This window comes from Nelumbo lutea, chromosome 1 (assembly GCF_056320005.1).
Source record: "Nelumbo lutea isolate HS-2025 chromosome 1, American lotus-T2T, whole genome shotgun sequence".
NCBI lineage: Eukaryota > Viridiplantae > Streptophyta > Magnoliopsida > Proteales > Nelumbonaceae > Nelumbo > Nelumbo lutea.
The window spans coordinates 6,956,664-7,100,842 of NC_142684.1; the positions used below are offsets into that span (position 1 = coordinate 6,956,664).

General features: G+C 38.8%; 3 protein-coding genes across 9 annotated transcripts; all 3 read right to left on the reverse strand.

Annotated features, from left to right (window-relative positions):
• Window positions 1-10,049: 10,049 nt before the first annotated feature.
• Window positions 10,050-63,280, reverse strand: LOC148873365 (3-beta hydroxysteroid dehydrogenase/isomerase family protein). The gene is made up of 12 exons (XM_088951883.1): window positions 62,853-63,280; window positions 57,246-57,335; window positions 57,016-57,149; window positions 56,714-56,884; window positions 40,886-41,002; window positions 40,717-40,796; window positions 32,618-32,816; window positions 31,810-31,927; window positions 31,549-31,723; window positions 17,849-18,002; window positions 10,825-10,891; window positions 10,050-10,733 (listed from the first exon to the last, which is right to left on the reverse strand). Exons 1-12 carry the CDS (start codon window positions 63,103-63,105, stop codon window positions 10,513-10,515), a joined length of 1,779 nt encoding a protein of 592 aa, XP_088808009.1. The 5' UTR covers window positions 63,106-63,280; the 3' UTR covers window positions 10,050-10,512.
• Window positions 63,281-66,069: 2,789 nt separating this feature from the next.
• LOC148873366 (putative hydroxyacylglutathione hydrolase 2, chloroplastic) lies at window positions 66,070-112,023 on the reverse strand. Of its 7 annotated transcripts, XM_088951906.1 has the most exons (10): window positions 111,877-112,023; window positions 111,086-111,262; window positions 104,751-104,954; window positions 97,661-97,784; window positions 95,776-95,876; window positions 85,775-85,849; window positions 85,580-85,678; window positions 82,307-82,449; window positions 72,810-72,854; window positions 71,816-72,082 (listed from the first exon to the last, which is right to left on the reverse strand). In XM_088951906.1, exons 1-9 carry the CDS (start codon window positions 111,922-111,924, stop codon window positions 72,836-72,838), a joined length of 990 nt encoding a protein of 329 aa, XP_088808032.1. In that variant the 5' UTR covers window positions 111,925-112,023; the 3' UTR covers window positions 71,816-72,082; window positions 72,810-72,835. The 7 variants fall into 7 exon arrangements, with proteins under 7 accessions (XP_088808017.1, XP_088808057.1, XP_088808032.1 ...); XM_088951891.1 differs by lacking the exons at window positions 71,816-72,082; window positions 72,810-72,854 and adding an exon at window positions 66,070-66,421; XM_088951897.1 differs by lacking the exon at window positions 72,810-72,854.
• Window positions 112,024-131,358: 19,335 nt separating this feature from the next.
• On the reverse strand, window positions 131,359-141,285 carry LOC148873367 (calreticulin-3-like). The gene is made up of 14 exons (XM_088963927.1): window positions 141,001-141,285; window positions 140,373-140,480; window positions 139,801-139,993; window positions 138,742-139,000; window positions 138,364-138,420; window positions 138,215-138,262; window positions 137,025-137,111; window positions 136,877-136,934; window positions 136,715-136,782; window positions 135,963-136,058; window positions 135,820-135,876; window positions 134,153-134,254; window positions 132,947-132,979; window positions 131,359-131,630 (listed from the first exon to the last, which is right to left on the reverse strand). Exons 1-14 carry the CDS (start codon window positions 141,110-141,112, stop codon window positions 131,619-131,621), a joined length of 1,290 nt encoding a protein of 429 aa, XP_088820053.1. The 5' UTR covers window positions 141,113-141,285; the 3' UTR covers window positions 131,359-131,618.
• Window positions 141,286-144,179: the final 2,894 nt, after the last annotated feature.

Genomic DNA, 144,179 nt, shown 5'->3' on the forward strand with positions numbered 1-144,179 from the left:
AGGCTTGGTATTGGGTGTCATTAGCAGAAACTCAGAGTTGGTTACAAGCTTCACTCATGCGCAAGGGCGTTTCAAATTTGTTGCTAGTAGCCAAAGTGATGGTGGGGTTTGGAATGACTAGTGGATACACTAGATTTGTGGGGTTTCCAATGTTGGGAAATGATGAAGAGAGATGGAAAGAGACGAGCCTTGTAAGATCATCAATGAAGAGGCATTGATTTCCATGGCAAAGAAAAAGGCGGTTCCGGTCCATCTCTTCTATTTACACGGAGATGAAATCTATCAAACCAAATGTTAGCAAATAAGGAATATTTTAGGACTTCTTTTGCTCCTTATTAATGGAATGACTAGAGCTCGATCTTTACATGTTTTTCAATTTTCTTCTTTGTATATATAGTTTGATAACTTTGGCTTCACCTGTGTCAAAACTCTATTCGAGCCATAGAAGAAATTGTAATATGAAACATAAAATGAATGATAACAAAGAATAGTTGAGAGAGAAGTATTCTCTTTGACTTGGTTTCATTAATGACATGAATGCATAGAAGTTTTCATCTGCAAATTAAAGCGGAGCTTTTAGTGGAGCTTCCGACGAAGACCAGAGAAATTGTAGCAGAGAGAGTGCAAGAAGCAACGAAGATGTTGAGAGAGGAATGAGAAGTGGAGGCTAAAAACCTTAAAAGGCAAAGACAGAGGTAGAGATGGAGATGGAGATGCAAATGGAGGAGAAGACAAAAAAATGGTGACGAAGGTGGAGATGGAAATGGAAATGGAAACAAAGGTAGAGATAGAAACAGAGATGGACAACAAAGACGGAGACGAAGATAGAGATGGAAATAGGGATGGAGATGGAGATGAAGAGGGAGTTGCAAATTTGACATTTTATTTTTTCCGTTAGCATTTAATCACGATGTCAACTGTTAGAAACAGGAGGGATACTTTAAGACAATATGTAAATAGTAAGGGTAGAGTTAGTCAATTAGCTAAACCATAAGGGTACTTTAAGAATTTTGCCATATTGTTATTTGTTGACTTTACCAATACTTGACCATCAAGGTATGCTCAAAAGCTGCCATGCCTTTTTCTTTATTTGTTATGCTTGCCTTTTTTTAGTCCATTTCTTTATTTCTTGTGAGGACCGTTGTGTTATGGGATTTGGTGGCACTCGATTGTTTTTCTTCATTTTTTTTTTGCCCTTGAAATGGCTAGAAAAATTTAACCCAATTTCAAATCGATCTATTATGATCTATTTGCAAATTTGGTATTTGATGTATGTAATCATGTTTGATGTAGAAACTTGTGTGTCTATTGTAACCTAGGACCTTATCACACTAAATTGAGCAAATAGGTTAGACTTAAGAAAAACTTATGGGTATCTTGTAAAAGGAAGTTGAGTCTAATTTTCTACGAAGGGTTCTATTTGATAAAGTGTAGTTACAAGCACATGTGTAATCCTCCTCGAATTTAGAACATAACTTGAAACATTAGCTATAACTTCTTAACTTGTACTCCACAACTTTTCTCTTGAAGCCAAACATAATATTCAATTTTAAGGGATTCATAAATATCTTATTTTGGTTATGCCATTTGGAATTGCTTCTATATGTCTTGGGGCAAACAAGACTAGGTGCTGAAATGGGTTTATAAGGGTAGATACAAGGAGTGGATAATTTGGTATTGGGAACTGGATATCGACGATTGCAACAAATAGACTTAAATTCCCTTTAAGTTTTCATTTTGTCTTTATTAAATAAAAGCTTATACCCTGAAGTAGGATCAATAATGGCTAAACCATCTCGATGAGCTAAATAGTAGTCTCCATGCTAATAGAACCCACTCCAATCAAGTTCCCAATGCTTTATTTATTTATTTATTTATTTATTTTTGAGAGTTACCTAGGCAACCAAAAACTACAAGTATCCAACCAACCACCTGATGACAAATGATTTCCCTTTACTTCTAGTTAGGAGTGGCAACGAGCCAAGCTTTTCACGAGTTGTTCGAGCTTGGCTCGATCTAAACCAAGCTGATCTCAAGCCTAATAAAGTTTAGCTCATGAGGCTCACGAGTATACATATAAATAATAAATATAAAAATATTATATATAATTATTATTATTATCATTATTGTACTTCTTAATTTTTTTATATGTATATTTTATTTTTATAAAGCATTTAATTCACAATTGAGCTTGAGCCAAGCTTTTTTCTCAATAATGGCTAAACCATCTCGGTGAGCTAAATAGTAGTCTCCATGCTAATAGAACCCAATCCAATCAAGTTCTCAATTTTTTTTGAGAGTTATCTAGGCAACACAAAACTACAAGTATCCAACCAACCACCTGATGACAAATGATCTCTCTTTACTTCTAGTTAGGGGTGGAAACGAGCCAAGATTTTCACGAGTTGTTCGAGCTTGGATCGATCTAAACCAAGATGAGCTCAAGCCTAATAAAGTTCGGCTCGTGAGGCTCACGAGCATACATATAAATAATAAATATAAAAATATTATATATAACAAATTTTAATTTATATATTATTATTATTATTATCATTATTGTACTTTTTAATTTTTTATATGTATATTTTATTTTTATAAAAGTATTTAATTCACAATTGAGCTTGAGCCAAGCTTGAACTTCCAAGCTTTTGACTCAAGACAAATTCAAGCTCAAGTCTCTAGCTCAAACTGAGCTTGAGCATTTGAATTTGATAGTCTATGCGAGCTAAGATCAAATAGCTAGATATTCGGCTTGGCTCGAATCCACCCCTACTTCTAGTGTGGACATTTCAATATAAGTTTGAGAAAGGGAAACATGAGGATAATATCCAACTCCCCTAGGGTATGACCAAGTTGATCTTTTCCCTTATAGCTAGTTGACTCAAATTGGATGTCTATGTGTTTGACATTGATGGCGTCAGCAATGGCAATAGCAAACTACCTTTAGGCAATATTGAACTTATGGTGCCTACAACACTAGAGCTTAGTTGGAGGAGACACACATCTACTACAATAGTTGTTGTCAAGAGTACTCTGACCATTGGTTGTACTCACCACAATGAGCCAATATTCATAGTTGTAGCTGGGGAACAATGATGTTATGTTTGTCAATAGCCTATTGCCAAAGTTGGAATCCAAGTGCAAAGGCAAATCCATTGTCTTTTAGTCATTCCATCCATACCTTGACCAGTGTTGTGAATGAGCTCTATGATGACACTATTGAGGTATCAGTTGCTTTCACTGAGACCAAGGAAAATGTATCTATCCAAAGATCCCTCCTGGTGGTGTATGGCATTTGAGCATCAATCTAATACCCCTACATCGCGTCCTAGCTACATTATCCATCTCCTCTATCTCATTCTTGGTTGCATCTCTAATCAACTTCTCGATATTTGTGAAGGTGATGATGAGATCCATACGAGAGACTTATCAACAACTTTTCATCATCCCTCTTTTTGGTTACAGGTGCAATTATCCTTCTCCTTCTCAGCATCAAGATAGGCCATGATTTTCTGAAGGGTCTTAAGAAAATAGTGATGACAAGGGCAATAACATTGACCTTCTTAGGCCACTCGTGTGAGATCTTAGAAGGCATATGATCATTGTGACACAAGTCACCAAAGATACCCTATCTAACATACTTATGGATAGCATAAGGTTGATGGATGCATCTCTTTAGTTGAAGTGTTCCTTTGGTTGCTCATTGTATGGTTCGGCCCTATGTCTCTTATGGAGAACTGGTCGAAGGGAAAATCTAGTTGAGCTTGTCTATGATCTTTTTCAAGAGAGCCAATATCTTTTCTTGGTTCATCTTGATCTTGCTTAGTGTTTTTTCCAAATCCACCATAAAATTTCCAACAATCTCCGACTTTGATACCAAATGATACATACTTCTTTCTAGTTTCAAAAAGGGAGGCATGTTTATAATGTGAAGAACATTGGCAACATTTGGCAAGTCTTTCCGCACAGTCTTCTTGGCTTCAACAAGCTTGAAAGACTGAATTACTCTTCTTCCATTTGATAACTAGAAGCTAGAAAGATGACAAGATATGTGCATGGAAAGTCCCAAAAAGACAAAAAAAAAAAACGTCAAATTTCAAGAAGCTATGAATGAAGCCTTTTGGTCTTTCTGCATGATAAATAGTCTCTAAACGCATTTATAAAAGCCTAGTAAATCGAGCCGCTTACTAAACGATATTTGTCTTTAAAGTCAAGACCCCAAAAGCTCAATATGTCTTATGGCCATTTGGGCTGATGGAAGATCTTTCTAAAAAGACTTGCCAAACAACAACATCACTTATGCAACCTATAATAGGAAGCAATAAATTTATAGAAAATGAACCACTGACCATTATTCATGTAAATGGGGGTATTTAAGATACTCAATGAAAACCATTACATCTATGGATTTACATGAAATAACAAATGATTACAATAATGATATTCAATGATTGTGTGTGTTGGTATAACAACTTGCATGGGTTTTACAACTAATTCCGATAAAGATTGGACATGGCAGTACTAGTGTTTTAAAAGGCGTGGGAGGTACACCGTTAGGTAAGACCCCAAGCTTTATTTCCTTTCTTTTACATCCATTTTATTTTATTTTATTTTCCTTTTCTTTTTATCTTTTTACTTTGTTTTTTTTTTCTTTCGTTCTTACTTCCTTTCATTTTTATTTCTTTTTTCCTTTTTTGTATGAGGCATGCTTTAAGGCATAGACCACATGCACACCTCAATCTCATATGCCTTTTGCATGAGGCATGCTTAAGGTGTACGCTCCATGCACTCCATGCAGGCCTCATACAAAAAAGGAAGAAAGAAAGAAATAAGGAAAAAAGAGAAAAGAAATAAAAGAAAAGAAAAGTAAAGGAAATGGAAGGAAAGAAGATTTTTTGGGGGAGGGGGGCTTTGCCCTCCAAACCCCAACAACTTTTTAATGTAGAGCAATTTGGTTATACATATTCATTCTTCATTCTTTTTAATACAAGAAAGTAAGAAAACCCCATCCTCTTAAGAAAGCTTACACTTCTTACATATGAACTATGCCTCACATCTCTAGGTAGTGAAATGCCTTGCGCTACGCCTCTACATTTTAAAACATTAGTCAGCATTGGTTGTCCCCTCCTTTTCGGTGAAAACAAGTCCTCAACTCATAGTGATGTGAACAAATCCATCAGTGCATATAAAATTGATACCCCTATTCCATTTTATGATTATTTAGCCCTATCCCTTGGATCATGTTAGATCAAGAAACTAGAAAAAACTAGAACTAGAAGATATAAATTTTTAAAAAGTTTTCTCGTGGGAGATTTTTGAAAACCTTGAATGTTGACTCAATACTATTCTTGCTACTCATTGATCTTTTGATTGATATGAGTAGGAAGAACAGCGATTATTGGTGACCAATAGGAGAAAAGTGGTGTTGGCAATGTAGATAAGAGAGGGGAAAACAAGATGAAGGGGTTTTGAAGTTATTGCCTTATTGGGTTTGACTTAGAGTGCAAAACCTTGTATTAAAACTGGAGAAGATTCTTCTCATTAGCATCAACAAATTGAGCCTAATGTACTCTTCTCATTTTGTATTACAAATACAAAATTTTAGAGTGCACAACCTTCTATTTTATATGTATTTATACTGTATATATTTGTATTACTCTTTCCAAACTAAGCCTAAGGCTGTGTTTGATTGCAATGCAATTTTACTTGTACTAGTACAAATGCATTGGAGTGCAAATGGAAAAATGTAAATTTTTGCTTAATTTTGTTTTGGTTTTACTTTATTATGCTTCATGTCTTAATTTACTTTATTTGCACTACAATAAAACAAGATAAACAAAAATTTGAAACAAAAATAAGTCAAAGTTTACATTCAAATCATTTGCACTGCCATAGTTTTGCATCAGCATAAATTTATTCACATTGCAACCAAACACAGCATAAGTGTTGGAAGTGCATGCAGGGATTGCATGGGCCGTTTTGTTGGAAGCGCAAAATCACAAATCCAGGTGCAACATAACAAGTGTATGAGATCTGAACTCCATTACAAATTGATATCAATTGTTGCAAATCCATATATACCCATCTATTGCAAATTTGAATCACCCCATTAATTAATGTTGCTAAAAACTATAATACATAAATGCAACTGATAAGCTTTGATCACAAGTCACCACATGAAAGAGAGACTCTTTCGACTAAGCTATGATACAACGATTTGTTAAAGTAACATTGTTTTGCTTCATGGCTTAAATAAAGTAACATATATTGAGTTTTAGCCTTTTAAACTATTTGATCAATTTTTCTTATAATATTATATTAACCATAAAAAAAAAAGAAATGCAATAATCAATTGATCATTTAAATAGTCATTTTCTTGATTTAAGTCATAATTTTATTCTTCACTAATTTCCCAATGTTTCCTTAGCATATCCTAATAGTAGTCCATAGTTCACATAAATTATCAAAACATATGTATCTAAATACATATACCAAAACCCTCCATGAATTTTGAAAGGCCTTGAACAATCATATGCTTGAAAGGCCTTGAGCAATCAAAACCCTCCATGAATTTTAATGAATACCCACATGATTGATTATCACTTTTATGATGCTAGTTGATTGGTATAAATTTTTCTAGTATCATGTCTTTTCAAAATCACAGTCAGTCAAACCCACCTTATAGTCATTGTCATTTGAGACCTTGGTACCATTGGTGTATTTATGAATTCTCATCATTTACCACACATATCTAAATTTTGTATGTGTCTAAATACAAATCTATGATAAGACATAATAACTGTAAGGCCTTGGGCAATCAAAACCCTCCATGAATTTTAGTGAAAACCCACTTGAGACTGTAATAGTTGAACCCACCTTATAATCATTGTCATTTGAGACTGTAATAGTTTTATTGATGTATTTCTTAGATTTATTTGCTTGAAATCTCATCATTTTCTACAATATCTTAATTTTTCCACCATGTTTATTCACTTATTTGTATTGCATATTACGATTTAGATGGGAATCGGGGGTAGGGCAGGGTGCACGTGAGGCCCACCAGACATTGCTAGCTTATAGCCTTATAGATAAGCCACTTTTTAGTCAAACCCTAGAAGTTTTAGTATGTCCATGCAAAATGCAGATACGTTTCTATTTAATTTGTGGAAATCAATATACATCTTCTCTATTGGGCATGATAGACGCATTGATTAATGTGGGTCCAGATCGTTGTTAAATTCTAAATAGGTGTTTGGCATCAGTGCTAGGAACATGGTTTAAAGTATCGATACACCCCTGTTTATCGGTAGAGGCGTATAGGTACTTAGATACATGTGAAAACATGTTTTTTTTTTCTTCAAAATTTGGTTTTTGGAGTTAATACATGCATTTTTCATTAAAAAAAAATGGGATCCCAAAAGACTTGTAAATAGACGTATCAAGTGTATTGTATTGAAAATTTGAACCTTGGCTGGGAACACAAAATGTCTAAGTTGTAAGCACTTGTTTTTTGTTTGGAAATGGTGCTGCCACATAGGCTGTTTTATGGGAAAACAACATTGGTTTTATTTGGTACCAGTGAAATAGACTTTATCAGCATTGGTCTATATTATCCAAAGTCTAAAATGATGCCCCATCATTGCACAATTGGCAGCATGGGCTGTTTTTTGAGAAAACATTGAATTTGGTGTTTCTTCATACCACACTTTCCCGATTTTCAAGATACAGTCTAGAACAACGTTTTTTTCCTAGAAAAACAGTACCAAACAAGAGAAGAACATCGCTTTTTTCTGATGTGGTTTCTACGTGGCACCATTTTCTGATGTCAAACACCACTTAAGTTTATCTGTTTCATATCGTTGTCTTGTTGCTTGTCCTTTTTTGAGTGCAGGAGGTGTTGTAATAATCTCAATCTATCTATTACATTCGCATCAACTTCTAAATATGCAATGTTCATTATCACGTTAATGAAGTATCCAAAGCTCAGTGTGAAGCCTTTTACCCAAGGTAGATAATCTGAACTTTCAGATTCCAGCATTTTGCCCCCTCCCCCGCCCATAACAGGCTTGACAGTAAAGATAAAATTGTTAAAATACCCATTAAAAGTTTTGTATCCCTTTTATCGTTCGATTTTTTTTTTAATTTCCTCTTTTTCTTGTTTGAAATTTTCTGTATTTTCATTATATCTATATTTTTTCAATTTCCTTTTTGTTGCTTTTTTGCAAAATTCAATATTTACTGTAGTTTTCCATTTATTTGCATTTCATCTTTTTCTTTGTTTTATCTTAAGCATTTTTCTGTTTATTTTTGTATTTTGTTATATTTCTTTTATTTTCTACAGTTTCATACTGTTCCTTCTTTTTCGTTTTTATTGTATACTATCAAATTTCTGCAAAATGATCTCATAAAATCTTATCGGGGCAATTTGGGGTTTTAGAAATGTTTATATAACAATCACATGAGAATCTTTTTTAAAATTACTGACGGAATGTTAACAGTGACGGCAAAGTTTAGGGTGGGTCTTTGTCACAAGGAAAAATTTATACCAACAGAAAGGGTTTAACCAATCAAACCACCCCCTCCCGGTGACTTTACTAAATAGCCATCTGATTGGTTGCTACTTTTATGATATGGTATCAAAGTTGAACCCTTGTCACAAATGAAAGTTTGGGAGGTTAAGTGTCACTACCCCCAAGATAAAGGGTGGCAGTCAGTAATTCACCCTCATATGTATTGAGGCGCAAGTTCAATTACATGTCTCAATCATGTTACTGGTAAGTGGCAACCATTGCCTTCATTAAAGATGTGTATACTTTTACCATTTTCTTCTTTTCTACATAATCCAGGAATTCTCTCTGCAACTCTTTAAGCAAAGGAAAAGATGTCTAATTAGAAAATCTGATACATAGAAATCTCCTTATCATGGTGGGCAGGCAAGATTTGGTCACTTACAAAAATGTTGTTTCATATTATTAGTCCCCATAGGAGCTCTTCATTTAGTTTTAGTCCCACACCGTTCAACTCCAATAGAGATAGTTCTTTGGGGTGAATTGGAACTCATGGAGGTTGTATCAATATTTCATCAATTTTAAGCATTTTTCTCTTCAACTTTGCAGCTAACTTCTTTTTCTTCTCTTTTCATTTATAAAGCCTTGATTGCTTTTTTCTAAACACTTTGCCTCTTTTTCTTATTTAAGGCCTTGATCTTAAAGACAACCTATTTACTGGCTGTTTTTCAAATGTCTAGAGCAGAGATTGTATGGGCTGTTGTAGGAAGAGACTTTAACCACTTGTCAACCTTCTTCAATGAGGGCTTTAAAGATAAGCAATTCTTAATGTTGTGCTTGATATATATTGGTGAAACTTGCAATAATTTGGATTGTTCGTTCATTCCTCCTCTTTACTCTGGTAGTTTTAATTCTTTCCTACCATCATGTTGATTTTTTTTTTCCAATCTTATCCATTGATTATTGTTTCTACTGCCTTTGCTCAGAGTTAGAGATGGTTTTAAAGGCCTCTTTACATTACAGTTTTTTTTGTTAATTGTTATTGTAAGAATTCCATGAACCTCTTACCATGTGTAAGGGCTCTTAACAGCTGGGTTACTTGATCTCTATAGTCTATATCTATTGAAAAGGTCCTGTTTGACAATCTAGGTCATCTTTGTTGATGTTAATGAGAAGAGGATCTTCTCCTTTTTAGACATTCATTTGGCTCGACTTTCTTCATGGTTCATGAATCTTAGATACTAGCTTAACAAACCAACAAGAGTTTTGGGTCATAAGAATGGAAAATAACTACATATTCATATTTTCTTTTGGATCATTATAACTTCATATTCATATTTTTTTTGGTTCAATATAACCTAATATTCACATTCAGATATTCTCAATAATAATATCTTCATTTGTTGTTTGGTCTTGAGCAGTACTGATACCTTTTGTCTGGTGATATGGAACTAAATGAAGAGCATATGCACCATATCACCACAATTATTTATTGAGTTTACTAAATGGAATTGAATTTGGTAGTTGAAACAACTTTAGAAATTGAAACAAAAAACGTATGATATTTCAAATAATTCCTTGGTAGTGAAACAGCAAGTTCAAGAATTCTTATTCCTACAAAAATAGTGTCTTACATTATTGGAAGATAAATGAAAGTTGGGAGGTAAATCTGTTCCGATGTTCTCTACTAAACATAAACCTATTAAATGTGAATGAAAGTGAGTAGTTAGCTGATAAAGGACCATTACAGAGGCCGGTTGATCTTCTTTACTAGTGATTTACCAGACATGACAATGTCTGCCATTGGGAAATTCATTAGTACATCCATGCTCAATAAGATACTCATCAAGAAGGCACCAACAAAGTAGTGAGGTACTTCAAGACTTTCTAATATATGGATTACTAAATCACAATGCTTCTAGTGTGTGAAGAAACTTACCCCATCTCTATGGCTTGATCTATACTGCAAGAATTTAACAGTTAATGAAACTGGACAAGTTATTAGCTACTCTTGGTGTTGAATCTGTTGATCCTTAGGTCCAGCAGGAAATTCGTCTTGAGCCAGTATGTTGTAATTACAAGCAAATGCTGATAAGGATGGTGGCAATTTTCTAATCAACAATCCCTTTAGTTTCCTCATACCAATGGTAACAGCTTCAGTTACTCTACTGGCTTCATCTTCATATTGCTCATACACAAAGAATGCAGTGAACACAAAAACCAATGCTGCATTGTGTTTCAATAGTGTTATAAAAAATCAAAACAAAAAGATAGAAATTAAACTGCCTTCTGAGTCTGAGCTTATATTACACCTTACCTGCACTGACAACTACAGAGAAGGAAAATGATAAAAGCAACCTCAGAAAATATAAAGGCATTGCAACCTGAAATTTTTATAGGGAATTATCAGAAACTTAAGAAGTAAAATATAACCTCCATTGGACACCCCCCTTACACACTACCATACAACTTTAGACATGAAGGTGGTAAAGAATCAATTCATGTAAAATATATAAAAAGGAAAGAATCAATTCAACTCACCTCTCCTATTTCTTCAGGAAACAAAGATACTTCTATATATATATATATATATATATATATATATATATATATTTGATAATTGAAAAGAACAAAAGATACTACTATATGTCCACCATAATCTTCTACTGTGCACATCACATAATGCCCCTTTATTTTAATTAGCTCATCCAGTCATTGATTATGGTCAAATAGTCAATGGTAGTTGATCTTGACGTTATTTTGCATTTACCTATCTTGGTGTTATAGGTTATAGGGGTACATCGGCAATGTTGATAACATTTAGGCATGGTTCAAAGTATCGATACGATACGCCCGATACGGGGCGTATTTTATCGTACCTTTTGAAAAAGATACGGTCCAAAACGCCTGTTTCTAGGTGTTTTGGACCCCCAATTTTTTTTAATAATAAAAAATATCTTATAAGCTTTCCAAAAAAATGAACTTTGAAAAAAAAAAACTAAAAAAGAAGTATGTATCGGCCGTTTCTAAGTACCGATATGATACGACCAAAACTCGTATCGTATCAATACTTTGAACCTTGCATTTAGGGACTTGTATGTATTTATGGAATGAAAAGGGACCTCTGTGAAAACCTGATATAATTGGGCCTCTATGTGGGATTAGGGTTAAAGTGAGAGTGGATATCTTGTTGTGAGTCTGTAGAGAGGTCAGTCATGTATCTCTTTTCTCCTAGTGGATATTTTTCCCTCTCTTCTTGTGGATGTAAGCTACCGAGCTGAACCATGTCAAACTTTGGTGTTTTCTCTATTTCTTCTTCCTATCTTCTTGATTTACTAGTCTCTTTTTTGTTAGTTGACATGGTATTGGAGCATGTTTAGTGTGGGAGCTAGTTTGGTGAACCAATGAAGGCTAACAAATGAGTTATTGTTTACACAAGATCTATAATGCTTGAATTTGTAAAGCAATTTGTAAGGGACCGGGTGTTGGTAGCAAATGAATGTGTATTAGAGAAGAGGAGGAGAGGGAGGGGTGTGGTGTGCAAGTTGGATTTAGAGAAGGCTTATGAATTTGTGGACTGGTCTTTTCTCCTAGAAATTATGGGGAGAATTGGGATAGGGAAGTGGTGGAGGATGTGGATGAAGGGATGCCTTAGTTCAGTGCAATACTCGATCATGATTAATGGTGTGGCTAGACTCTAGAGACTACTTTCCAGCGAAAAGAGGATTGAGAGAAGGGAATTCCCTTTCCCCATTCCTATTCACTTTAATTGCTAATGTCCTAAGTAGGATGATCATGGAGGTTGATCAGAGAAACCTTTTTAGAGGATGGAGGGTAGGAAGGCTTGAGGTGACAGTCACACATTTGCAGTTTGCAGATGACATCATCTTATTCTGTGGGGGAGGTAACCAGGAGAGCATAAGAAATTTTTCGTGAGCTCATCACCACCTTTAAATCACTCTCCAAATTGAAGGTTAATTGGGGGAAAAGTTGTGTAGCAGGGATTAACTTGGAAGATGAAAATTTGAGAGAGCTAGCAGAGATTTTGGGATGTGGAGTCAAACAATGGCCATTGGAGTACTTAGGGCTAGACCTGTTCATGGGTCGGGTGGCCCGACAGGCCGACCCGGCCCTCAGACGGGCTTGAACATGTTTATAGGCCCGCAGGCTTAAACTCGGGCCAAAAAGCCCGGCCCACAATAAATTCGAGCAAGGCTCAGGTTTTGTCAAAATAGCCCGACCCGAGCCCGATCTAAAATTAGACTTAAAATGGGTTATGTGATTATGTCCATTTGAATAAATTTTTTGATTTAAGAATGTAAAACTGTGTTTTAAAGCGTAAAAGAAAGGGAAAAAAACCATCTTGTAGGCCCATTGTTCATTTAAATAGGAAAAAAAACCATCTGAATTTTTAATTCTAATTTGAATAGGGAAATTGTAATTTTTTTTATTAGGTCGAGCTTCGGGCTCGGGCTCGGGCATAGCGTATTTCCATTAATGATGAGTAAAAGCCTGGCCCGGCCCGGCCCATGAACAGGTCTACTTAGGGCTACTATTGGGAGGAAATCCAAGATTAGAAGATTTTTGGAAGCTAGTGGTGGTTCACAAGGAAGTTGGCACTATGGAAGAGGAATTATTTGTCCATAAGTGGGAGAATAAAACTGATTAGAGAAATTCTAGCAAATCTACCATTCTATTTCCTTTCAACTTTTAGAATCCCAGTTAGAGTGGCAGGACATCTAGAAAAACTTATGAGGGATTCTCTATCTAGAAAACTTATGAGGGATTCTCTCTGGGAACATGGGGAGGAAAAGAGGGATCATCTAGTCAAAGTGTGAACAAGTCAGCAAAACAAAGGGAGGCTTAGGACTGGGGAACTTAGTTCATAGGAGTTCTTTGTTAGGAAAGTGACTTTGGAGATTCCCATTGGCAAGAGATAGGTTGTGGCACAAGGTGATAGAAAGCATTCACGGGCTGATGAACAATGGATGGGATGCAAAGATAGCCACCACATCTTCTTTGAGCTCTCCATGGAAAGCAATACAAGAGGTATATCCTATCTTTCTTAATCTCATCAGATTTGATGTGGGATGTGGATCTAGGGTGCTTTGTTGGGAAGATCTTTGGCTGGGTGATACTCCTTTTTGCTCCATATTCACTGATCTATATTCAATCTCTAACTACAAGTTACAACCCATCTCAAATTTAGTCACCTTTTCTCACTCTAGATTGAGTTGGGTTTTGGTTTCAAAAGGGGCTTGAGGGATAATGAATAAGAGTCTCTTATTTGTTTGCTTGATACTCTTAAGTCAATTTTCTTCGATCCATCTTTGGAGGACACCAGAGTATGGTCTGCTTCTTCTGATGGAACCTTTACTTGTGCTTCTTTCTTCAATACCCTTGTACAAACTCCTGTTGGGGGTGAGAATTTTCCGATGAAAGAGATTTGGAGCAAGCCCATTCCACCAAAAATTCTAGCTCTTAGTTGGGAGGTGTTTCTTGGGAAGATAAATACTTGTGACATGCTTCAAAAAAGGAGGCCCAATAAATGCCTCTCCCTTTATATGTGCATCCTTTGCTCTGCTAATGGTGAACCCTTGCCCCATTTATTGATCCATTGCCCCTTTGTCCTTTTTGTACAGGAATCTCTATGATCTCTCTTTGGTTGTAGGTGGAGTGCTCCCCGAGATGTAGTAAGCCTCTTCAATCCAAACTTTCTAAGGCAGCCAACAAAAAGAGGAAAGGTTATGTGGAAATCAGCAAGGGTGGCAGAGGTTTGGACAATATGGGAGGAAGGGAATGCAAGAATCTTCAATAAGAAGCATAGGTCAAAAAAGGCTATTGTGGAGGCCATAAAGATAAAAGTTGCTCACTGTTAGCCCTACTGCAAGGGCTAAAGGTTGCCAAGCAAGCTGATCTTAAGAACTTGGGGATAGAAGGGGACTCAAAAACAGTGATATCTTGGCCCAATTCAAGCACTAATGTTCCCTGGAACTACAGACCATTAAGGGAGATAGTAAGCATAGCAATGGAACTTAATGCCTCATTCACATGGGTCAGGAGAACTGCAAATGGAATGGCTGACTCTAGCTAAACAGGGAGTTCAAAGGCAACAACTTTTTTGGGCTTTAATTTAACATTTTCTATTGAATTGTCTGCGTTCTTTCTGATGTAACTCTATTTTAATTATATTAATTGAATAAAATTCTCATTTTTCTGATAAAAAAAGGGACTTTTACCATTCAATGGGGAATATTTGTGAGTATTTTTCATCATTTTTCTGGAATTTTACTAGACCCCTAAAGGGGTGATATTATTTCTTATCAAAGGGCCATTTGGGCAAGGAAATCTGATATGATTGGTAAACTAGGGTGTCTTCCAGTCCTTATTTTAATGCTATGCTATTAAAGTTTTTTCTTTTTTTCTTTTTTTTTTTAATTTCCTCCTTTGTTGGTTCTCTGGAAGGACTCTTTCCATGGATGGATTTATCTTTTCCCTCATTGTCTTGTGGGCTATGCTCTTTAGCATTTAAACCGGTTCATATCTTCAAGAAAATTCAGGTTTCTATGTTGCATATCAGCTGTTTAATTATTGTCATAAAGGTTGACTGCTGGTCATTTAACCAAGTTTGGTGTTTTTCTTTGGGAGTTCTAACTTTTCAAAGAAATGTTATAGAAGCTCTGCAATTTCTCTGGTCAATTTATGATTATCAATACCAGCATGTAACACCGAATCTCAAGGTGACTATTTGTTGCTCGAGAAAATGAACTGTCCAATATCCAATTTGTTTACCTCATACATTTTCTTCATGGAAGATGTTTGATGAAATGTTTCAGCAATGATCCTTTATTATGCTCATCAGTTCTGAGCTATTGTTGAGGAAACCCTTGGAGTTTTGATCTCCATAGGAGACTTGGGATTTTGATTCACTTAATCTAGTTGGCCAACTCCAATTCCTTGATTTGGTTTATGGAGTTCATGATTGGCTTTCTGTTGACGAACTTTGGTTTATGGATTTCACCATAGTTGGCTTTCCGATAGTCAACTCTGTTTTGGCAATTCTGTTGGCATCTTCAGTTATCTAGTTGTTTGACATCGTTGGTTCTTCAGCTTGGTGATTGTGATTGGCCTTTTAATGACCAACTTCAGTTTCTTTGGCATGGTATCGTTGGCTTTTCGTTGGCCAACTTTAGTTTGGTGATTACTAGACTAGATCATGAGTTGGCTCTACTTAGGTTGTCACTTTGCTCTCTAAGGTCCCTTCAACTTTTGGTCAATTTAAGTTTCTAAAGTTTATTTTATAGATTATTAGTGCCTTGGGACTATCATTTAAGTTTCTTAAAGGGTCAAACTAGTTCAAAGAGTCTTATTAGAGTCCTATTAGGGAGTTCTTAGAATCTTGAAATGCCCATTTTGTGTGATTTTGGTGTCATTAGATAGGTTATTAAGCAATCTATCTGACAAGATCATGATAATGTAAATCTAACATATTTTTAGAGTCATATAATAGGGTAGAAAAAAATTTTGATAATAGGGTCTAAGCCTATGACATGATTAAAAAATTTCTATTTTGGGTTTATATTTGAGTTGCTCTGGTTTTGAAGTTGGTTTAACGGTTAGAGTCCATATTTGAGTATCCTTGTGGGTTATATATTACTTCCATGGAACTACAAGTCTACAAGTCAAGTTGTGCAGTAGCAGCTTCTGTCTATGTAGGTCCTGGATAGTTATGTCTGCCCAAAGTGCTAAGACTGTTCCAAGTTATGCCAGCAATGAAGTGGCAGTGGCCTGGTAAACTAGAGAATTCAGTGCTTGCTGATGATTTTGGGCTTGACAAAGTTTCAGTTTGTAGTGATTCAATGAAAATATAAATATCCTCTGAGTCCAAGCAGATTTTTTTTTTTTTTCGCTCCAAGTTTCTGCCTTATCCTAGATACAATGATTTTATTGTTTATAACATTTCCAAGGAGGATTTGGAGAGATCTACACAAAGCATTCATGGATTGGTTCTCCAACTCAAATCAATGTAAATCTGCTTGGAAGCTTCTCCAAAGCAGAATTTTGATTACCCCAGGCAAAACATAAAACAGAAAGAAATTCATGTGTCTTTTCCTCCTCCCCTCCCAAATAAAAAATGAGAGAAGGAAAAACCCCAATATAATATTATATTGACAAAAATGACACTTGGATAACTTTGCATGCTTTACCTACTTTTGTCAGACATAACAGGATGATACCAGATTGCATGGACATGTAGGGAGTGTGCTTTATAACATGAACATTTCTAAAATATATGGAAGGTATACTCAAATGTTTTAAAACATGGAGGCATGACACAAGGCGTTCCACTACCTAGAGGTGTCAGGTGTAGTTCAGAACGTAAGAGGCGTAAGCCTCCCAAACACAAGGAGGCGCAAGCCACCTTAAAAGGAAGGGGGTTAGGAGAAAGAAGAGGAAGGGGGATCTCATTTTTCTTTATTTTTAATATTTTCTTTATATTAAGAAGAACAAAATTGCATGACACTAGTTGAAAGCCTAGCACAAAAAAAATGGGCTGCATTGAAAAGGGGGGCGGGGGTTAGGGTCTGGGGCGCTCCGCCCCCTAGCCAAAGGGGCCAGGGGCAGACCACTTTCTTTCTCCTTATCTTTTCTACTCTTCCCTTTCCTTTTCTCTTTTCTCTTTTCTTCTCTTTCTTTCTTTTTCTTTCCCTTCCCCCTTTCTTTTCTTTTCCTTTCCTTTTTCTCTTTTTTTTTCAGTCTTTTTATATGAAGTGTGCATGAGGCACACGAGGCGTATGCCTCTAGCATGCCTAATGAAAAAAGCACACGAGGCATACGCCTCAAAGGTGTCAACGCCTTTGGCATATGCCTCAGGGCGTTTTGAGAACGCCTCGCCTGGAGGCGTGCCTCCAGGCGTACGCCTCCCATGCCTTTTAAAACACTAGGTATACCTTGACAAATCATCATAAAAATTAATTTTTGGTGAAATATACTTTGTAAAAATAAGGTTTAGCTTAAAGAAACTAACATGATAGCATGGCATTATCAAAACCAACCAAACCAGATGGCAACAATGATCAAAATCTGCCAACTCCTTGAAATGTTGGATTCAACTTCTGGACTAGATCTCAAAGATCTAATCTCTAATTGGTGGGTCAGGACCCTCTACATGCACAAAACCTTTCTGGATCTTCTTATATGATGGTTAGACCTAGAATAACTATACCATAGAGTTCCATCCACTGAAAATGACATTATAAGCATGAAATTTACTTTAAATCAGTATGGAGAAAGGCAACGTCTTATTGGTTTTCATTACGTAGTAATTACACAAAACTTACCTTGAAGAAAAAATTCCAGTCACTTCCTTGTGCCAATGATCTTAATGTAAGAACTGCTCTATTCCAAACAGATGCAATGAACAAAAAAGCATCTCTAATCACTGATTCTGAAATTTCAAAATATGAAGAGATTCCTTGAAAAGTGAAACCAAACCTGTAACAAAAACTTAATAGTAAAAATGCCTGAAGGAGAAATTTTCCACTAGGCAAAAGAGGAATAGTGAAACTGCAATAGGGTGGAAGGGACATTTCTAAACCAAATTCCACTGACTTCCATTCCTAAATATAGAATGAAGGCATCCAAAATGACAAGAATGCAACAGTTCTGTACAAACCAGAAGAAAAAATAAAGGGGAAACTTGAAAATTTTGACTGGAGAGAACAATCAATCATATTGGCAATTAGTCCTGTTCATGGGTTGGGTGGCCCAATGGGCCGGGCCGGCCCAGCCCGGCCCCCGGACGGGCTTGAACATGTTTATAGGCCCACGGGCTTAAACTCGGGCCAAAAAGCCCGGCCCGCAATAAATTCGAGCCGGGCTCGGGTTTTGTCAAAAATAGCCCAGCCCGAGCCCGACCTAAAAATGGGTTATGTGATTATGTCCATTTGAATAAATTTTTTGATTTAAGAATGTAAAACTATGTTTTAAAACGTAAAAGAAAGGGTAAAAAACCATCTTGTAGGCCCATTGTTCATTTAAATAGGAAAAAAAACCATCTGAATTTTTAATTCTAATTTGAATAGGGAAAATTGTAATTTCTTTTATTAGGTCGGGCTTCGGGCTTTTTATCAAGGCCAGGCTTCGGGCTCGGGCCTAGGGTATTTCCATTAATGATGAGTAAAAGCCCGGCCCAGCTCGGCCCATGAACAGGTCTACTGGCAATTCAGTCCCTTAAAAAGATATCAATTCAGAAGAAATTACAGAAAAAATATAAAATGGAAATTCTCTAAGTTGATCAATTTGGAACAAGACTCAAAGTAATTTTAAGAGAAATATTAGGATACACACGGATACACTAGGAAATTCAAATAAATTCTAAAAACTATGTTGATAACAATAAATACAAGTTTTGTATGACTATAAATAAGTTATTTAAACATAAAAACCATACTTCAATGGTTTATAGAAAATATGAGATATCGAGACACAATTGGTAACAATTGAAAATTGATGGAAGAACTAAAATGTGTATGTATATACCTTAATTTTTAGAAAATCAATATAATTTTTCTTAATAATAGTCAAGTTTAGTATTTATTGACAAGCATCCACTAAGAAGAGAAAGTTTACTTATGAATCAAAATGCATAAGTAATTATAGGGAGAGAGGGGGAGAGAAAGAGAGGCATTGGGTTTAGATATTAAAATCATAATGTATCAGCTGATAGCTAGAACATCGGTCTATATTGGGCACATATTGGCTGAATGTGCCCACACACCCAAATGCGTTTCACATGTTGGGCTTGTCAGAGACAGTTTTTGGAAGAAAGAATGTTTATGTGGCTGTGGCTAATGTGCCCACACACCCAAAGAGAGTTGTATTATATATTCTTAAGTTACAAAAGGTGGGAAAGGGCAATTATGTCCTCCTCAAGTACAAGAAAGAATAAAAGAGAGTTGTATTACAAAACTCCAAAACCTCTTTATGATCACTTTGGACATTCAGGAGCTGGTCTACATAATGGAATTTTCAGCAATGAAGTTGCATGTTGATGTGAGAACACTAATGTGGACCCCACTAAGGTGGTCCTCACTGTTCGTATGTCAGCAATAAGTTATGACTAAGATTAGTTCTTTATGATAAGATTAGGACTAGTTTTTTACAAGATTAGGATAAGATTAGGATTAGTCTTTTTTCAGCTTATCTTATCTTATCTTGCCATGTAAGCAATTCAGTCCTTTTACAAGTATGATAATACTATGTATATAAATTTAAGAAGGGGGCAGCTGTTTAAACACATCAACCCAACTCTCTTTTATCAAAATCTCTCTCTCTCTCTCTCTCTCTCTCTTCCTCTTTTCTCCCTCTTCTTTTCTTATTTTTTATCTTCTCCTTTTAAGTGTCTATTCAATCCCGAGTGACTACTTGGTATCAGAGCATTTCGATCTAGGGTTTCTCATGTGGAATTAATTCAGCCAACCACATGAGAATTATTTAGGGCTGAATTTTTTTCATTCGACGGATTCTTGGAGATTACAAGAAGTCTTCAGCAACCGTCCAAGGATTGGAAAGTGCTCATTGTAACCAGGAAGAATCAGAGAAGAATTAAGTGATCAAGGTTAGGACTTTGGTCAAGATTGGAGGTGCCAATCAGATTTTTTGGTTTTCTCATCAAGATTGAAGTTGGCGATCAAGAAGATTTTTCTTCGAGATCAGTTCTGTTTCAAAAGTTTCTTGGGTTGATCAGAATCAAGATCAGTTTTGAGCAAACCGAAGTTGGCGATCAGAATTTCAGAAAGATTTTTTTGAATCAAGATCAGGTTTTTTTTTTCTCGGAAATTCCTGGGTAAGGTCTTATTCCTTCTTGTGGACAGCAACAAGGATAGCTTAATTTGTGAGGTACGACTATATAGAACTTTTTTTTCTTTTTCTCTTCTAGGGTTTTAAGAGAAAACCCTGAAATCCAGGATTGTTACTGTGTCTGGATAAGAGATTAGACTTGTTTTTAAGTTTGGCTACTATCTGATTTCTGTTCTCTGATCTTTGTTTTTGGAGTTCTGTACCCAGGCCAATTGTTAGTTTTTTCAGACCTAGTAGGCTGATTGTTACAATAAATAGAAGGTGTTTTTTGCTTAACCCCTAACCAAGAATGGAGTTCAAGCACCAAGGGGAGGGTGTTTTGGGGATTGGTTTAGGTGGCATAATTGAAAACACCAGATTACAACTGTAAAGTTTGATGGTTCAAACTACTTAGAGTGGGCCCAATTAGCCATGATGGCCATTGGGGGAAGAGGAAAACTAAATTATTTGTTGGGAGATGTGAAAGAACCAAATAAAGAGGATCCCACTTATGCTAAGTGGATTCAGGAAAGTTATTTGGTGATGACATGGTTGTGCAATTCCATGCGGCCACACATCAACCGAAATTACTTATGGGCAAAAACAACTAAAGAAATATGGGATGTTGTGAAAGAAACCTACTCTCAGCCCCTTAATGTTGCTAGGGCTTATGAGTTGAAATGTGAGGTTAAAAATCTCAAGCAAGGTGAGAAACAAGTTTCTGTTTATTTTTCAATCTTGAAATCCTTGTGGCATGAAATTAACCACCTTAGCGGGGTCCACATTAGTGTTATCTACATGTACAATCATGGTTTAAAATGTCCACAAAATTCCCAATATTTCTATGACATATTTCCATTTCCATGGGTACCAACACGAAATATTATTGGAACCGACATATTTCCCAATGAAAGCTACAATGCTATGTGGGCTACAAGAGATTGTATTATAACAAAATTGGCAACTACATATGTTGAGCACCAGTTTATTACCCACCTAACAAACATGATTATTGATAACTCTGCATTTTGATGCCTTAAGGGCATCAATTCAGGGGTATTTTCGGCCTTAGAATAGTCAATATGTGCCCTTTTCCTAGTTAAATGCAATGTTGTGGCCTCTAAGGGTCTTTGTGCAAATTCTGGGCAAAACTGGGAAGTTTTCATGGCTGAAATGCAGATCTTGGGAAGTTGATGTAAAGTCCAACTGAGAGAGGGGGTGTTTTTGTGAAAAACTGAAAGCAGAAGGGCACCTCCTAGCTGCTAAACCCAGTTCGGCGCCCCTCCTACTGTATTAGCATGCTCCCCACGCCTTAGCAAAACCTAGGGAACCTTTTAACCCATTCTTTTCACTCTTAATAACCCCTAGCCGCCCCTAACTGCTAAATCCTCACCTTTCATCCCTTCTAATTTCCACCATCCATTCTAGGGAACTCTCTTTTTAGCATTCTAACTCTAGGGAGCCACCTAATTTCTAATCTTCACCATTCAACTTTTAGCTATTAAATCCCAACCCTACATAATATTGGGTGCCCTCTCCTTTTCTTTTCAGCCTTAGGATCACCTTAAAACCATCCTAACCCTTCATTATAGACCTTAGGGCACCCATATTTCTACAAAAACCCAGCTGCCGCCCCCTCTTTCTCTCTAATTCCAGTTATATCCACCATTCTATATAAAAAGGACCCAAGGGGCCCTAGAGAAGGGGCTGGTCAATTCACCCAGTTAACAAGGCTAAGGTTTCTTGATGAATTCAAGGGTTGTAGATGGGGAGGACACCCAGATCTTGTCAAGAGGGGTTCCTGCAAGCTGTTCAACCAATCTGCAACTACCGCCACTAGATCTGATCAACCACTTTTATTTTCTTCATTTTCTTTTCTATTATTTTTATTTCTGCAATCTTTTGGATTTAATTCTTGTTCGTTTCTCTGTTTTGCATATCTGAATTCATTCGATTCAAGGCTAAGGTGTCTTGAGGGGTTCGAGAGTTGTAGAAAGGATAGACGCCCGGTTCTTGTCAGGAGGGGTTTTTGCAAGCTATCTGGCCGATCAGCAACAACCGCCACCAGATCTAGATTCTGGATCATTTTTTATTTTATTTCTTTTATTTATTTTGTTGATTCCCATACATTATTAAATTCAGATTTTTATTAATTGTCTTGTTTAAATTCGAAACATTTAATTTCAGCAATAATAGATTTTATTTTCGTAATTTCTGCCATTTCCGATTGCATTCTCTTGTCCGGATCTAAGTATATATAAATTTTTCCCTCGCTTCCCTGTGGATACGACCCGTTCTCATCCCTTTACTGCATTTATAGTTGTTTGAGAAACGGTAAAAATTATAAATGTTTAAACTGGTGTTCCGGCGGGGTGTTTAACGACGCGCTTTCAGACACACCAAGTTTTTGGCACCGTTGTCGGGGAAAGCACGGAGAAAAATTATTATTTACTTTTTTTGGATCTGTTTCATTATTTCTTTTTTCATTTTATTACTTGATCCGTTATCTCAGTTTAGTTTTTGTTTCTCTTTGATTCTGCAGGAAGGAATAGCGAAAGGTGGGGTACCAGAGCGTTGCGGGACTGTGGGATGGAAGAGAAGAGAAGAGAAAATGGATTGTGTTTCAGGTGTAGTCGTTCCATTTTATTTTTAATTTTCTTATTTTTATTTCCCCACTCTTTTTTTATAGAATAGTTATTTTTGAATTTTTAATTAATTTTTTTTCTAGATCTGATTTATTTATTTTTAGTATTATTTTGCTTCCATTTTGTTTCTAGATCTATTCTTCTTTCTTTATTTTAATTTCTTGTTCGATTTTTTTTTGCTTTATTGGGTTTGTGTTTCTCTTTTATTTCGGATTAAAAAAACAATTTTATTTCGTTTATTTTATTTTATTTTATTTCTTGCAACATATATTTCTTTTGTTTATTTTATTTTATTTTCAGTTTAAATTTTAGATTCGTTTTTTTCTTTTACTTCAGATAAAAAACAATAAAAAAAGAAATAAAAAATTTTTCGTTTATTTTATTTATTTTTGCAGCGTATTTTTCTTTTGTTAATTTTATTTTCGTATTAATTTTTAGATTTGTGTTTTTCTTTTATAAAAAAAAAACGAAAAAATATAAATAAAATAATTTTCAGCATAATTTTTTTTCTTTTGTTTATTTTTATTTTCGGTTTAATTTTTTAGATTTGTATTTTTTTCTTTTTTTATCTATTTCTTGCATAATTTTCTTTTTGATCATTTTATTTTCAGTTTAATTTTTAGATTTGCAATTAGTTTGTTAGGATTTATTTTTGGTAGTTGTTAATTCTGTTTAGCATTGTTAGAGTACTCGAGTCAAGGGTATTTTGGTCATTCGGGTTTATCTTCTTGGAAGTGAAAGGTCAATTGTATCGGAGTTTAAGTTATGTGTCCCATCTTATATGAGGGACAAAATTGTCTTTCTAGTCTGGACGAACATTCTTCTCCTTCTCTCTTTTCTTTCTTCTTCCTTCTTCTCTACTTTGACCTAGAATCAACTAGGGTTTATTCACATGGTATCAGAGCTATAAGGTCGTATCCTTATTTCTTTCTTGTTGTTGTTCTCTTTCTGGGTTCGCCCACCAACTTTCACAGTCGTCTTCTTCTTTTTCGATTGACCTGAGTGGAGGTTCGATAAGGGGCTGAAAAGGAGTTGTCGTTTTGTGGGTCTGGAGGTGAGAATGCCTCCAGTCGTTGCTGTGGTGGTCGTTGAAGTGGTTTACTAAACCCTCTATTCAGTATTGAAGAAGGCTGAATGTGGACAGGTATGAACACTACTGTTGTTTGTCCAAGTAAAGGATTGTGAATGTTTTCTTGTTGCTTCAAAAGTTGGTTGTGGTGATGCTCGATGTGACTGATATGCATTTCAGTCGTATTCCTCTGCATTTCAGCAGTAGATCGGTGGTGGTTGTGTCGTGGTTGTGTCCTAGACCTTGTGTGTAATCAGTTCTGCAGTGTGCAGCCCAAGTGTTTGATGTGAAGATTGAGTGGTTTCAGTCTTAGTGTGTGGTGGTGAATGGTTTTGCAGTGTGCAGACCAGGTGTTTGATGTGAAGATTGAGTGGTTTCAGCCTTAGTGTGTGGTGTGTAATGTGTATTTAAAGCTGGGGTTGGTGGTGCTATAAGTGAGATAAGCCATGTGAAAGAGTGTGTGGTTGTGTTGTATACTTGAAGGTGATGGAGATGGATTCTTCCGTAGATGGGAATGACAACAAAACCAGCATCATGCTTTCTTCAGATTATATAAGTGTTCAAATGACATCCATCAAGTTGAATGGTGAGAACTATGTACCGTGGGCAAAATTTGTGGAGGTGTTGTTGAAGGCCAAGAGGAAAGTAAAACATGTGAGGGAGGAGAAACCTTCATCTAATTCTCCTGGGTTCAGTGATTGGGAACAAAATGATGCACAAATAATGACATGGCTTTGGAACAACATGGAACTAAAGATTAGTGTGAACTTCATGTTCCTAGATACAGCCAAAGAGATCTGGGATCATGCAAAAAAGTTGTACTTTGGACAAGACAACACAACTAGGGTGTATCATTTATACCAAGAGTACTTCAATTTGAAGCAAGGAAGTCAAAGCTTAGAGGAGTATTATGCAAGTTTGAGGAACATCCGCAATGAGCTAAATGTGTATCACCCTCTAACATCAGATGTCTAGATCCAACAAAAGCAACGTGAACAACTTGATGTGACTAGGTTTCTTGTGGGGTTGAAGGCTGAGTATGAGCCTGTCAGAGCACAGATATTGAGGGGATCAGCTCTCCCTTCACTTGAAGAAGTTTTTGCCCATCTTAAAAGGACATCCATTGAGCCGGTGGAACATTCTTCCTTCTCTGATAGATCTGGTTTGGTAGTGACTAAAGGGAGTGGTCGTGGAAGTAGAAGTGGTGGTGGCAGCAGTGGCCCTCCAAGCAACCGTGGTGGACACATGTTTAACCGAGCTAGTGGCTGGACTGGAAGCCGAGAGTCAGGGGGAGGCCGTGGAAGAGGAAGGAGTAATGCTCAGAGAAAATGTACACATTGTGGCTTAGAGGGGCACACAATTAATTTTTGCTATGATTTGCGTGGTCCACCCAACACTTGGGTTAACCACGCTACATCTAAGAGTAGTAGCACAATTACTGAAAGCCAGCAAACTGCCCCAACCCCCTCCACACCCACTTGTGCTTCCGGGTAGGAAATGGTGAGTGTACCACGAGCAGTATATGAGCAGTTCCTTCAAACATCTCAGCAGAACACAACTACACTTGCCCATTCAGGTATAGCTTGCTTAGCTTCCAAAGCCTCACCCTAGATCATTGATTCCGGAGCCTCGAACCATATGTTTGGGACTCTTGATGTATTTTCTTCCCTTTCTCACTCCACATCTCAGTCAGTTACTCTTGCTAATGGTTCTACATCTCCTATTTGTGGTGTTGGTGATATTGATTTCTCCTCCTTGTCTTTAGCATCTGTTTTATATGTTCCTAAGTTCCCGTTTAATCTTATGTCTATTAGCAGATTAACCAAGTCCCTTAATTGTTCTGTAACCTTCTATCATTCTTCTTGTGTGTTTCAGGATCTCAAGACGGGGAAGAAGATTGGTGGAGGGCATGAAGCAGGTGGTTTGTATTACCTTGATGGTGGTGGCCCCCTAGTGGCTTTTCAGTCGTCTCTTACTCCTCTCCAATGGCACTACAGACTCGGTCATCCCTATCTCAAGGCTTTGAAGCTACTAGTTCCTTCTTTGAGTCATCTTTCATCGTTAGATTGTGAGTCATGTCAGTTAGGAAAACATCATCGAGTCTCATTTAGTCCAAGAATTGATAGTCGTGTCTCTAGTCCTTTTGCTTTAGTTCATTCTGATGTATGAGGTCCAGTTAAAGTTGTGTCATACAATGGGTTTAAGTACTTTGTAATCTTTGTTGACGACTTTTCAAGGATGACATGGATCTACCTTATGAAAGACCGTAGTGAATTGTTCTCTATTTTTCAGAAATTTCATGCTGAAATACGGACTCAATTTGGTGTTCTTATGAAAATACTTCGCTCCGATAATGCCAAAGAATACATCTCCTCACCATTTCAGCAATACCTAGAACATCATGGAATAATTCATCAAACTTCTTGTGCCTACACCCCACAACAAAACGGTGTAGCTGAACAGAAAAATAGACATCTTCTTGAAACTGCTCGGTCCTTGATGATCAATATGCATGCCCCAAAACATTTTTGGAGTAATGCTGTTCTTACATCCTGTTTTTTGATAAATCGGATGCCCATGTCAATCCTTGGAAGTCAATCCCCTTTCTCCGTGTTGCTTCCCACTTTGTCTCCATTTTCTCTCACCCCAAGAGTCTTTGGTTGTGTTTGTTTTGTTCAACACTTGGGGCCTAGAGTAGACAAGCTAGATGCTCGAGCTACGAAGTGTATTTTTCTTGGCTACTTGAGGACTCAGAAAGGGTATGTGTTATAACCCAAAATTTCATAAATCGTTTGTGTGCTCTGATGTCACCTTCTTTGAATCAGTTCCTTTTTTCTCAGATGTCGGGGTTTCTTCTTTTCCCTCTGTGGTTTCTCTTCCTGTACCGGTTATGGACCCTCTCCCCATAGCTCCCATTCCTACTGCAGATGCACATCATATGCCTGTTACTACAGAGAGGCCGCCAATTACTCAAGTGTATACCTGCAGAAGTGCTTCGACTCCTCCTCCACTTCAGCACCTGTCGACAGATCCTGCTATTACCCCTTCTCCCTCATATCATGATCTTCCTATTGCTTTGCGAAAAAGTAAACATACTTGTACTTCTCATCCCATTTCAGACTATGGTGGAGGCAAGCCATGGAAGAAGAACTCTCTGCTCTACAACATAACCACACGTGGGAACTCACCACCCTTCCTCCTAATAAGCACACTGTTGGGTGTAAATGGGTCTCTACAGTGAAGCATCTTCCTGATGGCAGTGTGGAACGATTGAAGGCACGGTTAGTGGCCAAGGGCTATTCTCAGTTATATGGTGTGGATTATATGGAGACATTCTCTCTTGTGGCTAAAATTGGTTCAGTTCGGGTGTTAATCTCATTATTTGCTATGTATGATTGGCCTCTTGTGCAACTTGACATAAAAAATGTCTTCCCACATGGTGATCTTATTGAGGAGGTGTATATGGAGCAACCACCAGGGTTTGTTGCTCAAGAGGAGGCTGGTAAGGTGTGCAGGCTCAAAAAGGCAATCTATGGACTGAAACAATCTCCACGTGCATAGTTTGGCAGGTTCAGTGAAGTGGTGAAGGCCTTTGGGATGAAACAATGTCAAGTTGATCATTCTATGTTCATCTATAACTCAAAGGATGGAACAATCTTGCTAGTCGTGTATGTAGATGATATTGTCATAACTGGAAGTGACAATGGCATTGACAAGCTGAAAAAATTCTTACAGGACCACTTCAATACGAAAGATCTGGGGAAGCTAAAGTATTTCCTAAGGATTGAGGTTGCAAGGTCAAAACAGGGGATCAACCTATGTCAGAGAAAATATGTTCTTGATCTACTTGAAGAAACAAGGTTATTAGGTACTAAACTAGTAGAGACTCCTATGGAACTCAATGCCAAGTTAAGTGTGGATGCCGGTGAAGAGTTTGATGATCCTGGAAGATACAGAAGGTTGGTGGGAAAGTTGAACTATCTGACCATTACCCGACCAGATATATCATTTGCTGTGAGTGTGGTGAGTCAGTTTATGCAACATCCCCGGGTTCCTCACTGGGAAGTTGTTCTAAGAATTGTTAGGTACCTAAAGGGTGCTCCAGGTCGTGGTTTGTTATACCAAAAGGGGGGAACTCTTGAGATAGTAGGATACACAGATGCTGACTGGGCTGGCTCTATATCAGACAGGAGGTCAACCACAGGGTAATTGTACCTTCCTGAGTGGCAATTTTGTAACTTGGAAGAGCAAGAAGCAAACAGTGATAGCAAGAAGTAGTGCAGAAGCAGAGTACAGGGCTATGGCCCATACCACATGTGAACTAGTATGGATGAAGAACTTACTACAGGAGATGGGGTTCTCAATTGACAAACCCATGACACTGTACTATGATAACCAAGCTGCTGTTCACATCTCATCCAATCCCGTCTTCCATGAAAGAACTAAACATATTAAGGTGGATTGTCACTTTGTGAGAGAGAAAGTGATAAGTGGGGTAATTACTACATCTCATGTAAGCTCAGGAAATCGAAGGGCAGATCTCTTCACAAAGGGATTGTCTCGGGGAAGAATAGATTACATTTGTAACAAGTTGGGACTATACGATATATACTCTCCAACTTGAGGGGGAGTGTTAGAATACTCGAGTTAGGGGTATTTTGGTCATTCTAGTTTATCTTCTTGGAAGTGAAAGGTCTATTGTATCTGAGTTTAAGTTGTGTCCCATCTTATATGAGGGACAAAATGATAGGACACAACTGTCTTTCTCGTAACTCCAAGTTTTATGAATAAAATCCAAGTTGGTCGGCTAGGAGAGTGATTTTTCACATTCTCTCTTCTAGTCTGGCTGAACATTCTTCTCCTTCTTTCTCTTTTCTTTCTTCTTCCTTCTTCTCCACTTTGACCTAGAATCAACTAGGGTTTATTCACAAGCACAATTAATTGTTGTTTTATTTTCTGTTTGCAATTATTACTTGTTGCTTTATTTAATTTCTTTTCTTTTAGTTGTTTAATTGAATAATTAATTGTTAAATAGGAAATTGTTGAAATTTTCGAATTTGAGTTTAAATTTCAAATCTGAATTTAGATTTAAATTTTAATTTGAATCTGAATTTCAAATATCGAAATTTAAATTTAAAATTTTCGAATTCCAAAAAAATTAATTTTTTTTTTCCGAATTTGAGTTTAAATTTCAAATCTGAATTTAAATTTGAATCTGAGTCTGAATTTGAATTTCAAATTTCGGAATTTAAATTATAAATTTTCGAATTCAAAAATAAAAAAAAATTAAAGAATATAAAAATAAAAAAATATATATTAAAAAAAATAATTTATATTTTAAAAGTTTTAAATTTGCATTCCAACATCTAGGATTAGATATGTTTTAGAACATGCATCATATAGGAGAAGGGGTTGGTCAATTCACCCAGTTAACAAGGCTAAGGTTTTTTGATGAGTTCAAGGGTTGTAGAAGGGGAGGACGCCCAGATCTTGTCAGGAGAGGTTCTTGCAAGTTGTTCAACCATTCTGCAACTACCACCATTGGATCTGATCAACCACTCTTATTTTCTTCATTTTTTTCTGTTATTTTTATTTTTGCAATTTTTGGGATTTAATTCTTGTTCGTTTCTCTGTTTTGCAGATCTGAATTCATTCAGTTCAAGGGTAATGTGTCTCGAGGGGTTTGAGGGTTGTAGAAAGGATAGACGCCTGGTTCTTGTCAGGAGGGGTTTCTGCAAGCTATCTAGCCGGTCAGCAACTACCGCCACCAGATCCGGATTTTGGGTCGTTTTTTTTTTATTTCTTTTATTTCCTTTGTTGATTCCCATACTTTATTAAATTCTGATTTTTATTTATTGTCTTGCTTAAATTCGAAACATTTAATTTCAGCAATAATAGATTTTATTTTCGTATTTTCTGCCATTTCCGATTGCATTCTCTTGTCTGGATATATTAATTTTTCCCTCGCTTCCCTGTGGATACGACCTGTTCTCATCCCTTTACTGCATTAGTAGTTGTTTGGATTGCATTCTCTTGTTTGGATCTAAGTACGTATTAATTTTTCCCTTGCTTCCCTGTGGATACAACCTGTTATCATCCCTTTACTGCATTAGTAGTTGTTTGGATTGCATTCTCTTGTTTGGATCTAAGTACGTATTAACTTTTTCCTCGCTTCCCTGTGGATACGACCTGTTCTCATCCCTTTACTGCATTAGTAGTTGTTTGAGAAACGGTAAAATTATAAATGTTTAAACTGGTGTTCCAGGGTGTTTAACGATGCACTTTCGGACACACCAATTATCACTGACATTCTTTTCAAAGACAATTAAATCTTAGCTTTTATTTATAATAAACTATTTGGTCGATCTATTAGAACTATTTGCACCTTTTTTGAGTTTATATTTTGTTTGAACTCACTCTATCATGTTGTTTTGATGACTTGGATCAAGATAATAAGTTAAAAGGGTCTACCTATGCATCTTTTATCGCTACATAAAATAGCATTCTATATTTTTGCCTATTTCATGATGTTTTTCACCATGTTTATAATTTTTACAATACATCCATATTATGTTTCCAACATTTCCAATATATTTCCCATATTCTTTTGCTCTAGATTTTTAATGCCTCTTTCTGCATACGTTCTTCATGTAGGAACAGGCATAAATAGACATATTTCCTATATTTGAATGACTGGTATTTCCACCGACACCGACAAGTTCTTCATTTGATCGGATTTATATTAAGACTAGAGAATCTTCTAAGTGACTAATGTTAGGAAAATAAAGGCCATATGGAAGGGCTTTAGTTTTTCTGTGTTAAAGGTTTCCTAGATAGGTTAATTGTGCAAGATCCCTATACAATCCAACATATTTCTGCCATATAGTATAATGTGTGTGATCCAAACTGCTAATCAGATAGGAGACCCTTTGGATAAACCATGTGTTTATCAGATAGGATTATATAAACAATGCTTCCATAGATAAAGAAAAGGAAAACTTATCTATATTTTTTTATCTAAATAATCAGATAAGGTAATAGAATACATTAAATAGGTTAATTGCATGGTGGCATTTTAAAAATAAGAGTGCAACTTCAACGGGCTCAGCTTTGACTTGTCAAAATTCGAATGGGTCCAGCCCGAAGGCCCAAGCCTGAAGCAGTGTAAAATGCTAACTCGGGCCAGCCCGAGTTACACCCCTACTTAAAAACAGTTGATTACTTTCTTTTCCTGACTCAAGGTAACTAATGAATGCTAAGAGGAACATATGCCCCAAATTAATTGAGTCAATTATAAAAAGAATCATCATAAAATATCCCATTTTTTTTCATTTATGTGAATGGAAATTCACAATAATTATGTGTTACTATGTTGTACCATTGAAGATTTTGTGGCAGCAGAAGGCATAGCATACAACCTTATCATGATAAAATACAGGCAAGCTAAAAACATACTAGAATGTAGCAGGGAGGTGCCGATACCTACATTCTTGATGGTAGAAAGCCAATACTGAAAAGGATGGCTATGCCTACTAGAAGAAGCCTGGCGGTGGATGAGATAAAAGTTCTTCCAGAAAGGATATACCAGTGAAATAATAGAGATGAAGCAAGAAAACAAGAAAATGTTTTCTTCTCATCTCTCCATAAAAGAATGTCAGCAACTGCAAAAAGGATAATATTAACATCATGCTCTAAAAGGAAAACAGAGAATTGCCACCACCAAATGTACTAAGAATGTGAATCCTACCTCTTCCACTGCCGAGCATTATATTTGCTTTAGATGGTTCAGTAGAGTTTCGGAATCTCATGGAAGGTGAAGCTTCTTCTAAATGAGAGAATGATTCAATGGTTAATGTAACACCTTCCTGTATATCCAGTAATTAACCATCCGAGGCACAGGTAAAACTTCAGCATAGGTTTGACATGCTTTTACTAGTTTTGCTATAAAATATTGACAAGGACAGCCACTCAAAAAATCTCGAAGTAAGAAGATGTTGTGTCCCAGAAGTAGCCAATTTCATGTTGTTAACTATCCAACCATATCTTCTTTTATGTGGTCATAAAAGAGAACTAAATAAATTCCGTAAACAAGGAAATGCATAGATGACAACTGCTTGATCAATTTATGGCAGATAAAGGGAGACGACAGTTCACCTTGATGTGAGCATCCTCACTTACCAGCAGGTGAAAATAATTATGAAACTAGGTTTGCATAAGTGATGATAACTTTAATTGCAAATGTGCAAGTCATCAAAGAATTTTGATATAGCAAAAAAGAAAAAATTATTAATCCCTGATGAATTCAAAGGAATTTACAAGATTGATTTGACAGAAGAACAAAAGGAATCTCCACTTAAATTTTCAAAATACACATGAATAATTATAATAATTCATGAAAATAAAATGTCTTGTACATCAATCAATCTTCAGCTCCCATATTACTGAAGAATGCATAGATGAGGTGAGAGAACAATCCCATATAGGAGAACAAAAATAATAATGAAAGAACCCATTATCAGCAAGGAAATGCCTATGACATAAATAGTAAGACTTACTTCTAATGATATAATTGGTGAGTATCCAATATGGTTTTGAGCTACAGAACAGTTGAATGTCTTTGTGTGTGAGAGCAGGTGAACATTCACAGGAGTCAGTAAGGAAAGGAGATCTCCTTCATACCCCAACTTCTTGTGCACCCATCTGACAAGAACAAAAAAGAAGGAAACCATCCTAGCAGGAAGTTGGACTGTTGGCCTGCCATGGAAAACAAATAGCAGCACGATTTCAGGGAGTCCATATATAAGATGCAATCTAAATAACAATATGATAATAAATGTGTCTAGGATTCAGAATGCGGAAGCAGAACAGGTTTGGGGCTCAATCCTCAGAGTACCAATGAAGTCAGCCAGCACCTTCAAGAAAATGGCACAAGTCTACGACTTCAAAGATAACATAAGAACAGCAGAATGGGATGGAGATAAGAAAAAACAAGAAGGAAAAAAGAAAGGACCTCACCCACCTACTGAAAAACCTACTCAGAATTCTTCCCCAAGAAGACCCCAAGACTATGAAGCCAATAGTTAACAATATAAAACTAGGGAAAAGGGGAATTTAACTTGGGTGGGCTTTTTTTTCACAGCTTTATACTTCATTTTTGGCTATATACTCTGACTTAGAAAGCTAAATAAAAGAAAATTACATAGAAATATTAAAATATGCATATTTATGCATAATGTACATCATGTCCATGACTTGTGTGCATCAGTATGAGCTGAATACTATACATAATGTAAACAAGTTACATAAAATTATAAATAGAGGCTTGACTGATTGGGAGAACGGATCTCTCAAATGTGATTGCTGTCTGCCTTATCCCAACTATATGGTGTTGGCTACATGAATCCTGTTTCAGCAATCCATCCTATTTAAAACCATATCTACCGCTAAATTATTAGTGTTTAAATCATTTCTTACTACTTCTACCATGTCCTTTGTGGTCTACCCCTAGCTCTTCTAGCCCCTTCCACTTGTAACAAATTACTTATTTTTCCTTACTATGTATAAAATATGATCTTGTACATTGCATTGGAAAAGGAATACTAATATTATCAAGACCATCCATTCATCCTCTTTTATTTTTGATGAATGAAGATAATTTATTAGTTCAGAAAAAAGGCAATACAGGAAACCCAAGAAGAGGCATGAGCTGTTACCTCTTAAAAATATATATATATATTACATCAAATTAAAACAGAAATACCCAAAAGTAAAATTACAGAACAGCCCAAAGTAAATTTTCCCTTGTGGCCCTCTGCTTAGCTAACTCATCCGCTAAAGTATTTGCTGATCTTCCCACCCAAAGAGAGGTAATAGTCATGTTTCTTGTAAGCCAGTTGACTTCCCTCAATAAATCTCTGTGTCGCCACATGACTGAAGCTGGGCCTGTCAGCCATCCCACAACAATCTGAGAGTCTCCTTCCACTACCAGGTGCTGAACTCCTAATTGTTCTGCAATCTGAATACCTTGTACCGCCGCTAAAATCTCAGCTCTATTAGAGTGTCCTATTCCCACGCGGCCTGAAAACAAGGCTAAGATGTTGCTCTCCGTATCTCTCAGCACCCCTCCTATCCCTGATGGGCCTAGGTTTCCTTGGCTGCTGCCATCAAAGTTCAGCTTTACCCATCCTTCGGGCGGGGGGATCCAAACAGCAGATTCCCTGTCCTTCCTTGTATGGCCATTAGCTACCGCTCTCCAATGTCTCCAAATATCGTCAGTCCATAATTCTCAACCAATGAATGGTCCTAGTCAAGATACAATCCTCAACAGCCTTGTTAGAGTCGACAGTACAGGAGTATTTTGTATGGCTGAATGCTTCTTTCCTTTTCTTTGAATATTCTTGCATTCCTCTCTTCCCAGATTGTCCACAATGCAGCTGCTCTAATACATCTCCACATCAATTTTCCCTTTTTTGTAGGCCATACAAGAAAGGAAGGATCAAACAGCTGACTTAAGTCTGTGGACAGATTCCACCTGCACCCAAACAAAGAAAAAATCCAAATCCAAATAGCACTAGAAAAGGAACAAGATACAAGTGGGAAAAATCCTCACCACTAGCCCTACAAAGTACACACCAGTTAGAAAAGGATCAAACAGCTGACTTAAGTCTGTGGACAGATTCCACCTGCACCCAAACAAAGAAAAAGTCCAAATCCAAATAGCACTAGAAAAGGAACAAGATACAAGTAATTGGGAACAATCCTCACCACTAGCCCTACAAAGTACACACCAGTTAGGGGACAAACACATGAAATGCCTTTTCTTCTGCAAGCAATCCAAAGCATTAATCTTTCTATAAAACACCTCCCAACAGAAAATAACAAATTTAGGTGGAACAGGTCTAGACCAAATCTCCTTGGTTGGAAAACCCCACTGCTTCTGGGAAGAGCATAGGGACCTAAAGAAGGAAGCACAAAAAAAGTAACCTTTTGGATGAGGGGACCATAATCTCACATCCACAGTAAGAGGGTCCAAAAAGACACTGCCAAGAAGAGACAACAGATCTGAAACACTGTTAAGTTCATCATTCCCTCAAACCTCTCCAAAAGCCAAAGTCCCAACTTAAGGACGAGGGTGAATTAGGAGATGGGAGAAAATGAGAGATAGCTTTTTCCTTGTAAAGGGAAATAGAATAAGAAGATGGGAATTGGTCCTTAAGAGCAATAGTACCCACCCAAGTGTCTTCCCAAAATAAAACAAAGTTACTGGAATTGAAATCATACCTGACAAAGTTGAGAAATTGAGGGAGGATACTCGGATTGCTTTCCAAGGAGATGCTGACGTTGCTTGACGTGATACACACACATCCCATCCATTTTCCAATCTGCCATGTTACTAGCTATCACTTCATGCCACAACCTCTCCCTTTCTCTAGGCCACCTCCACAACCATTTTCCTAATAGGGCTTTATTCTTGAGAGTTAACCTTCCTAACCCCAATCCACCTTCCTCTTTGCTCCTACAAACTATTTCCCAATTGATTAGATGATCTTTCTTTTCCTCCCCTGGCTCCCAAAGAAAAGTTCTCAATAATCTCTCCAGTTTCTTAACCTCCCTATTAGCAATCCTAAAAATTGGACAAAAAATAGACCTAAGTACTGCAAGTGTGGCTCTCAATAAAGTCAACCTACCCCCTATAGAGATATAGTTCCTTTTCCAACAAGCTAATCTTTTCTCAAACTTTTCCAAAACTGGGGTCCAAAAACTACTCTCTTTTGGGTTAGCCCCTAGAGGGAGACCTAGGTACTGCAAGGGCCAAGAAGAAACGGGACAACCTAGAGAATTTGCCACAGACTAAAGAATCCCCTCATTCATATTGACACCTACCACACAACTCTTATCCAAGTTTATCTTCAAATTGGAGACCTTCTCAAAGTGTTGTACCAAAGTTCCAAGGTTCCTCACTTTTTGCCCATCACCTCCTTCACAAAATATTATGATATCGTCAGCAAACTATAGATGGGTTACCCGAACACTGTTCCTTCCTATCCTCCAGCCACTCACTTCCTCTTCCCTATTTGCCTTAGAGATTAATCTACTGAAAACATCTGCAACTAAGGTAAAAAGAAATGGGGAGAGTGGGTCACCTTGTCTAAGGCCTCTACAAGCTGGAAAAAAGTCTTTGATCACCCCATTAACAAGACTGAGTAATGGTAGGAGCTAATACAGTCCTTTACCCAGTTGCACCATCTATCTCCAAAACCACAACACCCAAGGACATCTAGTAAAAACTCCAATCCACTAGATCATAAGCCTTCTTTAAGTCTAGCTTACACACAAAACCTTGATTCCCCGACTTTCTCATGTCCTCCACACACTCATTTGCTATTAAGATCTGATCACTTATTTGCCTTCCCTGCATAAAAGCACCTTATGCTTGACTAATGATGGATGGTAGTACTACTCGAATTCTCATAGATAACACTGTAGCCAGGATTTTATAGATGCTTGTCACCAAACTAATTGGCCTATAATCCTTAGGGTCCTTTACATCTATCTTCTTTGGGATTAGGGCTAAGAAAGTTGCATTAACTCCAAGGCTTACCTTTTTTTTTTATCTGCAAATTCCTGAAACACCCCAACAAGATCTTCTGTAACCACATCCCAACAATCCTGACAAAAAGCCATTGTGAAGCCATCTAGACTAGGTGCTTTGGATCTATCCATTGAAAACACCGCATGTCTGATCTCTTCTTCAGTAATATCCCTTTCTAACCAATTTACTTGTTCTTCAGATATCCTATTCCAATCCAAATCTTCCGATGTTGGCCTATTATTCAATGGTTTCCTATAGATTGATTTGAAATGATCCACAAACAATCTTGCTATCTCATCTTGATTTGTTACTTCCTCCCCATTCACCTCTAACTTAGCCACGAAAATTTTTCTTCTCCTCCCATTAGCCAACGCATGGAAAAAATTTGTGTTAAATTTGTGTTCCCATCCCCTTCCTTAATCCATTTGTGTCTTGACTTTTGTCTCCAAGAAATTTCCTCTCTCAGAAGACCTCTTCCAAATCCTTCTTTAAGTTTATTCTCAAAACCCTTTCTTACTCACTCATCATCCTTTGGGCTTCTTTGGAATCTAATTCCTCGATCCTAAACAACAAATTATTTTTTTGCTCCTCTTTTCTCCCAAATTGTTCCCTGTTCCACTCCTTAATTTTGGATCTCAACCTTTTCAGCTTTTTGTGGAATCTCACTCTCTTCCACTTCACCCCTCTTAAATCTTCTCTCCACTCTCCAATCAAGTGCACAAAATCCAGGTGAGTTAACCACATATTCTCAAATCTAAATGGCCGTGGACCAGAGGCTATTGTTTTCGGACTTAACTGGACCAGAGTTCATTCATCCTCTTTCTTCTATTTCAGATCTCTTTCTTTATGTTTTTAGGAAACATTGAGAGGTGATTCAGATGCGCTTGCTTCTCACTATTCCCTCTCTATGATTTCCTCCTTCCTAAGTGATGTGATGGTGAATTGATATGCTTTTTTTTTCTATTTGTTTAAATACAAATAGGAATTGCGAATATTTGGTGTGATACGTTGTCTGTGTCTCGGCGATACTAGAAAAGAGTGACATACATGCAGTCTGTGATTAGTGAAAGTGTTGTTTGGTCAGTTCTTTAACCAGTTATATGACCCACCACTGTCAAGAGGTGCTGTTTGTAAGTTCACACTGGTGTTTACATGCTGAAAAATGGCCATTTTTGTGATCATTTAGGAAAGTGGTGAGCGACACATATTAATGCAATAAATTTCTGCTGCTGATAAAAAATGTGGCAAGTGAAAATAGATTCTAAATCCACTGCTATGTTGTCTTCTGGCTTTTTATCCATTCAAACGACTTTGATCAAGTTGAATAGGAGCAATTATGTTGTATGGATGGAATCTATTGAAGTTTTTTTCTAACGGGCAAGGGAAAAGTTAAATATTTTGACTGATTAAGAAAGCAGAATCTAGTAATTTTATTTATTATGATTGGGCACAAGAGGATGTCCAAATTAAAACATGGTTGTGAAATTCCATGGAACATAAAATCAGCAGCATTTTGATCTTCTTAGTTACTAGTATATGGCATCAAGTGAAGAAAATGTATTTTGAGAGCAATCATATTCCTTGCATATGCCAGTTTACAGTAGCCAATGTTTCTTTTGGAAAGTCGCTTTGGATATAAACATAATAACCTGATGGGGTGCTCTCTTAGGTGTATATATTTTATTTATGTGCTGAAGTAAGCTTTTGGGTATAAATGAAGGGATATTTTTTTGATGAATATAGAAATAAGACTATTTCCTTATTATTTTTATGAGGTTGGTTTCCTAATAATGGTAATGTGCAAAGTTAGAACCATTGTCTTTTGAGAATGGAGAAGGTCGTTTTATTTTCTTCTCTTTGCATGTCTTTAATTCAAAGAAAGACAAAGCCAAAACTTCAATGGACTTATAGACCAATAAATTCATTCAGAAGTATATAAAATATCATGGCTAAAGTTCTTGTGTACTTAGGGGTGCAACTTGGGCAGACCCAACCCGAGTTTTTGCACGGGTCGGGCCCGAGTTTTCAGGCGGTGGGCTGGACCTGGACCAGAAAACTTGGGCCTGACCTAAATGTAGGTTGAGGCCTCGGGTAGCCTGAGCCCAACATGTGCCTGGCTCAACCCAACCAAGAACTGACCCAACTTGAGCCCACTCAAACAGTATACATGTGTACATGTATGAAATATGTATTTTTATATTTATATATGAAATTTGTACATATTATCAATCAATTCTACTCTTAAATTGAACATAAAGATGGCACTATAAAACTATATACATAAATTATTTTAGACCAAAACAACCTGAACCGGAGCTCAGCCTGATTATGTTGGGTTAGGTTGGGACTGGGTTGATAAACTTGGGCTTGACATTGGATTGGGCCAGGCCCGAGCCCAAGGCTTCCACCATTAGAGTTGGGGCTTGGGTTGATCTTTGACCTGACCCAACCTGCCCAAGTTGACCTCTAATTAGTAGGTAATAATAGTGTATGTGTGTGTTTTTGGTTTGTAGGAACTGTATAAGTTTTATTTCACTAAAAATATGGTAAACTAAAACCAATATTGTAAGACTCGGACCGGACCGATTTTTTCAGATTTCTGAAAAAACTGGTGGAACCTTTGAAAACCAGCTAGGTTTCAACAACCCAGCCTATTTTCTTGACCTGCCCAAGTCACTAAGGTGGTGTTCGGAACCATGGTCATTTTGTGGATGGCCCGTTTCAGTCCACGCTATGGGATGGCAATGGTGTTCGGTTGGCTGTGGATGGGACTGGTCCACAATTTTTCATGGACATCCCCGTCCACAGCCCAAAATCTCGACCACACATCTCGTGGATGTGGCCAGTCCACATCTCGGCTACACATATACCTCGACGGGACTGGTCCACAATTTTTTATGCTAATTCTAGCACAAGCCCGACGATGCTCCTTCTCCACTCTTTTTTCATTTACTTAAATATTAAATTTTTAATGTTTTATCAATAAAATAATATTTTTATTTTTAATTATTTTACTATCTGTTTTATTAAAATTAATATTTATTGGTTAATATTAATTTATTGATGCCTTTTTTCAATTTATTTATCATATAAAATGCAAAAATTAGACATTTATGATCGACTGTGTAGATCATTCATAAAACGTATATGAGATACATGGATTCAAAAAGTGTGGTGTGGATTGGTCCACACCCCACCTACAGAACACCATTGTGGGTGTGGAGTGGTCCAGTCCACATAGTCTGTCCACAGTTTAGAACAACTGTAGACTGTGGTGTAGTGTGGATTGGTCCTTGCCACAGGGTGTGGTGCTCATCCACAATACAGAACACACCCTAAATCACCATAAACTTTAAAATGTGAATAAGAAGATTCAAACTTATGGCTAGGGGTGTTCAACAGTCTGGTACGGTGCGGTTTGGAGAAGATCTTAGACCAAACAATCAAATACGGTCTGTTAATTTCTTAGATCAAACCAAACTGATTTATTATGGTTTGGTGTGGTTTCTAATATGGTATGGGCCATTCTGTTGGGCTTAACCCAATTAGAAAGACCAAACAACATATATGCCTACATAAACAATAAATGTAGTCTTTTAGTCAATTCCATTAATCATCAAAACAACTTAGTTTGTCTGTGACTATTAAGAATTTATAGAGAGAGAGTTAAGAGTTATAAAGAATGATGGAGTGTCAGAATATACTACTGATCACCATCTAGTCACCACTTACAAACATGTTATATACTACTGGTCACCATATATATACTACTGGTCGCTTCTCAAGTGATCTTTCCTACAATGTAAGAATACTCATATAAATTTAACAATTTTCTGTAGTGCTTATCAGTCCAATTTTGATCATTTGTTCTTTCGACCATTTTATTGATTTCAATAGCAATGACTTCTACCCTTCCTAAATATTCCAGTTCCTAAAAAAATGTTGACCACATATGATTTATGTCCTAAGACCTAGTGCATAAATATATATCCTAAGACCTAATTTACCAAAAAAATGTCCTCGGACCTACAGATCATATGTGACATCAAATTCATATTTTACCTTTGATATCCCAAGCCTTCCAATATCAGACAAACAAACTCCCAAAACTTCACTGGCTGAAGATTAGTGATGAAAAAGGCCTACAGAACATATAGAAGATAAGAATACTATATTTAAGAAAGACTTTAAGTAACGTAAGGTGATGTTGAAGTGACAGAACTAAGAATACCTTTCCAGCCACTGATGTCATTGCAGAGTGTAGAGCTTCTACTGCACAGATATGAGCATGGGCTATGTTCTCAACGTATGTGAAATCACACATATTTTCACCACTGCCTATAATAAACTGAAGTCGTAGGCCTCTATTACTTTATAGGAACAACCAAACAATTAATACAAGATCAATCATATCTACAGTGCAAAATACACAATCATGGGATACAAGCTTGTCAAAATCAAATGAAAGATGGAGTTGATAATACTATATCCAAGAATCTGTTCTATGGTTAGTAAAATCACATTCAACAATAAGAGGATTAAAGAAAGGGAATAGGAAAGGTGTAAGGGTGAGCGGCAGCAATGGAAGTTAGGGAGGAAAGGAAATTTCAGAAGACTGAGGTTCGAAGAAGACCTCTAAGGATTGAAGCAAAGCATTTTGTGTTTGAAAGTTTTAGGATGAAGGGGAAGAAAGCATTAAAGATCAGGGAAGTCAACATGGTGATGTTGTTTCTGATAGGCTAACAAACTATTGGGTGGTTTAAGACCTTCATGGAGGATGCTATTCAGGTGCGAAGGAAGCTTGTAGGCGAAGAATCATTTGATTTTGCTGGTAGGAGGTATGTAGTAGAAAGAAGGGAGAATGTTAAAGGAACATATGTAGTGCTTGTGGAGTTTTATGGGGAAGGAAAAAAGCAGATGGTATGCTCCCCCTAAGGAAAGAATGGGATCGGCTGGAAAGAGGTCACAAAATCTTGAAGGACTACATTGCTCAGGAGGAAACTAGAGAAGATAGAAGAGTGGAACTTGTAGAAGAAACACAGGGAGTTACTGGAGACTCTGAAGTGGGAAAGCAGAAGGAAAAGCCCAAAAAAGAAACAGAAATGCAGATTATGGCTAAAGCAGCAAAGGATTGCATAATAGTTTGCAATATGCTCAAGAATGATTGGGAGGAGAAATTTATTGTAAATTTGACAGTACCACCGCAAGATTGGAAGAAGATTGCTGAAGAATTGTTGAAAAAGTTGAAGTTAAACTGCACTATAATTTTAACCCCCTTTGAAAAATATAAAGCCCTTCTAGAGTTAGTAGGAGAGAAATAGGAATTCCATGCCATGTGTTATCAGTTGGAGTCAGCTTCTGTGACTGTTTCAAAATGATCCCCTCACTCTAATTCCAAGGATTTGCATGAGAAAAACAAAGTAACTGTTCGAATCTTGGGATTGTTGTTTCATCTTTGAAGCCCAGATGTTTTTGCCTCTATAGCCACTCTGTGTAAAGCAAGGTTGGATGGTATTTTTGTTAAAGACCTCCCCATTCTGCGGCAATATGTCTGAGCAATGTGAATTTGGAAGACATCCCCCATTCATGGAAGTGCTGGTTGATGGAGTACTGTATTCAGCCTGGCTAGTAACAGCCGTTGAAGCTGCGCTATGGAGGGAGGGAAGAAGAAAAGAAGATGAGATGATGGAAGAAGAGTGGTTACATGGCAGAGGTCAAATGGATGAAGAAAAGGAGAAAGGAAGTTACACTGAAATAGAAAAAACAATCTCTGGGGAGAGAAAAAGGTGAAATAACAGGGACAGATATATATAAGCCAAGGATAGAGAGGGACGAGACACACGGCTGGTCGTATGCTGAAGCAGTGACCAGTGGACTTTGATGTGGGAAGCAACCCCAAATTCAAATTTCAAAAGCAGGGGTGACTCAGCTGGCTGGGACATCAGACCTGAACCGGACTCAGTCAGATGGGTCAAATTCTAGAAGCCCATCACGTGGCACTTTAAGTGACCACATGAGAGGTAATAAGGAAATCAGGCCTGCGCTTCCAATACTTGGGCCTAGCCGCTCATTTTGTCCCTTGGGCCCAACCAGTGGGCTTAAATAGGCCAAAGCACATGACATTTTTAAAGGGCACATGAGCACTAAGGGAAGCCCAACGATGGAAGATAATTTCGGTCCATCATCTTCTTCCTCGACCAAATCAGAAACAGTGGGAGGCTGAAGAAAAAACCAGGGGCGGCTATTTTCGATGATGTGGGTACAGACCAAAGGGAAAGCTTCGGCTTCCCCAGAAAAGAGGAACCCAAAGTTTAATAGGAGCGGCAACAAAGGTAAGAAGAAATTGCAAGATTCAGACTCAGAGTTTGAAGACAGTAGCAACTCATAATCAAGTGAATACTCGAGTTTGGGCAGTATAGATCAAACAGTGAAGACTGATATGAATGAAGCAGAGAGCTTCAACACCGAAGAACTGTTTTTAGAAGACTTTTTGGAGAAATCGATCGGTGAAAAAGAAATAAAAGATTACAGACATGCAGTATTTACAGTCGAAGCTGAGCAGATTACTTCCTCCCTAAACTTAGAGAATTTACCCCCAGTCTCCCAGCAAGGACAGGAAGCTCAGGAAATGAGACAAGAGGAGAGCTTGAAGGTTAGCATGGAGGCAATAGAGAAGGGAATACCAGAGAAGGTTAATGGCGCAAACAGAGTAAACTCTCCCATTCCCGATCAACAGAAACTAAGTTTAGGGGATAATCCCAATTCTTTGATCTCCAAACCTGGACCCCCAAACTGCACTTTTGTTCCTCCACCAGCGTCTCCAGGTAAGTGTGTCCATTCAGTTTTGGTTACTGATGTGTGTGCTCTGCCTGAAACAGGTACAGCAGTTACCCAACCTGATATCCCAAGGAAGGAGAATGGAAATGGGATAGAGAGGTTGTGAGGGAGGGAGATAGAAGTTAGGAGGGGGACAGAGGAGGAAGTAGAAAGGATTTGGGGTTTGATTAGCGAATTCTTGGAGAACCTTAAAAAAAAGAAGAAATAAGTCAAGAGGGAGTCCAAAATAAGGCTGACCCAGTTGTAAAGGAAAACACACAAAAACAAGGTAATCAGAGGGTGAAGATGTATATTAGAAAGGATGAAACAATAAAGGGAAAAAAAAGAAGAAGAAAAAGACAGAGGTAGAAAGACTAATATCTGATGTAGAGGGTGATATTGAATTCAGTGGGAGAGGAGATATAAGGAAAAAACTTAAGTAGAGAGGAAAGAATAAAACAGAGTCAATCTAAAAAGTGAAAGAATGAAAATAACTAGTTGGAATGTAAGAGGTCTGGGGAGTACAAGGAAAAGGAGTGTGATAAAAGACTTAATAAAAAGAGAGGATCCTGATGTGCTGATGCTACAAGAGACCAAACTAGCAGAGTTGGATAGAAAATTGATCAGAAGCTTATGGAAATTGAGAGGCATAAGATGGGTGGATGCTTCTTCTGGGGGGGGGGGGGTCAGGGGATATAGCGATTTTATTGAAGGATGAAGCGGTGGAATCAATGGAAGAACTAATTGGCAGATATACCATATCTGTTAATTTCAAAACTGTGGAGGATGGATTCACTTGGATGGATCAGAAGCTTATGGAAATTGAGAGGCATAAGATGGGTGGATGCTTCTTCTTGGGGAAGGAAGGGGGGGTGTGGTCAGGGGGTATAGCGATTTTATGGAAGGATGAAGCGGTGGAATCAATGGAAGAACTAATTGGCAGATATACCATATCTGTTAAGTTCAAAACTGTGGAGGATGGATTCACTTGGATGCTAACTAATGTCTATGGACCAAATAGTTATAGAGAGAGGAGTGATATGTGGGAGGAACTATATGTAGTATGGGGCTTGTGGGAAAGTGTGTGGTGTTTGGGAGGTGATTTCAGTGTAATAAGATTTTCCAATGAAACTTCTAACCCCCATCAGTCTATTACCACTAGTATGAGGAAGTTTAATGAATTCATAGATTTGTGTGAATTGAAGGAGATCCCCCTGTTGCAAACAAACTTTACTTGGTCCAACTTTCAAGAAAACCCATTGTGCTCAAAATTGGATAGATTTGTGTTTAACATAGGGTGGGAGATTCCAACTACACCCAAATAAAGAAGTGAACCATTCCCAAATACTTTTTGCAAATTGACAGGAAATTAATAAGTACTAGTATGAAGAAGTTTAATGAATTCATAGATTTGTGTGAATTGAAGGAGATCCCCCTGTTGCAAACAAACTTTACCTGGTCCAACTTTCAAGAAAACCCATTGTGCTCAACATTGGATAGATTTTTGTTTAACATAGGGTGAGAGATTCCAACTACACCCAAATAAAGAAGTAACCATTCCCAAATACTTTTTGCAAATTGACAGGAAATTAATAAGTGGTAACTAGACTCACTGTCAACCTTACAGAGAGCACACCAATGAGGAGATAAACATCTATAAGGTCTCTTTCTTTGAAGTAAATCACTTGTCTTGATTCTTTGAAGCAAAAACTCCCAACCTTTGGAGGGATAGGCTGACATTAGACTTCCTTAACAGGGAAAGACAAACCAAAATAGTCAACTGGTTGAGTAAGTTGTTTTCAACAAGAAGAAGAAGAAGAAGGAGAAAGACGTGAGAGCCAAAAAGAATTCACTGCTAGTGTCGCCAGCATTGTTATTTATATGTTAGGGCAACCAAGACAAAATAAAAAGGGGAAAAGACAAAAATGCCCTTCTATGGCATAAAATACATATTTCATCACTCCCCCACAAGTTGGGGCATAAATGTCAATCATCCCCAACTTGTCACAAAGATCATAATGCCGTAGTGAGCATAATCCTGATACCAAGTAGAAATAACTAATTGCAGATTTAGTCGAGTTTCTTGTGAAAGGAAAGAGGGGGAAGATGAAGATTTCAGCAGTAGAGAAGAAGGGAGAAGAAGAAAAGAGTAGGAAGTCAACCAGGATTTTGAATTAACCTTAGCCGCCTACCTCTCATTATATTTATACTTAACTTAAAGGATGAGATATTACAAGGATGCCCTTAGTAGGGTGGCTACTAATATAGCTAAACAGTCACAACTTAAAAAAAAATATAAACTAATGGGCCTAAAGCCCAACAACTTCCTAACTAAATAAAAAACAACTCGGACCAACTCAACACTCCCCCTCAACTTGGGAGTAAATGTCACACATTCCCAACTTGCGTAGATCATGCTCTAGCTTGTTTTTTGCAACACCTTTTGCGAGAACATCAATGAGCTGCAGATTAGAAGCAATGTATGGAAGACAAATTTCTCCAAAAGTTACCATTTCTCTGATAAAATGTCTATCCACTTCAATGTGCTTAGTACGGTCATGCTGGACTGGGTTATGGGCAATGTTTATTGCTGCCTGATTATCACAATATAGCATCATAGGTTCTTCTGCCTGTACACCAATTTCTTCTAACAGGGAACGGATCCAGAGAATTTCTAAAACTCCATGTGCCATGGCCCTGTATTCGGCTTCAGCACTTGATCTTGCCACCACTATTTGTTTCTTACTCTTCCATGAGACAAGGTTACCCCCAACAAGGGTGCACACTCCTGAAGTTGATCTCCTGTCATCAAGGCACCCTACCCAATCTGCATCTGTATAAGCCTCTAGTTTCAACTGTTCATGATTAGTAAACAATATGCCTCTTCCCGGGTGTCCCTTCAGATAAGCAAGAATCCTGTCAACTACCTCCCAATGCTGGACTCGTGGAGCATGCATGTATTGACTTACTACACTTACTGCATAGGAAATGTCTGGTCTTGTCATACACAAGTATAGCAGCCGACCCACAAGTCTCTGATATCTCCCAATATCCTTTACTAGTTCACCTTCTGATGCATTGATTTTATGGTTCTGAACAATAGGGGTGCTGATTGCCTTTGTTCCAAGCTTCCCTGTCTCTTGAAGGAGATCCAAGACATACTTCCTTTGAGAGATAAAAATTTCATGTTTTGATCTTGCAACTTCAATCCCTTGGATTATTGATTCTGGTGCTTCTGATCATATGACCAGCATTTCTACTTTGTTTGTTTCATATGATTTACTTCTTGGACATGACAAAATCACCCTAGCCGATGGCTCTTTTGCCCCTATCTCCGGCAAGGGAACCATCAAGGCTACAGATTCCTTGGTTCTTCCTTCTGCTCTTCATGTACCTAGACTAATTACAAACCTATTATCTATAAGTAGCCTAACTAAGTCATTAAACTATTGTGTAACCTTCTTCCCTTCCTACTGTGTTTTTCAAGATCTGGAGCCTCAGAAGGTGATTGGGAGTAGTCGTGAGGCGAATGAAATATACCTACTAGATACTCCTGGACAGTGCCATGAACAACCTGGAAAAGTTGTTTTTGGGTCTACATCTACAGAGTCTATCAGTCGAGTCACGTTAAGTCATTTTCATTTGGGTCATCTTTCTTTTTCTGCATTGAGTCATTTATTCCCAGAACTGTTTAAGGGAATTAGTTTGTCCAGACTTCATTGTGAGTCTTGTGAACTGTCAAAACATTGTAGAAACAGTTATCCTTTGAGTAATAAAAGATCTTCTTCTCCATTTAATATTGTGCACTCTGATGTGTGGGGACCTTACCATTTACCCTCTATGGGTGGATACAAATATTTTATCTTGTTCATTGATGACTTTTCCCGGTTCACTTGGATATTTTTTATGAAATCCCGTGATGAAGTTCCCAGACTTGTGAGAAATTCCATGAATTTGTCCTAACCCAGTTTGATACCATGATTAAAATTTTCAAATCCGACAATGCAAAAGAATATTTTGAGAAAAACTTGTCCTGCTATCTCACCGATTTAGGGGTTATTCATCAAAGCTCCTATGTTAGGACCCCAGAACATAATGGAATTGCTGAAAGGAAAAATAGACATATTGTTGAAGTTGCAAGAAGTATCCTATTTGCCTCACATGTCCCTACAAAGTTTTGGGGTGATGTTGTTCTCACTGCTACCTACCTTATAAACCGTATGCCATCCAGGGTTTTAGGGTTAAGTCTCCCTTCAGTCTCCTTCATCCGGACAATGATCTTTTTCCTATTCCTCTTCGTGTCTTAGGTTGCACCTGTTATGTACATATTCTAAGTGTCCAAAGACATAAGTTTGAACCAAAAGCCCACAAGTGTATCTTCCTTGGTTATTCCCCCACACAGAAGGGTTACTGTTGTTTTGATCCGAAAACTAGCACTCGGTATGTCTCAATGGATGTCACCTTTGATGAGCTTTCTTCCTTTTATGGTTCCTCTCTAGAGAGACATTGTCCAAAGGGGGAGGATTTGTCACAGGTGTTTGATCTTCCTCTTCCTGTCCCAGTTGTGTCTTTTGACGAGTCTATTCCTCCTTCAAATGAATCAAGGGAGGATCAGTCACTTTACTCTCATTCTAGTGTTCCTATTCTTCCCCCTTTACCTCCTTGCCCTCTTTTTAATCCCAGGATGTATCAAAGGCAAAGAACCAGAAACGAGCAGGCTGTTTCCCCTACAACACATGAGCCTTATGCACTTCCAGTCATAGATGAGACAACAGGTACTGTTACAGCCCCTTTGGTGCCATCCTTCCCTGACCTTGATATCACCATTGCTATTAGGAAAGGAAAAAGGAAGTGTACTGCACGTTGCATTTCCAAACACCTTTCTTATAGTTTGCTCCTTCATATTTTGCCTACCTTTCTTCTATTGCTTTTAACCCAATTCCCAGGTCTGTGTCAGAAGCTCTTAATATTCTAGAATCGAGGGATGCTATGAGAACAGAAATTGATGCCCTGCACAAAAATGACACTTGGGAAGTGGTTGATTTGCCTAAAGGGAAGGATCCCGTAGGATGTAAGTGGGTCTTTACTATAAAATATCATGTTGATGGCACCATTGAAAGGTACAAGGCTAGGCTGGTTGCAAAAGACTATACACAGACATATGAGATTAATTATCTGGAGACCTTTGCTCCTGTTGCCAAGATGACTTCTGTGAGAGTTCTTCTATCTTTGGTTGCACACTCAGACTGGCCACTTTATCAACTAGATGTAAAGAATGCTTTTCTGAATGGAGAATTACATGAGGAGGTTTATATGTCTCTTCCTCTAGGGATGTATGAAACAGATATGAAAGGAAAGGTCTGCAGGCTGAAAAGATCTCTTTATGGACTCAAACAATCCCCTAGAGCATGGTTTGAAAGGTTTAGGGCTGCCCTTGTTAGCTTTGGCTATGTACAGACACAGTCTGATCATACACTCTTTGTGAAGAGAAGAGGATTCTTGGTTGTTTACCTGATTGTGTATGTTAATGATATTGTTGTGACTGGTAATGATGTCTCTGGAATTAATGATCTCAAATCTTTTCCTTCATACAGAGTTTGAGATAAAAGATCTAGGGGAATTGAGATACTTTCTTGGCATAGAAGTTGCTAGATCCAAAGATGGGATTCTTATCTCTCAAAGGAAGTATGTTCTTGATTTGCTCACTGAAACAGGAAATATGGGTGCTAGACCAGTTGCTACTCCTATTGATATGAGCCATAAATTCTCTGCTTCAGATGGAATATAGTTAGAGGACAAGGGAGTCTTCTAGAGACTACTTGGAAAACTTCTTTATCTATGCATGACTCGACCAAACATTGCATATGCTGTCAGCTGTATCAGTCAGTTCATGCATGCCCCCAGTGATACTCATATGGTAGCAGTAGAGCGGATTCTGTGTTATTTGAAGGGCTCCCCTGGAAAGGAAATTCTATTTGCCAAGCATGGCCATATGAAACTTGAAGCCTACACGGATGCTGACTGGGCTGGAAACATTGATGACAGAAGATCTACCTCTAGGTACTGTAGCTTGGTGGCTAGTAACATTGTCTCTTGGAGAAGCAATAAACAATCTGTTGTTGCTCGATCTTCAGCCGAAGATGAATACCGAGCCATGGCACATGGAGTTTCTGAACTATTGTGGCTTAAATCATTGATGGAGGAACTGGGTATTGAGCATGATAAGTCAGTGATGTTATACTGTGATAATCAGGCAGCCATCAACATTGCTCACAACCCAATGCAACATGACAGAACTAAGCATATTGAAGTTGACCGACACTTCATTCGAGAAAGAGTGGCTTCTGGTGAAATGTGTCTACCTTTCACCACCTCTGAAGGACAGTTAACAGATTTCCTCACCAATGGGCATTCCCAAGGCTAAACTTCAGCATGATACTGGCAAGCTTGGCATGATTGACATCTATGCTCAGCTTGAGGGGGAGTGTAGAGAAGATGAGCCGAATGGCCCATAGGCTGTATATCTTTTATGTTCTTTGCTATAATGGGCCTTAATCTAGGCCTATCCTTTCTTATGTTATGTTCTTTTAATTTTTTGCTCAACTAAGGGCCTCTCTGTAAATTATCAAAGTTTAACTTAATAAAATAGAATGAAGGGTGTACGAGAAGAGATTATGTTCAAAAATCTCTCTCTCTGAACCCTAGTTGCCACCACCTTCTTCTTCATCTTCTCCCTTCTAGAATTCTGATTTCTGCTATTTTCTTTTGCCTTTTTGCATCTTTCTAAACAGTCATTTCCTCTCAAAAGACTGTTTTTCTTCTACAACCTTAAGGAGTGGGAGGATTTTAGAGGACCCATATGAGAAAAAGAGAGTTAGTGAAGAAGAAAAGGAGCAAGAAGACCCTAAGTTGGGGGGGGGGGGGGGGGGGGAAGAAAAAGGAAAGGAAAAAATAGAAGAAGAGTCTATATTGAATCAACCCGTAGTTCCCTTTCCAACTACACTCACAGTTGGGCCGGTGCGAAAGAAGAAAGAGATTCGCAACAAGGAGAGCAGGGAAGTCCATATTAACTTCCCTCTCCTCGATGCGAACCAACATGTCCCAGCTTATGCCAAGTTCTGGAAAGAGCTGTGTACTCAAATGATAGAGCCACGATCGTCCCCACAAAATATGATGCTCTCAGTAGATGTTAGTGCAGCTCTCCTAAACCAACTTCCCCAAAAAATGAAAGACCCTAGTGCTCCTCTCATAAGCTGTGTCATCTCTGGAATCACCTTCGATCGGGCCCTATTGGATCTTGGGGCCAGTATAAATCTGCTTCCGTCCATTATTCATGACAGGTTTAGGATCCGCGAGTTAAAACCTACCCCGGTAATTCTACGACTCGCTGATTGGTCAGTCAAGACTCTTCAAAGTGTTATTGAGGACGTCATTGTCAGGGTAGAAGGTTGTCACTTCCCAGTGGATTTTATCATCCTAGACATGACCCCAACCGAAGAACTGAACCATATCCCGATAAGCTTAAAATGTCTGTTTCTAGCAACGGCCAATATAAACATCAACTGTAAATCAGGAGAAATGGACATTTCATTAGAGGAGCAGAAAGTTCGGTTAAACGTTTTTAGTGCCTCTAAGTATCCAAACCTAGGGGAAGATGAGTGCAAGGTGGATATAGTGGATGATCTTTTAGATACCCTGCCTACCCCTTGGTTAGCCCAATTTGAACCCTATCTATCGAAAGATGAAAGTGAGTCGGAGAGTTTTGATGAAGAAAGTGCGTGAATGTGTCCGGGTGAAGACGTTAAACTTAGCGCTGGTTGGGAGGCAACCCAACGTAGTTTTTAGTGTTTCTACTGTTAGGATTTGAGTTTTTCTTTTTTTGATTCGAGACCAGTTGGTAGACCTTGAACCCCTCAATTAAACCTATTAATTGTTCCCTTTTGCCCAAGTCCTTTTAGGATCAGTCTAGTCATGCCATTGGGGACAATGGCATTTAAGTTAGGGGGTGAGGAAAGAGAGAGAAAAAAATTTTGAAAAAAAAAACGAGAAGCTAAGCCTTTAAATATGTAGAATTAAAATTTTACTAAAATTTTTAAAATTCATTCCATTAAAAGAGGTTCCCAAACAGAAAAAGTTGAGGAAACTGATAGAAGAATAGTAAATTTTGTAGAAATTGGTAACAAGTGATAGGAGTCAAAATTAGTCTTATTTGAATATTGTTGAAACCGTTTAGAAATTGGAAAATACTCCCAAGTTTTCCCCTAGCGGGATAAGAAGAGAAAGATTTGGAAATTAGACAAAAAAATTCTTCAAATTGTTAGAGACAATGGACTACCCTGAATAGTGTTTCAAAAAAAAAAAAAAGAACAAAAGGTTAATGGATACCCTAGACTTAGTAACTGGGTCTCTTCACCCAAGTCAAGTGTCGAGATTCGCGTCAAACGGAAAAGGGAATGCCAAAGACACTTACCTAACACTTACTAACCGGGTCTCTTCACCTAAGGCAAGTGTCAAGATTCGTGTAAAACGGTGGAAGGTAACAATAAAAATAAGTGTGCATATCAAGTTCAGGGGTAGAAATCCACAGTTAAAAATGATAAGAATACCCACTTGATTTCAAAAATTAATCTCAGCTTATCAAGACAGTATGCAAATGGAAGGGTAAATAAGATTTTTAAGCTAAGTTTCTACGATATTCAAAATAGGACTGTTTTACCCCTTAAGCCCAATATCGATCTATACAAAAAGTTTAAGAATTATGGAATCAGGATACTTGGCTAATTTTGTGAGGGATGATCTTGCAATGGGAATGATCTGTTTACTCAGTGTAATTTTAACGATGCATTGCTAAGGGACTAGCAATGGTTAAGTTGGGGGGTGTGATAACTCTATATTTTGATGCCTTAAGGGCATCATTTCAGGGGCATTTTCAGCCTTAGTTAGTCAAAGTGTGCCCTTTTCCCAGTTAAATTCAATATTGTGACCTCTGAGGGTCTCTGTGCAAATCTTGGAGAAAACTGGGGAGTTTCAAGGCTGAAATGCAGTTTTTGGGAAGCTGGTGTGAAGTCCAATTGAGAGAGGGGGTGTTTTTGTGAAAAACTGAGCACAAGAGGGTGCCTCCAATCTGCTAAACCCAAAATGGTACCCCTCCTACTGTATTAGCATACTCCCTTCTCCTTAGAAAACCCTAGGGTGCCTCTCCACTCATTCTTTTTATCCTTAGAAAACCCTAGGTGCCCAAGAAGAAAAGCAACATTTTGAAAAGAAATGACTGTTTAAAAAGTTGTAGAAAATCAAAAGAAAGTAGCAGAAATCAAGTTTCAAGAGAGAAGAAGAAGAAGGTGGCAGCAACTAGGGTTCAGAGAGAGATTTTTGAACATAACCTCCTCTCTTACTCCCTTAATTCTATTTCATTAAGTTAAACTTTAGTAATTTACAGAGAGGCCCTTAGTTGGGCAGAAAATTAAAAAACATAACATAAGAAAGAATAAAGCCCGGATTAAGGCCCATTACAGCAAAGAACATAAAAGATAAAAAAAGATAAACAGCCTATGGGCCATTCGGCCCATCTTCTCTACAAGTACACCACATTTTGTCTTTATCATCTATCTTTTTCTGATTTTCCCCTTTTCTCGGTGCCCTAGTGTTTCCCCTTACAGCAAGAGCAATAGTCTCCCCCTCAGGAGGATTCATGGCAGACTTCCTACTCTCTTTCGACTAAACAAGTGCATAAACCTCTTGGACAGGCGAAAGATCCTTGCTGCCCAAAATCTGAACACAAATAGATTCATACACGGGATTCAAACCCAGAAGGAAAGCGAACACCCTTTGTTGTGAAACTAACATTTTATATGCTTTAGCATCCTTTTCACTTTCCCACTCAATGTTCTAGTAATGGTCAAGTTCTTTCCAAACTGAAGTGAGAGCAGAATAATATACCAATAGGTTCCTTTCTCCCTGTTTACATGCCGAAGATTCTGCTTGTAGCTGGTAGATTCTAGCATAATGCCTCTGCTTTGAGTAAGTTGCTTGTGCTTGGTCCCATATTTCTTTTGCTGTCTCGGCCCACATAAAATTATGTTTGACAGATGGTAACATGGATGTCAAAAGCCAGGACATAATCATGCAATTTTCTTGGTCCCATTAATATACCCTGCCTTACACCTGGTTGTGATATATAGACGCATCTCCTTAGACCAAGCTAGGTAATTTCTACCATCCAACGGGGTGATAGTCATTGAGAAGTTCATGGAGTCATGACCACTACTCATTCCACTATGATTCATGGTGGTTCCCAAAGTTGCAGACTCTTCACCATTCATGATTTCAATCTATACACACCCACAAGAGAAGACACAACCCTCACCCTGAGTAACTAACAATAAAAAAACCAACTTCTACTGTGATGCTGGTCACCTGAACATTCTCACAGGAGTAACAGATCCCCTAAGGCTAACATTAGCCATAAACATCAGTAAACAGCTATTGTACCAGTCAGCCGAAATAGGTCAATCATGACCTACAGATTTCTTCACAAGAAAAAAAGGGTTTTCTGGATCATCCGACCCATAAAGGGATTAAACCCACCTTATATCATTTGGTCAGAGCAACGAAAAACCTTAACCTATTCTTGGTATCAACACCAAGAACCAAAAAAAAATTCGAAGTGTCCTTGGTCAGTCCGAGAGAATTCTGGATTTTCCAGTAACAAAGTAGGGAACAACAGAAAAAAAAAAAAAAAAGAATAGCCGACCTCTTAGGAAGATTCAGCCTATCATCAACAACTTCTGGAATCACTTTAGTCGAGTTTTTAGCCCAGAACAGACGAAGGAGATGCAACCGAACAGTTCTCAAGTCCGGAACATCAGTATGCTTCCTTTGTTCTCAGTCCAAAAATCACAGAACAATCAGTCGATGTAGTTGAGGAGATTTTACAGAGAACCAACCTGCCCTGATACCATGTTTTAGCAAGAAGAAGAAGAAGCCAACATTGTTATTTATATGTTAGGGCAACCAAAACAAAATAAAAATAAAAAAGGAAAAGACAAAAATGCTCTTCTACAACATAAAGTACATATTTCATCATAAGTGTCTTAAAAAAGGAGGCACAAGTGAATTAGTGAAGGATCCTAAGGGAGATGGGGTCCAAATTCTCGTATCTAACTATGAGAGGTCTAGGCAAATCCCATCAACGATGCCCAAGAGTGTCATAATACTATCCAACTCTATGTCTCTAAAAACTCTTCTTAAATCCAAGTTCCACCCAAAGCCTGAAATCGAGTTAGAAGGTACAAGGAAAGTGGAAATATGTTCATTTTAAAAGCAGAGATAGCAAAATAATTTCCCTATATTTCTAAGGAGATCTATCATTGAGCTCTTTTGGGAGGGCTTCTGCATTGAACGACCTCTGTTGACTAAACTGCTTCGAAGAAGCTACATAAGATAGCTCCATTGGAAAGCCAATTTTATGGCTCATGTAAACCTTTTTTCATATTTCTAGTTTTTTACCAAACACAGCTTAATGACATTTCGATTTTCTCAACTCATGTAATGCCATAAGCTACTATGTGAAAGCCCTCCCAAACAGGCACATGTACTTACTCTAAGAAATGTAAATGCCATGTTTAGAACATGTCACCTCTATCCTAAGAAAATATCTCAACTGACCAAGATATTTTATTTCAAATTGTATTCCAAATAACTGCTTCAAACTAGCCATCTCAAGTAAGTTCTTGCCTATACAACAATGTCATCCACATAGACAATAACGATCTTGATCAGCTCCTCCTTCCTCTTAACAAAGAGTGTATAATTAGACTAGGATTGAGTAAATCTCACCCCCCTTCATAAAATTGTCCTGAACTGGTCAAACCAAGCACAAGGAGAGTTGTTTTTGATCTTCCGATCTGGTTCAAGTCTTACAACAATGTCATCCACATAGACAATAACGATCTTGATCAGCTCCTCCTTCCTCTTAACAAAGAGTGTATAATTAGACTAGGATTGAGTAAATCTCACCCCCCTTCATAAAATTGTCCTGAACTGGTCAAACCAAGCACAAGGAGAGTTGTTTTTGATCTTCCGATCTGGTTCAAGTCTTACAACAATGTCATCCACATAGACAATAACGATCTTGATCAGCTCCTCCTTCCTCTTAACAAAGAGTGTATAATTAGACTAGGATTGAGTAAATCTCACCCTTCATAAAATTGTCCTGAACTGGTCAAACCAAGCACAAGGAGATTGTTTTTGATCTTCCGATCTGGTTCAAGTCTTACAACATTGGTATACATAGACTTATAGAATTGATTACCAAGAAACTTCTGCACCAGTAGCCAAAATGAATTCCATGTGTAATTATGTATCCACTACTCTTGGCCTCCATATCAAATGGTAGTTCAGAAGTGAGAGTTTTGAAAGAGAGAAACAACAATGAGAAAGTCTATTTGGTTGGTCAATTAGTCCGGATCCAACCTAGGAAAGAAATATTTATATTAAATGAACGGACAAGATTCGTTCATTTTATATTAAATATTTTCCTCTATAAATCCTATGCCAAACTTATATAAACTAGTAGTTAATATTAATACATGGTCCATTTTATTAATACCCAAGCTTTCTTCCGTTGTCTAGGTAATCAACAGGGTCTTTTCGATCATTGATCAAATATGATATTTCAAAAGCTTTCTCAATAAAATTTATCTTCTATTGATCTGCAATTAAGCATGCAAACCTCATAAGGAATAAAGCTCTATTAAAACAAGATTCAGATCAATGCAGTGAAACATAATAATCCTCTATCTCAGCTTTGTATTTTTTTCCAAATCAAAAATATGTTTCAAAGAATCCACAATATATTTGATGTTCTTGTTTCTAGTGAACCAATAAAGTGACCTCTTTTAGCTTCTTGGTTACACTGGTCATATCATATGGAAAACTCGTCATCAATCTAGATGTATCATAACCACCATTTAACATTATTGGTTCAAAAACCAAAACCTCTGTTGGGGCAGGTGTACTGGGGAAGGATTGACATTAGTCTAGCTTCTGGTCCAGGAGTATGAAGAATTATTGCAAAATTCAGATGGCCAAAATCCTTTTGATCACATGAAAAAAAAACAAGAATTGGGCCACTAATGCACTAGTAAGGATGATGACAATCCATGAAACATGCTAACTATTATTTCCTTGATTTGTGAAAAACCATGTGCATAAGTAAACTATTAGAATATAAATAGAAAACCTTCGTCCAGCCTAATTTTGCTCCTGTCAAGAGAAATGGTACAAGGAATTTATCTCCAGGTCCAAAAGCATTGCTTGGCCGCAGTGCACATGTTAAAAGCCCATCACAACCGTTTGAAAATAAGACCATTCCTTCTGCTTGAGCTTTTAAATCACTCAACATATCCTTAAACTGTACCGGAGTGTACAAATCACAGAATTAGCAACATCATTGATGTTTCATGAAAATTCAATTCAAACAAAAACATACAGTTGAACAAAAAAATGAAAAAAAAAATCCCTTCAGTAGAGAAAGAGACATACTCTCCAAGGCATTGGCAAGGACTCATCTCCATTATATATATCATGAACACCATCAGAAACCACATCGGCAGAACTATTGTACAGAAGTCTTTTGACCTCGCAATCACGGCAAGCACTAATTACATTTTTGGTGCCTGAATGCAAAGTGTTCGGTAATTATTGGTTCCTTTAAAGGGCTTTTGCATTAAGAAATCCTCAATAACATTATGTTTTGCGTCAATGAAGTTTACCTTGAACTATGAGCGTGTACTGAATATAAAAATTATTCAAAGATGAATCAATAGCATCCATGTGAAATACAGTAGATGAACCTTGGATAGCTGCATACAAATGGAAACCATGGAACCAGTTAAAGAGAAAAGCAAAAACTTAGTCACTCTTGTATTGATATTATAAACACAAAAACAAAATACTTGCTGCAACTAAGCCTAAAAAATTTGAAGCAAAAAATGGAAAAATAAGACTGCAGAAAATAGGTGGGCCCCATCCAACATCAACCACTAGAATAAATGGACAACAAATGAATGAGAGGAAAAGTTCCAACAAATACCAGAGGTTGAATGATGAAAACAAGCAAACAATAGATGGTAGTAGCACACATGCATTTGCCTTTCTGTTACTTTCCATCAGTTTGAAAGTTCAATGTGTGTCAATCAAGGAGTTCAGATCAGTTTGTGTTCAGTTGATAAGAACTTTTATCTCCAAACATTGAGAGAGAGAGAGAGAGGTAACAAATGCAACTCAAAAAAGATGAAACTTTTTAGTAGGCTAAAGAATTAAGGTAAACTAAGATGGTTTGATCAGGGATTTGCGAGTGCTTTTCTCTTTTTGGCTGAAACTTGTAGGTAAACCCCCCCCCCCCTCCCAGTTGGAGTTGAGAGAAACTTTCAAGACCTCCTCCTTTGTGGAGATGTACTGGGGAAGCAGTGCTTTGGAGTTTGGACAATTTGGAAAAAAAGAAGCTTAAGAATATTTCAAGAAAAATGTCTCACTAAAGAGTAAAGAAGCACTGATTGAAAACATCTCCATCAATGCATTGAGTAAAAACTTTGCAAGCATTAATGCAACTCAAAAAAGATGAAACTTTTTAGTAGGCTAAAGAATTAAGGTAAACTAAGATGGTTTGATCAGGGATTTGCGAGTGCTTTTCTCTTTTTGGCTGAAACTTGTAGGTAAACCCCCCCCCCTCCCAGTTGGAGTTGAGAGAAACTTTCAAGACCTCCTCCTTTGTGGAGATGTACTGGGGAAGCAGTGCTTTGGAGTTTGGACAATTTGGAAAAAAAGAAGCTTAAGAATATTTCAAGAAAAATGTCTCACTAAAGAGTAAAGAAGCACTGATTGAAAACATCTCCATCAATGCATTGAGTAAAAACTTTGCAAGCATTCATGCCTTTCTCATGTGAAAACCTTTTCAGGTGCTGGAACCACATTGTTCCATCTTTTCAACAAGGAGTAGAGGGATATCCAACTGGACCACACCACCAGCAGTTAAGTTGATTTTTTGATAAATAACTTAAAATTTTATTAATAGTTCATCAAAATATCAACCTTTGGAGAGGTGCTACCCCTCACAAAGACTTAAAATCAAATTACAATTGAGCCAAGCACAAATGTTCCCTTCAATAACCAACCATGTTCAACACTTTTGCTTTCTGCACCAGTGTTTTAAAAGGTGTGGGAGGTGTACACCTGGAGGAGGCGCCCCCAAAACACCCTGAGGCGTATGCTAGAGGCATTGGCACCTATGAGGCATATGCCGCATACGCTTTTTTTCATGACGCATCCTAGAGGCATATGCCTCATGCACACCTCATGTAAAAAAAAAAAAACAGAAAAAAAAAAGAAAAAAGAAAGAAAAAAAAAGGAAAAAAAAGGAAAGAAAAGGAAAGGAAAGGAAAGGAAAGGAAAAGAAGGGGAAGGGGAAGAAAAAGAAAGAAAGAGAAGAAAAAAAAAAAAAAAGAGAAAAATAAAGAAAAATGAGATTTTTTCTTCCTCATCCCCCCTCCTCTTAAGGAGGCTCCTACTACGTTCTGAACTACGCCTCACGCCTCTAGGTAGTGAGTGGAACACCTCGCATCACACCTCTATGTTTTAAAACATTGTTCTGCACCTACATCAAGATGAATTATGATGGCTGTTGTATTCGTAATCCTGGCCAATCAGGAATTGGTGGAGTTTTTAGAGACAGTAGTGGATGCATACTCACAAACTTTTCAGGACCCATAGAGTAAGAGCACTCTACAAGGGCTGAATGTCATGCAGTACTTTAGGGATTAAGGCTGGACAAATCCCTTAGCTTTAGAAATACGTACACCATGTACACATACATTATGAGAAGCAACACAGCAGTGTTGCATGAACTCTCCTAAATGGAATGGCATGTCATGTTAGACACATGTCCAAGTCCAACAGTCCACAGATTCTTGAGGGCACTTCTACATAACATTTCTTTCTTATTTCCTAGCTTATTTGATATTAATAAAACAGCTAATCTATAAGATCAATCCAGTTTTTTGCATCAAACATCGCTTAATAACAAATACAACACTTTTGTATGTATATAATGTTAGAACTCAAAAATATGAAATATGTTAATAGTATATACTTTCCATAGACATGTCCATGAGTTCATTTTTTTCTCCTTTTGTCAAGTCAGTGTATTGGACATGCATTAAATTCTGACTCCCATATCCATGTCCATGCAACACTGATATACAGCTGACTGGGGAGATGTGCACGCATTTTAAATGGTTGAAGAGACCTCCTAATGACCTAGCCAATGAATTAGCTAGACAAGGGATGCATAGAAACCAACTGTATTGGGGATTAATTTCCCTCAGATCTTGATTGTAACAAGGGGGAATTTGAAAAAAGGGGATAAGCCACCATTTGCAGTGCTTGGCATACCTCTAATTTTGTAAAGATACATCCACTTTTTTTATGATCAATGAAGTTAATTATTACCAATAAAAGATGATGATTTGATCACATGCAGAGACAACCATCTAAAGAACCAATGAGATGAAGTGACTTGTTACAAGTTGAAGGGTCTAGAAAAGCTAGAGGCAGACCAAAAAGATTTAAGGGCCCATAACTTAACAATGGATATGACACTGAACAGAGCAGAATGGTGGAACCCAACCTGAAGTTAAGTCAAGTTCACATTTTTCGACTCTAGCCCCAACCCAAACTTCAGCCCAACCTGATTTTTTTTTTATCAGCAAAAAAAAAAATCATTAATAACAAAGAAATTCGGTTACAATAGATAAAGATTGCAGAGGGACATCTAAACTGCAATCTCCAACAATTAGTTACAATTCTGCCCAAATGAAGATCTATTTGCCCCTTGTTTTGCTAGGGTATCCGTCGTCCCATTTGCATCCCGTTTGACCCAACCAAACTGAGAGTTGAACTTCCTTGCAAGTGTGTCAATTTCTCTGAAGATAAATTTGAGCTTCCAAGTATGTGATGTTTTTGGCCCAAGAAATGACCAATAATGAGTCTCCTTCTATTTCTAAGTCAGTTGTTCCTATCTGCTCAGCCAATTTTAGACCTTGAAGTAGGGCTGGAGATTCAGCCTGTATTGAGTCACCAAAACCTATTGGTTTTGAGTAGAGTGTCCCCACCACACCCAGGAGATTTCTAAACACGCCCCCTATGCCTGCCCTTCCTGGGTTGCCAAGAGAACCCCCATCAAAGTTCAGTTTTAGTTTGTTCAGTGATGGTAGCTTCCATTCCATACAAGTACTTTGGGTACATCTATTTGTGCTACTTCAGCCCAATTTCTTAGGATCTCATTCGTGGAGTAGTTTCTGAATATTTCCATGGTCTTCACCCAATGTGCAGTTCTGATTTTTATGGCTTCAATAACTTCCTCCTTTGTTTTACTTTTCCAGAAAAAAAATTCGTAGGTTTCTTTCCTCCCATATAGTCCATACTATAGCTGCTCTTACTGCCTTTCATAAGCACTTTCCTCTTTTCTTCCATTGATACAGGAAAGAGGGGCTGAATAAACTTACCACATCCTATAGGGGAACCCATCTGCATCCAAAGAGAGAACAAACAACATTCCAAATACCAGAAGCAAAAGAGCAAGATAAAGGTAAGTGGGTTAGGGTTTCACCACATCCCAAACAAAGGAAACACACATGAGGAGAGAGGCAATTGTTTGGCCTCCTTTTCTGTAGAACATCACAAGTGTTAAACTTCCTTGGGAACACTTCCCATCAGAAATCTTGTACTTTTGGAGGGATCGGTTTACACCAGATTTCTCTCACTAGGAAGTTCACCCCCGTAAGATCAATATGAGTGAGCAAACCAAAGAAAGATAAACAGGAAAATAAACCATCAAAAGTTGGGGACCAAATTCTACAATTAAGTATTGATTGGTCTAAGTAGACCCTCTCAAGTGTTGAAGTCAAAATCCCAAGAGATCCCCGAATTTGAAAGCACATCAAACCTAGCAACAGGTTTGCCTTTATGATTTGATAAGGAGTAGAGGTCTGGGAATTTGACCATAAGAGGCACATCCCCAACCCAAAGGTCTTCCCAGAATAAAACTCTGTTGCCACAACCAACATCAAACCTGATAAATTGAAGAAAGGTTGGATATACCTCAAAGATTGCCTTCTAGGGAGAAAATGGAACTGCATTGGGAGCTAGTTTTGCATCCCAGCTGTTATCTTCTTCACCATGAATGCTTTTAATGACCCTGTGCCACAACCTTTCTTCTTCACAAGGGAATCTCCACAGCCATTTCCCTAGAAGGGTTTTGTTTTTCTTTAATGGGTTCCCTATACCTAATCCACCCTGCTCCTTAGGGTAACAAACTTTTCATCATCTAGTTCCCACAAAAAGTCCCTCATAATCTTCTCAAACTTGCTCCAACCTGATTTTCCCGGTTGGGTTTGGGCTAACCCAGCCCAAGTTGCAGCCTTACGATATACATGTGTCAAACATAATAACATGTTCCACACACATTCTTTATTAAATAGTTAGGCACAATATGCTGATTGCTTTATAAAAGATGGCACATTGAGAATTCAATGTGATCTTGATATTTCAAAGATTACAGATATATAATTCTAACACACAATCAAAAAGTAAAAGTACTTCATAATGCAATTAAGGATTCAAAAAACGCTTGTCTCGTTTCTTCTTTGCCGCTAAAAACTCATCGTATTTGATACTACATGAAAAAGAAAACTGAAAAGAAATAATATGAAAGCCGGATTTCTTGCTAAAATAAACAATTTCTGAAACGAAAGCAGATAATGGACGATATTGGAAACATCTAAAAGAAGTGACAAATGGAATGATTCGTAACGATCATAATTTTACCAGAAACCAACATAAAGCATACTCTGGATCTTCCAGAATTCACTCAAACACAATCTTTTGAACTTCTCGACCATAACAATCCAAACAGAATAAAAACAAAAAGAAAAAGAATGATCATCTCTTCAAACAAATCTTCTTCTCATCAAACATCATATAACAGACATTTAGACCACATACAATAACCGAGTACTAAGCAACCACAAGCAATATCACCTCAATCCAAGCAACTAAAACAAGGGAAAAATCAACACCAAAAGAATCGCATTCAGAATCAAAAAACGAAACACAACTCTCTCTATCTTTCTACAATCAAACATATACATCTTAATTTCAAACTATACTTTACAAGAACCAAGCAACCGTAACCAAGCAGGAGTGAAGAGATAAAAAAATACAACCACGATCGTTTTAATTAGTAAACACCACAATGAAAGAATCCAACAAAGAAAAGAGGACAGTGTGGACACGGAAAACTGTGAGTTGCATTGAAGATTCACCTCTGACAATTTGAGTTTTCTCTCGAACATCAACCTGGAAATAGGAAGCCCGTCCAGTGGAAATTGCTTCAGAGAGAACGGAGCTCTGCTCATTGAGGTCAAGATGCAGAGATGGAGCGGAATCAGCAATGCGAACTATCCATTTCTTCGATTCTAAGAGCTTCAAAACTAACGATCTTCCAATGAAGCTTCGACCACCCAAGACCACGCAGGTCTCAAGGGCTTCGTCTACGGAATCCTCGACGGTCGCCATTGAAGACGGAACAAAAGAAGAAGAAGAGCAGCAGAAGAAGAGGAAGCAAATCGTTTCGTTTCCTCGCTTGTCTCTTTGCAGTTCGCCGTGCAGGTGAACTACTGAACTAACGAGAATACTTCACTTCGGTAGTTTTGTGAAGTTACCATACTAGGCCTGGACGAGTGGGTAGCTTACCACTGCCGCTTTAAGCGAAATGGCTAAAACACCTTCCACTAACGTTTTATTTTTAACTTTATTTTTTATTAATTTATCAAGTACGGAAAGCCGTATGGATTATTCCATGCACTTTCACTCTTCCCAACGACTTGGAGAGACGATTAGGTCAATCCAGACCGCCCATCCTGTGGGCCACAGTGGCTGTACATAGGCATTTGTGGGACCAGTAACCAGTGGATCTTCATGGGCCGTAACTCCAGCGGCAGCCAAAGCTCGAGAGTTTTGCGGGAATACGAAAAAAAGCAGAACGGGAAAAAACGGTCATATATAGAATAGAATCGAGAATCGTGGTTTCCATTCTGTGGGCCCCAAGGGATCATAAACGCCACATGATCGCGTACCCAGCCCACCAGGGGCTAGCCTAGCTCAACCGAAAGTAGATGCATCGTAAGCACCCAGAACTCTCTAGTCCTTGTCTTGTGCAAAAACAGAATCAGCACACTGGACAGGTTCCAGGGTGGGCCCCACTTGAACAGATTACAGATCGCCCCTACCTCAAACAGCATAAACATATAAAATATGATCAGCTTGGTATCGTCTTGTTTTCTTTAACATGTTGCTGGGGCTCACTACATAGAATATAAACAGCGATCGAGCCGCTGAAATGTTGACCAGCTGTATTATTAGTATCCTCATCACAGCCCTTTATTGGGGGCCAATCTACTTAGATTCCAATCCGACGGTTAGTAGCATGTTCTCAACTCATTTTCCTGTATCTTGATTCTTGACAGTTGGATTGTGTAAAGAATAAGAGTTAAGAACAGATTTGTCTTCTTCTGTTTATTATATACATACGTGTCTATGTCAGAATTATGTTGCCATCTGGCAGCTTCCGCTCCAACATTCCAACCGCCCAATAAAAATAAAAAGAACCCGGCCCTAATAACCAAGCTTGCAGTTGCAGACCGCAGAGCTTGTCTCAATTGAGTTGGGCTTTCGGTGAAGGCAACGCCAGTTGGAACTTATGTGCATAATTTCACCGAAGCCGGTCTCGTCCCAAATCCCAAATTAACACCCTTAGATTATGATTAATGGGCTTAACTTTGAATCCATGGGCAGGAAGACCTAGGTCCATTTGTGGGCCCTTGGTGTTGGTTCCCAGCCCACTAGCTTGGAATCCCTCCCTCAGATCTTTTCTCAAGTCTCAACTTCCCTTGAATAAAGGCCATGTGCCTCATGGCCTCAGGCCCTCAGCGTTATAAATGGAATACGGAATGTCCTTTCTATGGGCCATACTTTGTGGGCTACAAAGACCGGACCCGATCAAATACTCAAACTTTTAAGTTGCACAACCAGAGTTTGGATCTGGTTCCAACACATGGTCCCAACAGCCTTTTCTGCCTGCATCATGAATATCTTGTCTGCAATTTGGGCGGATTAGAGTTTGGGATTTTGTCAAAACTTCAATAGAGCCAACCTGAAGCCTGAAAACAGTATAAAATGTTAATGCGGGCCCATCTGACTTGCACCCCTTGCCGAGATGTTTCCAATTACAGTTGAAAAAGGCCGTTGGAACCTTGTATTGGACTAGATTTGGTCTCGAAAGGAAGAATGACTGTTCAGTACATAGTTTGTGAACCTTTGTTGATCTGGACGGTTGGACCATTCAGTCAGGGAATCGTTTAGGCAATCTGTTCCGTTTTATCTCAAACCCGGTCTTTGGCCAAAAACCATTGAATCAATTAATAATTTGTTGCTCTGAACAGTCAAACCATCAATCCGTTAACCCATTCAAATAGTTGTCAGAACGGGCTACTTGTTCAAATCAGATGGTCAAACAGTTGGCCCATAAACCGGTGGCCAGAAGGGTTTTATTTATGGGCCATTTTTTAAAACCTTGGTTTAGCACACCCTAAGAATTCTTAGCCCTACAGTACAGTTGGGGTAGATATCAGTTCAAAATTGATGCCAACACACGAATGGATGTTTTAGGGTAAAGGTATTTGTCATTTTGAATTATATAGAATTGTAGTGGAATTCAAAATTAGTGTGGTGAAGTGTACTTTTCCATAAATATTATGACTTTAAGCTTTACATAAATGAAAGAGAAAGAGGACAGATCAGTCATTTTAACTCTAAGAAGAACGGAGGTAATATACAAATATACCACGTAATGGCAGAGAAGGAAGAAAGGACAGTTGTTGAATATTAAGTAAAAAAGCAAGGGTAAATGGGTCAATATGATGAATTGAGGCAGAGCCTCGTAGCAAAGGTCTAGTAGGGGGTGACCGGTCAACCTCACCGATGGTTAGGGCCGGTCAGACTTGGATAAAAAATTAACAAATATTATGGGTCTGGTGAAGTAAATGCATCCATCAACTTCATCCCCAACCTCTACTTTGATTATTCTCCTACTCCAACTCTCCCTCCTCTTCTCATTTTTTTGGGGGTTTGGGGCTAAACAATGGGGTAGCCCACCTCCAACCATGGTGCAAGTAAGATTGGATTCTAAGACTCCGCCACAACCAATAAGATATCTTATGGTTTTGATTACAATACTGAAAAGACATTATCACCATTATCATTGATTTTTATGGGGTTAGTGAATCCTATTTACTATTTTGTTCTATTTAATTCTATATCCAATTGACACTATAATCAATTTAAGGTGTAATGTGTCGCTTCTATAAAAACATGATATTAGAAAACTTGTAAACAATCAATTGGTATGATAGAAGATATTAGAAAACTTGTAAACAATGAATTGGTATCATAAATATGGTGACCAATCAGTAGTATTCTTTAAAATTCACAATGATTTTGATTGGTCAATATCATTGCTTCCATACATCATATATGGGGCATCTAAGAGACCCTTCAATTAAGCCTTGTACTTTTTCTTTTGATTTTTTTCTTAACCTGGGATTTATCAACATTCTGTTGTGGGCGTAGTAATCACAATCCAAGTCTCAATGAATAATATACATAACTGCACTTATAAAAAAATAGAAAAAAAAAGGGGGGAACAAAAAGTTGGAGGAAAAGTTCTTACAAACAAGCTAGCGTAGAAGACTTGGATTTTGATTGTCATCCTTCCTTCTTAGCCGGTAGGCCAGTCTTGAAGATGATCATTTGGGGCCAGCTCCTATTACCAAACCTAGGGTGGTGTTTGGGAGACCTTATAATAAGTGCTTATATAGAAAAGCCAAAATCACCTCAAAAAGTTAGAAATAGTGTTTGGTGAGAAAAATACACACAAAAAAATAAGAGCTTTCTCAACCCCTGAATTTTGAATAAGCAAAAAAAATGGCTTCTGACTTATATTTAGGAACGTCGCATCAAATGCACTTATCTAATAAGTACTTATTCAAAAAACTTATTAAAAGCCCATTTAAAAAGGAAAGATACACTCCCACCCCACCCAAACACAGGCCTGAGACTGGAGAAATGAGATTGCAATATGCGGTGCACAAATCTTATGGTCATGGGGATTAAGTTCAAATTAATTCATTAATTGTATTGGAAGTTAAGAAGTATTAATTGATCAAATCCAGATCTGAAAGGCATGTGCGTTGCACGTGGTATTAATAATGGGGCAAAAAGATTAAAAGAAAAGTCCACTTTATGATTTTATAGTCTTGGGGTTAGGGAAAATTTTCGATTAATAATCTATAAATGGTTTTTAAAACCGAATGGGTGATTGAATCGGTCACGGTCCGGTTATTGGTTCGAACGGTCAGTTTGTTCTGACAAAAAAAAATAAAATTTTGAAAAACGGTCAAAACCGTTCGAACGGTTAATTGGCCGGTTTAACGGTTTGCTTACCAAAATCAATGGTTTTAGGGAAAAAAACAGTTTTGGGAAAAACGAAACCGGTTCCTAGTTTTTTTGGTCTGACCATCCGGTCCGGTCCAGGTCTGATCCGATCCAATTTTGAAAACCATGCCCTGTACATTGGGTCTAATGTTATTTTGGTCCCCAAACTTTAAAATGCAACAATTTAGTATCTGAATTTTCAAAACATGACAATCCAGTACCCGTCGTTAACTAACTGTTAATAAGCCATTAAGTGACATTTTAAAAAGATACAAGTGCCCTTCGAGTGTCATCTAATTTTCTTTATCAACTATCCAAACATTGACAAAAAAATTAGTAGTCTCAAATCCTTATCTCTTCTATTCAAGAAAGTTGGAGTCACCAGAATGCCCATTCAAATGTAACCCTAACTTTCTTGAATGGAAGAAGCAAGGATTTGGGACTATTAATTTTTTGTCAACATTTAGATGGTTGATAAAGAAAATTAAATGACACTCAAAGGGCATTTGTATCCTTTTCAAATGTCACTTAACTGTAGGTTAAATGTTGATTAATGGCAAGTATTGGATTGTCACTTTTTGAAAATTCGGGTGTTGAATTGTTGCATTTTAAAGTTTAAGGACCAAAATGACACTAGGCACAAAGTACAAGGTACTAATAGGGAATTTTTCATAATTTTATTCATGCATGACAAAATGAGATACGAGATATAGATTGGTAATTATAATGTGTAGCATACAAAAGCCCTCAAATTTTCTTAAAAAATGTTAGGTTTTCTTATAAAAAAAAAAAAGAGAGAGAGAGAGAGAGAATGGCTATGTGAAGCATTTATGAGATTTTATTGATTTTAAATTTAAATACATGTTTACTTATAAAGAAAATCACCTATTTATTTTTTTTTTTTGAAAAGCTATTTTTTTGGATAATTGACATGCAACCACCCGATAATTAGAGGGTAACAAAAAAGACCCCCTGAATTTTGGGATTCCAGAACTTTGCCCCCCTCCATTAAGCATTATGTCAATTAACTTTAGAATATTCCTTTGAGAAATTTTCTTAAACTATTTTTATGATTTGGCTAATTGACTATTATCTTAGAGTACCCCTTAAGTTTTTTGACAATTGGTTAAGTCCTTGCGATTATTGTCCATTAATGAAAAGATTAAAAAGACTATTTTACCCATTATTCTCCTTCAAATTTTCATTATGAAACATTAACGTAAGTCGATTCAATCCTCTGTGGTTCGACAACATCAAGTGACAGAATCAACACTATACTTGTTTCCGATTACGTTCATCGAGAAGAAGAGAACATAATCATGTCCCTGAATATGATTAGATGAATCTTTGATGTTCCAATTCCTCCTTGATGATCTACGGGGGAGAAGCAGGGGAAAGAGATGTGACCGCAATATGAGGAAGAACGGGGTTGAGCCGTTCTTGTGTTATGTACATACAACTAAAGGGAGATTGGAACAAAACAACATTGAGGAAGAACGAATACAACTAATAGGGTTTACGTGGCTGCTGGCTAGGAACAAAATGGCATATGTCCCCGATGGTGTCAACAGTTCTGCAATATGAGGAAGAACGGGGTTGAGTCATTCCTTTGTTACATGCATACAACTAAAAGGAGATTGGAAGGTTTCTGGGTGAGGTCACAGCGGAGGGGTTGCGGGGTCCAGTGGACAAAGGTAACAAAGGGGGGGAGTGCGATAGGGAAGGTAGAAGGAGTGGGCACGTCCACTGGCCGTTGTAGATGAACTCCCTTTCTCCCAAATCCGAGTTCAACTAGTTGTTGTAGAAGGAGCGGGCACATCCACAAGGTGATAGGAGAGGTAGAATGAAATCCCTTTTTCCCACCTCACTCCCCAAACCATGTTGAACTTGGATCACCACCACCACCATCATCAAAGGACCTGACATTGTAACCAGCGCCAGAGAGAGATAGTGAGTGAGTGAGTGAATGCTCTATTTCTCTGGTTAAATGGTGCTTTTACTTCACTGTCTAAACCATGTTGAACTCAGATCACCACCACCGCCATCATCCAAGGACCTGACATTGTAACCAATATTGAAGAGAGAGTGATTCGAAAGGTTGTAGCGGCATCTAGAGGGCCATGAATCCAACAATTTCATTTGATGGGGCACTTGCTTGTACAACGGAGGGATAAGGCTACAACTTGGGTTGGGTTGGCCTTAAGCCAAGACAAAAAAGTTGGGTTGGGTTGACCCCTTAGACAACCTGACCCAACTCGAATCCGACTCTATAGTACATGTCATATATAAATATATGTTATGTGTAATATATAACATACATTGATTTGTTTAGATGCATGATGTTTGTATAGCCCCCACCACATAGTATCATGTATTTCTTTTAAGATAATTACTTTGCTTAATCCTAATCATAAAGATTAAAACCTTAATAACATTATAATATGTTTTTTGAAAATTTTATTCATCTCCTCTCTGTTGTTGCCCATAAAAGATCTATCATAAGTCATAACTCATAATAAACTATAGTCATTTCTAATACTTGTTTTCTGAATATTGTATCAAAAGAATAAAAAAAAAATGTCAACAAATAAATATTAATGAAACATAGGATTAATATATATAGCGAAAGTTAAGTTAAGACCTAAAATCGAGAAATTCTATGAGGTTCTAAGGGATGGGAAGAAAGTTGGGTTGGGCCCAACCCAACCCGAAATTGACTTCGGGTTGGGTTGGTCGGGTTGGGTTAGAGTTAGGGTTGGGGTTTTAAAACTTAGGGTTGGCCTTGACCCGACCTAACTCGACATGACTTGCAGCCCTACCGGGGGAGAACTGTGGGAGTTTCAAGCTACATTTGTTGGAAGACTTGAGGAAGCAGATAATTATGAGGAGGCTAAATCGTATAACGAGCTATGTAGCTTTACCGTTTGAAGGAAGCATGCAATGTGGAAGTGGATATAGGAACATGTGTGAAGGGAGCAACGAAGGGAAGAGTTACAATAACCAAATAAGAGGAGAGCGAAACAAGGGACGGAATGAAAGCGAGAGATGAGAGATAAGAACCATCACTTAAGGTTGTAGTGGCATCAATGGCTTCGTTGACAATCCACTGTGTGTGAAGAAGGTGAGGAGAGAAAGAGAGAGATTCAAAAAGGTATTTTTAGAATTTTCGAAAATAGTATTTGTCGTGAGAGAGAAGAACCACTGCTTAAGGTTGCAGTGGCATTAATGGCTTCGTTGACAATCCACCCTATGCGAAGGAGGTGAGGAGAGAGAGATTCAAAAGGGTATTTTCTGAATTTTTGAAAATAGTATTGGTCATGTGATGCCATATGTGACCGAGTATGGTGGAAAGTTAATGGCAGGGGAGGTTTTAGACAATTGTCAGAAAAGTTAGGGGGTACTCTAAGACAATATGTAAACAGTAAGGGTAGAGTTGGTCAATTAGCTAAACCATAAGATAGTTTAAAAAATTTGCCCTATTCCTTTTAATATTTATAAAACTCCTACAACTTATCTCATGAGACCATTTTGTCCTTAATTTGGACTTGGTAATTCTAAAATGTTAGCTCTCACGTGTTAATTTCTCTCCACCTTCTTTCAATTAAGTTCATCTTGAGAACACTTTGAGTGATTCGTGCGTTAGAATGGTTTTATTCATGCATCATTTTGATCGATATTTGTTGATGTCATTCCTTAGAATCTCAAATGGGTAATTTAATAATTTTACTTTCATCGTCAATCTTGTTATTGGATCATGGGTGAAATGCTGGAATCTAGAAGTTTGGGGATCTTTGTCTTAAAACAAAATTCATGGAGCTAATTGTTACCACCCCAAGTAAAGTGTGACTATATGTAATTTACCATAATTTTTTCGGAGAAGTACAGATACACCCGATGTAGATTTCTGAATTCCAGCCCCCCTACTACTAGCCCTCTCCCCCCTATAAACCACATCCTGCCCGTGAATTTGGCATCAATTCACGGTCAAGATGCATTCCCCCTGTACTATGGGGCTATAAAATTCTGATCTGGGCTGATTGGTCATTCTCTCTAATTTTTTTATTATGCCTGTTGAACATTTTCTCTGTCCCAAGTTTAAAGGAATTACAACCTTCATTTTGACAAAAAGCAAAAGTCATTATATTTCATGCACAAGCCTTTTGTACCCACTTATCTATATCTACATTATAACAAGTAGGAATCCAAATGTGGAACTTTTAGTTGACCAAAATGTCCCCATTTTTTAATTGGTTTCTTCTTTATTTGTGGAGGCGGAAAATGTAATGTAAACTTCTTTTCACTTCATTCGGTTCTCTTTCGTTAAGTGTTATATGTAAGGTATTAACTTCCATTTTTTCTCATAGAATTCTATATTTATGCAATTTGTAAACTCCTTTTTACTCCATTCAGTTCTCTTTCGTTAAGTGTTATATGTAAGGTATTAACTTCCATTTTTTCTCTTAGAATTCTATATTTATGCAATTTGTAAACTTCTTTTCACTTCATTCGGTTCTCTTTCGTTAAGTGTTATATGTAAGGTATTAACTTCCATTTTTTCTCATAGAATTCTATATTTATGCAGTTTCTTATTACTTGCCAATAAATTTCACCAATTGGATTTGTATTCAATACTTTTAGCAATATATAACCCGTGTTTTTTTCTAAACCGACTTAAAAATTAAACCATTCTCTTGTCCTAGTGGTGGATAAGCAATTCAACCATCCCAGTCAAATGAATCAATCCATGATGTCATAGTTAAAAAAATAAAATTTTTATAATAGAAATAAATCTAAAACTTACAAAAAATAAAAAAATCTATATAAAAAATTGGTATATCTCTAATATTTATATTAATCATAAAGAAAAATAAGTGGTGTACAACACTTGTTTTTATTGATGTTGGAAATGAAATATAGTATCTAAACTCAACTAAAAAATGAAATTGTTATCCTACTTGATGGTGAGCCAATAGTTCAACCTTTTTGGGTCAAATGTGTCAACCTATGATGTCACAATTAAATAATAAAAATTAAGAGAAAGATAAAATGCACAAATAGTTCACTAATATTCTTATTAATCATATCAAAGAAAAATAAGTGTGATTAAGAGGAATTGTTTTTAATGACAATTGAAATTATTTACAAAATTTAAAATTGACCAAAAATGAAATTGTTTTCTTATTGGTGGTAGGCCAACAGTTTATCCCTTAAATCAAATGTGCCAATCGTTGGTATCATAATTAATTAATAAAAGTTAAAAAGATAAAAACACAAAAATTGCAAATAAATACATAAAATTTGTAGAAAACCTTTGGGCACATCTATGGTATTTTATATAAATCATATTAACAAAAAATAAGTTTGATAAAGATCACTTATTTTTATTGATTATGGAAATAAAATACAAAATTTAAAACCAATGGTTTTGTTTTCCTATTTGATGATAGTCAACAACTAGACCTTTTGGGTCAAATGTGTCAACCCTTTATGTCTTAATTAAAAAAGACAAAAGACACAAAAAAATTATGTTAATTATATTAAACAAAATTATATATGATAAATAAGAATTATTTTTACATACACAGAAATATAAAAAACTTTATAAACATCTTATTACTATCATCATCATCATGTAAAATTACCACATGCAAAGCATGTCTAATGATTTCAAAAAAGAGAAACAAATTCTTTCTTATAATCGAAGAATGTTTCTGTCATTGAGATAGTACCTTTTTTGGTAATGCTTTGCCTTGTATTAGTTTAAGAGTTCTAACCTAACATTAAGATAAATCATGATTCCAATATGAGTCCAACTAATATATATCTAATCAAATCAAGAAATTTAAGTTCTTAACAAAATCAACTAACATTACTTTCAGAAGATATAACCTTTTAACTATTTTATTGTAAACCTGTTGTTTTCAAGTCTGACATATGACTTGAAACTCACACCCTACCCAACAAATTATTCTTACAAACTTCCCCATTACCGAAAAGGCACGACACCTAAAATATAATTTTGGTAACCAATCAACTTCTTTATTCATTAAAATTTAGGAGGGGATGTTAATTGGTCAAAGTTATTCAGTGTCATACCATTCCAGCATCTTTGATATCAAGTGATAAAGGTTGAATGAAAGTATGAAAAGAAAATATAGTAAACATTCTACTAAAGCCATAATCAGTTAATCACCTCTAATACCCTTTTAAATTATCCTTTTTCCTTAAAAGTCTCCACTTAAATCTCTCCCCCTCATTAATACCTCTGCAACTAATATCCTGCTACATGGTTGCACCTCCCCTTTAAGCCATAACATCCCACATCCCTACAATCTCTCCCCTATTGATTTCTACATTTTTCTCTTTTTCTCACTTTTCTCTTATAAAGTACTATTAAACAAATTTATACCATATATTAATAAAATTATGGTTGAGTTGGACTTAGACTTGCTAAACCTACTTGGGAATGTTACAAGGCCCATTTTGCTTTAATTTTGCTCAACAAAGCTTGTGCATCACATAAGTGTCAACTAGATTTTTTATTTTTTGGTATCTAATCTTGATTTCATCTATCTTTGCCTGCTATTTCTCTATTGTCATTTGAATTAGTAACTACCAAATAATTTCCTCTATTTTTTCTCTTTCTACAATTTTTTTTGCTTTAAATTCCTTTTCATTTTTTTTTAATTTCTATCCCACTAGAGAAAAGAAAAGATGGAAAAAGAATGAAACTATGGGTGGTTTTACCCCCATCTCATTTTCACATGAGATCGCAACTTGGTGAAACTAGATTTTGTTAGATCCGTTAGCATGGGTAAAAGGAACCGACTATTTTCCGGATATTATTCTTTTACATATTTCTATGTTGCTCATTTATGTTATGAATGAGAAAGACTTTTATTGTATCTTGGGTGTTAATGGATGATTGTTAAGGTCAATAGTCACTAAAGTTAAAATTTTTTATAAAAGTTTTCTCCATGTTAATTAAGGTTTGAAGCAACAATATGTATTGGTTGATATGGGGTAGGGCTGCAAACGGATCAGATTTAATCCTAGATTTGGCTACCCATTTAGCAATAATTAAAGTGAATAGCAAAAAGAAAAAAAAAGCGATAATGAAATTGAATCAGATCTGAACATATGCTCAGTTTATTAACTGGATTTGGACGTTGCTTTGTCTACTCTGCTAGGATCTGATTTGATTATATATGTGCATATTAAATATCATCTTTAGTATTAAAATTCTTTAAAATTAAGTTGGATTTGAGATTTAGATAAACTTATTTTCAATTTATAATGTATATATTTTCTTTTATATTTAATTTTAGGGTAAATTACAAATAGGTACCCTGTATTTTGGGAGTAGTGGTGGATAGGTACCTTGAACTTTCAATTGTAACACTTGAGTACCCTGAACTTTTAAAAATAGACACGGGGGTTCATCCGTTAGTATTCCATCAGTTAAACATTACATAATGTCAAAAATACCCTTCTCATGTATTTTTTGAGATCATTCTATGGAGTAAAATCATCAGCAAAGAATGATGTCAGAAAATTTGAATATGTTATTTGCTATCTATGTGAGAACATCATCGTGGGGAGATGTCCAGTTACTTAAGAATGATCTCAGAAATACATGAGAAGGGTACTTTTAGCATTATATAATGTTTAACTGACAGAATACTAACGGATGGATCTTAAGTGTTTATTTTTGAGAGTTCAGGGTACTCAAGTGTTGTAGTTGAAAATTCAGTGTATCTATCTGTAGTTTACCCTTAATTTTATATAAATTTATCAATACTTTAATTGAGTCAGGTATCTAGATATGTGAATGAATATAATTCAAACATATCTGTCAAAAATCGGAACGACCTTGGGTCTCTCAAAAATTGATCAAGTCACTCTTGAGGCTCATAAACTGATCGAGTTGTAGGAAGCAAGCAGGATAACAGTGGAAGGTGACTCCAACATTACAATAGAAGCTCTCCAAGGTTCAAGTAATACATCATGGAACATCAGGTGATGATCGGTGAATGCAAAAATCTTGCTAGAGATTCTGGAAAATCAATCACATACCGGGATGTTTATAAGAAAGGGAACCAAGTAGCGGACTGCTTGGAAAATGAAAGGCGCATCTTGGTTTTGAAAATTGGACCAGAAACAGAACTGCTTTGACCATCGGTTCCTGTGTCAAATGGTCCAATTATCTGGTTTGAAGTCCATCCAATGATTTTGGAGTTCAAAACTGGACCCCGACTTATGACTGATTCCTGGGTACCGTCCGATTTCGAAACCATGCATCAAAGTGTTTCAAGTCGTGTCTATAGATGGCTGGGAGTTCAATTATATTGTAGCCACAGACATTATTTTTTTCTTTTTTGCAGACACTGTAAGGTGCTCCTTTCCTCATTTGATGTGGTTTCCTTCTTGTATAAAAAAGGGTAAAAGATTTAATCATTTAAATATACCCTGAGTTTTCTAATATTGGCTTAAACATACCCTTAGTTCTAAAAAAACTTAAAGATAACTTATGACTCTTTTATCCTTCATTTTCTTTCAAATTTTCAAATCTACCCTAGAATTTGTATCCTTATACATTCTTCTCTTACAGTGATCTACCCTAGAATTTTTACCCCTATACATTCTTATCCTCTTAAGGTGATTTAACCCAGATTTCTGATTCGCCTTCTTGTGGTAAATGCTTCTACCTGACTCGTGTGAATCCAATGGATTGGTCTCAACACTGATTGTTGTTTTGCGTTATGGATCATTGAGACCAACAGATTGGTCTCCATATAATGCCTCACCACTGTCTTCCACCCATATTGCTGTTTTTAGTCAAAACTAAACTGGATCGATGAGCTGGATTTGTAACGGAGTTGCTTAGTTTTCAGTCAAAACTCAAAATTATCTTCATCGCCGCTTTTCCCTCCAAACGTCTAAGCCACTTTCATGGCCAACTTTGTAGCCATTTCCTTCCTTTGACGTTAAACATCAACCTCAAACTGTTATGCATATTTCCAACCTCAGAGATTAATTGCTCCAAATCTTCTTGCCCCAAATTAATTCAATGGGTGCAAATTATATGTTTGATGCTCTAGAAGCCAGGGGTGGTGAAAGAACAAATGTTTTGGACGCAGATGCAAGCTAAAAAGAAAGGGGGAGTGATTTCATTTCCTTCATTTCCAAGTACATGTTGTACACCTTATTTTTCTTTTAATAGCAAAGTTATGAAGTTATCAATTAAAATAATTACTGTTGTTGATGTATCTTGTCAATTTGAATTTCCTGGCATTATAACCGACCATGTGTGTAAGTATAAATTCGACAAGCTCTTAGTTCTCCCATCCTGTTTGCGTCTTGAGTTCACATTGGCGCCCACAGAGCACACTCCACAGGTGCCCCACATGTACATCCAGCGTGCATTGGGAACATCTCCCGTCACGCTCATGCAAATTCGTGGATAATCGACAGCTTCAGAGGAAACGAAACGTGTTTGATCCACGAATTACATGCAACTATGCTGGTCATCACGATTAAGCTGAGATGGTCATTAAGGTAGTGTTATTAAGTTCCACTGGAACATTTCTGTTATCCAGGAAAAAAAAATTGCTCCAAATCCACTAACTGAACCATGCATACAGCATTCCCATTCCCTTTATGAGATTTACTCTCTCCTTTCCACAACAATTGTTGAGGGCCCGGGAATAGGATCTCGTCACAGGTCGGTCCACGGGAAAAACCTCCTGTTTTTCCTTGATCCTTCCTGCTCGTGATGAACCTATCTTGGCACCTTTGGTGATTTGTCCAAGAGATCACCAACTCTCCTAACTCATTCTTGACTGAATAATTTGATATCTCATTCAATAATGGGGTCTCTTTAAATAGGAGATTACAAGAGTCCTAATCAAGGGGAGTCTCCTTGCTGAATAGAGAGACTTTCAGTTCTATCTTGCTAAGGATAAGATAAGCTAATCCTAATATGATAAACTACTAACAAAATAAGATAAGCTAAGCTAATCCTAATCTAATAAGCTATTAACAAAATAAGATAAGAGATAAGAACAAGCAAAATGAGTTAATCTAATCTAGATAAGGCTGATGTTGCCGAACTGGGTAGGATGAGCATCACTGAATCCTTGATGCTGTTGGCGGTGGGCCCGGGGCCTACTGCTGCCAACGGCGATGGTACGTCTTCCCGAGGAAGGCGTCCATAACATTACTCCCCTCCTGGACTACGAGCTTGTCCTCAAGCTCGAAAGCTGGATATGTGGCTTGGAACTCTGCCAATGGGATCCATGTGGCTTCTGTTGGTGGTAGATCACACCATTCCACCAAGACTTCAAGGATTCCACGATTGAAACGAGAGCGGGTGACAGTTTTAGGCTGGGGGACCAGTTTGCCATCTTTCAAGGGTGGTAGGGAGGGAACTTGGTCCGGGGGAACACCCATAAATGGTTTCAGCAAGGAGATGTGGAAGACATCATGAATTCGGTTAGTCTCTGGCAATTCCAGCTGGTAGGCCACACTGCCAATCCGTCGCAGAACCTTGTAGGGCCCATAGAACTTAGGGGCCAGCTTCAGGGCAGCCTTGTGGCACAAGGAGCGCTGCCGGTAGGGCTGGAGCTTCAACCAAACAATTGTCCTGGATCGAACGACAGTTCCCGATGGTGCTTATCATAGTGGAGCTTCATGCGGAGCTGGGCCTGCTGTAAGCGAATGCGGACGTCGGTGAGGAGGGCGTCGCGGTCCTGTAAGGAGTGATCGACTGCGTCCAAGCGAGTAGATCTGGGCTCGTAGGACATCAAGCGGGGAGGATCCCTGCCATAAACGACGCGAAAGGGAGTCATGCCGAGGGAGGAATGGTAGGCTATGTTGTAGCAGTACTCAGCCCAAGGAAGCCATTCCAACCACCGTCGAGGTTGATCGCCTACGAAACAGCGGAGATACATCTCGATAGTGCGGTTAACCACTTCCGTCTGACCGTCAGTTTGTGGCCAGTAAGCTGATGAGTAGGCTAGGGTGGTGCTGTGCAATCGAAATAACTCTTTCCAGAAGGCACTAGTGAAGACCGGGTCTCTATCGCTGACGATGGATTCCGGCAACCCATGTAAGCGAAAGATATGTGTAAAGAAGGCGAGGGCAACCGAAGTGGCACTGTACGGGTGTGATAGAGGAATGAAGTGCGTGTATTTAGAGAAGCGGTCGACTACCACAAAGAGAACTGATTTGCCCCCTACCTTGGGAATTCCCTCAATGAAGTCCATGGAGATGTCGGCCCAGATCTACGATGGGATGGAAAGGGGCTGAAGGAGGCCTGCCGAGTGTAGGTTTTCCCATTTGTGTTGTTGGCATGTGGTGCAATTCTGGACTAAATCTCGAATAGAAGTCTTCATACCTCGCCAATGGAAACCAATCCGGACGCGGTGTAGTGTTTTTTGAATGCCCTCATGGGTGGAGTTATGGATGCTGGTGATGATGGTAGGAATCAACGAGCAGTCTGCCGGAAGATGGACTCGTCCCTTATACAGTACCAACCCGTCGTGAAGTGACCAATCGGGGTTGGCCGTGCCGGTCTGGATCTTCTGCAGTAAGAGCGACCATTCCGGGGACTGTGGTGTTGCCTTCTTAATGTCGTCAAACAGAGAGGTCCGAGGTTGGAAAATGCTACATAGAACCATCACGTCTTCTTCTCGCCTAGACAAGGCATCAGCTGCACGATTAGAGAATCCCGCCTTATATTCCACCTGGAAGTCAAACCCGAGCAGTTTGCTAACCCAATGCTACTGAGGGGAAGTGGTGAGACGCTGCTCTAATAGGTATTTGAGGCTGTAATGATCAGCTTTGACGATGAACGACCGTCCCCACAAATACGGCCTCCAGTGCTGGATGGCTCGAGCAAGGTCGATTAGTTCGCGCTCATAGGCTGGAAGCTTCGGATGCCAGTCGACCAATCTGCGGCTGACGAAAGCGATCAGGTGCCCTTGCTGCTGTAGTACGGCCCCCATACCCACTCCAGAAGCATCGCACTTGACTGTAAATTCGAGGGCGAAATTAGGTAATTGCAGGACAAGGGTTGAAGACAGTGCATTTCGTAGTGACAGAAAAGATTCATCAGCTACGTCGTCCCACCGGAAGGAGTTTCTCTTCAACAGGTTGGTTAACGGGGCTGCCAACACTCCATAGTTCTGCACAAATTTGCGGTAGTAACCCGTTAAACCGAGGAACCCGCGTAAGGCCTTGTGGATTGAGGTTTGGGCCATTCTGTTATAGCCTGAATCTTGGAACTATCAACTGTGACATCCTGCCCATGGATGATGTGGCCGAGGTAAAGAACCTGTCGTTCCCCGAAGGAGCACTTGGACCGTTTCAGGAATAAGTTGTGTTGGCGTAGGAGTACGAAAACGGTCCTCAGATGGTGGACATGCTCTACCCATGATTTGCTGTAAACGAGGATATCATCAAAGAAAACTAAAACAAATTTGTGCAGATGGGGCTAGAATACCTCGTTCATTTGTGCCTGAAATGTAGATGGTGCATTGGAGAGTTCGAATGGCATGACTAAAAATTCGAAGTGGCCATGGTGGGTGCAAAAAGCAGTCTTCTTCACGTCACCGGGAGCCATGCGAACTTGGAAATATCCAGACCTGAGGTCCAACTTAGAGAAATACTAGGCAGCATGCAACTCGTCCAGCAGTTCGTCCACAACGGGAATAGGGAACTTATCTTTGATCGTCCGGTCATTGAGTTCTCTATAGTCAACACAGAACCTCCATGTTCCATCCCGCTTCGCCACCAACAGAACCGGCGAAGAGAAGGTGGAGTGACTTTTGCGTATGATCCCTTGGTTCAGCATCGCTGTACATTGTTTTTCTATCTCATCCTTCTACAAGTGAGGGTAGCGATAAGGCCTGACAACGACTGGTGCTGAACCCGCCACCAAAGGAATACGATGGTCGCAAGCTCGGGAAGGGGGAAGGCCCTTCGGTTCCTGGAACAGATCTGAAAACTCGGCGAGAAGTTTTTCCATGGCTGTCGGTTCTGTCTGGAGTGCATGAACCTGCGGTGTCTTTTCTTTAACCCTGCAACCGTGCCAAGAAACTTGCTTGCCATTCAGGTGGAAGGTCATGGTGAGTGTGCTGAAGTCCCACAAAATCAGGCCTAGGGTAATTAACCATTTGACCCCGAGAACAATATCGAACCCATCCAATGAGAGTACAAATAAATCAACAAGAATTAGTTCAGAATTGACATGTACTGAGACGTCCTTACAAATCCCTGGACTGTGAACTTTTTCACCATTTGCGATGGCAACCTGTAGTCGCGGCCAGAGTTCCATTGGTAGTTTTAACTACAGGGCTGCATGTTCACTTATGATGTTGTGTGTTCTCCCTGAATCGACAAAAATGCACACCGGCTGACCTGCGATCTATGCCTGTAACTGCATGGTCTGAGAGGTTTTAATACCGGTGATCGCATGGAGAGAGATCTCTGGTTTGAATGTGACGGGTTCCCCTTCCTCCTCCTCTTGCTCATCTATGAGAAGGCAAAAAAGCCTCTTGCATCTATGTCCTGTCGAGTAGAGGTCATCACAGTTGAAACATTGACCTCTCGCTCGGCGCTCTGCCATTTCTGCCCTGGTCAAGAGCTTGATGGGAGGAGTGACCATGTTACTACCTGTACTTGTCACTGCTCTAGAGGTGGTGGTCGTGGGAGGCTTCATTTCCCGGCTGGTAGCAAATGAGGGGGCCGTTGCTGCTGGTCTTGGGGGCACCCACGAGTTCGGTGGATGACCTACATTAAAAATTCCATGGCTGAGCTGCAGCTTACGCTCAAATGCGCAGGCTAAGTTCATGGTTGTGACCAAATTTGGGGGATTCTACATCTCGACATCCACTCGCAGGGGTTCTGCTAACCCTGCTGTGAACATATCTACTTGTTGGTCTGGTCGCACAGAGGATGCCCTCGCGAGGAGGGTTTGGAACTGTCGCTGGTATTCAGCAACTGTTCCAGTCTGTTTAAGTTTAATTAGCTCACCAAGTGCGTTGTTGGTCAATGGGGGTCCGAACCGAAGAAGGCAATAGGATTTAAACTAGGGCCAAATGAGCCCGGGTTCTTCTTGCTCTAACCGATAAAACCAAAGTTGCGCTTCTTCTGTTAAATGAAAGGCGGCTAGGCTTACCTTGTCCCGATCATTTGTCCATTGATTCTGGAAGAACTGCTCGCAGCGATACAACCAGCCTAGGGGGTCTCTGTTGTCGTTGTACGATGGGAACTCCAGCCTGCTGTACTTGGGGATGATGGCTACTCCATGGTCGACGGACTGCTGTTCGCCGGAAGACTCCGGCAAATCTGGCTGGCGGTAATTAGCTGCTATCCCTCCTCCGTCAGAGTTCCTTTCCCTGCTGGAAAGAAACATCTCCATTAGTCACCGTAGTTCTCGCACTTCACCTTTGATCTCACGAACTTCGGAGTTGGTCTCCACGAGTTGGTGCTCGAGGTCGTGGACCCTGGAAGGTAGCTGCTCTAGATCTCCCATGACGCCTTGCTCTGATACCAAGTTGTTGAGGGCCCGGGAGTAGGATCTCATCACAGGTCGGTCCACGAGGAAAACCTCCTATTTTCCCTTGTTCCTTCCTACTCGTGATGAACCTATCTTGGCGCCTTTAGTGATTTGTCCAAGAAATCACCAACTCTCCTAACTCACTCTTAACTGAATAATTTGATATCTCATTCAATAATGGGGTCTCCTTAAATAGGAGATTACAAGAGTCCTAATCAAGGGGAGTCTCCTTGCTGAATAGGGAGACTTCCAGTTCTATCTTGCTAAGGATAAGATAAGCTAATCCTAAACTGATAAGCTACTAACAAGATAAGATAAGCTAAGCTAATACTAATCTGATAAGCTATTAACAAGATAAGATAAGAGATAAGAACAAGCAAAATGAGTTAATCTAATCTAGATAAGGCTGCTATTGCCGTACTGGGTAGGATGAGCATCACTGAATCCTTGCTGCTGCTGGAGGTGGGCCCGGGGCCTGTTGCTGCCGGCGACGATGGTACGTCTTCCCGAGGAAGGCATCCATAACAACAGACTTCTGATATTTTAGTCTGGTAAGTGAGAGAGACATTTTTTTTCTTGTAGAGGAAATATCAAGAGTTATCATTCCTCAGGTTAAGAACCAACAACTCTCATATATAGTTTACAATACCAAGTATATCTTACCAATTATCTTTTGCTCTCCGGATGACACTTAATGCTTCAGCATCATTTGCAGTAGCTGGGATATTTAATGCTTGGCGGATTTCCATGTTTGATGTACGAAGGAATGGATTGCATGACTTCTCCACTTTAAGCGTTGTAGGGATCTAAAACAGTAAGAATTGTACACAAATTATTAATGGAAACCTTCAAAACACAGTGTCAACATGAAAGGGTGTTTAGTCAATATGTGTGATTTTGTTTTTTCAAAACAAAAAACAAGCCACACATCAGCAAAAAATGTAGTGTCGCAGCCCCTCTACGACCCTCTTTTAAACAGGCCCTTTTAAAACTTAGAATCAAGACCAGCAACCTCAGATAAATGAACTATTTTTTTTTTACTTTTTTTAATTTGTTCCATGCAATCAATTTAGTAGTAAATCATGATACTGGATATGGTGATACATCAATTTTCACAACTGTAAAATGCTTAATCTGGATAATCCAAGTATCCAACTCCTGTTGAAGTGGTTCACAAGCCCCACATCAATTTCTGGTCACCCTTCTTCATCTTTATAGTGAGAGTCCAGGAAAAGGGTTCTAGGTACATCGAAGGAGGAAGGTTGTTAACTATGGAAGAAGCAAAGTCTGTACCACTCTTAGTTATTTTTGAAGTGTTTTTTTTTTTTATCAATAACAACTTCAGCAATTTTATTAAAATATCACATTGGAGGAGGAAGGTTGTTAACTATGGAAGAAGCAAAGTCTGTACCACTCTTAGTTATTTCTGAAGTGTTTTTTTTTTTTTTTTGATCAGTAACAACTTCAGCAATTTTATTAAAATATCACAAGAATAGTTACAGCAAGGAAGACAAACACTCTTATCTTCCAAAAACAACTTAAGTCCTCAAAAAAAGAAAAGGAAAAAAAGAAGCAATTTAGTTACAACTTAGCCCAAAACATTACATCCCTTTCTATCCCCTGTTTAGTTAGCCCATCAGCTATAGAGTTAGCTGTTCTTTTAACCCAGCTCATCCTGATTTCCATTTCCCGCACCAGCCACTTGAACTTTCTTCTCTCATTGCTGTACTTCCATAATCCACAGTTGTCTTTCTTCAGCCACCCTATCACCACCTCCGAGTCCCCTTCAATTATAAGTTTTCTGACATCCATCTCCTAAGCTTTCTGACATCCATTTCTAAAGTGTTATTCAAGTATGGCCTTACCCCATTATGTTTATTTTAGTGATTTAAATATTCCTATTGCTTTAAGAAAAGATAAACAACATTTATCTAATTAATACTTATTGTATTTCCCAATAATCATCTTATAATTGTTTATCACCTTCCTATAAAGTCTTGCTTTGTTGTCCTTTGAGTCTATTCCTAGGAATGTCTTAGAAGCATTGTCTAGACCTTAGTGGAAGGAAGCTATGTAGGCTGAGATGGGTCTAGACATGATATGTTGTTTTTTTGTCTAATGGGAAGGAAATGATGGGGTGTAAAAGGGTGTTCACCATCAAAGTATAGGGACAATTGGTAATTAAAAGGTACAAGATGAAGCTAATAGAAAAAGGCTAAGCTCAAAGATTGTTTAGAGACCTTTGTTCCTATCACCAAAATTAACTTTGTCAAGCACTTAGTTTTGCTTCCTCTTGCATCTTCTTATTCTTGGCCTTATACTGGTTTGATGTAAAACTGCTTTCTTGAATGATGATTTGACATCCAATGAGATATTATGCTAATGTTGTTATAAGAAAGTTAAGCAAATTGAAAAAGTCATCATATGGGCTGAGGTAGTCTCCCAAAGTGTCATTTGATAGATTTAGAGGAACATTAATGAAGGTGAGATTCTCTTAGGATCAACCAAACCACACATTGTTAATCAAAAGGGAAGGTACATTATTTATAGCTCTTATTGTGTATGTTGATGATAAAGTAGTGCTTGGGAACGTTCCAGAGATTGAAAAACCCAAGCAATTTCTTAGTTGTGAGTTTGAGATAAAAGGTTTACAGAAATTTCAATATTTTCTAGGTTGAAGTTGCAAGGTCAAAACATGGCATATTCATTTTATAAAGGATGTGTGTTTTGCATCTGTTGAAGGAAATGGGAAAACTAGGAGTTAAACCAATAGAGTGATAGACATGCCCATTGATCCCAATAATAGGTTATCGTCTTCAGCTAAGAAACCACTAGAAGATAAGGGGACATTCCAACATCTAGCGGGCAAATTTTTACTTTTATGCATAACTCAACATGATACTTTTCATGTAGTTAGTGTGGTGATCCAGTTTATGCATGTCTTTAGTGACATGGTTGCTATGTAAAGATTTTTTGCTAATTAAAGGGACAGCCAAGCAGAGGCATTCTATTATTTAATCATGAACAGATGAGAATTGAGGCATTCACAGAAGCAGATTTGGATGGTTTAATCACTGATAAGCTCCACTTCTTGGTATTGAACTCTTGTTTTTGATGATTTTATATCTTGTAGGAGCAAGAAAACAATTCATCGTAGCTCAGCTCAATGCTAAAACAGTATAGAGCCATAATTCATGGCATTTTAGAGATATAGTGGATCTGGTTACTACTTGATGAGCTGAGAGTTGAGTATAAAAGATCAATGATGCTTTATTGTGTAGTTGGCAGAAGTGTTCACTAAAAGGGTGGTCAAATCTAAGCTGAGCCATAATGTCATCGAGTTGGGGTTGATTGATATCTAAGCTCAGATTGAGGGGAGTGTTGACAGAGTAAGTAATTATCTTTCTACTGTTTTTTATTATTTTCTATTATTTATGTCTTTTTATCATTGGTGGTCAGGGGTGTTCTTGTAAATTCTGTATTTTGGAGATTCATACAATGGCAAAAAAGGCTGCATATGCAACCTGAGAAGCTCTTTCCAATCTCTTTTAATACTTCCTCTCTCCTCTTCTTCCTCTTATGTGATCTCTCCATTAAACCGAGATTAATTTTACAGCATCTTATAAATTTCTTGATTGTATCGAGCACATGTCATAAGTAACATTATTGGGATGGTTATCCATAAATTAGTCCAGAGGACATATTATATGTTTGACCTTAAGCTGCCTTGCATTTTAGTGCTGGTATCTTTACAAGAGGTGGACCATCAACTGACAGCATGGATACTAACAAGGCATCCAGAAAATAATTCATACTAGGCATAGAATTGCAAGTTTTCCAAATTGTGAAGTAAATGTGAGGCACATTATGGTTACTGGTAATGCTACTTCCTAAGGATCTCAAAATTTAGTTGTTTGATGAGGTACAAGAGATTACCGTTGGCAAACCCTTGCTGCGGAGATGAGCTACATGAGCAGCATATGATTGGAGTGTCTCATTCTTAGGTTCAATGGACAATGCAAACTTTGAGTTGCTCTGTCAAAAATGAGTATCTCATAGTGAGACTATATAAATGCCAATGCCTAGACAAATGACCAAGTGCAAGTAAAGCCAAATAAGGAGATAATTTACCAAGGTATATTCATGGCCACAATATATATTTGTCTCATCTGGCAAAGCCATTATTCTTTTAAGTGATGAAAGCATCTACAGAACAAACAGTCATAATATTAGGCTTGTGAATGACTAAGTAGAATACTAACCACAGAACATTCACCTAGTTAAAGCATGTATATACCTGCAAAACTCAATATGTAAACACGAGGAGAGCAGGGGAGTGTTATATGTTTGACCATCTGGTAACTTACACAAAATTTAGAGTTTAAAACATCAGCCCAATTGGTGACACTTACCATTGTATTTCAGCTTTTATTTTCATAATGATATGTTCATCCATTACTATAAGCCTGGGCATGAAGGGGCTGTCCAAAGAAAAAAAAATAATAAAAGCAATTGAGCAGTTTGAAGGAAGCAGGAGAGAAGAAAAAGTAAGAAAAAAAAATTAGGGGAAGAGGGAGAGGAGTGGGAGATGGGAGAAGAGAGGGGAGAGGATTTGGTAGAAGAAGAGTGAAGGGGCTACAGGAAGCAAAAGATAGGACGGGAAGTGAAGGTTGAGTCAGAAAAGAAGGCTATTAATAATGAAATTGATATCCTGGAATGTTAATGGCCTAAGAGATGGGAGAAGGAGGATGTTTATCCTGTCAGCCACCTTTCCTTTTCATGCCAAACTACTGGCTTCGCTTGGAACCTCTTCAAGGCAATCTTTGGAGTCAGAAACTTGACATGAACCTCTTCCAGGATCATCAAACTCTTCACCTGCATCAACACTCAACTTGACATTAAGTTCCATAGGAATCTCTGCCGGTTTAGTACCTAACAGTCCTGTTTCTTCAAGTAGGTCAAGAACATATTTTCTTTGACATAAGTTAATTCCATGCCCTGACCTTGCAACTTTTATTCCCAGGAAGTATTTCAGCTTACCCAAATTTTTCGTATTGAAATGGTCCTGTAGGAATTTCTTCAGCTTGTCAATCCCGTTACTGTCACTCCCAGTTATGACAATACCATCTACATACACCACTAGCAAGATTTTCCCATCTTTTGAATCATGGATGAACACAGAATGGTCTACCTGACACTATTTCATCCCAAATTCTTTCACTACTTCATTGAACCTCCCAAACCATATGCGTGGAGATTGTTTCAGTCCATAAATTGCCTTTTTGAGTCTACAAACCTTACCATCCTCCCCTTGAGCAACAAACCCTGGCGGTTGCTCCATATACACTTCCTCAATGAGATCACCATGTAGGAAAGCATTTTTTATGTCCAGTTGCACAAGAGGCCAATCATACATAGCAGCTAATGAAATCAACACCCGAACTGAACCAATTTTAGCCATAGGAGAAAATGTCTCCATATAGTCCACACCATACAACTGAGAATAGCCCTTGGCCACTAACCTGGCCTTCAATCGCTCCACACTGCCATCTGGAAGATACTTCACTGTGTAGACCCACTTACACCTAGCAACATGCTTACCAGGAGGAAGAACAGTAAGTTCCCACGTGTGATTGTGTTGTAGAGCAGAGAGTTCCTCTTCCATGGCTTGCTGCCACCCTGGGGAGGTAAGGGCTTCCTGAACAGTCTTGGGAATGGAAACAAATGATAGCAATGATATAAAGTTGCGATGAGAAGTAGAAAGGTGAGCAGCTGAAACATAGTGTGAAATAGGATGAGAAGTACAAGTGTGTTTACCTTTCCGCAGGGCAATAGGAAGATCAAGGTCTAAGGGAGAAGAAGCAATGACAGGATCTGTCGACGAGGGCTGAATTGGAGGAGGGGTCGGTGCTCTTCTGTGAGTATACACGTGTTTGATTAGTGGCCTCTCAGTAGTAACTGGCACGGGAGGTGAATCTACAACTGGAATGGGAACCACGGGAAAGGAATCCACAACAAGGACAGGAAGAGGAACTACGGAGGAAGGAGAAGAAACCATAGTATCCGAGAAAAAAGGAACTGATTCAAAGAATGTGACATCGGAGCACACGAATGACTTATGGAAGCTAGGGTTATAGCACTTATACCCTTTCTGAGTCCTTGAGTAGCCAAGGAAGAAACACTTAGTAGCTCGTGCATCTAACTTGTCTAAGCCAGGCCCCAAGTTTTGAACAAAACAAACACATCCAAAGACTCTTGGGGTGAGAGGAAACGGAGGCAAGGTGGGAAACAACACCGAGAAGGGAGATTGACTTCCAAGGATGGACATGGGCATCCGATTGATGAGAAAACAAGATGTGAGGACAGCATCACTCCAAAAGTGCTTTGGGACATTCATATTAAGCATCAAAGACTGAGCAGTTTCAAGGGATGTCGATTTTTCTGTTCAACTACACCATTTTGTTGTGGGGTGTAGGCACAAGAAGTTTGATGAATTATCCCATGGTCCTCTAGGTATTGTTGAAATGGTATTGAGGTGTACTCTTTGGCATTATCGGAGCAAAGAATTTTAATATGAACACCAAATTGGGTATGTATTTCAGCATAAAATTTTTAAAAAATAGAAAACAATTCATTGCGATCTTTCATAAGATAAATCCATGTCATCCTTGAAAAGTCATCAACAAAAATTACAAAATACTTATAGCCATTGTATGACATCACTTTGATCGGACCCCAAAAATCAGAATGAACTAAAGAAAAATGACTCGAGACACGACTATCAACTCTTAGACTAAAAGAGACTCTATGATGTTTCCCAAACTGACATGACTCACAGTCCAAAGATGAAAGATGACTCAAGGAAGGGACCAGCAACTTCAGAGCCTTGAGAGAATGACGACCAAGTTTGTAGTGCCATTGAAGAGAAGTAAGAGAGGACTGAAAAGCAACTGGAGGACCACCACCATCAAGGTAATATAATCCACCTGCCCCATGCCCTCCACCAATCTTCATCCCCGTCTTGAGATCATAAAACACACAAGAAGAGGGATAAAAGGTTATGGAACAGTTAAGTGACTTGGTTAATCTACTAATAGACATAAGGTTAAAGGGGAACTTGGGAACATATAAAACAGATGATAAAGACAAGGAGGATAGATCAACATCACCAACACCGCAGATGGGAGATGTAGAACCATTAACAAGAGTAACTGTTTGAGATGTGGAGGACCAAGAAAGAGAAGAAAATACATTAGGAGTCCCAGACATATGGTCCGAGGCTCCGGAGTTAATGATCCAGGGTGAAGGCTTGGAAGCCAAGCAAGCCATACCTGAATGGGCAAGGGTAGTTGTGTTCTGCTGAGATGTCTGGAGGAACTGCTCATATACTGCACGGGGTACACTCACCATCTCCTTCCTAGAAGCATTAGTAGATGTGGAGGGAATTGGGTCAGTTTGCTGATTTTCAATAATTGTACCACTACCCTTGGTCACAGCATGGTTAGCCCAAGTGTTGGGTGGACCATGTAAATCATAGCAGAAATTAACCGTGGGCCCCTCCAATCCATAGTGTGTACATTTCCTAGGGGCATTACTTCTTCCTTTACCACGACCTCCCTCTGATTCCCGACCTCCACTCCGGCCACGAGCACGGTTAAACATGGGACCACCACGGTTACCTGGAAGTCCACGACCACCACCACCACCTCTATTTCCACGGCCTCCCCCTCTAGTCACCACAAAACCAGATCTGTCTGAGAGAGAAGAATGCTCTATAGACTCAATAGATGTCCTCCTGAGACGGGCAAAAACTTCTTCAAGTGAGGGAAGAGCAGAACCCCCCAGTATTTGTGCACGGACATGCTCATATTCATCCTTCAAACCCACCAGAATCCTCGTCACATCAAGTTGCTCACGTTGTTGTTGCTGAATCTGAACATCATGTGTCAGAGGATGATACACATTGAGCTCATTTCAGATATTCCTTAGACTTGCATAGTATTCCTCCAAGCTTTGACTGCCTTGCTTCAGATTAAAGTACTCTTGGCACAACTGATACACCCTAGTTGTATTGTCTTGTCTGGAGTACAGTTTCTTAGCATGATCCCATATTTCTTTAGTTGTATCTAGGAACGTAAAGTTCACGCTAATTTTTTGTTCCATGCTATTCCATAGCCATGTCATTATTTGTGCATCTTCCTGTTCCCAATCACTAAACCCCGGAGAATCAGAGGGTTTCTCCTCTCTCACACGTTTTACCTTTTTCTTGGCCTTTAAAAACACCTCCACAGATTTTTCCCATGGCACATAATTCTCACCATTCAACTTAATAGATGTCATTTGAACATTTAGGTAATCTAGAGAAATCATAACGCATGTTTTATTGTCATTCCCATCTCCAATCGATGCCATCTTAACTAATTCACCTTCAAATATTCAGCACAACCTCACGCACTTCCACAAAACTTATCTCACTCTCAGCACCACCAACTTCTTCAAATACACATTGCACATCAAATACAAAAGCTGAATCAAACACCTGTACTACACACTGCAGAACCATTCACACACCAAATACAAGGGCTGAAGTCACTCTACCATTGAACCAAACACAGAAATCAGTATAAACACCACCACACGACACAAGGTTTCACTTTCAACTATTCAGAATCACCCACACACCATTCAACATAGTACAACCACCACCACACCACTGCTGTCGTGAACTTCAGCAGTCGAAAAACTCTACTTTCAGCACACACATGAGGTAAAAACAGAGAAGAACAAGGCTGATATGCATACTAATCACTCCAAACCTCCACAAAAAAAAAAAAAATTTGAACCAAAACACAGAATTTACAGTCCACTATTTGGGCAAATAACAGAACTGCTCATACCTGTCCACAAACAGCCCTCTTCGTATCACAGAATAGAGGGCATCTAGTACACAACCTCAACGACCACCACCACAGTAACTGGAGGCATACTCACCTCCAAAACCACAAAACGACCACTCCTTTTTGGCCTCTTGTCGAGCTTCCACTCAAGCTAGAAGAAAATCGAAGAAAGCTGAAATAGTTGGCGGCGAACCCAGGAAGAAGACAAACAGTAAGGAAAGAGAAAAATAAAAAAGGAAAAAGAGAACTAGGTTTTATTGCTCTGATACCATGTGAAATCCCTATTCGATTCTAGGTTAAAGTAGAGAAGAAGAAGAAGAAGAGAAAGAAGAAGAAGGGTTCAGCCAGATTATGAAAAATCAGTCCACCTCTAGCCGACCCACTTGTATTTATCTCCAATAATCATAGCTACAAGAAAGACCATATTGTCCCTCATAAGTGATGGGACACATAACTTAAACTTAAATAAAATAGGCCTTTCACTCTCAAATAGATAAACCCAAACGGCCAAAATACCCCTGATTTGTGTATTCTAACAGAAGATAAAGAATGGAAATTGGATAAGTTAGTGGTGGCTGTTGGAAAATCAGTGGCAGATTGGGTCTTAAAGATTGCCTTGAAGAGGGAGTGTCTTAATGACAGATCATGACCCAAGAAAGGAAGAAAGGATTATATATTATTAGAATGTAAAAAAGTGTGAAAGGACAGTTGTGTCCCTCACATATATACAAAGAATAAATACAAGAGTCGCACAAGTATGATAAAGTAGGATGTATATTACAACAATGCCCAGGACACAAATAAAAAATAATCAATCCAAAACCACTACATCTCTACACTGATACCATATTGTCATGAATAATGAGGAAAAAAAATAAGGGAATTAAGAAGAGTAGAGATTATTTTGTTTAACGATATTAGACACCAATCTTGTCTCCACAATGAGACTCTTTACATAATACTAAAATTATCCAAAATCACAAGAAGCTCCCAATTGGGCTGGTATTACAATAAAGTCCATAACTATATATTGTCTTCCTAAAATAACTCTTATAAAGGGAGATTTAAAGTTGGCAAGTTGTAATTGCATCTGGAATAATCTTCTTTCTCCTTTGATACACTTGTAATTCCTTTTGTGGACCAACGGCCTGACACTTATAGGAAAAGACTTTTTTTTGAAGGATCAAGAAAAAAATCATTAAATTGAAAAAAGGATTACATCTCAACACCATTGGTTGTCAAGTTGACACACCAAATAGACAGTAGAAGTCAAATTGAAAAGGATTCTTCATTACAAGGCTGTAAATCAAGGGTATTCCAGAACCTTTCCAACAAATCAGCTTTGGAACTTGGTCAAAACCTGGAAGTCTAAGGTGGTAAGGTCCCAGTCTGAAATCAGATTGCTCACTGCAGCTACCAGGTATTCAATGCTTTTTGACCTATTCTCAAAAACCCTTCTGTTTCTCTCCTTCCAGATAGACTAACAAACTGCAGAAGGAGCACACAACTCCAGAGAATCCTAGCTTTCTTGCTGCCTCTGAGATTTGGCCATTTGGAAAATATCTCTGCTGGACTCATTGGTTGGAAGACACTCATCTCAAATAAAAAGGAGAAAAACTTCTAAATGAAACTTGCTACACTGCATGAGAAGAAGTGAAGGACTGTTTCTTCCTCCTGATTATACAAATAACACCAGCTGGCCAGATGCAATCCCCTAGACTTCAGGTGATCTGAGGTGAGGATATTGTCATGCGCCACCAGCCTGGCAAAGGCTTTCTACCCTTGGGGGGACTGGATTACCCCACACTCCTTTTATCTGGTCTGAACCCATTCCTTCTCTTACTAGCGCCTTGTAGAATGACTTAACAGTGAATCTGCCTTACATTCTTTCCACCATAAGCCATCTTCTGTAGACCTAGAAATGCTGGTCTCTTCTAATTTTTCCAAGAGCATGATGCACTCTTCCACTTCTTGATCCAAATGAGGCCTTCTGAATTTCAGATTCCAGATCAATTGCTCCCCTCTCCACTCATAACAGTGGTCTATTGAAACTTGTTGGTCTGTCAACTTGTAAAATCTTTGGGCGAACCTCACTCAGCTTCCTTATCCCAAGCCACTCATCTTCCCAAAACCTCACTCTAGATCCATCCCCCACTTTAAACTTGACCAAACTTCTGAACTCTTGATTGAAGCTCATGATTCCTTTCCAAACACTCACCCTATAAGAACTTCTTAGTTCCCTTGATTCCCACCCAAATCTGACCACACCATATTTTCCAACCACCACCCTCCTCCATAAATCCTCCCTCTCTCTCCCTTGCCTAAACCTCCATAACCATTTCCCTAGAAGTGCTTTATTTATTAATCTTACCCTTCTCAGCCCCAAACATCCCCCCTCCTTTGACCTGCACACCTTTTTTCCACTTGACCAAATGAAATTTTTTGGATCCCCCACCCCTTCCTATAGAAAATCTCTTTGAATTTTCTCAATCTTCATAGCCACTTCTTTAGGGACTCTTAGCAAGGAAAGATAGTAAGTTGGTAAGCTGGACAGAACACTCTTAATAAGCGTAATTCTCCCACCCAATGATCAGTACTTGGCTTTCCATCTGTCCAACCACCTCTCCACTCTTTCTATGAACGACCTCCAAATGCTAATTGCTGCTGACTTTGACCCCACCGGTAGCCCTAGATATATGAAGGGAAATTCCCCTACTTTGCATCCCATTAACCCTGCAATCATTCCATCTCTTCCCTACTTATGTTCCCAACTCCTATCAGTAAGCTTTTCTCTAGGTTCACCTTCAATCCAGTCAGCACCTCAAAGTTGGCTAGAATAGCTCTGAGATTCAGAACTTGATTTACTGAAGCATTCAAGGAAGGTGGGAGATGCACGGTCCTTCAGCTCCTACTTTAAAGCCTTTAATCCAATCCCTCTGAACTCCTTTCTTCATGATCAGATTTAGTGCTTCCATCACTAAAACAAACAGCAAGGGGGAGATTGGGTCCCTTTGTCTCAAACCTCTAGAAGCTTGGAAAAATTCAGATGATACTCCATTGATTAACAAAGAGAAAGAAGCTGATGGAATACACCCATACATCCAATCCCTCCAAATCTCCCCAAACCCCACCAACCTCTGCATCTCCTCCAAGAAACCCCGTTCCACATGATCATATGCCTTCTCTATATCCATCTTGCAAACCATGCCTGGTCTTCCACTTCTAATTCTTGAGTCAATACATTCACTAGCCACCAAAATCCCATCCAGGCTTTGCCTTCTTCTGCAAACACCATCTGAGATTCCCCTACCACCTCGTGAATCACTCTCTTCAACCTGCTTGCCAACACTTTTACCATATAAAGACTGCTTATTAGGCTTTTTTTTTTTGGTAGCTGCTTATTAGGCTTATTGGCCTGAAATCCTTTATGTGCACTGCTCCGCTCTTCTTCTGTATTAAAGCTACGAATGTAGCATTTACCCTTCTGTCTATGATTTTGGTTTCCCAAAACTCCTTGTACATCTGCATGAAATCGACTTGTAAGAAATACCAGCAACTTTTAATGAAATTAAAGTTGAAACCATCTGAGCCTGGTCCTTGATCCCCATTAATCTTCTTCAACTCCACCTTTCCTACTGCTACTTCAAGGGACCTTTCTAGCCATCCTGCTGAACTATCACTCAACCGACTTGGTTCTAAGTTTCCCAATGACACCCAGCTCCAATTTCTCCCCGTATACAACCTCTTGTAGTAGGCCACCAGTTTTTCTTGAATATCCCCCCATGTATCTAGTATCTACCACCTCCTCGTCCACTTGCACCCTAGTGATCATATTTTTCCTTCTTCCATTTGTATATGCATGAAAGAATTGAGTGTTCTTATCTCCTTTTAACCACAATGCTCTTGATTATTCTCCTTCTCTTACTCCTATTATCTCTTGAGTCTTTTCCTATATTGGGCCTCCCACTTATAGGAAGACTCAAGAGGTAATAGACTAATAGGAATAAGAGAAGGAGAATAATTAGAAATATGTGGACTGACACCCCACATGTTTTATATTTGAGTTTTCTTCAAGAAACCAAGGAGTGTCAGTCCTCTTAGGTTTACAGGGAAAGCTACACAATTTTGAAATTACATCAAAGGATCTTGTCAAGTAGCATTTGAAGACTAGGAAGTGGGATAATGCAATTGAAGAGTGTCTTCCCACCAGCCATATGCATCATGGTTTTGCAAATGTACAAGGGGTAGATTCAAGCCGAGCCGAGCCAACTACCTAGCTATTCGAGCTCAGCTTGTTAAACAATGCCAGGCTCAAGATCGAACTTGATTCGAGCTAGAGACTTGAGCTTGAATTCAGCTCGGCTCAACAGCTTGCAAGTTCAAGCTTGGCTTGGCTCAAGCTCGACTACAAGCCAAGCTTCCTACAAAAAATAAAAATTATACATATAAAAATAATTATAAAAAATATTTATTATCATACATATAAAAAGTAAAAATATTATGTATAATATTTATTATTATACATGTAAAAATTTGTTTTTATTTTACATACAAAAAATAAGAAATATAAAAATTATTATTATTATATATATATATATATATATGTATGTATGTATACATATAATAAATATTATATATATTAGGCTCAATTAGGCTCGTGAGCCTCACAAGCCGAGCTTCACTTGGGCTCAAGCTCGGTTTAAACTGAGCAGAATCGAGATTTTCATGAGTCAAGCTCAAATAGCTCGTGAAAAGCTCGATTCATTTCCACCCCATGTACAAATATGGTTTACATTTATGCAAGTACATTAAGATTGAGTATATGATAGGCTGATAACTAGTCATATATCAACAGATATGCATATCATCCAGTCTGCTTCTATTTTCAACTACGTTACCCAGATATGACAAGGACACAGTTGGATAAAGAATTTATACTAAAAACAAAGTTTTTAAAACAATACAGAACCCTGTACGGGTTTCCATACATCATAGGTTTTGAACAGACAAAACATAATTGAAACATGATAGTTGACCTATCAGTAAGTCTCAAGAGACACTTGAAAATAGCTGAATTTTCTTCTTTTCTTCCTTATATGGTGGGCAATTTGCATATATGGTTGCCAACACATAGAATATTGTATCCTTAGTTCCCGTTTGACCTTTGTAAGAAAATGAAGTTATTAATAATGGAAAGGTTGTTGCATACATGGTTGTGATCATGAAAATTGTTACCTGCTCAGGCGTTCCTTCAAAAAGCTTTCCACATGACAAGCTGAACAAAGTATCTCCTGTGAAAATAGCCCCAGATCCTGGAAAGTAGTAGCTAATATGGCCTGCTTGAAATTTAAACCAACAGAGAATTAGAAGACTGCTCAAAAACTGCAGTTCACTACAGTGCACTTTAACCTTTCACACTTGGGCAAAACATGGATATGGTGGAAACATTAAGATATGGATGGGTACACTATGAAAACTCAAATAAAGCCCAAAAATGCATTGATAAGACTAAATCAGTAAATCTAAGTATGAAATGACTATAAATATGCTATATACACATAAGAAGCATATATTTTAATAGTAAATGTTAAGTGTAAACCATAGGGATACACTTAGTAAACATTTTGAAATGGTAGAAGAATTAAAATATGGCTTAAATCTGGAAAAGCCACACATGTAGAAAATTCATTAGCCAAGTTTTTGCAATTTTATACATGTAAAACTATGTAGGTCAGTCAAACTCCTTTCTAGACTAAGACTTAAAATTGTGATTCTTCCACTCAAAATACAACTAAACTAAATAAATTCTAAACTACTTAACCATCATCGTAATCTAAGCTTTGCCCCAACAATATGGGGTCAGCTATATAATTCCTGTTTCTCCATTCCGTTCTGTTCAGTACCATATCCATTGTTAAATAATGGCCACTTAAATGTTAAATTATTTCTTACTATTTCCTCCCAAGTCCTTTTCAGTCTGCCCATAGCTCTTCTAACCTCTTCCAACTTTAACAGATCACTTCTTCTGACAGGTTCTGTAAACAGTCTTTTGTGCATGTGACAAAACCATCTCAGTCTACTTTCTCTCATTTATCTGGCACACTGATTTTTTTTGGACATGCTGTTTTTAACTGCCCAACACTCTTCTCCAAACAATTTAGCTGGCCTTAAACTATTTTATAGAAATTTTCTTTTATCCAAAGTGGTATTTGCCTATCACATATGCACCCCTTTTTTTGCCCATCCTGCTCTAATTCTATGAGTGACATCTTCCTCAAATCCCTCCTTTGTCATGAATTATTGAACCAAAGTAACAAAAGAGGTCATATTGATTTATTTCTTGGTCTCAAATCCTAAGTGTACCCTAGTTTGCACTTTACACTCCTATTATTGTAAAATTTTTGAGAATTTGCATGTATTCTGTTTTGATCCTACTTATTCTAATATATGTGTATATTGTCTATAAAACTTGCATTTTATCCTTCATTAGTTTCATCAATTAATACAATGTCATCAGCAAACATCAAGCACCACAGGACCTCCTGTTGAATAAGTTTAGTCAATCCATCTACTTAACCAATGATAAAATTTTAAACACAACTACACTATAAATAAACAAACCAAATAGTTTGTACCTTACATACATTGTGAAAAATGACTAAAATACTCCTATTGTCAAAGAATAAGAAAATACAATAAAAATCCGTACAATTTCTAGTTTTGTTTTCCCTGTTGGAACAAATAGACAACCCATAAACATCCTCTCCATTGGGCTCACAGGAGGGGCTCGGATCTGCTACCCGCTACTTGTTCCCACATCCCTACCCACGGGATATAACAGCTGCACATTGGGAATATCTCCCTTTTCAATCATAGGGAGATGTTCCCAATGCACGGCAGCGGTGTTTCATGGGTATAGATGTGGGAACAAGTAGTGGGTAGCAGATCCGGAGGCCCAAATGATGTCCTCCCTGAATTAATTAAAATACACAACCCCATTTCTTCCTACATCCTTTTTTCTTTTTGATAAGTTAACCATAAGCTCAATCATGAGTGTGTAGAAACACCTTATTTCTCTATAAGCATGAAAATAGTCTATTAATAGGTACGAGAATACAACCTCTTGTATGACCAGGGGTTTCCATTACAAGCACTTCATGGCCTGCAAACATCCACTTGTCCCCATCGTTCAGAGCTATATCAATGCCAGGAATTCTATCCTTGTCTATGCTGGAGCCAATTACCTACATGTAACCAAAATAATTTGAGTGTCCCAAGAGATGTTAAAGATATAACACATTAAAAACAATAATATCACTCATCTAACAATTTGCTTCTACAAAAAAAACAAGAACAAGATATTTATAATGATGAGGCCCAAAAAAATTGTGAATGTATTCTGCTTTGCATGTTTTTTTTTTTTTTTTGTAGTAGGAATGTAGGATCCCAAATTGTTGTTTTTGGGTAGCTTTGTTGACAGTTTGGGTCCAGGGGTATTTTCGTTATTTTATAATTCAGATTCTGGTCAGGGGAAGTTGGGTGCACATCTGTTGGGTTTTGGTCTCTTGGGTCTTTTTGTAACAAAAGTTATCTTTTGGGGGTTTATTTGAAGTTAGCTTTGTTCTTAAGGAGTTGTTTGTGAAAGGGAAACATTCTAGGGGCTCATTTGTAAATATATTAATTGGCTTCTCCAGCAAGCCATTGAGTCTTATAAAAGAGAAGGGGGTTGTTTTCATAGAGGTCTTTTGGTTCTTTCTCACTTGTTTGAGTTGTAGCTCAGCCCTAGCTAGGGTTTTCAAGTATAAGGAGCTTAGGTTTTGCTGAGTTAACTCATTTTAGCACCTTCCAATCCCTTTATCGCTGCATCCGCACAGGAGGCCAGCTTGATGCCATTGTTACCATAGCATAACTATTCCAGGAGTTCTACTTCAGGTTCAAGTCTAAAATCCCTAAAAAACCAACTTGTTTTGTTGTTTGCAACCAGGTATTTCTTGTGCTTATTACTGTACACTTGAAATGCTGCATGTAATTGGTTTTTCTGTCCACATCAAGTGGCATTAGAAAAAGTTCTTTCCTTGGGTTTGCTTCAAAGTTCATCTCCTTGTTGTGTTTTGCTATATTATTATGGCTGCAAGGGGTGGACGTGGTAGGTGTGGTAGAAGGCCACAACATATCACTGTAGAGGTTTTCCAAGAGGCTATAAAGAGGGCTGCAAGAACATATTGTGTGTCTTGCCCAACTTGTAGCTCAAAATGCTACTAGGGATGGTGACATAACAAGTGATTTGGGGCTACGAAGAAGAAAACAAGCTCCTAGAGTTGATAAACAACCCACTGATATTATTAGTGAAGAATCAAGTGAAGAAGACATTAAGCAACCTGAAGGTCATCAACATGAAAGGAATAACAACCAATGATGGGAAGACCAGATAATGCAAGCTTTACAATCCAATCAAGGTCATGGTGTTCAACTTCATATTAGCGAGTTTGATGGTGAGTTGGAACCCGAAGAGTTTCTAGATTGGTTGGACAGCATTGAAAATTATTTTAATTGGAAGGAAATGAATGAAGAAAGAAAAGTGGAGTTTGTGACAGAAAAGATGCATGGGACTGCCTTGGATTGGTGGAAAAGTTATCAAAGGGACAGAGAAAGGAAGGGGAAAAGAAAGGTTAGTTCTTGGGGAAGAATGAAAGAAAAGCTGAAATCACAATTCTTACCACCATATTATGAGCAAACTCTTTACCAAAAGGTGCAGAATTTAAGGGAACGGGGAAAGAGTGTAAAGGATTACACAAAAGAGTTTAATAAATTGACTCTTCGGAGTAATATGACAGAAGCTGAACAGTAAAAAGTTAGTAGATATATCACCGAATTATATTGGAGTCACCACCCAAACACCATGGTCCCTCCCACAATCCTCTAACTGCACTCAATTCCTCCCAAAAATGGACCCTATCTTTATAGGAGTTTGGACCGTAAACATTTGTCAATGCCCAATCCTTACCATCAGTCAACATTCTAGAATTGCCCTACTAGCTCTTCCATACCCTCCAACATTTCATTCTTCCAAATAGTGAGAATGCCTCCAAAAGGCTCCCCATGAAGATGCAAAAACCCAATGTTAACCCCTTACACCCCAGATATTCCTAATCCATCTCCTATCTCCTGAAGTTTAGTTTCTTGCAATAATATCAAATTCGCTTTTTCCTTTTTGAGGGCTTCTCTTATTAGTTGTCTCTTGTTTGCATTCCCTATACCTCCCACATTCCAGCTTATAATCTTCATACCTACATCAAACAATGAGCCCACACTTTAGAGCCATAACTAACAGCCTACCCATCTTCTACCTTTCCTTCTGCTCTCTTCCCTCTCATAGTCTATCACACTGATAAACTTTTCCAATTCACTCTTTTTCCTTTTCTTTCCTTTTTCCTTCCTTGTGTATACCTTCATACCTAAGGGATTCTCTAATGTGGCTTTCTTCTTTTTCCTCTTAGGCAACTCCCTTAATTTTCCCAGACTCTTTCTAACTACCATTTTCCCTCCTCAACACTAGATTTAGCGTTTTCTCCTTGTTATCCTATCTCTTCCCCTTCCTTCTCTTTTTTCTATTGGCTCCGATAAATTCAGATCCTCTATTCCCAACTCCAGAGCTTTCTCTTTCACCCCTGTCTCCCACACTTCTTTTGATTCCAAATCACCTCCAAGCTTTGTGGCAGAGATATTTACAGCATCCACTAGCTTCTGACTCAAATCTGGTTCTGCAAACACTACCTTCTCTTCTTCTTTTGACCTCAAAAAAGTCAAATTCTCTGTACCCAACTCCAGAACTTTCTCTTTCCCCCTCTCCCTCATTTCCTTTGATTCCGTATCACCTCCAAGTTCTGTGGCAAATAAAATATCAACACCCATTGGCTTCTAAGCTGTTGCTGGTTATGCAAACATAGGGAAGGACACACACAATATAGTATTAGCAAAGGTTTCCGAGGGACCAAAAGGACAAACACTAACTGAAGGAAACATAGACGGGTAGAAAACTCCATGTTCATAACTTTCGTAAGTTCCACCCAATGCAAGCTCAGGATAGTTGGAATCCTGTGAAAACAAGGCTGCGCAACTTCCTAGGAAAGGGGATACTGTGCTCATGTGCCCCAGACTTTATGATCCGCCCTCTGTCTTAATGTAAGATCACCTAAATCCTCTCCCTTGGCCAGTGGTGAAGTCACTACACAATCAATAGAAGCCTCCCCAGACCCAAACTCCTTCAACAGGATCATTTCGTTTGAAGAATCTACAGTATTTCTTTGCCCAACTCATCATCCCCCAATCTCCTGCAGGCCTTAATCAATTCTAGGCTCCCTATACTCAACGGTTGGTTAATTTCTTCCTCCCATTCAAATTGTACATCGTCCTAATCGCTATCTGCATCTGATTCCTCTTTATCTTCTCTGTTAAATTTTGGATTTGGCCAATCTGGTGTAGTAGAATGCTCTTCTGTAATCGGCCTCCAGGCTAGAGTAGTGGTTGTCCATCCAGCTGAACCCTGTGAGAACCCAACTCGCCTCTTAGCTTTCTCCATTGTCGATGTCGTCTTCTGTTGGGTGCAAGAGTCAGTCGATGGGGACGATGATAGATCCAAATTCTCATCCCCAATTGACCCAAAAGAACGGGGCACGTGACTTTGTAAAGAGCCACGTCCCAAATAAAAAGAACTCAAACCCACCCCTCTTGTTGAACCGGGTTGGGCTGGCTCATCCCTCTTCTCAAACCACCTATCCACCTGCCACTTTGAACTTTTAGAATTTGATAAGTCCACCTTTTTAACACCTACATCATGTCATCACATACCTTGTTAGACCCAGCCACCTTCCTTGACAATATCTCTTCACTTAAAGCACCTGGTTGGACTGACCCGACCCACTCTGCTACCCACCTCTTAGCACCCAAGAAATTTAAATCTGCCGCCGGTCCATTTGGCTTGTTGAATACGTCAGCCTCTTCTGACAAAGCTTCAGCACAAGTCTTCCTCCTAGCCGTCTGATCTTAAACAACAGAAGTCCCCATCTTTTGATTTTTGGGAACCTGCTGGAAACCTTTTCCCACAGGGAACATTTGGTTTTCCTCCATTGAGGGTTTATGGTCCTTAAACTTTGACTGAGCTTCCTCCATGTGGCACCAATCAATTTTCTCTTCGGCGCCACATATCGACCACAATTCCACATCACCTTCTTCTTCCTCCTTCATTCCCCCATCCCAGAGAAATGCTTTGGCTCCCAAAGCAATCCAAACCTTGTACCAGCAGCCCTTTGTTAGCAGATGCAGGACCCTTGGAATCACTTCCCTCTTCACACAGTTTAATTGTGAAAGCTCTTTCAAGACTGACGACCTCATTTGACAAGGGATGCCAACAGTGTATCAGAACCATACCCTCACTGTTTTCAACTGTTGAAGTCACCAATGTCTTGTTCCCAATATCTAGCAGAGCCTTAAACGAATCAAAAGGCCTTAATATAGCTGGTTCATTTATGTTCAGCTTCCTCGAAACCTCCTTCAAAATTTTGTTCCAGTCAGGTAAGTCCTTATCTACTGTGATCACGTACCTTCTTTCCCACACTCCTACAATTCCATCAAGAGACAATTTTGGTTCTGCAGACAAAAACCAAAGTGAGTCTATAGGGTCAATTATATTAGATTTCTTTTGTACCCCTATTCTGGCTCCTGAACCTTGTTCTACTATCTTCTCTTCTGAGCTCTTATCTAAAGCTGCTTCTCTTATCCCTGATCTTTCTATCGTATCCACAGGTCCTCTGTTAAAACCAGAAAACGTTGTAGAGCATCCGCCTCTAGTTTCCAACCCCCGCTTTGCTTGCCTTCTGGAATGCACACCAGCCTTTTTTTCCATGGCTAAAGAACTCGGCCAGTGTCATGTAGACTCCATTTTTGTTTTCCTTTACCTCTGCCCAATAGATGGTATTTTCTTCTTTGTATGAAACTCTCTAGTTCACCCTCCTCTATGAATAGATACCTCCTTCTAGAAAGCCTTTGAACCACAGGGCAGCTTTACCTTTCAACAGAATCATTGCCTTCGATAGCTCAATAAGTTTCAGTACAGCTCCTCTTCTGGTGGAGATTTCCTCCAGCACAAACGACTTTGCCTCGACTCCAAGTTTTTCTCTCCACTTGCTAGCATGAACAAAGCTTCCCTCTCTGCCTTCCATTCTCTTTCTTCCTACACCTATTATTAATGACCTTGATGTTCCTATTGTTCATTGTAAAAGTGTTAGACCTTGCACTACCAAAAACCCTATTGCTCATTACACTTCTCTTGATTCTTTGTCTCCTTCATATTGTACTTATTGTTCTATCGTGCCTAGTGTTTCAATTCCAAAAACTCTTGCAAAAGCCTTGGAATCTCTTGAGTGGACTCAGGCAGGCTATACTGGAAAAGATCAATGTCCTACATAAGAATAACACATGGAAACTGGTACTGGTAGATCTTCTTGAAGGGAAAGAGGCCTGTTGTATTGGACTCAACTGTAATCTATTTCTTTTTTTTTTATTTTTTTTTTTCGGGGGGGGGGGGGGGGGGAGGGGGGACCATTAAATATATCTTTCTGTTCATATAAATGAATACATTATTATGGTTTCACACAAATGTATAGTGGTAGACTATACAAAGACTTCTGCACCTATAGCCAAAATGAACTCCATATGAGTCCTATTATCATTGATAGTTAATTTGGGATGGCATCTTCATCAACTTGATGTGAAGAATGCTTTCTAAGACTTAGAGAAAGAGGTGTATATGATGCAGCCCCCTATATTTCAAGGGAGGTAAAGGGAAAGTCTGCTATCTTAAGAAACCCTTGTATGGGATGAAACAATCCCCAAGAGCATGGTTTGATCAATTCAATAAAATAATCCAGTAGGTGGGGTTTAAACTGTATCAATCAAATCAGACCATGTTTGTGAAGAAAGGAGATAAGAAATTGGTTGTTCTCATTGTCTATGTAGATGATATAGTCACTATTGGTGATTGGAAATCAGAAATTCACAAGTTAAAAGAATTTCTTGCTTCTCAGTTGGAGGTAAAGGATCTGGACCCCCTAAAGTATTTTCTAGGGATTGAGGTTCCTAGACCTAAAGAAAGGCATCTTCATTTCCCAAAAGAAATATATCCTAGATCTGTTATAGGATGCAGGAAAATTGGGGTGCAAACTAGTTAACACTCTATTGAACCCAATCACAAATTGGATAGTTGTGCGAGGGATGTAGTTACAAATGTCAAACAGTTCTAGAGACCTGTTCGACACTTATTGTATTTATCTATTTTTTTTTATCAATTGTTGTATTTATCTATGACCTGTCCAAACATTGCATATGTTGTTGGTGTCCTTACAACCCGATGTTCTCACCAAAGAAGTTTCTGCCCTAGGACACGCTAAACTCGTAACAAGTTGGGAATGATTGACATTTATAACCCAATGTACGGTTTAGTGACTTAGGGGCATACTTGTCTTTTACTGTATTTTATGTTCACCCCAATATGATAACAAGAGGGTGACTGCTCACTCATTCTTTTGTCTACCAAAATATTTTTCTCTTCTCTTGCTCTCCAAGTCAGATCTGAACCAGAAAAGTGCAATTAGTGGAAAAATAGGCAAAATACAAATTAATCTAGAATGTTTTCCCTTTAAACTCTTCCTTTCTGGGCCTACTAGGGTGGGCTTTGATATGGTTTATAATTAAGTCAACAAGTTGGGCCATGGGTCAGAACTGGACTGTAAGTCGCTCATATGCTGTAGGTGCAACAATTGGGCCTTGTTATTTTGCTTGCACTACTACGGGTTCATGCCATGCACCATAAAGCTACATTCTGAATAGCAGCATGTCATTGAGTGGGAAAGGCCCACTTATGCTCTGCATTGTGACCCCATGAATATCTTCCACTTGACTATCCAATCAGAAAAGATGGCATCTTCCTTCCTTCCTACAAAGAACCAAGTGTTCTTCATTTATTTCTTGAATATTGCCAATATACACTTCCAATTTAGTTAACGATTAAGAAAAAAATGGCATTCAGTAAAAATACATATTAAATAATTGATCAAGGTATGTATAGATATCACTTTATCATTTCTAACCAATTGAAAAAGGAGAAAACAAATTATTTCGTCAATTTTATAATGAACTAATCAATCTTATCATACCTTTGCACCATACCTTGCTTTTAGCACTGTGTTCCCACCAGTATGATCAGAATGATGATGAGTGTTGAGTATGTAGGTCAGGTTTCGATTTTTCCTACTCAATGCATCTATTACAGGTACAGCTTCAGAAGGATCTACAACTCCAACTGTTCCTGTATCTATATCATGCAAAAGATAGGCATAATTGTCCTTGAGGCAAGGTACCTGGTGAAAATGAGAAAAATGAAATTTTATTAACAATAAAAATATCTTGAAAAAATTAATAGAATAAAACAACTGTTTTCTCGGTGCTGAGATGGTATGATTCCAGAACAGAGAGAAGAGAAGGAGAAGGGAGAAGAGAGAAAAGAGAGAAGAGAGACAAAATTGAGAGAGGCAAAAAGTCAACTAGCGGCTCCAGTTTATTTGGTATTTATACTAGGGCAACCATATAGAAAAAAGAAAAGAGAAAATTACAAAGGTGCCCTTGCGGCACTAAACTTAAAATAAACTAAGTTATTTCAACACTCCCCCTCAAGTTGGGACATAGATATCAATCATGCTCAACTTGTCACATAAATCATCGTGTCACAAGTGACGTAAGCCTTTTGTAAATATATATGCCAGTTGCTCTTTGGAACTCACATATGGGGTGCACACTTCCCCATTAACAATTTTCTCTCTAATGAAGTGTTTGTCAACCTCTATATGCTTAGTTCTATCATGGAGAACTGGGTTGGTGGCAATATTGATGGCAGCCTTGTTATCACAATACAAGGGCATAGGGCCATCAACAGGAAAACACAGTTTGTTCAACAGATTCTTTATCCACATGCCTTCAGCCACCCCATGGGATATTGCTCTATATTCAGCTTCAGCATTAGACCTAACCACCACATTTTGTTTCTCGCTTCTCCATGTGACTACTGACTAGGTTTCCTCCCACAAAGGAACAATACCCACTAGTAGACTTTCTGTCATCAACTGGTCTAGCCCAATCAACATCTATATATACTTCAATCTTCAAAGGACCATTCTTTTGGTATAACAAACCAGCTCCAGGAAACCTCTTTAGGTATCTGAGTATTCTTTTTGCTGCCTCTAAGTGTGTGGTCTTAGGATCATGCATGAACTGACTAAGAACACCTACTGCATAAGCAATGTCTGGCCTAGTCATGGATAAATACAGGAGCATTCTCACAAGTCTCTGGAATTGTTTTACATCTTTGACAACTTCACCACAACAGTCACCCAGTCTGTGATTTGGATCAATGAGGGAGTCGGCTGGCTTAACCCCTAGTTTTCTTGTATCCTATAATAGATCTAGGATCTATTTCCTCTGAGAAATGAAGATCCCCCTTTGAGAGCGGACCACTTCAATTCCAAGGAAATATCAAAGGGGACCTAGATCCTTCACTTCAAATTGAGTGGCTAAGAAATCTTTGTCTCTGAATTTCAACCTTCCAATCACCTGTGATCACAATGTCATCAACATACACTATGAAGGCTGCAATATTTCCTTCTCCTCTTTTTACAAATAGAGTATGGTCAATCTAACATTGTTTGTAGCCAATCTGCTGTATAGCCAAATGAAACTTGCTAAACCAGGCTCTCGATGATTGCTTCGGACCATACAAAGACTTCTTTAGTCTACACACTTTTTGCTCTTTGCCTAGGGCACTAAAGCCAGGAGGTTGGACCATGTACACCTCTTCCTCAAGGTCTCCATTCAAGAAGGCGTTTTTAACGTCTAGCTGATAAAGATCCCAATCAAGATTTGCCGCAAGGGAGAAAAGGACTCTAATGGAGTTCATCTTGGCTACTGGGGAAAAAGTCTCTGCATAATCTACACCATGTACCTAAGTAAACCCTTTTACCACCAACCTAGCCTTGTACCTTTCTATTGTGCCATCAACCTTGTGCTTCACTATGAACACCCACTTGCACCCTATCGGTTCCTTACACTCGAGAAGATCCACTAATTCCGACATACCATTTTTATGTAGGGCATTTATCTCTTCTTTCATTGCATCTGTTCATTCAGGTACTAAGAGAGCTTCTGCCACATTTTTTGGGATAGGGATATTGTCAATGGAAGAAATGAAAGCACAAAAGGAGGGTGAGATGTTCTCATAGGTAACAAAATGGGTAATAGGAAACTTGGTGGTATAGGACCTAACTCCCTTCCTTTTTGCAATAGGAATGTCAAGGTCATCACTAGATGGAATATCTATGGCAAGAGGATCAGGAACATAAATAGGAATGATAGTACCTGGTTGGATATGATCTGTCCCCGGTGAATCTGATGATGTTGGCGGTACAGTTTCAAGTTGCTCCACAGCTCTTGAATTTAGTTGGTTCTTGAGACGACGAAAAACACGGAATGGAGGAGGGTCAGGCAAAGGAGGAAGAACCTGAACCTGAACTGATTTCTCCTCCACCTTACTCTCCCCCTGAGGAGAAACCGGGAAAAAATGATCACTTTCAAAGAAAAACACATCCATAAAAACATAGTAATTCTTAGAAACAGGGTCAAAACATCGATAGCCCTTTTGGGAAGAAGGATAACCCAAAAAGACACAAGGAATGGTATGAGGATCAAGTTTTCCACGAGTAGGAGAAAGGTCCTGGACGAAACAACGACAACCAAACACACGGATAGGAATAGAGAAGAGGGGAGCCTTGGGAAAAAGAAGCTAATGGGGAGCCTTGTACCCTAACAAGTGAGATGGCATACGGTTGATGAGATAGGCAGCACACAACATAACATCCAACCAAAAACGTTTAGGAACATTCATGTGTATAAGTAACCCGCGAGCAACTTCAAGGAGATGACGATTCTTTCTTTTAGCAACACCATTTTGCTGGGGGGGTTCTAGCGCAAGAGCTACGGTGTATGGATCTGCATGAAGCAAAGAACTCCATGAGATCACTATGGAAATATTCTTTGAAAACAATTGGACTTACCCGTCATATGGTTTGAGGCTCCAGAATCTATTATCCATGAGGAGTCTGAGGGATGAGAGGACACATGGAAAGCTGTGGAAGAATTACTGTTACCTGATGTAGATGCAAAGGAAGTCGAGGGTGGAGAAGCATAATCCATCTGGCGGATTGCCCTTCCATACAACTCCAAATGGTCACGGAAAGAATTAATGATATCTTCCCTCAGATCAGTCCCAGAAGGACTCATAGTGGTGGTAGATGTTGAGGCTCTTGAGAGGCTAAATTTGTTGCATTAAACTTTCTCTAACCTTGTTGTCCTGGCTTCTTATTCTGATCCGACTTTTTACTCATTTCCTGAGCCCACTTTGGCTTCCCATGAAGCTCCCAACATGTCTCTCGAGTATGCCTAGACTTCTGACAATGTGTACACCATAACTTATCTTTATCATCAACTTTCTTTTGGAAGTCACTCTTCTTGAAGGAATTTCCACCACCCGTAGCAACACTCCCTTTAGCTGCTAAAGCAACATTCTCTTCCTCAGGATTATTCATCACATTCCGTCTGCTCTCTTCTGACTGCACTAGAGGATATACTTCTTGTACTGATGGGAGGTCTTTACCCCCCAATATCTGAACCCTGATAGATTCATATATGGGATTCAGCCCTAAGAGAAAGGCAAGCACTCGTTGCTGGGAAACCAGAGACTTGTATGCTTTGCCATCTACGTCACACTTCCAGTCTATATTCTGGTAGTGATCTAGTTCCTTCCAAACAGAAGTCAGGTCTGAATAGTAGACGGAGAGACTTCTCTCCCCCTGTTTACAAGTTGAGGAGGCAGCCTGCAACTGATATATTTTAGCATAATGTCGTTGTTCAGAATATGCAAATTGTGCCTACTCCCATATCTCATGAGCTGTTTCTGCCCACATGAAGGTCTTTCTCACTTGTGGCAGCATAGACAATAACAGCCATGACATCACCATGCTGTTTTCCTGGTCCCACCTATCATGTTCCACACCACTAGACTGGGGTTCTCTAATTCTGCCATTGATATACCCTGCTTTTCCCCTTGTAGCTATGTAGAGCTTGATTCCCCTCGACCATTCTAGGTAATCGAGGTCATCAAAGGGAATCACAACCATGGGAAAACTCGTGTAAAAACCTCCGTTCATCCCACTCTGACTAGAGGTAACACCAGACATACCAGAATCTTCTCAAGACATAGAAGCTAAATCTGATCAATCACAAACCAGCTAGAGAACAAGTTTCCAGTTCAGTTCAGACCCACAATACAGTCAAAAAACAGGTTGCAGTCTCAGTTCCGCCACACTTCAGGACATAAAAAAAAAAAAAAAAAAAAAAAAAAAAAAACTTGTTCTCACAAAGAAATCACAGCTGGTCACACACCATTACTGTTCTCAGATTTCAGCCCTACTAAGCCCTTTCAGACTGATCACACACCATTTCAGATGTGTAAGGTATATCAAAAAACAGATCTGACCATTCCCTCTAGCAACAAAACAGCTTTCACATAGTAACTTAGGTTCAATATGAATAGAATAAGGAAATAAACTGCTGTTACAGCAGTTACAGATCTGTAGTCTTGAAGCAATAACACATTTCTGGGCATAATAAGGATCACTCGATCCACATACAATGAGAGAAGACACTCTCACACCACCCGCAGGTCATTAGACCCACATAACCCACACATCTGGGTACAACCAAGAAAAAAGAACTGAGGAAGAAAAACTAAAAAAAAAAAACTCACAGCATTCAATTTTTTTTCCCAATAGTTTCTGGGCTCACAACCAAGAAAAAAGAACAGTCTTGCAGTGAGCTTCCTCACACATCCACCAGAGATCTTGTTCTTTGGTTCGATCACCAATAAACAAAAAAGGAAAGAAGCGCTGCCCTGGTCCTAAGATTGGATCTGCCGCTCTGATACCATGTTTTCTTGGTGCTGAGATGGTATGATTCCAGAACAGAGAGAAGAGAAGAAGAAGGGAGAAGAGAGACAGAATTGAGAGAGGCAAAAAGTCAACTGGCGGCACCAGTTTATTTGGTATTTATACTAGGGCGACCATACAGAAAAAAGAAAAGAGAAAATTACAAAGTTGCCCTTGCAGCACTAAACTTAAAATAAGCTAAGTTATTTCAACAACAACCAAGAATACATGGTGGGAAAAAAATTAAAACTATGTAAACCTGATGTATACTGTCCATATGGTTCAATTGGGCTGAAATTTATGTTCTGGTCTGTGTAAACCTGATGTATACTGTAAATAAGTGGTGTTAACAGAATAACAGGAATGTGGCAACCTGTTCAGCTAGAAACAATATTGGTCTTCTTGATTGCCTTCTGTGTGACCTGCTTTTCTAGGTCTGGGGAAGTCTTGCAGGCTATTACAGCACCATTTGTCTGAGGTGTGTGGAGCTAAAGCATGACAAGTAAACTGAACATGGAAACTAAGGATTCAGCAGCATATGGAGTATCTGGCCTTATATATAAATCATATTAGCTGAATGCAATGGCTGTTTATCATTGGTTCCACAGCTGGCTGAATAGCTATTGTGTTCAGCTAATCCTTTTCTCCCTTATATGGTTGGATCAGATATTACATGATTGTGTAACTAACTCTTGAAAATGCTGCAACGATCTCTGACAGGGAATCTTCTTGTGGGGCCTTCTAGAGACTCTTCCTCCTTTCGAATAACTGAGATATAGGTGGGCATTGCTACTGGTTGTTGGGCCTCCAACTGGCTGGATTTGACTGAGCCTAAGATACAATTTTTCTTTACTCTTTGACTCATGTTCTTTATTACCAGTAGCACAATCATATTTTGTTTTTGAAACAGGAAACAGCCTCTCTGTATGTGCACATCATACTCCAGTTCAGACTTATAAAAAAAAAAGCATACTCCAGTTCAGACTTATCAAAAAAAAAAGTCATACTCCAGTTCAGTTTTGCAGTTGCTTGGTAAGAATACATCTTTGTACTAAAAATGAAAGTAAACTTCTTTTTTATGATGTTTGTGCATTCAAAATGGGAGCAAAGCATGGAAGCATGCTTTTACACTCAAAGTTTGTCTATGTAAAATAGGTAGATTCCAGTCTTGAAATTCGTGTCTGTACCCATCACAACCAAAAACAATACAAAATTTATCAACGAGAAAATGAACCAAGTTTGTATTTATACTTGTTTACCAAATTTGCATTTACATCAATATATATGCTTTTTGCACTCTCATTAAATGCAGCATTAATTGCACCTTCGACCAAAGCTGGGGATATCAGCAAGTTCATAAGATGAACTCTTGAAGAATCCACAAGATCAACAAATTCTACAGAGCAAATATGTCAAAGCAACATTCCTATGAAAAATGAAAAACAAGAAAATATGCTTACCAGTTCAATTTGCAATGTGGAAGCCATACTGGAAATGCTACATAAAACTCCAAGAGAATGACTACCTCCCCGCAAGGTTTTCAATGGCATTGACAAGAGGGTCCTGAATCCGTATACAAGACTTTTTCTAGAGAAGTACTGGCTCATGCCTGGCCATAAACAAGGCCCCTTCCTCACCTGTAAATTTGGAAGAAAAGTAAGGGTTTTGATCATAATTCGCAAAGCATGAACACGCACCAATCTTGGCATTTCATTACATTGGTCTCTTAATTCTTGTCATATGCAGTGAACTATAGTATGGGTCCTACATTTATGTCATCTTAATAAATGCAGGTAACTTTTCCCAAAACTTTTATCTCTTGGATGAGGCTTCCATAATGAATATAATTTTTCATAACAATTGGTTTCAGTTTTCTCGATTTTCATAACAATTGGCTTCGGTGATGAATATTTATGAACATAATTTTTCATAAATATCTACTGTTTATTCCTAAATTTATGTAGCTACTTTTTCACTCTCAAGTTTTATTTTGGATCTTATAAAAACAGTGGGATCAGTAATCTCCTATCCTACTGCTCACCATCCTCATCCAAAATCAACCAAAATTGGATAAAAAAAGATCCAATCACTCAAAAACATACAATAGAGTTAGAAATAACTAAAAATATTCACAGAAACAACATAAAAAAAAAAAAGAATAAAAAGAATATCACCAATGCCCAATCAAAAGAATCTAAAAAAAAAAATCTTGTGGTATGCGAAACGAAAATGCAGAAGAGAAGGAACAAACCCTAGAACAAGGGATGGAAGCCATTCCCAATGAAGCTTTACAGAGCATTTGAGACCAGATACGGCTACTCCTCACAAAAAAAAAAAAAAAAGGGAGTTCCGATAATAAGTGTGTCTGTTTATTTGTTCAGAGAATTTATGAAAATTCTCATTGACTTTTATATCCCAACTCTTTAATATAAATCCAAATTACTTCCCTCCTACATCTCAAAGCAATGGCAGTCGGCACTGAGGGCATATTCGTCATGAAATTATTTTCGTCTGCATCATACAAGAGTACAATACACGATACAGACTTTTTTTTTTTTTTTTGACAGGTAAACGATACAGACCTTAGTGGTGCGGAGTTAGTTACGTGGTCATCATAAGTGGCAACTGGCAACTGGCAACGTCTCCGATATGGCGATCTCCCAAATAGAGAGAGGATGCTTATAATATTTGCACCTATAATGATAAACCACGTCGTCTCCGCATGCGTGGGTCCCGCGTTAAGATGACGTGGCGTATCATAATTGGCTATGATTTCTCCTGTTCCAAATCCTTTTTTAAGTTACTAGAAAGATCAAAGAATCCTGGTCATCCCCCAGATGGCGGAATCTTTTAGTCCAATGGGCAATGGAAGGTGGCGCAATACCATTTTAAATGAAGGTTCCGTTTGGTAAAATATTTTTTGAAAGATTTTATGAAAGATCTGACACCCAAAAGACATGATGGGCTTTTACATAAAGGTCCTGGCCGGTTATAAATTGTTTGGTTGGAAGTGCATCGTTCTGTGCATCTTTCTGCATATGAAATGAAAAAAGTCAAAAAGCTTCATTTGTAGCTTTCCAAAAATAAGCTTGAATCAGGCTTCTTGTGTCTTTTCCAGGCAAAGTCTTCCAATCATTTCTAGCTTTCCCCAACCAAATGAGAAAAGACGAAAATATGGGCACATAGGCTTTTAAACAGCTGATAGCCAGTGTGAAAAGACATGTCAAATAGGGCCTTAATTGAGGTTTTTTAGGTAGGGGTGTTCATTATATGGTCTATATGGCCAAAATGCACTTAAGTTGGTGGTTTGATCACTAAAAAAAGAAATTGGTGATTTGATATGGTCTAATCAAACAGTTTGGTTTGGTTTGAAAATTCTTTGGACTATAATTTCCTAATTTGAACAAGCTTTTTAAGTCTTAGAAACCAAACCAGATTGTAAATTGAATTATTAATAATATAGTTATCAATGTATAATATATAGAATACATGTGGACCTTCAATATAGAGAGAGAGAATACATATGTGTATGCAAATATCCATTTAATATTTCATACATTGTTGTTATTTGTTTCAATCTTTAATTTGTAATTTGATGTCCAAAGGACCTGTTTATGTAGGCATGCATATTATTTAGGCTTTTTAATTGGATTAAGCCCAAATAAGTATACGGAGTTAATCAAGGATATGTACAAAGGTGCAAAAAACAATATTAGAACACCAACGGGAGAGACATCAAATTCTGTGGTTACGGTGGGTCTACACCAAGAGTTAATACTTAGTCCTTGTTTATTAACACTAATCACTTAAAAGGGATGTCAACATGTTGGGTTAGGGGCGATGTATCTTTACCATAGCCCAACCTTCTACATTCCCACCTAAACCTGACCCAACTCGTATCCTTTTAATTGTGTTTTTATAACACATTTTGAAAAATTAAAAGCCGTTAATTTAAGTTAGAATTTGGTTTATAGGTTTTAAGGTGTCACTTCTTCCATAGTGAAAAATGAAAAACCAGGGTAAACACAAGGCTCAAAATATCGATACGTATCGACCGATACGTATTGTGTTGATGACTTACAGATACACCCCTCCAGAGATTGTATCAGGTCAGCTACCGGTTCAGATGGTAATCAGGCCTTAAACCGACCCCTCTGAATCGGTTTCGGAAAAAAACAAAACTTAAAAAAATGTACCAACATAGACCATATTTAAAACCTTGGGTAAACATCAAAGAAAACCCTAAGCTTAAATGCTATGGAATTAAGGGTGTAATGACCCAGTGGGGCGAGTTAGCCAAAGCCAAACCAAGTCAAGTTAAAGAATCAAAACCCTAACCTATCCCATCCCTATAGGGTCAAGTCAAGGCAGGTTTTACCATTTAATTTAACCCATTTGACATCTCTAGTCACTTAGTTACAATGAATTGAATAAATATATTCTTGAGCTAGGAATTCGTGTGGTGCTTAACATTTATTGATGACATGATATTAAATTAATGAAATGCAAAATTAGGTTTATGAGCAAATACATTATAAACAAGAGATTTAAAAATAGATAGGATTAAAATAAAATGCATGTGATGCAAATTTAACAGTAGTAGGAGTACTTGCACACAAATATACACCGGAGACCAAGAGATAACCCAGTGTGACTAGTTTTGTTACCTTGGTTCAATTATTCATAACAAAATCAAGATTGAAAAGGATGTCATTAATAAGACTAGGGCGGGATGGGAAAAGGGAGAACTAATACTAAAGTAGGATGGGTAAAATGGAAGGTTGCATTTAGAGTCATATGTGATAGGTGACCATCACTTCGACTAAAAGGAAAATTAATAAAACAATTGTAAGACTAGTTATATTGTAAACGGCAAGTGTTGAGCAATTAAGAAACATTATGTCCAAAAAATGAGTGTGGCAAAGATGTTTCAGCTAGATGGATGAGTGGTAAAACTAAAAAAAGATAAGATCAGAAATGAAATCATACAAAGGAATAGAGGAATAGATCTAATAGATGATAAAATGAGAGAAAATAGATTGAAGTGATTTGGCCAGATACACAAAAGACCATCTATATCACCAATCAAAGGAAGTGATACGTTACAAGTTAAAGGGGCTAAAAGATGAAAGAACAAACTGAAAAGGACTTAAGTGCAAAGTTTAAAATATTTGTATGTGATGTAGGGTAACCTGGCCCAACCGATTATGGGCTGGAGGGCCCAGCCCACAAACGCCAACCAGGGTCTCAGTCTAGCACGGCGGGGCTACCCTGCTCCCCTCGTACGGAGCCAATAGCGAAGCGCCTCAGCGTCCCCGCTTCTCCCGCTGACCGCCCTCATACAGAGCTCATCGGGGAAGTCCATCTCCACCAACCTCCAGGCAGTTCAAGTATAAATACGGGGTACCCCCTCCAGATAAAGGATCCTGAAATACCAACTCTAACTCTAAACTTAAGTGAAGGACCTTACCTCCTAGGAGCCTAGTGCATACGAGCACCCTATTTAGAGCCCTCGTCTGCACCAGATCCCTCTCTTCAACCCCCATACTAACTTGACCGTCGGAGCCTCTGCCTCGGGTTCTCACTTGGGGCCTCTGACATCTACTATCTTGTAGAGCCTCAGGCTACCAAGGACTTCACCACTTAACTCATAGCCCTCGGCTTCTACAGTACTCAAAGACAATCTGCCTTGGCCTATAGCTCTCGGCCTCGGCACACCTCTTTGAACCCCTCAAATCCTTTGGTCAGCTTTCAAAGCTCAGGAGTGCTTTTACCATGTTGCCCCTGGCCAATCTGGGTAGCAACAATTGGTGCCACCTATGGGAAACGTTGCTAAGATGATCCCCTAAAACTCTACAAACTTGAAATCTCCTAAGCTTTGATCGCCATGGTACGAAGAGCCAGGAATGCTTAGAACCTGGTCACGAGTGAATAGATCTAGGCCATCCTCGACCGCCTGGAGTACCTCACGCAACATGTGGAACAAGCCTACCCCCAAGCAAGAGGTCCCTGCTAAGGCGACCGCCCCGCCGGGGTGTCAAAGCACCAGGGCTGACATGACCATGTCGAGCCCCCAACACTCGGTCTAGCTGACCCCCGAAGGGCCAAGTCCGCTGAGTCTGGCAGCAGTCGACCCGCCAGCCCGCAACGAAGGAATGAAGGACCTTCTATCGAAGGGAGGAAGAGCTGGCATGGTTCGAAGACAACCGCCAACATTCTAAGCAACACCATCGCTGCTAGAGGGAGAACCCCCAGGACGAGGGCGGACACCTCGGCCGCCGTAGCACCCACTCAAGGGTCGAGGGCCGATGTCGCGCTTTTCTTGCGTCAGTCTCAGACCTCCGCAATGTCCTGAACAACCGCCACCCCAAATGGGAGGCATGCGGTCCTATCTCGGAGCATTCTGGAGTTCCTGTAGATCCCCACCACGTCCGCGAAGATATAGACGAGCGGCAAGCTCCACCCGAACCTTGGATTGTTGAGTTGCAAGTCGAGCTCAGGGCCGTCAAGGACGAACTCCGCCAAGTTTGAGAAGTCGAGCTGACACCTTGGCCGACCAAAGCAATCCGATGGAGAGAATGGAAGCCTTCACCCCGGATATCATCTCCAAGCCTCTCCCCCAACACTTTAAGGCCCTCGTATTGGAAATGTATGACAGGACCTCGGACCCCGACAACCACCTGGAGAGATTCAAAGTTTTCATGATACTTTATGAGTATTCCTACGCCTTGACGTGCCAGACTTTCCAGACCACATTCAGAGGAGACGCCCATCGTTGGTTCCTCGGCCTCCCACGTCGGTCAATAAGTTCATGGGAGCAGTTCGCTAATTTATTTCTCGCCCGCTTCATCAGTAGTAGGCGATGCCAGAAGAGCGTCATCTCATTGATGTTTATCAAGAAAAAGCAGGGAGAGAGTCTACGGTCCTACATCAACCACTTCAGAAAGGAAGAGCTCGAGGTTCGTGACCTCGACCCCATGGTCTCTATGCACACAACCATTAATGGACTCCGTGCCGGATCGGCCTAGAAATGCTCAGTCACCAAAACCCTGCCGAAGACAAAGCTAGAGCTCCTCAAGAAGGCCCAAAAGTATATTGTGGCCGAAGAGGCTTCGATCGGGGACCACCAGGAAAGAGAAGCTGAGCACCACAATGGCAGCAGGGACAACAAATATCCACCTGCTTCGGCCCTGGCTTACAACCATTACACGTCACTCAACTCCACCCGAACTCAAATCCTGATGCAGATGGGGGAGGAGAAATTTATGAAGTGGCTAGAAAGATGAAGAGGAACCCTAGAAGGGGGAATCCAAAAAAGTATTGCAAAAACCACTAGGGGACCGGCCATGACACCGAAGACTGCCACGATCTCAAGAACAAGATAGAGTCCCTCATTCGCCATGGCCACCTCAAGCAGTACATCGGGGGTGAGGCGGGCACCTCGTCCCCTTACCAACAGCAGCACCAACAAATAACCGGTGTCATCGACGTCACCGCCGGGGGCACACACTTGAGTGGAGCCTCGGCCTCGGCTTGCAAGGCCTACGCCAAACAGTTAAACATCCACAGACCTGCCCCAATGAAGTCAAAGCAATAGGAAACCCCCTCCTTCACGGACGAGGACTTGAAGGGGGTCGTAGTCCCCTATGATGATGCCTTGGTGATCTCGGACGTCATCGCAAACTTTGTAGTTTAGAGGATCCTCGTCGACACGGGCTCCTCGGCTGATATCCTCTTCTACAAAGCCTTTTAGAAGATGAAGATCGCGCCTAAGCGCCTCCAGCCAACTAACGTCCTACTGGTCAGCTTCTTTGGAAACGTGGTCAGACCAGAGGGAAAAATTACCCTACCAATTACGGTAGGGACAGAGCCCAAGTAAATGACGAAGATGAACGAGTTCCTAGTCATGAGGATCAGCTCGCCGTATAATGCAATCATGGGGAGACCAACCCTTTATGTGCTAAGGGCGGCCACCTCCTTGTATCACCTCCCCCTCAAGTTCCCCACCGAGCACGGCATCGAAGTTGTTCGAGGGTACCAGCAAGCAACATGCCAATCCTATGGCAGCACTGAAAGGTAAGAACAGGAAGAACTGTCACTAAAGGGCTTCAACCTCAAGGAGGTACCAACGAGTCGAGGCCAACGAGCCAACGACCTTGTCTCGGTTCCCCTAGATGAGGTTGAGCCCGAGAAGATAGTCCATGTCGGGTCCAACCTTCCCCCTGAACTCCTCTAGGCCAGTTCGGCAAAAGAAGAGGAACTTTGCACCAGAACGATAGGAGATGAAGTTGATAAGCTACTCGACGCCGACTTCATCCGAAAAAGCTACTCAGATTCATGGATGCCTTCTCCAGAAACAACCAAAAAAAGATGCACCCAGAGGATGAGGAGAAGACCTCGTTCATCACCGAGCACGACACTTACTACTACAAAGTGATGCCCTTCGGCCTCAAGAATGCAGGGGCCACCTACCAACGTCTCGTCAACAAGGTGTTTAAAAATCAAATGGGAAGGAACGTCGAAGCCTATGTGGATGATATGATAGTAAAGAGCTTGAAAGCCGATATGCACACCTCGGACTTGGCCGAGACCCTCGACACCTTGTGGAAGTTCAACATGAAACTCAATCCCAACAAGTGTGCCTTCAACGTCATTTCAGGCAAATTCTTAGGCTTCATCGTTACTCAAAGAGGCATCGAGGCCAACCCTAACAAAATACAAGCCATACTAGACATGGCACCCCCTCGGTCAGTGAATGAGACTCAAAGACTCACCAGTCGAATAGCTGCTCCCAACCACTTCATGTCGAAGTTAGCTGACCGTTGCCTTCCTTTCTTTCGTGCCATCAAAAGTTGAAGGAATTTTAGTGGACAGAAGAATGCTAGCGCGCCTTTGTCGAGCTAAAGGTTTACCTTGCCTCACCTCCCCTCCTCACTCGACCAGCCCCAGGTGAGACCCTCTATCTATACCTTTCATCCGAGGATGAAACAGTCAACTCAGTGCTGATAAAAGCAGATGGAACTTAGAAGCCGATAAACTACATCAACAAGGTCCTTTGCGATGCCGAAACCAGATATCCCGAATTAGAGAAATTGGCCTTTGCCCTAGTGGTTTCGGCTAGAAAGCTCAGGTCGTACTTTCTGTTAGACAATTATGCCCTTAGCTCCAATTAGATTGATGTATCTTTTGACATTTATTGTAAATGAATAAAGTACATAATTGATTCATGTCATTGTGGTATGTTTCTATGTAATACCCTTAAACTGGATACTTATGAGACTCGTGTTAGTTTAGAATCTTCACAGCCGTTAAATAGATCTTGGGAGATTTATCCTACCAAGGTTGACACTGATGTGTCACCAAGTTGGTTAGGGTGGCTTGTCTTAGCTGCCAGGGTGAGACATGAGGTACATGCAGTGTGGGTTTTCTTGAAACCCTAAGCCAAACCAAATTCCAGTATTGCCCTGAACTTTGGAGATAGATGGAAAAAACTGGAATGTTACACCTGACCCCTAGACTCAATTATGGTACTGCACTAGGTGTCAGATCGAGCTATCTTTGACATGCCAATCAATGAGATCCTTAGAGGGGCTCAAAACCTATGTGTGTTGGGACAGTCCAAGAATTCACCTGAGTAGGTGATCATAAAGTGAATTATTGGGGAATGCACTCTCTCTGATGGAAAACTGAACTGTCGGTAGTTGATTTCAAACGTTGAATTCACCTAATCTTGCATCTGCCCACAATTCTTGGGTTTTCATAAGGTGTTTGGATCCAAAAACTATTTAGTGTAAATGTTGGGTCCATTAAGAGCCCATGGTGATGGACTCAGGGTTTCACTATCTCCTACAGTGAATTTGGCCAAGCCTTGTAACAAAGGCTGGGCTAAACCCATGTGGTTGATGTGTAGATCGATGTAAGGGTCCCATGCCATACAAAGAAAGCCAACTGGGCAGCAGATTAAGGAGTAAGTGAGCATATTAGCTTAATGGGCCTAAAGCCCAATTTGAACTAGGTTTAAGTTAGTTAATTAAAATGGGCAAAATTTGATTTATAATCTGATTAGGATTAGCTGAAGGATAAGATAATTCTTATCCATTTAAGAGTCCAAATCCAAATATCAGATTTGGATCAAGGAACTCTCTCCTAATTAGATTAGGAGGCTGAACCAAAGAAGACTCTAAATAGAGGGTGAATTCCTTAGTTTTACACACAACAATCTGTAGAATTCTCTCATATTCTTTCCATCCCAACCCAGTTCGATCTCCACTTGTGAAATTGATCAAGAAAGGTTCTTGATTGTGTTTCGTGGTTGAAGAAACAATTTGAAGTCATGCTCACCGGCCCTTGTTTGATTCTTGCTGAAAAATCCTGGTTCTTGCTAAAGAGCCATCGTGTTGATCCTGCTTCATCACACACTGTGTCATCTTTAGTGAAAGTGGGTTTTGGTCTTCTCCTTGGGCATGAAAACCTTCATTGGGAGTTACTACTACCTTGTATCAGGTATATCCCTCTCCTTCCTAATGGTTTCAAATCTAGTCCAGTTTTGTTTCAAGAGTGATCCTTGAAAATGCAGTTTTTTGAAATAGGGAATGCGATTCCTAGATGGGAGAGAGAAATTTTTGAAATTCCGCTCAACCTTCTTGCAGGGTTCGGCCATCCATATGATGGATCTCTCATCCCTTCACTTTCAAACTAACACTATAACGGTCCTAACAAACCATCCGCTTAGGGCTGTCCTCACTAAACCCAAAACTTCGTGCAGAATGCACCTTCAACCGAGCCCCTGAAGATGCTGAAGGGGATCACCCGACCAAGGGGACTCACCCCAAGTGGACACTCTTTGTGGACGGTTCATCCAACACAGTCATAGAGTATACGCTAAGGTTCGACTTCTTTACATCCAATAATGAAGCTGAGTACGAGGCCCTCCTCACTGGTTTGCAACTTGCCAGGGAACTTGGTTCCTTACATGTTGAAGCCTTTAGTGACTCGCAACTAGTGGTGAACCAAGTCAATGGCGAGTACGAGGCAAGAGAGCAAAGCATGTCTAAATACCTTGCCAAAATCCAAGAACTGGCCCACCACTTCTAGCGCTTCTCCCTACAGTAGGACCCGCGAGCCGATGCCCATTCTAAATTGGCAAGCACCTCAGACGCAGCCCTAGGCTGCATTGTCTGCGTGGAGAAGCTACCTCGACCCTCTATAGAAGAAGACCAAGTGCTCCCAGTAGAGGTTGAACCATCATGGATGGACCCTATCATCAATTTTCCATTCATAGAGCGGTTGCCCGATGACAGGAATGAAGCAAGGCGACTTCGACATCAGGCAGCCCACTACACCCTACTGGAGGGAAAATTGTACAGAAGATCCTTCACCTTGCCTTGTCTCCGTCAAGAGGAAGGCAAGTACGTGCTCTGAGAAATTCATGAAGGCATCTGTGGTAACCACCTTGGTGACTGAGCCCTAGCCCAAAAAACACTAAGGCATGAGTACTTTTGGCCGACCCTTCATAAAGACACAGCTAAACTAGTACGGAAGTGTGACCAATGCCAGAGACATGCCAACTTGTGCCATTAGTCAGCCACCACCCTCTCAACTCTTAGCAGCCCTTAGCCCTTTGCTAAGTGGAGGATGGACCTCCTCGGCCACTTTCCTCAAGCAACGAGAGGCAGGAAATACCTCATCGTCGTTGTGGACTACTTCATTAAGTGGGTAGAAGCAGAACACCTGGCTACCGTTACAGCTTGATCTGTTCAGAGCTTCTTCTAGAATAATGTTATTTGCCGCTTTGGCCTCCCCCACATGCTAGTCACCAACAACGGGAAGCAATTTGACGACACCAAGTTCGGAGAGTGGTGTGCCTCCCTTGGCATCAAACAGAAGTACACCTTGGTGGGCTACCCCCTAACAAGTGGCCTAGCTGAGGTCAGCAACAAGACAATCTTGGATGGACTGAAGACTATACTAGACCGAGCCAAAGGCTTATGGGCTGATGAGCTAAACAGTGTCCTTTGGGCATACCAAACCACACCTCAGACGGCCATGGGAGAGACCCCATTTGGCCTGACCTACGGTACAGAAGCAGTTACCTTAGCAGAGATCGGCTAGCCAACGCTCCGAACTGAAGCACACAGTGAAGCCGAGAACAGTGAAGCACTTAGAGAGACCTCATCATCAAGAAGGTGATGGTCCCTGAACCTGGAGTAGGAAAGTTAGGCCCCAACTGGGAGGGGCCCTACAGAATCAAGCATGTCGTTGGCCCTGACACGTTTTGTTTGGAACATTTGATGGAAGACCATCCCTCGGACGTGGAACAACCTTCGGATGTACCACAGATGAGTGTAATTTTTTGATGAATGAATGAATGAATGAAGAAAAGTTCCTCTTCGGCTCAAACTTTAGCGCGTGTTCTCACTAAGCCTCTAAGACCCCTTGGCTTCGCGACTGTCGAGGACCATGCATTCGTGTCGAACTGTTGCCAGGGCATATTACCAAAAGCGAACACCCTAACACCTCGCCAAATCACTCTAGGATGGCCAAGCCTCGCACGCCTCACTGTCAGCCTCAGCGGCCGATGACCTCTTGGTCTTATACACTTAGCACTATTAACTAAAGGCGGCAACCCCGACAAACTCAGTGGTTTTCCTCGACCCAAGACCCCGACCTCCTTAGAGTGTCATCTCAGCTTTGCCTAAGCAACCACGAGAGGAAGGGAGCCGGGCAAGCTTCATCTCTGCCTCGACCTCTCCCCCACATTTTAGTAGGCCACCTCGGCCTGGCCTAAGTGAACACTTAGAAGGAATTAGGCCAAGTGAGCCACACATTGGTGGTATAGCTCTTCCTCGACCTCTCCCTCCTAACAACCTAAGGCATGCATATAACGAGACAGTACAAGCAACTTTTTGTGTGTGCCCTATAGTCTCATCGTTGGAAGGGGCAAGGACCCCTTGGTGAAGAAAAAAGAAAGGGAGAACACAATGCACAGAACAAAAGGAGCACAATGTACAAAAAGAATGCATGATTTTTTCATTAACTTCAAGTATTGAGCCTTTACAAAAAAGTTTTACGGCCTCTTAGGCTGAACTCAATTACAATCACAAAAAAAAAGAGAGAAAGCAGAAAAGGCCAGAAGAGCACCACTAAGCGTCGCCACCGGCCGGAGGATGGAGAGCAGAGACCTCGACACCTTCGGTAGCCACATCAACAATCGCAATCGAAGCCGAAGAAGAGTTGGGGATCACCTTTAGCCCGTCAACATCGAACTCGGGCATCATTTGTTGGACTACCCTCTTAGTGTCCACGATCCTGTCTAGGTAGCTCGCAGAAGCATACTCAGAAGACCACTTGAAAGCCTCCACCACTTCGATCATCTGCTTCTCAACCTCAGACAGCCTATCCGCCTCGACTGCCCGTTTCTCAACCTCAGTCGCTCGCTTGTCTGCCTCGGCTGCTCGTTCCTTGGCCCACTTCGCCCTCCAACTATACTCTATGGAGAGGCCATCGAGATGAGCCCTCTCCTCCTCAGATGTCTTCAATGCCTCCTACAGCTTGTCAAAGTGAGCTTTCGTAGCCTTCAGGTCATTCTCCAGGGTCACCCAGAGCTGCTACTCGTCCTTGTGGGCAGCCCTAAACTTGTCCTGGCTACTCTTGGTTGTGGCTTCCTTCACCTAGAGCTTCTCATTAATATTCTCCAAGCGCTCCAAGGTGAGGCCCATTCCATCTCCTAGGCCGAAGAAGTGGCGGTAGACCTGCATTAAGTGCCATCAGTAATGCCACAACAAAAGGGGGGGGGGGGGGAATCATGAAGAGAAAAGACCAAGATTGTACCTCGGCCATGTGGTAGCGCCCCTCATCATAAACAAATTGGGGGTCACTCTGCATCATCTCGAAGCGATCCCTCGATAGAATTGCCCCGTTCATCAAGGCCTTTCTGACCCCCTTCTCTGTAATAAAATCCCCCTTGTGGACAAACCACTGGGAGCGGAAAACTTTTGTGGGTTGCCCAGCCTCTTCGATAGCCCCTTGCAAGGAAGTGGGGGCAGATATGGTCCCCTCGGGGTGCCCCTTTGTAGGGGGCTTCTTTAGTGTAGCACCCCCAACAAAGCGCTCTCGATAAGCCACTTCGTCGGCTGCTTCCCCTTTGGTGTCCCCATGCCTGGCCTCTTCTTCCCAGCCTCGGCCACAAGAAGCGACCTCGTCTGACCAGCTTCAACCCCTTCCACGGGCCTCTTTGCATGATCTGTCGGCTTCCTGTCATCTTCAGTTGCTAGCCTCTTGCCCTTGTCTCTTCGGTTGACAAGGACTTGATGTGCGTTTCCCCTCGATGGAGGGGCGGGAACCCGATCATTCCTTATAGGCTTCCCCTCGATCAAGCCCTTCGGAGTTTTCCCTCCGGCCTTCTTCTAGGCTTGAGCCCTCTGCTTGGCTCACGCCTTTTCTACCAAGATCTTCTTGGCGTCCATCGATACCTCTGCAAATATACAAGAAATCATCAATATAGCAAGCTAAAGATAAAGGAAACGTGTTAAAAAAAGCTACAACACCTCTCCTACCGAGGGGAGTAGGACTGCGCCCCGCAAACACCAACAAGAGCTCCTCCTCCACCAAGGGATGGGCTCAGACTCTCCCCAGCACGAGTAAGTAAGCTAGATCAGTAGCCTCCTCATCTTGAAGTAGGGGGCACTCTTCTCCACCATCAGGCAAGCCTCTCCCCGTCCCGACTTGAAAGACCAACCCTCGGAGCAAGATAGGAAGAAGAACTTACTCTTCCAATTGTGGAAAGACAAAGGGTTATCTATAGGCTTAGTCCTACGAGGCTGGAAATAGTACATATCGGCCTCGAAAGTATGCTTCCTCGACACGAACATAGCTCGAAAGAGCTTCAACGTCAGCTCCACCCCCTGAAGTCGAGCCACCACCAGCATGGCAACCATGGTCCTAAGAGCGTTGGGTACTAATTGGCTAAGGGTGATCCCATACCACCTCAACAACTCGGAGATCAAAGGGAGAAGGGGGAATCTAAGGCCAAACTGGAGGAAGTGTTGGTAGACGCAAATCTCCCCCTCCTTGGGATTTCATGGCCAGTCACCTACATCGGGCACCCTAATGGTGTAAGTCTGAGAACTATCGAACTCCGAATGTGGAAGACAAGCCCTAACCACCCCTTGGGCAGCACTTTCGGCCACCATCCCTGGGGTGAGATCTAGGGTCTCCTCCACCTCGGCTTGGGGGGACTCCTCCGGCTCCCTTGGCATCACTAATGCGACAGTCTCACAAGGAGGGTCACTGCCTCGGCAATTGCCCTTGGCACCCCCAGAGGCTATCCTCTCCTTTAGCACCATCACCTCCCACCAAGGGGGGACGGCTACCGAGGAACCTGGGGAAGAAGGAGAACTCCCTTCCGAGCTAATCATAAGCTCACAATACTCCGGGCTAGAATTAGAATGAGACATGGTGAAAAGAATTACCTAAAGATGAAGGGTAGGAGGAAGATGAGGTGTGATGGAAAATCGAAGGTCTAGGAGCAGTGGTTCACTTGAATGCGTGGTTTCCTAGAGACAATGATGGATAAAAATCAGCACCAAGGCCCCTATTTAAAGAAGAATGAACGGCCTAAATCTCGTCGAATCCAACAGCCAAGAAACCTTCGCTTCCACAACCCAATCGCATTGCGTCACTCGGCACCCAACCGCAGAAGAAGAAATGATGCCCAAGCAACAACTCAGATCGCGATAGATCCAAAGGTCGCAGGGACCTCTACTTCAGCAACCTAAATGCACCGTATCCTCAGGCGTGCACCCTCAGAAGACGAAACGACATCCCTGGCAAACCAATGGACCCCGTCACCGTGACCCGTCAGTTTGGGCCCCTTAACCCGACGAATGAGCACATCGGCCTACCTGGAAGGCCGCTCCGCACACAGGAGTCTCACCTTGTCCTCGAATCCGTGCTAGGCATGGTCCCCACGTGCCAGCCCAAGACACCACCGCTGCATGTGCCTTTGAGCCACTAGTACGAGAATGCATGGGCTCGGCTCTCCCGAGGCCCTACCACTTCACCTTCCCAAAAGGCCGATGTGTGCCAACAACCTTGTCCCCTTGGCCGAAGCCGAAGTCTCCGCCCCGGCATCGAGAGTGGGGGGCAAGTGATGTAGGGTAACCTGGCCCAGTCCATTACGGGTTGGAGGGCCCAACCCACGAACACCATCCAGGGTCCCGGTCCAACACGACAGGGGCTACCCTGCTCCCCTCGTACAGAGCCAATAGCGATGTGCCCCAACGTCCCCACTTCTCCCGTTGACCGCCCTCATATGAAGCTCATTGGGGGCGTCCATCTCCACCAACCTCCAAGTAGTTCAAGTATAAATACGAGGTACCCCCCTCCAAGTAAAAGATCGCGGAATACAAACTCTAACTCTAAACTTAAGTGAAGGACCTTACCTCTTGGGAGCCTAGTGCATACGAGCACCCTCTTCAGAGCCCTCGTCTACACCAGATCCCTTTCTTCAACCCCTATACTAACTTGACCATCAGAGCCTCTACCTCGGGTTCTCACCCGGGGCCTCTAACATCTACTGTCTTGTAGAACCTCAGGTTACTAAGGACTTCACCACTTAACTGGCCGCCCTCGGCTTCTACAGTACTCAGAGATGATCCGCCTCGGCCTACGACTCTCAGCCTCGGCACACCTCCTCTGAACCCCTCAAAGCCATCGGCCACCCTTCAAAGCTCATGAGTGTTTTTACCTTGTTGGCCTTGGCCAATTCTGGTAGCAACAGTATGCATATTGTATTGGGAAGCTTGGATATAGGTACAAATATGAATACACTTTAGATACACATAAATATGGTGGGAATATATGGATATATTAGGGAAGCTCTTACAAATTTTACACATACATCAATAACACTAAATTTAAGATTTAAATAACTATGAATAAAGCATATATGCATAGAAATGCACATTTTAATAGTTTATATGAAGAAATGCATTAAAATCAATAATATTGAGAATTTAGAGCATGTAGATATCATACAAGAACTTTACTAGAAATACATCCAACAATGTTTGAACTTCCAATCTACTAAAAATTCATAACAAGACACATCAAACTGTTGTTAGTTCAATGAGTTTGATAAATTATTAATAGATCCATCTTATAGTTCTCTCTTACTATGAGAATCATCTAGAGTATATAAAATAAATTATTATTTTTTATTTTTTATTTTTCCAAACATTAAGAGAACTTTTCTTTGACATAAACTGTTTTTAGATCAATGTGTTTAATGGATCACTGATAGATCCATATTATAGTTCTTTCCTTCAATGAAAATCATTTATGACATATAAACAAATTATTTATAGTTCTTTCCTTCAATGAAAATCATTTATGACATATAAACAAATTATTTTATATATATATATATATATATATATATATATATTGGAAAAATCCATAGACCTAACAAATTTAAAGCACTAGTTTAATTAGATATACAACAATGATCCAAACCACTGGGATATATAGGTTCTCACATGCACTCACCTATCTGCAAGCTCTTCAAGGTAAAGTTAGTGGGTCTCATTTACACCCTCCTCTCTCCCCACCTCTCGACCTCCTCGTAATGTATATAATGTAATATGTATTACGTAAAAAAAATCTGCCTATAAAACTGTTAAAAATTTCAGATAAATATTAAATAACAACTCATTAACCTATGCCAACAACAATTATAACTTTTGACCCTTTAAATAATCGGTACGATATAATTTCAATGTCACTTGGGTGGAAGTAGTAAAAAATGATTTAAGCATCCATAATTTATAGAATAGAGCATAATGGTGAAACATGATTCATATAGCCAATCCCATATGGTTGGATGCAAAGTTCAAAATTTCACAGCGTATCGGCCTGTATCAACCGCTACATATGCCCTTAGCTTCAATCAGAATGATGTACCATATGACATTTATTATAACTGAATAAAATACATACTTGATTCATGTTATAGTGGTGTATTTCTGTGTAATACCCTTAAACTGAACACTTATGAGACTCGTGTTAGTTTAGAATGTTTACAGCCATTGGATAAGTCTAGGGAGATTTGTCCTGCTAAGGCTGACATTGATGTGCTGCCAAGTGTTGGGGTGGCCTGTCTCAACTTCCAAGGTGAGACCCGAGGTACATGCAGTGTAGGTTTACGTGAAACCCTGAACCGAACCAGATTTCCAGTATTGCCCTGGACCTTGGTGATTAGTGGGCAAAATTGAAAAGTTACATCTGACCCCTAGACTCGATTATGATATTGCACTAGGTGTCAGATTGGGCTATCTTTGATAAATCAATCAGTGAGATCCTTAGCGGGGGGTCAACCTAGGTATGTTGGGACAGTCCAAGAATTCATCTGAGTGGGTGATCATAGTGATAGGATCAACCCCTTTGTCGGACAAAGGTAATGATCGGGGATGCACTCTCTCTGATGGAAACCAAGATTACCGGCAACCGATTTCAATCGTTAAATTTGTTTTGCAAAATATATTTATATATGGATATACATATATATTACAGTTTCAAAATGTTTGCAAAATGTTTTAACTCCTATGATCCATGTGAGTAGAGAGTGCAACGCTGTTCCTTGCAGCCGAGGGAGAGGTCCTCTCTTGTGGGGTGGTGTTTGATCATTATGGGCTGAGAGGTTAAGTGTAACACCATTGAGGGTAATACCTGATGGGCTAATCTTGCATATGCCCACAGTCTTTGGGTTTTTATAAGGTGGCTTGGCCCAAGGATCACTTAGTGTAAATGTTGTGCCCACTAAGGAGTCCATGTGATGGGCTTCAGGGGGTTCACTATCTTTTCAGTGAATTCGGCCAGGCCTTGTAACAGAAGCTAGGCTGAACCCATGTGGCTGATGTGTAGATCAATGTTTAGGTCCCACGCCATGCAAGGAAGCTCAACTGGGCAACCGTTTGAAAGGTTAGTGAGCACATAGACTTATTGGGCCTAAAACCCATTTCGAATGGGTTTAGTTGGACTAATTAAAGAGAGGGGTGGATATGGGATTGGATCAGCAGATAGGATGGGTCTTAACCTATCCACTCAGAGAGTCTAGATCTGAATACAAATTTAGATCTAGAAACCTCCTAATGATATTAAGAGAGAGTTGATCCAATCTGCAGATAAGATAATGATTTATTTGTATCACTTAAAGAGAGTTCAGATTCAAATAAGGATTTGAATCAGGAAACTCCTAATGAGATTAGGAGTTGATCTCTTTAAGCCTATAAAAAGAGGAGGGGGCGAACCATTCAGTTCATCCTAGCATCCCCCAGCATCCGGAAATCAGATCTCATATCACTCAGAGAGAAGACAACAACAGTGTGACTGCGCCATCTTCTCCCTGTATTCTCCTCCAGTTGCCGCCATAGCCAGTTTGACCTCCATTGTTGTAGGAGCGATCAAGAAGCGTTCTTGATATCAGTTTTTGGTGAAAAACTGATTGGGAGTCGTGCTCACCTACCCTCTAGTGAATTCTTGGTGAAGGATTTGGTTCTTTGGAAGAAAACTATTGATTCTGCTACACCCTGCACTGTATCATCTTCAGTAGGAGCAGTTTTTGGATCATTCTTTGGGTGTGAACACCTCCATTGGAAGATATTATTTCTTCGTATCATGTATATCCCTCTCCTACTATTTTGGTTCAGATCTGGTTCGGTTCTTGTTTCAAGATTGATCATTGAAAATTGCAGTTTTTCTAAAACAGGGAATGCGATTCCTAGATGAGAAAGAGAAATTTTTGAAAATTCACCCTACCTTCCTACAGGGTTCGGCCTTCCATATGATGGATCTCTCATCCCTTCATATAAAACATTTGTATTGTGTTTTTTCATCATGCCAACCCTGTATTGTGACCGTATTGGGTGTGTATCGGACCTGTATCGAGGCGTATCGGGGTGTATTAGGACCGTATTGACCAATACAATGCGGTTTTCTATATGCAAAAAACAAAATAATTTTTTTTTTAGAAAAAAACGCTTTTAACTCTCTCCAAAAGCCTTCTTTTCTCTCCCAAACTCACCAAATCATCCCAATACATTTTTGGATTGTAAAATCTTAAAAAAAAAAAAAAAAAAAAACCCAAAACAACCTCTAAAACTCAAGATTTTTTTTGTTTTTTTCAACTTTTTACAAAAAAAATGCAAAAATAAATAGTTTTCTTCAACTTATTTGATAGTATGTTACAATATTTTGTGCTTTTTTAATGCTTGGAAATGCTTATATATATATACTCTTTTTATGTTGAAAATCCCTTTTTTTGTATTTTAAATAGATGTACTTATTTTTTTAAGACAGTTTTAAAATAAAAAATAACCAAAAAATAATATTTTATAGTTTTGGTGTAATTTGCCCTTGAAGAATAATTGTTTCATAGATCTATGAGTGATCTACCATATCTATAGATCTATTAAAATTTCTGAAATATTTATTTTTTTTATTTTTGTAATTTTTTGAATAACAATATTTATTTTTTCAACTTTTGTAATTTTAAAACATTTGTTTTCCAATTTTCAATTCATAAATCTATTGAAAATTATTTCAAAATATTTGTTTTTATTTTTTGTAGTGTTTATCTTGTTTTGTAATTTTTGGTGTGATCTAACCATAAAATTATTTTTCTATTACATTTTAATTTTTATTTTTTGTTATAATTTCTGTAATAAAAAATGAAATAATTGTTTGAATAAGAAATAAATAATTATTTAAACAATTATAGAAAATGTTTCATTAAATAAATATTAAGCTTATATTTTGTAATTATAACCTTATTAGAGAATATTCTTATGTCTTCTTATGTTGATTATGACATTTTTTTTCATAAAAATTATTAAAGAACATGATTTTATATATATAACTCATTTAGGCTCTATATTTAATATTATTGATGTATATTTATGATATACTGGAGTATGAGTATCTATTTTGTTTTTATATGTTTTCATGCATATCTTAATTATTTGTGGTATCCAAGTGTATCCAAAACGTATCTCGATATATCTCTTAAATTTGCCTTTCCAATATACTTAGCATTTCCAATACTAAAGCCCTTGTCAAATTCCATTAAAATTGCTAAAAATGATATTTTTTTATGGATAAAAAGAGGAGGATAAAACCAAGAATATCAAAAATAAAATATATGATATCACCCAAAAAATTAATGCGATGGACCATGCTTAGGTTTTGGAACCTTATAACATGCACAAATATCAACACCTTAAACCATGATTAGGGTTTGAGATAACATGGAATTAGTTACAAAGCTACATCAACCAGCAAAATTAAAAAGAAAATAAAGAAAGAATTAATTAATAATTAAGTTACTATTTTAAATATTAATAAGATTTGTACCAGCTTATTAACATATGCATGCAAAGTTTAATTTTAACCCTAAGGCTATGTTTGGTTTGAAAGAAAAAATAGGAAAAGGAATAGAAAGATATGAAAACCCTATAAAGGTTTTCCTGCCTTTCCTTTTCCTACTATTTCCTTTGAAACCAAACACAGCCCAAGTATATCTCATAGTCCATATAAAAAATATTTTCTCATGCATTTATACCGTCTTATTGATTTGAAGTATTTTGAGCATCAAATTTAATGTTAGCTAATGTACGTTTCGGGATTTATTGTCTCTATGCCATATCCACGTATCATATTCATATCTACGCATTCCAAAGGCACAAAATTACCTTTCCATTACTCTTTCCGATACCCTTACCTTGAACCTTTATCAGAGTGCTAGAGGCATCAAAGCAAGATACATTTGGCATGACACAATTACAACAACATCCATACAACAATGTGTAGACTGGTACAACAAAAGGGTGTCAAATACTTCTCCAGGGGAAGAATCAGATGAAATGGCAGTCATTAAGCTTTAAGCCACTTTCTTTCCAAATGATACAGAAACACAAACGAAAATTGTGGGAAGCGTCCTCACAGTTCATCCTGCAAGAGTCCGGCAGATAAACATCAGCATGGAAGCATGATCTAGATACAAGTTAATTGAGATAAAAAGGAGGACCTGCACTACACTAGTTAGCATGAAACACCACTACCATCACCAATGTACCTCAACTCAAAAGGATAATCTAAATGGTGTGCAGTACTGGTGCTGCACATCATCAGTTACTGCCTTTAACTTGTAATGTACAAGTTTCAGAGTATCAATCAATATCACACCCAAAGATTAAAGTATTAGAAACGTAAGGTGTATCAAAAAGAAAATTTTAAAAACTATTGGGATACGCTTTGGATATGTATGGATATGGACGAAAAAAAACAAGATATACATTAATATGCTAAAAAACTCAAATAAATCCTAAAAATATATTAATGATGATAGTTACAAGTTTTATATGATTGTAAATAAGTTATTTAAAAGTAAAAGAGAATGGGCATGGATTAGTGGTGAACCTCTAGTTGTTAAAGCCTAATGGCTAAGGTTCGAATCTTGCTATTGCTATACTAACAAAACAAATTTAATGAGAAAGAGGGTTATTACTTAATGAAATTAATGAGAAGAGATTTCTAATTAGGCATTAAAATTGAAATTGAAATTTAAAATTATGCATTAATTACAAGAGCACTTAACTAATTAATGAGAGAGAAATTCCACTTAAATATAGGAGTAAATACAAAATTAATGAGGTAATTCGACCCTAAATATAATTTAATGAAATTAATGAGAGATAAGGGGACTTCTATCGGGCTGTATAGGCACTAAATTAATTTTTATACATTTGTACGGGAATGATAAGTATCGGCCGATACAGTCCAATACGTTGCAAAATTTTGAGCCTTGATCACACCATATGGGTACAATACGTATAGGTTTTGAGGGTTAGCAATAAAGTAGATACTTAGAATCAGGGCCTTTTTAATGGATACTTTAAAATGAAACAAAATATTTAGGAATGAAGGATATGGATACTTTAAAATGTTCATACAAGGAAAAAAAAACTTGGGAGGTTGCCCCATGATAAGTCATACTTTGATATCATGAGAAAATCTCAAGCTGACAAGCTTGACATTGCGGGTTTGTATCCAGTCCAACACTCCCCTGATTCCAGATGGCCAGGACCAACATTGGGTAATGGCTCTTGTATACTTAACCTGTATCTCCCTCTTATTGTCAATTAAAGAAAAAGTGTACTTTGCAAGCCAATTGACATGATAATGAATGAGGCAGCATAGCATGGCATAACCAAACTTAAAGTGGATGCAAGAAGAAAATGAAGGTTATCAGAAAGTTGCATGCTTACATGGTAATCATCCAAATCAACGCGGCGGTCACGCTGCAAAGAAATTGTTTAAAGTTAGAAAATGTATTCCAGAGCCTAATTTTGTAATACAATTCATAACTTCTTTTTTCGGGTGGGATGTCTACAAGCCCACATACTGAAAATGGAAATTATATCATAAACAGATCTACCCAAAAACAAATCCACAGTTCATATTATAGGGAAAACATCACCAGAAGTGATCATGGCTCGATAGCTGGTCTCCAGTAACAGTCGGCAATACAGACATGCCCTCTTCTCTTTCATTTCTTTTTAATCAGTTTGGGGCGATGTCAAAAGTGGTCATGGCTCAAAGAGTGTTCTCCAGTAACAGTCAGGACTACAGGAAAACTACTGGCATAATGTCATCAAGAAGATCTACAATGATACATACCCCTTTCTCTTTCATTCCTTTTTATTAAAGTTCTTCATGAAGGAATACTTATAATGCAGTGAAATAATATTGTCGTATTTACCTGACCATCATTTGGTTGGGTGGAGGCTGGAGAGCTGCAACTTTTATTATGAAGTTGACTGAAATAAAACAGGGATTTTGCCAGTCGTGCTTGTACTGAAAATTCTTTTTTTTAAGAAAATGCTTGTATTGAAATTCATCTACCTATTGTTAGCTTTATGGTTCTGTCTTGTTATCAGCAATGATGTTATCTTTGCATCCGCAACATGTATATTATATTTATCTCCAGTTTCTACCTTAACCAGTGTAAAACTAAATGTGTCACATTCACTGGAGAATTCTGAAAAGCAACAAACCTCTTGAAAAGGAGAGCATGTAATTTGAAACTGGTGAATGTGTAATCATATACCAAAAACAAAAAACATGGATGGATCAAACTTTACAACATTATAGATAAATAACTTTAGTAGTTATTAATTGACTGTTTTTAGTTTACCGAGTTGACCTTATCAATTAAGACGCCAGCAAAATTCTGTTAGTGCTTTGTTTTCTCTTTACTTGGAAATATAACATTTTTCTCTTTTAAATCCAGCAACTCCTATAGTTCTGGAATAACTGCTAAAACTGTTTTTGTAACAAAAGACCAACTACAGTACATGCAAGTCTATTTCAACTAGGTGAACATCAAATTATATGTCAGAAAACTAGAAAAGTAAAACATAACAAATATGAATACTGCAGTTCCTAACAAATATGAATACGAGAAATCATACCCTTCTATATCTGTCCCTATAACGCTCTCTGTCCCGGTATCGTCGATCATGGTCTCTCTCTCTTCTCCTCCGTTCACCTTCCTCTCGTGCTCGTTGAGCTTCCTGTTGATACTTCATTATTAGGCAAGTGGTTTTTTGAGATTCAATGAACAACCAGATTGTGGAGGGAAAGGCTTGTAGCAAAATATGAAATGAGGAATGATGAATATGACCTAGGTGAATTCAGTCTTTCATTTGTGATGGACAGCCTATCACAAGTGGAATTAAAAATGCTGTCCCCAATTCACCAAAGGAATCAGATATAAAATATGTTGGCCAGCCAACTAGAAACCAACGAAAGAAGAATTAAAGATACTCTACATGCTTTCTTTCCTAAGAAAATGGCAGCCTTACAAGTTGTGGCTGATTTTGCATTGAGAGGGATAGAAAATGCAAATTATTTAGGACTAGGCTGCCCTAGCCCTAGTTTATGGGGGCAGAATCTTCTCGGCTCTTTGAATTTTTTAAGCCCATTAGGTTTAAGGAATTCTCTTAAGAGCTGAGTTGCTTTTTCTTTTTTTTCTTTTTTTTTTCTAAGTTGTGTGCAAGCCTTCCAGCTGGCCTTCTTCAGGATGTGAGTCGTCTGCTAATAGAAGCAACACGGAAGGCCTGTTTGATTCATTGCCAAGTTCTTCCATGCCTTGCCATTTCTTTCTGGAAACAGAATTTGATTCTAACCAGAAATAGGAGGGAAGGAAACAGCTTGGAAGAAATGAAGAGTGTTGTTTGGTATTAAACAAGAAACAAAAATTCTATAATAGAAAGAGGAATTTTGAAAAATGCATTTGATTCGACATTTGGCTAAAATATTTCTCATTGCCACTTTTTTGGATATTTCATGTTATTTAAATCCAAAAATACATTGGCGAGTCCCATTTGACATTGTTTTATAAAAGTTGAACATATATAAAAATTCTCTATAAAAGGATCGTGGGTCGCACAACAAATTTGAACATCACTGACTGGCCCTACGTATGTGGGACATGTCACCACACTTCCTCCAAATTTGAACATATTTGAGAAATTTTTATAGGAAGGTTTGGTGGGTCCCACATGAGAAATATGTATTCCCAAATATGAGGAATATGTCATCACATTTCTTCCAAGACCAAGCCAGCTATTGCACAAGTGCAACATGACTTTTGGGCATGGCACACTTGGGCAAGAAATGAACTTAAATTCCTGCCCATTTCTAGATAGAAATTGAACAGGTGTCAATACCAAACATCATCCATGTAAAATGGTTCCTCAGATATCTGATGAGGAGAGCAAAGGCTCAACAGCTCTATTTAACATGTTCAGGTGGATTTTCCAGCTCAGGGGCTTGGAAACAAGACTAAAGGTATCAGGTGTTATATGAGGTTTGCCAGTATACTAAACTATTTTCTTTGCATCTTATTTTTCTGTATCTATGATGCGGCTCCCTGCCATTAAAATTATCTAACAGGAGGATTGTCTTCTATTAGAATTCTCTAAAAGCTCTTTGGTTGTTACTATTTATGAAAAATGCTCGGGGGTTAGGAGTGTATATTTAATTGTTAGGGTTGCACCCTACATAATGGAGCAAAATCTAGTTGAAATGCAAGCTGAAACTAAAGAACATATGAATAATTATAATAGTTGGTCACCTCTTCTTCTCGTGCTTTCCTCACTTTTTCTGCTTCCTCAAAGGCCTCTTTTTCAGTCTGTAATTTGAAACACAACAGAATTATGCACTTTAAACAACACTAAGATAAAATTTACTATTAGAGACTGAAAGGCAAGAGCTGACCTCCCTATTCCTTTCCCATATATCCTGAACAACTTGTTTGGCATACTCAGGGTCATCACAGATTAAAATGTTGTCAAAAACAGAACCAGCTTTCACCTGTACAAATGAATAATGAAATTGCTTTCATCATAAACAGACGAGTATTTCTCACTGCACAAGAGAAAACTGACAAATAAGGGTGGAGTTAGCCTAAGTTAACTCAGGGTCATCACAGATTAAAATGTTGTCAAAAACAGAACCAGACTTCACCTGGACAAATGAATAATGAAATTGCTTTCATCATAAACAGACAAGTATTTCTCACTGCTCAGGAGCAAACCGACGAAAAAGGGTGGAATTAGCCTAAGTTAACTCAGGATCTAAGGCTATCTTTGGTTACAGTTCTGCCCCAAATAATCACTATGTGAAAAAAGAGTTCTAGGCAAAAAGTGATTCTCTTTTGAAGTTATTTTTTTTTGGCTTCAATGAATCAATTCTCATAACGAGTATTGAATCTAGAAAAGGAATTAGTTCTAACAATTTGTATAAATTCAAATTAAAAAAGTGATTCTTTGAATAAAAAATCATTACAATTAATTCTTTAAAAGCATGCCAAACACATCCAAAGTATCCAGCCAATCATCTTATAAAGAGTAAGACAGCTTAGTAAATGTTTTACAAAATATGGCATCCTTCATTAACTGGCTGAGCTAAGGAAAGAGCTAAAAACTGTAATCCTGGTAGAATACTTTATATGTGTTTATGTATCTTACTTGCCAAACTTCAATGCCCACATATTTGATTGGCTTCAACACATAAAGGTCAGGGTCATCTTCAAACTCTGCAAAAATATGAGAATCCATTTGATACTTATTTCCAATCACTAGTCCAAATTTACTTTATATTTTCTAATCATATCAGCAAGAAAAGAATACCTGGGTTGTCAATCCATGGAATCTTCCACTTCCCTTTATAGTTGGGGTTCTTGATTTTCTGTTTTGTTATAAAATATAACACTAGTGAGAAACTGAAAGAAAAGCAACAATACTTTTCACATGTAAATTTTTGCTTCCACAGGCACACCTTGCGTTTCCATGGCCCTTTGTATGCTGGATTTGGTATTTTTGGCGGTTTCCATATGCCATCTTCTTCTTCATCCCAATTATCCGGCTAACAATTGGCACACAGCATGTTAGAAGATTAGTATCATTTTCTTTTAGATCATTATGTAAGGAACCTGAAAATATAATAATACACCACGCTTTCATACAAGCAAACATGATGTTAAATAAATAAAAGTTACTATATACATGGCGACTCCCCCCTAGAGACTTCGGTGTCAGACACTTGTTGACACATATCCAGTGTCCAGGCATATCGAATACATGACTGGTCACATCTTGACTTGTTTAGCATCATTTAATTCTAAAGAAACAAAAAGAAGAAAGAAGCAAAGAAAAGAACTAGTGGTTATAGATGCACTCAACCAAGCTGTGTTTCTGCATTGTGCCTGTTGAATTAGAATTTTATTCAGTCACTGACCAATTTTTCAGAATTCAAAATGAAAACTCCATTCTAGGAATTTCTAGTTCTGTAAAAAACTGAAAAATTGAAGGTTTAAAAACCATGTTTTAAGAAATTCATTATTCCTCTAAAACAAACCAAATGGAAAAATCCGATGCTTCATGAAGAGGGTGTCTAGCATCGTTATGTTTAACTGCTATTGTCTTTAAATAACTAGCTACATCAGGTTTTAGCATAAATGGACAAAAATCATCTTTAGCATAATTGCAGGTATATATTGCTGCAATGCTGCCTATGTATGGCACATTGGAAAATGAAAGGAAACCACTTTTATGGGTTGTCATATTCTAGTTGAAATAATTTTTTTAATAAAAAATATTGCACTTTAAATATCTAGGAATATATGCTATATCCTTACAAAACATGTTTAACAAAAAAAAAATATTGAAGAAATTTAGCTTGTACCATCTACTATGTTGCTGATTATGCTTAAATGCAACAGCACCATGGTGCCAAACACTATAAAAATCAGCACCTTCACTGCCTCCAATTTTAAGTTGACCAAGATCTAAGCATAACCTAACTATTCTCTTGTATATAGTTTGCACATAATTTGGAGACCTATTTAATTGAAGAATGAAATATTTGGCGGTCTTAACACTCCTAAATATACAAATTATCCAGCAATCAGATCAAAGTTAATATGACTTTTATTTGAAAACAATGTAGAATCAAAGAGACGCAAATACTTCTTTAGCCTTCGGATCAGGAATTTCAGCTGGAATTGAGTCATATCCCTGCAGATTCAAGTCAAATTTGTAAGAAGAAGAATGCATGATTTAGATGTAATTTTCTTCAGTGTTACTACAACAATTGCATAAAATAAGCTTTATGATACCTCTGGTTTAACATCATTAGGATCATCAATATACTCTCTATCATCCCAGTTGGCCGGCTGTTCACAAAACAAGTAGATACATAAAAGAATTAATTAAATATAGAACACTAAAATGCTGAGTATCTACTAAAAACTCAAAATTATGACAGTTAAATATCTATATAGCATATCCTACTATTTTATACCATCCATTAGAGTGATCTAACTTCTAACAATTTCAACATGTGCTCTTTCACAAAAATTGATCTTGGAGACTTGGAATTTAGAAATGCAATCCAATATTGGCTTATAGGTGATGGAACCAGTAGATAATTAAACATATTAACAATTAATTGATATTTGCTAGAAATTTTAGGCTCTACAAATCCAAGTTTGTACCTTTTTCGCATTAACGTCTTTAATTTTCCGAGGAGGAAGAATATCCCAATCTGTATACATGCTTCCAGATTCTCTTTCTCGATTGTCAACCAGGACGCTATAAGTTGCATCTGGTCTAAGAATAAATGTGTAAAAATGAGTTAATTTGTCAGTTTCACATTGTAGATCCTTCTTGATAGGATAGTTTTGCCCCTGGTAGGAAACTATAAGATGAAGTTTCTTTGTCTGTGAGCCACATATATCTGGTCCAAACATCAAACTGCAAAATCAAAAGCAAGGGATCAGCCTATAATTCACAAAGTCAAAATTACATCATTTGCCACGTAACATCAAATTCCTTAATGAAATACAAGAAGATACATTAGCACTAGCAGTGTCAAAAGTATCCAAAAATACAATTTCAAATTCAAGATTCGACATAATCAAATCAAACTCAGATAATTCAAATATCATAGTCAGTCAAATTTGGATAGAACCTAATTCAATTCAATAAATATCCATATTCGACTGGTTATGTAATTCATATATACAATATGTAAATATTTAGACATTTTAGGTAATTTATATGTGATATTTAAATTATATAAAATTTTATATACTTTACATAAATAAAATATTTATACTAAATATTAATTACCTAAAATAAATAATCAGTTGAATTCGAATCGAATCAAATATTTGAATATTTAATCAAATCCCTGCTAGAATATTGAATTTTCTAATCAAATTCGAATTCGGATATTGCTTGATTCGGTCCAACTTAGATCTGTTTAGCACATTTGAGGGCTTGAATGACCAAGTACATCCTAATCAAGCTTCAAGGTGACTGTTAGATGAACATTCCATTCACTGGGAAATGGACATGTTTAAAGAACTATGTGCAACTGTACAAAACAATCATATAACATACAGAAAAAGAAATAATGAGACAGGAAGATAAAATGACATTAGGCAATGGATGTCCATCTGCGCACATTGATTTGCCAATGAGAATACCTCCAATCATTCTGGACAAAAGATTACACAGTAGAAAATAGAAGAAGGAACAAAATATTAGACCTGTATGGAGTGTCACCACCAAATTTCTTCTGATTGACATAACCAGAAAGAAGCTTAATGTAACCACCACCACATTCAATGTCCTGCTCCAACTTTATAGAATACTGGACCACCAGAGTTCTGTTCTTGTTGCTGAACTCTGGTATCTTTGCTGATATGGCAAAATGCTTGGCATCTGTTGCTGTCTGAATTCCTGCAAAATTTTGTTTCCCGGTAAAACATATCGTAAGTACACCCGAGATGCCCATAGTCATACGACATAGAGTGTGAACCATGGACTTCTATAGTCTGCCATTAATGAGATAACTTAATAGTCATTGACCAACACTCTAACTTGATAAATCACATTCTGGGTTTGGATGAACAATCAACAAATAGAACTGGCTTCACATGATTGTCAATACGGGACCTAAATTTTGCTCATTTGATCAGTAGAAGCATCGAACTGTTATGAGTTCCCCATGCAAGAGGTCAACCATTATTGGACAATCTAGAATGAAGGTACCTAACTACTAATTAAAATCTCTAACACGATAGAAATGTATAGTTTAAGATGACGAGAGAAAGCATACCTTTATCATCTGGATCACCAGACCATTTCCCTGCTGTGTGCTTAAACGAACCGGCTTTTCCTTCGCTTCTCTTCCAGTCTGATTTAACCCAACGACTAGTCCAACCGTCTTTCCACCATAAGAAAAATAATTGAAATCAGTATAGCTCGGAACAAATCGACCCAAAAAAAGGCCCAGGACACACCCACTGAAAATACCATGGCAACACAAAAGACCCAAGAAATCCAAGAAAAATGCAACCGACCACTGATTAAAAACAACTAATGAACTCATAAAGTGAAAAGGAAATCCCGGTACAAAATAGCTAAATTCATCAGACAGAGAGAGACCAGTGGTAAAATTATCGAAAAGAGAAGTTACAGTTAGCCAAATTTGAAGAATGAGTGAGATGAAGGTACATTTGATCAAAAGTAGCTCCCACAAAGAAAAAAAACCCAAATAGGAGACAAATTTACAAAAAAAAAATGACAAAGAAAAAGGTACAAAGCTTTTGTACAAGAACACAAATAAGAAACAAGCATGTACTAAAAAACTGGCAAAGAGAGAGAGAGAGAGAGAGAGAGAGAGAGAGAGAGAGAGAGAAAGGAAAGGGGTTTTGATAAAAAATAAAGAAAATGTTCGTCAATACCATCGAAACGCTCCTCAAAAATAATCTCCGAAGCTGCAAAACCGACTAAAAATGAAACATGGAGTGTGAGGAATAAAACCAGAAGCTTGATAACTAGGGCTAGCTTCGCCATTTCCGGCAGCCCGATAAAAATGGTTACAGCAAACCAGCGATTATTTATAGAAAAACAGAGTAATCAATCACCCATGATGATGATTTAATTTACGACAATACCACTCAAGGATGACTGACAGTCTGGACACGTTAGTCGTTAGTGTTGGGGATAGACCAGGTCGGGTCATACCCGAAAAACCCTTTGAATCGCCAATTGTGTATATAAAGTTGAAAACTTGGGGCTCGGATTTTCGCAACAAAAGTAATGTCAAATTCATGAGAAGATGTTTCATGATGAGTGGCAGGATTCCTATGCTTTTAGACTCTGTAGAACTTTTGTCTACCCAAAGATTAAAAACAACTTTTGTTTATTTTCAGAGTGGTTAATGAATGTGTTTATTATGTTGTGCTTACACGTGTTCACCGAACGGGCTTCAAACCTGATTTATACTGTATCGCATGGTTTTTAAAACCGGACCGGACCGGAAAAATTGGGAATCGGTTATAACCGATTCCATTTTTCCTTAAATTAGCTTTTTTTTTCTCCAATACTGTTGATTTTGGTCAGCAAATTGTTGAACCGGTCGATTAATCATTCGAATTGTCCAAACCATTTGAACGATTTTGGTTGTTTTTTAAATTTTTTTATCAAAACAGGCTGATCATTCGAATCGAATAGTCAGACCTTTCTAACCGGTAACTGGACCAGACCCCTGATCGGTTCAGTTTTTAAAACCATGCTGTTTCGGGCTTGGGTTTCAATTCAATTTTTGACAAAATTCAACCCGAACTCGACCCATAAATAGGTCTAGTTGTGCCTATTGGATCTAGTCTTTAAATGAATAAACTTGACCGAGATAGGATTTGCTGCAAGTAAAACGCATATGAACACACATGACATCCAGCCACACAAAAGGAACAGTTTTTCATGAACAAGTATGAATAAACTTGACCGAGATAGGTGCCTCACGTACAACCCATCCCCTTGTGCATTAGGAACATTTCTCGTTCTTGTCATGGGGAGATGTTCCCAACTGATGGGAGGGATGGGCTGTGGGGATCTATGGAGAAACCATCCTATCAAACATGGGAGATGTTCTTATGTGTGGTGGTGCTGATCCGAAGATTGATGACTATCTTTGGATTGAGCAGGCACACTCTCCCTTCGGCTATGAGGACAGACATTCCTTCGAGGTGAGTTGGGGAAGCGATTATTGTCCAAGCTTGACGGTTCAACCAGCGGATTACCGTGGCCAAGGGCCGGTACCTCAATGTTCTCGCGTTGGCCTTGATCCTCTGACACCCCAACAAGGCGGTCGCCTTGAGAGGGACCTCCTTCTCGGGGGCAGACTTCTTCCATTCGTTGGGTGAGGCGGTCCAAGCGATCGAGGACGGCCTAAAACTGTTCGTAGGTAACCATGTTTAGATTGTTCCTGGCTCTCCTCACCATGACTTCCGAGTTTACAGGGGTTTTAGACCTAGAGTGTTATTATTGTTTATCCTGGAGTGGGGGTCGTCTTAGCAACCACGTTCCACAAATGGCATCAATTGTTGTCGCGCGGGTTGGCCGAGGGCAACAAGGTAAAATCACTCTTCAGGTTTTGAGTGCTAGCAGAAGACATTGGGGCCTCAAAAGAGGTTGACCGAAGCCGATGACAGCTAGCCGAGGCAAAGTACTCCTTCCGAGGACTACTAGTCGAGGCGAGGTCCCTGGTGACCTGAGATACTACAAGACAAGGAGTGTCAGAGACCTTGGGGTGGATACCTGAGGCGGAGACTCCGACGCTCAAGTTAGTACTAGGTGCGAAGCAAGGGAGAGTGCGAAAGTGCTCTTGGAGAGAGTCCTCAGATGCACCAAATCTCCCTGAATTAATGTTAGGTAGCCAATATAGATGCGGGAAGTAAATGAGTGAATAACGTTGGAGTTACTCCGTTTCAACCCCTTTTAAGGGTAGTTACCTCTTATTTATACTTGAGTGTACTGGTGGTAGGTGAAGATGAACGTCTCGAATGAGAGCTGTATGAGGTCAGGCTGTAGGCTCTGGTGGTACATCAGATAGTTATGTGATTGGCTCTGTACGAAGGCAACAGGGCTTCCTCCTACTGTGGTTGACGTTGGTAGGCGTTAGTGGGTTGGGCCAAACTAACCCACATCAGCTCTCATATGCAAATTTTGTGTATTAACAATATTGTTGCTTTAAACTTTTATATAGCAGCTTTTGGCTTTTGTAAGGTGGTAATTGATCCCTACCCACAAAATTTGGAACAGGTTTCCCTACCCTTTCTTACCTAATCAAACATAGCTTTAGGCAATGTTTGGTTTGAAGGAAAATGTGAAGAAAGGAAGGAAAAGACAGGGAAACCTGTACAAGGTTTGTAAAAGTTTTCCTACCTTTCCCTTTCTTTCCCTACCTTTTTTCCTTCAAACCAAACACTGCCTTAATGTATTCAGATCCATCAGACAGATTATGGATCCTAGTCTTTACTATATATAATGCTGATAGTTATCCTGGCTTCATGTCCACACAAGCATGCAAAAAAATTAATCTATATGTTTAATTTCCTCTCTCTCCACTCTATAGTTATTACATAAATGCATTTTGCACATGCCACTTGTGACCTAATTAGAGCCCATTTGGGAGGGCTGAGCTAAAGATTTGGCTAAACTGGTTCAGCTGCCTTAGAACCTTTGGGCTATTCAAAGAGACTGAAGCAAACAATCCTTCAAATAACAACTGATTTGAAATTTTCATATTTTTCACAGCCCTTTCATACTGGAGTTCGAACAGTCTCTTGCAACCTTGTATTAGGAATATCTCCCCAATTCTTCACATGGATACCTAGTATTTTCTAAATGCGAGAAAATTTATCATCAACCAATTTCTAATGCAAATATGGCCACACATTATTTGATCTGCGTTAAAATATTAAGCCGTTGAAATTTTACCCTAATATGACTGATAAACTCGGCTGATTGAACAATCTGGACCATTGGATATATATGCTACTGTATGGATTTTACAATCCAAATAGTTGTATTCCTTTATTTCCCTTTTCTAATTTGTTCTCTAGACCTGTTTTTCTTT

Coding starts and splice junctions, on each gene's coding strand:
- LOC148873366 (XM_088951891.1), bottom strand. CDS start 111,924: ATGCTCTGTAAAGCTTCATTGGGAATGGCTTCCATCCCTTGTTCTAGG. Junction 82,450..85,579: donor GCAGCAAGGGTTTGCCAACG/GTAATCTCTTGT, acceptor TTACTGTTTTAG/ATCCCTACAACGCTTAAAGT. Junction 66,422..82,306: donor CGGAGAGCAAAAGATAATTG/GTAAGATATACT, acceptor ACACCACCCTAG/GTTTGGTAATAGGAGCTGGC.
- LOC148873365 (XM_088951883.1), bottom strand. CDS start 63,105: ATGGCGACCGTCGAGGATTCCGTAGACGAAGCCCTTGAGACCTGCGTG. Junction 40,797..40,885: donor TGACATCAGTGGCTGGAAAG/GTATTCTTAGTT, acceptor TATGTTCTGTAG/GCCTTTTTCATCACTAATCT. Junction 31,724..31,809: donor AATGCTCGGCAGTGGAAGAG/GTAGGATTCACA, acceptor TCCTTTTTGCAG/TTGCTGACATTCTTTTATGG.
- LOC148873367 (XM_088963927.1), bottom strand. CDS start 141,112: ATGGCGAAGCTAGCCCTAGTTATCAAGCTTCTGGTTTTATTCCTCACA. Junction 138,263..138,363: donor CTAATGATGTTAAACCAGAG/GTATCATAAAGC, acceptor TTGAATCTGCAG/GGATATGACTCAATTCCAGC. Junction 136,059..136,714: donor TGGGCATTGAAGTTTGGCAA/GTAAGATACATA, acceptor TCATTTGTACAG/GTGAAAGCTGGTTCTGTTTT.